Source organism: Chroicocephalus ridibundus, chromosome 8 (assembly GCF_963924245.1).
Source record: "Chroicocephalus ridibundus chromosome 8, bChrRid1.1, whole genome shotgun sequence".
NCBI classification, from domain to species: Eukaryota; Metazoa; Chordata; class Aves; order Charadriiformes; family Laridae; genus Chroicocephalus; species Chroicocephalus ridibundus.
In genome coordinates, this window is record NC_086291.1 from 23,592,630 (window position 1) to 23,736,808 (window position 144,179).

Here is a 144,179-nt window from a genome sequence, read left to right on the forward strand (position 1 = left end):
AAAACACATTTAAAAAAAAAAAAACACTCTAAAAGCACAAACAACTGTATTCTGTGATGTCGGTAACTATGTTCAGTAGTAAAGATTATTTGGATAGCAAATGAGGTTCCTCAGAGGACAATAATAGTAGCCCTGGAATGAATTCCCAGAAAAAGGAAGGAAGCAAGCCAGCTCTCTTCTCAAAGCCACCTTTTCTAACACACACCCATAAATAACAAACATTTACAAACATAAACAACATTTTACCACAGGAAAGCACTGTAATGTTTATACAAATTTCCCATGGGGAGAATATGATAGAACAAACTATACATAACAGATTAGTCACATTGCTAAGGGCTCTGCTGGGGAACGCTCTGGACCACTGGTAGAACTAGATGGAGCAGTCCAGATTCAATGTTTTTCTAGCTAAACAGAGTTTCACGACTTTTTTTATAACATAACTTTCATGAATGCCGGGGGTGGGGGGAATCCGCTTTAGACAAAAAGAGAAGATACAGAGAGTGTGAGTAAATATAGTACAATAACAGCCAAGTGAAGTAAATCTTTACCACCAGGGAGTTGAAGAGGAAGCTGAGTGTCAATGCATAGCAAATTTCCCTAACTTACCCCAATTACAGATATAAAAATAAACTCGACCAGTCCAGAAGACTGCAGTGTGTCCTGTGTTATTACTTCTTGTACACAGGTGTGACAGTTTGGAGACTATGCCCATGTCAAGTTCTCAATGCCACAATTCCATTCGATTTGGAAAATAATCTTTAGTATGGATTGGGGCATTCATTCTCTAGTAGCAGCTTGACACTTAGGCAGAGACCGTGTCTGGAAAACCCTGACAGAGAGACGAGTGCCCACAGTTACTGAACGGCTTACCCCCAGAGTAAGAATTGATTTACAAACAGAAAAGCCATTAGCTTTTCAGTGAGTTTCCTCATAGAACCTTGTCTGAGTAAGAGTCTGGGACTCCTGCTGCAAAATGCACAAATATAAAACCTACAGTTTCTCTTACTGCTAGTCCTGTAGACACTGTAGAGTCAGTTTTTAAGGTGATCCCTTTTGAGCCAAAGAATTCAGTTCACTGCTAAAAACAACAGCCCAGCAGGAGGAAATGTGGCAAGACCAGACCCAGGAACCAGCTTCTGGGAAAGCTGCAGATCTCCTGAGAGCAGAGAGAGCAAAGCCAGCGCTCAGCGCAACTAAGTGGCCTCTGAGGGAGCCATCCCAGCTGTGAGGAAATCCAGAGTGCCAGCAGCCACATGCCAAGGCCAAGAAAGGGACAGCAGACATGAAAGGCTGGTCTGACCATGCATAGCACATCTCGGAGAACCAGACTGGGAAAGAGTGACTGGAAGTATGTGATCCCAGATCCATTGCTGTCCAGACATTGGCATGGCTGCTCTTGTGAAAAAAAAACCTCCTGACAGTTCTGTTTCGGAAGTGCCTTGTGAGGCACTTGCATAGGGAAGAAGTTCCCTGAAACTCATTTTCACTTAACTTTCCTCATCTGTGCATGAGTATCTAGTTTCAACTAGGATGTATGTTTGCCTTCATTTTCTCTGTCCTCCTCAATGCAAATGATGTCCTACTTAGTGTCTCCCAAGGAACTAGGGTCTGCAAAAACAATTAGGTTTTGTCTTGTTGATTAGCTGAAGTAGGAGGTACTGTTTAGTATTTTAACATGATCTTGTTTTCTTCTTTTTTTCAGAGGAGTTTCAAAATGATACGTTTATGATCTGCTCTTAGCATATTTCAAAACTCTCATTTGAAATGGCATGCAAATCAAGTTTCAGTGTCTGGAGTACCCAGTCTAAGTATTCTATTTTAACAATTTCAAAAGTCTATGCTCTGTGCTTTACCACATATTAAGTAAATCTGTCTGCTATATATCCCTTATAAAAATTTAAGCTCATGCTCTTGAAAAGTACAAGTGCTAAGAAAAGAGGGGACACCTACAGGATAAAAAATGATTAGAGATGTAAGAGTTCAGGCAATCCTTATTCTCCCTTGGCTTTTTCAATTATGCCAGGTTTGGGAGGGAGGGATTCAACCATTCCTCCAGCGGTCCACTCTGCATATAAGGCAGACACAGCAAGTCATTAATACTGAGAGGAAGAGATTTTATATCTACAACACATACTCTGATACACTTGGAAAAGAACTATTTTTGCTTAATATTTAACATCCTATGCAACTATGCATTGTTTACAAAAAAATGTCCCAACCTTATTCTCAGTGCTGTACAAGCATGAAAAGGCTTGTCAAGTCCATGGCCAAGTGCTAGCTTGGATGTTTATTGTGAAAATTACAGCAATAATTATAAAAAAATATACATATCTAATAACCATGGTTTCCCCTTACCCTAATTTACAAACTGCAGTTTCCCAGGCAACAGACTAGTCCAGAGAGCCTGTAGACCTCTGAAAATATGAACAGTTGTAAACTGAATTTACGTCAACTGCCGTAGGCTTGCTTTTCTTAGCCACCTGGCGTGTACTGCTCAGTAGTAATCTCTGTACTTGCTGTGATGTACACTTTATACGTTCAAACCCAGTGTACTAATTGACTTTGATTTTCCAAGGCAGCAGAAAACTTTCTGGTTAACAAAAAAGTGTAAAAATGGGTGCACACACGTTTGTGAGCCCCCCTCACTCCCTCCTTCCCCACTGCTTTCTTAAGCGCACACAGAAAGGAAGAAACTGTCACAAACCCCAGATTTGACATCTCTTCAGAAACGTTTGGACTGAGCCGAATCATTGCTTCTGTGCTATAAGATCAAAGCCTTCCCTTAATATCAGTGAAAGAGAAGAGCCAACAAAATGGGTATTCCTGGCATTCATCACCATTGTAAGCCTTAGGGTTTCCTAGGCATTGCAAATATGCAGAAGAAGCAATTTAGTTACTCTAGGATTGCTACATTTGATTAGGACCAATAACAATATAAAAAAAGGAAAAGGTACCAATTCTGTTAGTTGCACTTTCACTGCTGTAAAGCACGCCTGAGGAGAAAGCAGTCTATGACCTGCAAACACACGCACAAACAGGTCTCTTCTTCCACGTTGTCCTTTGTGAAGAGTCTGAGATGACAAACCAGGTCTACAGTGAGGAGTTTCACTGCTATATGCCCATTCCTCAGCTGAGCTAGATGTGCATCATAGGTAAAAGTAAGGAGCAACATAAGAGCTAGTTATATCTTTCCTATTTTGGGAATTTTTTTATTTTTTTTTTTGATCTCTCTCAGGACTGATTTAAGCCATGCCCCTTGAAGCTTCCCACATGTCATAAGCTGCTTTTAATTTCATTGGTCATGTAGCTTCTTCACAGTCTTGCCAAGGAGGCAGTGCAAGAATCAGCATGTCAGAGACTCCTCACAGCAGTGAAATTCCCATTTGGCTCCACGGGCTGCTGCCTGTCTCCACACACCACACAGATAGAAGACGAGATCACAAATTGACAACAATTTACCAAGATCTAAGAATGTGACTGAACACTAAACATGGATTTCTCTTACAGATCACTCACACATGCAGTTTTTGACATAAAATTTCTCTATGGAAAATTGTCATATATATCATGACTGAATATTCACTTTTAGGTTGTAAGTCATAAGTACAAACTCACTTGTTTTGTGTTAGCCCCTACTGCCTATTTAAAAACAGTAATTTACAATAGAACAGAAACCCAGGAAAAGACAATATGAAATAAGTCAAATGCTTTGGGTGGGTTTTTTTTACTTTTTGATTTGTTTAGTTTGCCACCATAAAAATAAGGGGGTTTATCTTTACTATTATTTTTTTTCTCCAGATCACTGTAAATATAAGCTAAGCTATGATACCCGCGGTCATATCTGCATTCACCATCACCACCCTGGTGTAAAACCTTTAAGCCTGGCCTGAAAACATATTAAGATTCCTGGAGCTAGGAGGAGAACAGGAGAAACTTTATGCGTATCGATAAGTTCGTATCATTTCACTGCATGTAAATCAGAATGCTATTTATTTTATTATTTAACAATTCTGATTATGTTGTATGAAATAGAGCAATATCCAGCTAATGTTCTTGCTTTTTCTGGCTATAGAAGGATAACAGAAATTAAAATTTTTCCTTCACGCCAGCCTCCCCTCTAAGTCAGTAACACTGTATACTGAAGGAGTCTTGTCTAGAAGGAAGTTATCATAGGGACATAGTCACTTTTTAAAAGTGGTTGCCGTTCAACTAAGCTGAAAATCCAATGAGAGATATTTTTTCGGAAAGAACAATGTCTATAGAGACTGACAATAAAGTATTCCCCTCACTCCTTGTATACTAAGCAATGGATTTTCCCAGGGCAATAGACACCTAAAAACAATGGTTTCCAAAGAGTTAAAGGCACAAGAGCAATTAACAGTTCAAATCAGAAGTGTTAGCACACCAAGGTGGAAAAAGCGTGAACTTCTGCTGTGCATCCTGAGTTTCTACTGATGCAGAATTTCAGTTTTCCCACTTCCTCTTTTTTCTCACTTTTAGGTTTCCACTGCTGGGAATTATCATGAGATAATATGAAAAATTTAGCATATGATGACACTACACTGTTTCTAATCAGAGCACTTGTGTACATCATGTCCACCTGTGTTTTCCAGCAGCCATTTTAATTTTAGGAACATCTATTTGCATTACCAGTAACTGAATTTGCTTTAAATCCAGATTACAATATAGATTCAACTTTATTGTCAAGAGGCATTTTACAAGAGAGAAAACAACAAATGATTAAGAATTTGTGGAAGAGATCTCAAGTATAATAATGTTCCCTACTGAATTGCCAAGTAGCCCGGGAGTATAAAGCAATATTGAACTGAAAGGGGAGGGAATTCTACCTACAGGAGCAATTGCATATAGCATCTATTACTCTCTACAGAAGTAGGAACTACTGACAAATACTCTTCTGGGGAAAAACGGCAGAAAAGATTTGCAAAAGCGAGGCTTTTGGGAACAAATACAGGAAGGGTGAGAGGCGAAGGACACTGACATTAAAGAGCTGCTTAAGAAAACATGCATTTCAAGAAACTGTTTATGCAGTCAGAAGACCTCAGTGTGTCCATATTCTGTTAATCTGGGCACTACAGGAAATGGATCAATGGGAACTACAGAAAAATCCATGATATGAGCAGCTCAACTGCCAAGTATGTAAAAGCTCTCCATAACCACAAAATCCAAAATTCAGCACTTATTTCTCTTTCCTTCCTTCTAGCTGTTGTCATCTCCTGAGACGGAGTCTTTGTGGATGTCAGCCATCATCCAAGGAGGAGGTTAACATCCTCATTAATTTATGAGGGGCGCTCTCTTAAGGCCTATTCGGATCAGAATTACCTTCTGTAGGGTGTGAGAGACTGCTGGCAATCTCAATATGACACTAAGCTGTTAACGCACCGTTCCTGTTTCAACGTGTTCACATCCTGTGAATAAACGCTAAGATAGCAAACACCATTGTGATTGCTCAGCACTCCCAGAGCAACTTCGTGGGCACCAGTGTCCTGAGGATTTGGCAGACAGGGATGCAATCTGGTGTTTATGCTACATGCAACATGTATGACATGCTTCTACACCAGTGACAAAGCTAGCAAGCAAACGAGGTCCCAGCCGTTAAGCAAACAATTATCAGCTGTCATACTCATCAAACCCCTCACGTGTCCGCACCTCCTTGGATGAATGTACTACTGCACCTTCCCCGGGCATCCACAAGTTCTAGTGGCCCATCTGAAGCAGTACTTAACACCTTCAGACTTTCTCCCTTCTTTCTGTTAAACGGTTGACCACTCTTCTGCAGGGAAATAATACTTACAAACTTGGCAGAGGAACCGTAGAAAATAGTTTCATGATTTCAAGATGTACATACAGATACAACAGCCAATGCATCAGGATAACCTTGACCTCACCACCTAGGCACGGCGACCTGTCACCTCCATGCTGTTTCTGTATCCCATCCACTCAGCACAGACCACATGGTGTCAGTCTGCTTTCAGTATACCATGCATTTCAGTAGGACGGTGATGTAAATGGTAACAGTCATATCTGATTATGAGAAATAAAGGTTCTAATCCAGAAATACTTGAATTTTTTTTTTTCTGTTCCATGTTTCTCTTCATTTATTTCTTTTAATTTAAGAGAGAAATTTTAGTAACTCCTTTGAAAATTCTCCGAAGAGTTGTATGTTAGTAGTCGCAATTTCTGTTTAGGTTTCTAATAAAAATACTAATAGGGCTACTGGGGACCCAAATTTCTTTCTGAAAAGTATCAAAATCTCCATATTTACTGGGCAAGTACACAGAAGATTTCTGATCAAAACCAGAATATTCCTCAAAATACCAAGAATTACTTTGCATGTTAGTAGCCACGTGGCACTCTGTATTCATAGAATGTGTTGGGTTGGAAGGGACCTTGAAAGGTCATCTAGTCCAACCCCCCTGCAGTAGGTAGGGACATCTTCAACTAGAGCAGGTTGCTCAGAGCCTCATCAAGCCTGGCCTTGAATGTCTTCCGGGATGAGGCCTCCACCACCTCTCCAGGCAACCTGTTCCAGTGTCTCACCACCCTCATGGTGAAGAACTTCTTCCTAATGTCTAATTTATGTCCTATTCATGCAAGATACAATCAATCTAGCTGATCTCTCCAACTCTAAGTCAAATTTCTATTTCATTGTCCAATGTTAAACAAAACTATTGCAACAGGATGACTGAGGCAGAGTCCAATGTTGAAGCAAGGTGCATAAAGCCTAACTGGGACACGAAAGAATGGTAGAGCAGAGAACTGAACTTGGCTGACCCATGCCCAAAGCAGCAGCCTTAGTCACTTAGCTGAGGTTTGAGAGGAAAGCCAGGAAATGAGACACACCCACTATAGCAACATGGATCTTAAACTCACACATCTTTCCCAATAAGTGCACTGCTGGGAAAAATCCAGACTAATTTTCTCCATTTTTATGGAGGAAGGAAAGGTTCAAGTTAAATTTCACAGCAAGGTAGAAAAGAAAGAATTTTTATACCTTGAAGATTTAGAATAAGGAACGGTTATCATCCATTTATAATAATCAGCATTCCTAAAGGTAATTCATGATAAAGAATGAAAAATTACCAATTTTGCCAAGGCTACTCAGCTTTCTTCACATAAACAACTACTCTGAAATAAGGGGTGATCTTAATTTTGTATTTGCAGTTCGTTTACTCTCAATTGGTTAAAACATTTATACAACTGCTACAATACATTTCACTGATGATTCAAAGTGCTCCTTGGAGCTGGTACATTACCAGATGACTTGAGAAAGACACCTTCAGCTCTTCCCCCCAGACCCTCTGATCCCCAGCTCCCTAGTCTTTTTCCTCAATTTTTCCAAAATGTTCACTCTTCTTGGGAGTTTGCAAAGTAAAAATAACAAGCTACAGTCTGCTATTAGTCTTGGCTGCCCAGCTCCTAACAACTGCTCCTGGCTCTCCTCACACCCGCTCTCCCTGCTGCTCGTGAGATCCAGTGACTCATCTCTGGGAAACACAGTCGCTTCCTCTAATACCGGCTGCTCTCAAAATCAACAACAATCTGCAAACTGGAAATAATATCACCTCTCTTTCATAGGACGGAACAGTATTTTCTGGCCAACCCACTGTTTTTTTTCAGCTCTCTTGGGATTTTAACTGTGTCATTCCCTTTCCATCACCCTTGAAAATTACAAACACACTTAAACCTCATTTTCAACTAACAGCAAGCAAAATTTAATTCTTATAGTATTAACATGCAAGTTTTACAGTTGGGGCAAAAAAGCACAAACAAAAAAAAATCTCAACCACCTCATCAGTTTCTCCTGAATCCATATATTCTCATGGCACTACATAACTTAGAAATGTAAGTTACGTTCTTAATGTTTTGGTAGAAATAATTGCCTCTCCACTGACAACTTGTCAAGTTTCAGGATGATGCAATATGAGAAGGCAGAGATATAATCTTCCAGATTTATAACAGAAATACTCCCCGCAGACCCTTAACTAGTGCAGTGGTACTGAGTGCCACTGCAACATACACGGATAGTAAAAGTTACATTATCTGAAGTAAAAGACTTCCCTACACGCCCCCCCTCCCTACTCCAGTAACTTTAAAAAATTATCCATAACACAAAAAACAGAAGATAGAAAATAACTGCTTCTCACAGTGGTCTTTCTTATTTACACAGGAGTCTTCAGCTTCCTGGATCAGTTTTTTGTGGTTTTGTTTTTCTTTTTTTTTGGTTATCTGTCTCCATCTGTGGCCTTCATCAGGGCTTCCCTAGAAACCTTTCATCCTTACAATATTGAGTACATAAGCAGCCTGCTAAAAAGGGAAGGATTAAAAAAAATATAAAATCAATAGAGTATGTGTGCCTATGTATGTATACACACATATCTGATAGCTCCTAAGTATACTTTTAATTGTATGTGTGTAAGCAGAGTATCCACCAAGTTCCCATAAGCCTTTATAAAGAACTGAAAGAGTATAAAACTGAATACAAGCAATTTATGTTTCCTACATGAAAAATTCTGTTAATCTCAAAGGGACCTTGTTTGTTTTCAAGGGATACACAACTGTTAAGAAAATGCACAGATAAAAGCAAATGAAAAAGAAAAAAAAAGAGACCTTCAGATCATAATTAGAGGCATGACGTATCCTTTTTTAGATTTGATACACACACAGAAACCTTTGAGATACTTTTCCTATACTGCTGCGTAATGGGAATAGCCAGAGCTCTGAGAACGCGCATCCAATGAGTAAAGAAAATCATAAAGAGGGCGCTCTCCTCCAGTGTCACAGCACCGCGCCTGGGTGTGATGCTTCAGGAGGTGGCCTGGGAGCAGCACCCACATGAAATCGGTTGCTGGCAGAGGCGCTGCTACGTGCCGCCCCAGCTAGCCCCGACAGCTTTCCCTAGGTGGAGGGTGGATGGGCAGCCTGATCAGACATCATTAGCAAGCTGACGCTGAGTGCATCCAAATGATTACACAGTGTGTTATTGAGCCTCCAGCGCTACACAGTACAGAAAATATTCTGCCCAAGGAGATGGCAGCTAGAGACAATGACACCGAGACAGAGATGCCTTCCAGGGCGCAGCACAGATGAGACTGTGCAACGGGAGGGAGAAAGGAGGAGCTTTGCACCTCTGAAGGCAGACTTCACACCGTTCAACAAAGCCTTTTACCAGCAGTAGAAGTGATTCATATTCCATGGCTAGCTAGATCAAAAATGCCACAGAAGGTTAATCCCTGTTTCCAGGAGAAGGCCCAGAGATGTGCACAAAGGGATTAGGCAGTAATCACAGCAGATTTCTAAAATAATGTAATGAAACAGACTCAGGTATTGAGGCATGCTGGAGACAAACCTAGGACCACTGCCCAGTTTTAAAAAATACATGGAAAAGGAAGAGACGCGCAAATGATACAGTGCTTGGCAATTGGAAAAAATGCTGCAAACCTTAAAATCCCAGCTAAGCCTCAGGAGAGAGTGAATCAGAGCCGCCCATTTTTAATGCTAGAAATTATGTAATAAGAACCCGATTTTACTTTAGTTACTAAGGCACAGACTACGTGGCTGATCAAGAAAGTGAAAGACCATTTTTTCCAAACCTGCTGATTTAAGGGACTGGGCAGAGAGGTCCAAGGGACAGTGCAGAAGAATTCAAGTGAGTGACTGATAAACAGGAATTTGAACATCTTTTCTGTCTACCCTCAAAGCAGCAGCAAGGCAGAGCCAACAGAGTGCACCAGGAAAATGTAATTAAATTCGTAACATTTTTCCCATAGAAATACCCTTTCATTAAATATCAAAATCAAAACTCTTTCTAAAACAAGGTGAATTCTGCTATATTTCACAGCTGAAATAATTACTAGATAAAAAAAATAAAATGTCTCAACCAAGCTTTTTCGTGCTTATTAAATAAACACAATGACAACACCTTTCCTTTGGGAAATGCCTGACCCCTTGTTGCCAGATGGCAGGAGAATATTGAGGACAAATATGTATGTCTTGTTTTTTGCTTTTTCCTAAGTGCCTGCTCCTGATCTCTGCTAGAGAGAGAGCAAGCATCTACTCGTGCAAGATAGTTGGGAGATGCGTCTGGTCTTGTAGCCTAAACTGTCACTTGCAGAAAGACCACAAATGCTGGACCTGGCCACGCATAGTGTTATGTAAACAAGTCCCCAAAAATTCCAGGGATGAAGAAATATCCCAACCTCCCTGGAGAACATCTCCTAGTACTGCACTACCCTCCTTGCCCTAATGTCTAACTTGACCCTCCCAGGCTGTCCCTTGCGTCCATCGTCCTTTGTTTTACCAGCTGTAACTAGCAAGATTATCTCGCCTTCATCATCTCCCTAACTCCCTTCTGCTCAGCTCAAGCCAGGCTCCTGTTCCTGGAGCAGCATGAGCAATGAGTATACGCTATAGGCTGCTTATATTAAAAGTATGGTAAACACAGGTTCTGTGAACTCTCAGCCTGTAGGAAATACGTCACTTCGGTATGGCAGCAGGCCACCTGTGTAGCTCCAGGTTCAGACACAGCTCCAGTCCGGCTGAGTTGGTACAAGGGCAAAAGACGCACATATGCACTCATAAAACACTTCATGAGGAGATCCTGACAGGCAGTCAGCCCTTTGGCTTCTTTGTTAGGAGTCAGATGTAGCCCAGACCTAGCTTTGGGAGGCTGCATGGATACAGTTCTAAACTGGATCCCAGCGTATACACGGAGCACGGTGGTGACAAAGAGGGAAATGCAGTCCTCTTACCTTCCCAATAAAAGTGCAGCTGCTAGGGGTTATGGTGAACAGTAAAATAAATCTTCAATAACTATATAACTGTACCAGAATGTAAAAACTGCTTCTTTCAAATAATATGCTTAGTGTTAGGTTTATGTGCAAGTAAGCCAAGAAGAAGGTTACTCACATGCTTATACTCAAACACAAGGACTTGCTGGACCAGATCCCAAGTGCCTCCTTTATTATCTCCGTAGTTCAAAATTATGATTACCAATTCAGACTTCTCAGTTTCTCCATACTACTGTATTTGCCGTTATGCCAAATAGAACTTTTTTTTTCCTAATAATTTTAGCAGATGTTTTAATTTATTCTTTATATTGTATTTTACTAATGCCTATCGCACTGGCATCTAGGCAGATGGCCAACATCAAAACTAAACTTTTATAGAGGAATTAAAAGAACAGTCAGATAAACGGGTTCTTCACAGCTGGGAAGCTGTTACTGTATGGTATATTTATAGCATATAAAAGATACTTGTGAACAGAACAGATGGTAACTTAAGTATTTACCTGAATTTGGATTTTGTCCTGAATCTCAGAAGGTCCCTGTAAGTTTGACATTTGGCATTTTTCTTCCTTCAATCTCTTCATTTTGTCTTCTAACATCTCACATTCAGGTTTTCTGAAAAGAGGTACATTTATAAACTCTTAAAAAAAATACCTTTTAAAAAGGTTATGCAAAAACTCTGAACTGTTAATGAATTCAGCCAGTCAGCAGTTTTCTTCTGGTCAAGGCTATGAGCAGCTGCAGTCTCTCCCACAGATGTGATACATCACTTTATAAACACATGGCTTCCTAAATATACAAGTGTGACAAACATATCAGTTCATCACCTACATGTTTCATAAGCTATTTGAAAGTAAACTCTTAATTTAAAATTTGTTCAAGTTTGTAAAGTTCAAGTCTAGCTGGGAAACTTTGGAAAATGAGAGCAGCTCTTAGAGCAGTTTCCTTATCAGCCGTACCCAAGGTGGAGCTTACTCTTTCTTTCTGAGGTGACTAATGGGTTTCAACAGGAACTCCAAGAGTTTCATGATTTGCACCATGATTTTTATACATATATAGTAAGTACAAGTTCTTTACACCAAATGATGTACTTTACACTTGCAACATGCAAGTCTCTCAGCTGAATTCAAAGGATAGATGTCCAATGTCCAGATACTTATTCCATACCCTCATCTCCAGTTGATTTAAAAGTGACTTTGTGGGCCCATGCAAACCTTATGAAGTTCAAGGAGGCCAAGTGCGAGGTCCTGCACATGGGTCAGGGCAATCCCAAGCACAAATACGGGCTGGGTAGGGAATGGATTGAGAGCAGCCCTGGAGAGAAGGACTTTGGGGTTTGTTGATGACAAGCTCAACATGAGCCAGCAACGTGCACTTGCAGCCCAGAAAGCCAACTGCATCCTGGGCTACATCAAAAGAAGTGTGGCCAGCAGGTCGACGGAGGTGACTCTGCCCCTCTACTCTGTTTTCATGAGAACGTAACAGGAGCACTGCATCCAATGTAAAAAGGAAGCAGACCTGTTGGAGTGAGTCCAGAGGATGACTATGAAGATGATCCGAGGGCTGGAGCACGCCTCCTATGAGGACAGGCTGAGAGTTGGGATTGTTCAGCCTGGAGAATAGAAGGTTCTGGGGAGACCTTATAGCAGCCTTCCAGTACTTAAAGGGAGTTTACTGTACTTCCCTACAGGAAACATGGGGAGAGATTCTATCAGGGAGTGGAGCAATAGGATGAGGGGTAACTGTTTTAAACTGAAGAGGGGAGATTTAGATCAGATAGTAGGAAGAAATTCTTTCCTGTGAGGGTGGTGATACACTGGAACAGGTTGTCCAGGGAAGCAGTGAATGCCCCATCCCTGGAAGTGTTCAAGGCCAGGCTGGATGGGGCTTTGAGCAACTTGGTCTAGTGGGAGGTGTCCCTGCCCATGGCAGGGGGGTTGGAACTAGATGGTCTTTAAGGTCCCTTCCAACCCAAAATGTTCTGATTCTATGAAAAGGATGTTGGTATGTAAACATGAAAATCTGCTTCACATCAATTAAGCTGTGGCCTGGTGACCACTCACTGGCTCTGTGCTGTAAGGTCTCTTCACTTGGCACAGCATCGCTTGGAGATTGATAGATTATCATTAACAGCATTTTAAGGGCCAACACTGTGGATATTTCAGGTTGACGTAAACGATTCATTACATGTGATATCTGGCAAAGTGTGCTATATTGCAGAACACAAATATTTTTAAAGTGTTAAGCTCAAAATCAACTTTAAACAAAAAATGGTAAAATGCTTTTATAAAAATTATCTTGGTTACACAGAAAATTTCTGGTCTACCACCTTTGTTTTCTTCAGTAGTTAAACTTTATGGCTCAATATCCCAAATGATCCTACTTTGGGCTTTTACACAAGCATAAATACAGATCAACATATCAGAGATCACATAACATTTGTTTGTTCTGTTTTGCGTATAGTCACAATACTTTTTATTAATAAACTAAAATATTCATTATAAATTTGCTCCAGAGGGATCCATGGGCCTTTACTTTGGAGCCACAGAATCTGATTAAATGTAAGAAAGTGTATTGTATTTATATCTTGATTCTTGGATGGCTACAAATCCAGCAGGTTTCCCCTAAAAGGATAGCTCTGAACTCCTATAATTCAGCTCTGGCTTGTTTGGATCAACTACAGATCTGTTCAACTCATCGTGTATCTCAACCAGCTAACCTGAACAAGAGAACTACCATCTATATACAGATAATTTATATATAAGCTTTCACTAATCTTAGGGGTTTTTGGTCATAAACCCAAATTCTGTATTAGGATTTAAGGAAAAAGCTATTAGTATTGTCGTCACATAACTACTTGGATTTACTTTTCCATAATGACAAATCATATTTTCCTTGTACTAGGGGGCCAGGGATGGGTTGTATGTCACACGCAGTAAGTTCTCCTTGAGACATCTACCTCCTCCCAAAAGCGCTACAAGGAGCCTACATATCTTTGTGTTCATAGTCTCCCAAAGTACCACATTTTCTTTCCAGTTAAATATGTATTCTACCAGGCTGGACTATACTGTATTGCACTGAAAATATATGAAGGTAGTTGCAAGAATGTTTGTTCCCAACAAGTTTACTTGAAGTTCATATATATATATATATATATATATATACACACACATATGCTAGACAATCTAGGTACAATCACAGACAGAACTGCAGTCCCTTTATTAATGCTTTTAGTTACAGATCATTCTAGAAATACCTCATTTGCTCTAATTATTTCAATGCTGCTGCTAAGGTAGCTAGTATATGGTATCAGCGAAATATGGTTTAAATATATAGCCATTGAAGTATAGTCATTAATTATGAAACATTTCATATACGTGACCAAGGGAGAGAATGCAAAGCAACCAGAAAGACATAACTCACTAACTTTTAGTCACTTCCCAAAAAACGAAGCTTTATTTTGCAATGAAGTTGGAATCAGAACGGAGTTGAGATCTGAAGCTGAATTCTCCCCTTAAGTTTAGCTTTATTTAAATTCTAAATTAATTTCAGATATTTCCTTTATCGCACAAAGATTAGCCTTCTAAATCCTGATGTTTTCAGAATTAATCAATTTCACTTTACTAAACAGGAAATTGCTATCTAGGAAAACTGTGAAAGTATCTCAACATTTCTGCCCTCCCTGGGTCACTTATTGAGGGGGGAGTTGGTTTTGTTTGGGTTTTTTAAACTTCCTTGAAAAAAAATATTATTCTTAGCACTGATGAAACGAAGAAAAAAACCCACCATATCCATGAAACAAAACCCCACACACATCTCAAGAAAAAAAGTCACAAAAACCCTCCAAACAAAACCAAAAAACCAAACCCAACCAAGAACAAACTCTATGCCTCTTATATCCACTGAAATCACTGTGGGACAGATTCAACAAAGGACTGAAGGACTTAAAAGGTAAAGTGCTTCAGGGCTTTTCTTTTCAGTGTCTGACGGTGATGGGAAGGTAGCAGGTAAGGATGTGGGCTGTGCAATCCTGTGCAGAGCAGGGGGAGAGCAGATGCCTCGCACAGGGGTCACAGCAGCCAGGCTGCTAAGCGGGAAGGTACCGAAAACCTACTGCTAATCGTGCGGAAACAAAGGGGTGAGCGCTTTCAACCCTTCAGCTGATCTGGCCAGGACCACAACAAACGCAGCCAGCTTCTCCTCCCACACTCTGGAGCAGTGCAAGAACTGAGGTCTTGCCTGCAAAGACGCAAGTCCTATTGCCAGCATCCCTCCCCCTGGCTGGCACCCTACAACCCAGCCCTGCCACGGTCCAGTTTGGACTGAGCAGGGACGCAGAGGTGTGCTGCGGCACCAGCCTCGTTTGCCCATGGATCAGCCGACACGGTGTGCAAAGAAGCCTCCTGGGGCTTCGGTCCCCTCAAGCTCAGATATAACCTGTAGCGCAAATTGCAACCTCTGCCCTGGACAGGGATGCTCTGGGCTACGCGTGGACACACAACTACCGAATACCCTTGAGAGCTCCACAGCTCAACCAGGAGAGCTCAGTGAAGTCTAGGGATTTCAGAACAGGGAGCAACTAGGGTCTAAATTCAAACTTAGAGTCCTGAAAACCCCTTTTCAGTTACTTCCTCATCTCCAAATTCAGTCCCAGAAGTGGCTGCTCAGATCTTTCCTGGCACTGGTCCCAAGGGCCAGAGTCTAATTGCCTTTACTCACCTTGACAATATTTTTCACAAGGGGAGCTCACTAATATTTAGACTATATCTGCAGTGGAAAGCATTGCTCAAAGTGAGCAATGGTGGCAGAATCTATTCCAGGTGTAGAAAAAAAAAGAAAAGAAAGAAAGAAAAAAAAAAGCAATAGCAAACTCTGTGGAAAACTTAACACGGGCATTTTTTAGCATCAGAAAATTCTGGAGGCTTCCAAACAAACTCATAATTCAGAAGCATTTGAGAGACAGCAATGCATCACTAATAGATTTTTAGTAGGTTATATCCTTGAAAGAAGGTAGATGGTATAGCAGACAAAATAAAGTTGTTGGTGGCCTAATACATTGCAAGTGGTTTGTCACCTACAGCACTGCATTCTTTAAAGATATCTAACACACACACACACAAAAAATCTCTCAAGTGAATTTATTGACTAAAACCAGTTCCACAGAACCAATTAGTATCTTACACAGGCTGCCCTGCAAGGCTTATGAGGCCATCCATCACTTGTCCATTTAACTATTTAGCATTTGTTCCAGCAATTTGTCACACTGTCAGAACGGTAGCATTTCAGAATAGGAGTTTTTGGTTGAAAGAAATCTAACTCAGATAGTACAGATATTTCTTTTTTAATAAGACTTACACAAGATTTATGTTTCTATTATTTTTAACCTTAAGCATCTTGTCTGGAAGGTGAGGTTAATTCTTTGTATTTCAAAGGTTCCACATTTAAATCAATTGTTTTATATGAGAATTTAAAAATATCACGCAAAATGGAATTACTTCAAACTTCAACAATTCACAGTTCTGACATCATAGAGTACCTTATCTTACAGCTGCAGTGCTTACATTTTTATCCCTTTTCCCATCTAGTCATTTGCTTTTCCATTCATTTCTGGTGACTTTCTTAATTTCTCAGCTCCCAGTGAATCACAAAAAAATTACCTTTCCATTGAATGAAATGCAAAGTATCAACATAACATTAGCATGTCTACTCCTAAGGTATTTTAGATTTTTTCAGGCTCTATACATCTAAAGGGAAAGAAAAAGGATTGCCGCAGAGTTTCAATTACGCACCTCCAGATATTTATAAATATAAATTAACACGAATGTATGAAAAATAAAACGCAAAAGAAATCTTTCAAGCTTGGCTATCTCTAACAGAGCATTTGATATCTAAAACACAGGTACTGGGAACCATTTCAAAAGGCTGGCAACTCGCTTTAAAACTCATCCAGAACATTTTGCCCTATCAACACGTAGGAATTAGACTAACACAATTTCTACATTAAATGAAAACAGCTACAATGAGTATGTCAGGCTACCTGTTAACACCTTGTCAGAGAACTCTTGCAGTCCTATCGCACATGGCTGTATGTCCACGCACCTGCTATGCTGCCACTTCACAGATTCCACCAAAATGAACAGGTGTCATTCAATAACCTCTAGATTTGCTTATTGTTTCAGAAGCAGGATGCCGTTTTTAATGGCGAGAGCACGCAGATCAGAGGTCTGCTTTCCTGATACCCTGTAGAGTTTCCCGATTTAGATTTCTTATAAAAGGGCTGCGGCAAAGAAGCCTGGGAATCAAATGCCATCTCTGCATCTGAATGCTGGTAAGCAGCTCCCATGGCATTTCTCCCTGACTCTCAGCGTGCGTCTGTCACTAAGCTCACTCCCAGAGATAAAACAGCAAATGTGAACTCCTGTGGGAGAGTGAGTTGAGTAAAAACCTTTCTTGAAGCCCTGAGAATGCTACAGCTCAGTCAGTCATCAGGCCTTCAATCAGTGTGCCCATCTCACCTTGTATACACTGTACGAGCGTCAGGTAGGGATAACCAAGTGTTTAATATATACAGAGCAAAGTGAATTTGTGTAAAAGGATTAGCAAATTTCACTAGATAACACAGATTGTCAACTGCTCAAAACCCCTCAAAAAAAGTCCCACCTCTGCTTCGCTGAGTAATTTTAGTGTTAAACACCTGACAGTTTTGAGGTATATATTTCATTTTTCTCTACCCATTTCTTTCTGTAATTACTAGCTTCTTTCAATTATATTGGTATCTGTTAAATATCACTATTTTATCAATCCTTCTGTAGAGGATGCACCTACCTTAGATCTAGGTTACGCTGCTTACACAAAAAGTACTATTTCCAGTTACATTCAGGATATCATAGCAATACTTTCAACAGTGTAGAAGCAAATGGGCAGAAGGAGAGAATCTGAAGGACAGACCAGTTAACAAGAGCCAAGGGGTCAGAGCCGGGCAGACAAAGGCAAGAGGCCCGGAAAGAGGAGAAGGTGCAAATACATGTGGGGATGCCAAGCCCAACAAGCGAAAATACGTACCTGCAGGTCTTAGGTCTGTGTAACAGCTATTTACTTATCTTTGGAAGAGGGTTTGCTTGTTTGGGTTTGTTTTTTTTTTAAATATAGGTCCAACACTAAAAAGCATAAAATAAACTTGGAAAATTATTCCAGCCACAGACATGGGAAAAAAAAAATACACTGAAAACAAAACTTTGGTGGTGTTACGTGCAAGCCTGTGGGGAGAACTGCTCACAACCAGCAATTCATCAGTTCGTCTAAACTCTGTCTTTAGGGAGAGCTTGAAAACCTATCAGTAACAGGATTGCCAAAGAGAGCCAGCAACAAATATCATGGGCTGCCTTGGGCCTAGAGACAGTGGCAATTCCTTCTGACAGAACCCCGAGGAAGTTCAAAATGAACCAGAAGACAGGGTATTATAATATTCACATTCTCCACTCCTCTCCACCCCCCTCAAAAAAAAAAAGACACAAAAATCCTCTGCAGCTTCCGATTTGCTTTTCATTCTCTTTTGTAAAGGAAGTTCCAGGTCAGCTCCCAGAAGTTGCAGAAAAGCTTTTTTGGGTTTAATAGCCCAGAGTTAATTGCCATTCATTTGGCAGGTTTGGTACAGAAGGCAGGTCAGAATTAATTTCTTGCTTAACCAAGGCTGAAATTCACAGTTAAAGTATAAAAAGCTATAGCTGCTACTGAAGTCTAATTCACGGAGCGAGATGATCGCAGCAAGAACTTGTCCTGAATATAAAAAGCATACAGGAACATGCACCATCTCAAACAGAAAGAGGGAAGTTGAAAGAGAAAAAGAAGAAATAACCCAAATTCATCATGAAGGGCCAAACCCACCTCTGCCTGCCTGCGTGTAGCTGCTGTCAGCGACTTGAGAATTGAGTTCTAAACCACGGCTTCTCCATCAGCCGGCACACTCTGGGCAGCTCAGTGCACAGCTGATTGGAATCACATAATCAGGTCAAAAAGGTTTCACAATGGCCCTAAATGTGGTCCCTATCAGAAAGGGGGCTCAGAGTTATGACGATCAATTACTATTTAAGTAACGTTCGGTGAGATATGTTAATGCTTCCATCAAGACAGGGGGAGGAAAGTAAGTCTAAGGAAGCAGAGGCAGGATTTCAAAATGAGTAAAGCAGCACTTTTCATGACAAACCTTTCTGGAGAAAGAAAATACTGGAAATAACATAAGACAGCACCTGTAAATAATTGTATTAGGTATTAAACTTTCCTGAAAAGAGAACATGGAACTTTGAAAGTTTACATAAACAAAGCAAAACAAAAATATTGGACACAAAAATGCCTTGTCCTGGGGTGCCCTACTTCAATGAAAATATTCTTCCACACTTTCTTTTTACTGTGCCGCCTGCCTGTTATCATCTGTTTTTTCTTGTCCCACTGCTAGATTTTTAAGGTCACTAGGAGGAAGAGAACACTTTCTGCATTGTGTGTAGCATGTCAGGCTTTAAAAAGAAAAAGAAAAAAAAAGGACAAGTGTCCAAAGCAGACACATTGATTAGGCACTTCCATCCTAAAAATACAATTTTAAAAATCATCAGTTTCTGCCTAAATCGAAAGATACATGATATAGACACGTTGCTTCGAATTTCAAATTCTCTAGACATTTTGCATTATCTAATCATGTTGGGATTAGGTATTTTAGCATTGCTTTGCCTGTATCTCCAAGAGGCCCCACTTAATAACACTCTTGGAGTGCACCTGCTACAAAGTTAGGCATATATAAATTGCCATTTTGTGAATTCAGGCAATGATTCGTATTTTCATTCCTTCCAGGTATGGAAAAACAAGTAGAAAAGTTAATTCTGAAGCCAACAGTGGCATATTTACCTACAAACATCTTTCACGTAAACAGGTCCTCAAGTTTAGGCTCAGAGGAATGTCTGAAAAAGACCAACGTGCAAGAGTGATGCTGCTCGTTGCGTGCATCAAGAATAAAGTTGAAGATGTTCTGCCACACCATGCAGACGGGGACAGATGCTCTGATAAAGGAAATGCCAGAGGCCACGTTAGTGTTTCTTGTTTTCTTCCTCTACTCTTCCTCTCACGTTTGCTGTCTACTCTCAAAATACCTATGAGCTCATTGACTTCTTGAGTTAAAATGGAAGGCAAAATTCTGAGTGCAACCGTAAAAGCCACAAAACTGATATTTTAGGTAGCATCAGAAGCAGCTAACTGGAGTTCACACTATTTCCAAGGGCTTGCTAAAGCTGTACAAGCCTGCTCAGCTTGGAAGCAGACAAACCATATGAAAATATGGCTATTTCACCCAAGAAGCAAAATATACTGCTAAACGCATTCTTCGACTGGTTTAATTACATTTATACTCAGAACTGCATTGGTATAAATATTTCTACAGTAGAAACAGAAAAAAAAATATTTACAGACAAAAGCTTCAGAACAAATCAAGCCTCCACATAATAAAGTCTATCTGCCACCCTGTTGATAGGAAAAAGATTGTCCCATGCTCAAACGTCACAGGATGTCAGCAAAGGTCTCAAAGCTGTGAAGTCCAGCGTTACCATTTCTCTGCACACAGTTATTCTCTTTTTCTCAGGGTCCCAGTGGCATTGTTACTACCAGACTGATCTTTCGACTCCATCTGCTACTAAATTTTCTAAGCTTTAATGCTTGCCTTTACAATACAGGACCAGGCAGTTTGCAAAATAATGCTAGAATACATAATATATTCTAACGTGAATAAAAATGTCATACACATGTATCCAGTAAATGCAGCCAGTTTAGAGACCATCAGAAAAGTCCCGAACATGCATATATAGCAGTTAAGCGTGAGTCTGACCTCAAAGATTGCCTTTCAATTTGAATTACAATTCCAATGAAATACGTGGCGTTATTCTAAAATCATCACAGTTTATCAGATAAGCGGATGGTTACCCAACACAACATGGGATGAGGAATTTCCTGAAGATGCGTATTGATCTCAAAGAAAAACCTGGGGGAGGTATAAAAGCCTATAAAATGTTTTTTTTTTTTTTTTTTCTTTTAAAGTAGTTTTTGCTTTTACAGTTATTCTGGCAGATGAAAGCGGATGAAGCTATATGATGGGGCAGCTATATCTTTTACTATATCAGAAAAATTATTCTTCTCTATTCTGCTTTTCCCTAGAAAAGTCAAGAGGTAGTCAAATCATAACATCCAGCATAATGTGAGGTTAGTTAGGATTTCAAAATTGTATTGAAATTGTTGAAAGTGCCTGGACTTTTATTCAACAGTTCTTTCACTGAAAATCAAAGAAAAAGTCTTTTTTTTTTTTTTAAATAAAAAAAAGATTAATCATCCTTGTTTCTCATTTAAAGTCTGGGGACATAGCCAATCTTTTCTCTGTGTTCTCAAAGGGAGATATTTCATGTTAAAAAGAAATAACAAAATTGGTCTCATCTTCTTTATAGGTTGTCATGGAAGACAAGTCATCACGAGAAAAAAATTTAATGTTTCACATTTCTTTGGGTCACTTTTCAGCAATAACAGTAATGCTAAAATTTTTCTGGAGCTAATAGAGTCTGATCTCTTGATGGTTTGTCCCTGGAAAGTGCTTCTTGCAATGCTACTTGGGGGGAAGAAGAAATGGAAAAGAAATTGTACATCCAATAAGCAAAAAAATAAAACTATTTTACTACTCCTGCATTTTCTGACATCATTTGCAACTTATCATCTCTAACTAAACTCACTGCAAGTTTGGAAGCTTAGCAAATCCAGGAACTTGCTTGTAAACCTACATATCAAAGCTCTAAGCAGCTCCTGTTCTATGGCTCTGGATTTAATAACTTCCTTTAATAGCCTGTGTAGCTAGAAGCATTTTTGCCAATATGACTGATTTAGTACTAGCCTCAGAACCCCTCTTCAAGCCTCACTTAAAGCTCATGAGTAGTTGATGCTGGTACCAATATAAGTGGTCTCTGTGGATTCTTGAAATAAAACATTTTACAAGTCTCATCTTTACATTTGATTGGTATCAAATCTTCTCTTACATAACCCACTAAAATTTATAAGGGAATTTGCCCAGTTAAGGGTTACTGGATTTGGAAAAAATGAAACAAAACAAAAGAGAAAAACACAACAATAAAAAAGGGTCATTAGATATAAAGAACCAAATAGATTGGGTGTGAATATACTGCACATTTCAAATCATAGAATCACAGAACGGTTTGGGTTGGAAGGAACATTGAAGACCATCTAGTTCCAACCCCCTGCCATGGGCAGGGACACCTCCCACTAGACCAGGCTGCTCTAAGCCCCATCCGGCCTGGCCTTGAACGCTTCCAGGGATGGGGCATCCACAGCTTCCCTGGGCAACCTGTTCCAGTGTCTCATCACCCTGACAGGAAAGAATTTCTTCCTTATATCCGGTCTAAATCTACCCTCTTTCAGTTTAAAACCATTACCCTTCATCCTATCACTACAATCCCCGACAAAGAGTCCCTTCCCATCTTTCCCTTAGGCCCCCTTCAGCTCTGCCTGACACGCTTCATTCTTTTGTAGACACACTGTAGGAATACATTTGGTTTTTGAAAGCAAAACAAACTGAAACAGCGGATTCCTTATAAATTATCTGCATTGTTCGTTGATGTATTTGTTAAACCTGTGGAGAGATTATAAGCATTTCAAAATAGGACTGTCTTCTTGCCATATGGCTGTACAAGTGCCTAGTTCAAAGGAGTGCTGATCAATGACTCTGATGACACTAATGCACAAATATTTGTATTATTCCTGTTTCCTTGACTGCGTAAAACACTCTCATAAAGAAGATGGTAGAATGATTCAATTAGTAGCTGAGTAGAGGGCTTTTTTGTAAAGTTAAGAACAGTTAAGATGGTTGGGATGAAGAGAAGTGGAAAAAAAAACTTCCTCGGGAAACCTAATTGAATGAAGTGTTGCCTACAACCTGAGTTATTTTTCTACCCATGGCAAGACCTTCTCTCTTAAATTTAGTTTTCACTAATTACGTTCATATGAACTGTACACATATGCTGCAAAGTATGCCTCCAAATCGTTCTATTTAATAGCATCTGTACCCAGCTCTAGAAGGAGTTTTGCAGGCTCCTTGACAGGAAAGACACAATAATCCAATAGCTTCATCTCTTTGAACTATATAACTAGGGATTTGGGAAAGAGCCCATATTAGAGCTTAAAAATAAAGTACTAAGACTGCAAGTTAAAAATACATTTACTGACAGTACTGCTCTCCAGCCAATGCCTCTTCCCAAAATACTATAAATTAGCAGTACCTATGTGCATCTCCCTGGCAGGTCCTGCTTGGAAAAGATTCTCAAAATAACGAGTCTTTGGTCTTATGTCACAAGTCTGCTTATTCTTTTTTGTCTTGCAGCTGCACTTGGAAACCAGAGCTTGCAACAAGGCACAGCGAGCCGTGAGGAGAGAGAGAAAACTAAGTACCAGCCGCACGCACACTTACAGCTCATTCACACAGAGAAGCGAAGGAAAGACCCGGTCAAAGCAGCTTCTTTTGTCCTCCCAGCCCACCGCTTCCGCCAGTTCACGATGCTACGCCACTTCATTAGCCTACTTTGCATACTGTAGCTGGGAAAAGCTTCTCTGTCACAGGACAGTTGTACTGGCCACCCGCTCAACTACTCCTGTCATTCTGCATACGCTGAGCTGGACTGTTTCTCAGCTACGCTCTGTTTGGAGAGCTCGTGAGCACACACACGTGGTGGCGAGGGATTGTGGTGACCGGACTGCCCTCCTCCAACTTCTGGTAGGTGGGAGAAAGCAGCAGTAGAATGGAATTTCCTTTCCATCCATTCCTGTGGCATTTCCACTTCCCTGAAAGATTGTACAGTCCACCCACAACTTGACATACGGCCCATAATAAAAGGATCCAGCACAGAGATTTTTATTTTATTTTTTAAAAAAGAAAAGATTTTTCTCTACAGCTGAAATGGCCTTTTTTTAAGAAAAAGCTCACATGCATCAAATAAGCAGCATAGCAAAAAACATGAATCTAGATGTGTACACAAATACACTTTTCTACCCTAAAGCACATTTGAGTTTTCCACCTGTATTTAATAATTTTAGCAAATATTAAATTATACATTGACTAGCAATGTTGAAGCACAGCAGCAGTTATTGAATTGCCAACTCACTTTGGTATCTAGGGGCACAGATAGGAAATTAGCCAGGGGGCATGAGATCAACCTCAGCTGATCAGGACAGCCATGATCTCTCTTACCCTCAAAAAACATCCCTGGATTTGCCAAAATTTTCCTATGGGACATCAGAGAAATCCCTAAGAGAAGGAGAGCTGACAGCACCCACGTGGAGGCTTGCAGCTAGTTTTCTTCCACTTCTGACAAGCATGAGACCATTCCCTCCCCAGAAACTTCAGAGGTCTACCCTGGCTAGTACGTGGAGCTGCTGCACAAGTGAACTAATAATGATTTAATTTCTGCAGAAAACAGATGAAGTACCATACCAACATTATTCCAGTTTCAAAAGCTTCTTGATACATGCTGAAACACCTTTCTCCATGCAATATTTAAAACACGCTCTGATTCTTGTGACGTGAATAAGCCTGCTGAGTGGCCTAAACTCTTTGGTCAGGTGGAGCACAGTCCTGTTTATCTGCTGCTCCTCCCACTTTACTCTCCTCTTTCACCTTTTCCCTTCCTTTCTTTTTTTGTCTCATCTTCACATAATTCCTTGCTAAAATTTATCTTTCCTCACCAAAGCCACAGATTAAATTCACAAATAGCTTATTGCAGTCCTTTCTTTTAACAAGGTTTGACTATAAGTGTGAAGTGTCATTTCTACAAATATTCACGTGAGCTAAACCTTCGCTTTCTCTGTGCATTTACGTGAGCATGTATAGACCACTGAAAATGCAGTTAGTAATTTGCCAAATCATTTTTTTTCTGCACTGAAATAGGTGCCTTAAAAAATCTGAAAAAAACTTGAGAAGAATACATGAGATCATAAAAGATATCAAAAAACAATTATAAACTTAAGTAGCAACGTGGCAAGGAAAGAAAAGGGAATACAAAGGAATCCTTTTAAGAAGCACAAATACAATTTATGAGACATTTACACCACATACTTACCTAAGCACAGTGAAAAAATTTGAGAATTTTTTTCTTAAAATGGAATAACATTTCTATAAAATGAACACTATTTACTACAGTGGTGAATGCAGAATTAAAGTGTTTCTAAATTAACATGATTAACTAAATGAGTAAATGCTGGACTACTATGTTTCTCTACCTAAAGCAAATGTAGGATTCTCTTGAAATATGTCACCAACCAGATATCTTGCAGTTAATTACTGTAATAATCACTGTTAATTAATCATTACTGTTGTGATTTCCAGTGATTCCATGAAGTTGCTTACCTTAACTGAGATAAGACTCCAGTCCTCAAAAAAACTGAAAAAGCAAATGATACTCTGTAAATTCTGTAAACATTTAGCCATGGCAGTAACTTTATTAACGTTAGCAGCACCACTGAGGCAAGAGGAGCTTTCAATTTCATGTTGCTAAAACACAGGTTTTTACACTACACAGATCTTCAAAAGCTGTTGTCTAATAGCACTCGCTAGCCACTTCAATATTTTATCTTTTCAAGTTTCCCCGGTGTAGAACCGTGAACATGACACTGGCTATCTCGCCAGTGTTTTTCCAGGAAGCCTATTTCAGCTGGCATAGGTTCCTCCTGCTGCTCTTAAAAGCAATGCTCCAGTCAAAGAATAACAACCAAATAAATTGTCCCCTTATACAGAATGTCTCTGCTCCCTTTGGCCATGTAAAGGACGTGATCCATCTTTGTCCGCCAAAAATCTAAAAAGCAAATCTGCTTTCCTATGTAGACCCCAGAGTTTAGGAACAAGCTGGCTGATAAAATGCATATGGTTGGCTGCCAGCTTCCTCCTCAAGATCCCAAAAGTCTAAACACGCTTGGCACTACTCTGTTTTTCCAGGATTTGTGAAGTATGGACAGATAACAACGACTCCTTTAAAATAAAGCAACAACAACAAAAAAAACCCTAGTATCTTCCTATGCTGTTTAAAAAGGCTTTACCTAATATCATCTAATCCAAACTTCTTTGATGTACCTCCTCCTTGCCAGCATCCTTTTCTTGCTATTAATTTCCTTTGACTGCATTTGAGAATCTATGCCAAGCACACATACCAATTCATGCGTGAAAGTTTTAAAACAGCTTTGCATTGATTTTTAGCCATTCCTTCTTATTACAGAAGTCATCACACACAGCCAGGAGCCAAAGAAATAGCAGAGGGTAGATTCATATTGAGAACTACACGAGTAAGACGTCAAGTTTTCTATTAAGCAGCAGTTTAGCATCTTGGAGCAAGCAGGTGTTCTCTACTATGTAATTCCAACTTGTCCCTACCTATATAGTCAAAAGAAGGTTCATGACCAGCAGAGAGATCCAGACATAAGCACAAACAAAAAATTATACTTTGGCTGTGGGGAAAAAAAAAAAAAAAAAATAGTTACTGTCTTCATTGATAATTTCTCCTAGGAAGCATGTCTCCAAAGAAAAAGAAGCCATGAAAATAAAAGCCTGATGTTCACTTAGCTGACTGATTCCTGTGCTGACTTTCGTTGCCCCTTATTTCTGACACAGTTCTACAGTGATTTTAAAATTCATTCCATTGAATAATTAGAAGTGCTTGCTTATCACCATCCCACCAGGACTCCATTTCCCTTTGGCAGCTGCCCTTCCCCTATTGCTTTTAAGATGACTTTCAACCAGTAACTTCAGGCTTAATGCTAAGATGCCTGGGAAGTCTATGCTTGGACCTGAGCTAGAGTGAACAGTTGTCTAACAAAATGAGTTTTCAATGAGGAAATACTGAACAAAACCAATTCCTGAAACGCATTTCTTTTAACAAACTTCTAAGTCCATATGGAATACTTGCTTGATTTCCCAAAAGATCATACATTAAAACCTGAATTTCTGGTATTCCAGGGTCTGTGACCTGGCTCCTACATTGTAGAGGCAAGCTGCCATGGCTACCCCTGTCCTTGCTCCCCAGCAGCGCTGCTGGGCACCTGGACCTCAGAGTCCAAGACTCAGCTTGCTTAAAATTTGCAAAGGAAAAAATGTAAATACTTTCAAAGGTAATACTATTAACTCTCAACTTCGAACCTACTATTTTGCTCTTCTCACAAAAATGGGTTTTCCCCCAACCAAATTCTTCAATTTTTTAGCAGCTTTAGTCTCAACTCAACCTGACTAGTACCTCAGAGCAACAGTTTTCAAGATGTAGTCTGCAAAGCATTCAAGTTTTGTGGATATCTGTAAGGGTAACTTGGAAAGGAAAACATTAAAAATTCAAGCTGTTTGTCAGTGGGGTTTTAACTCACTATTCAGAGATCTGTATCTTCAGTGGAAAAGGTTGAAAGGTTCACAGATCAAAAAAGGTTGAGAACTACAAGCCTATAGAGTAAAATATAAGCAGGTTGACCCGACTTGCTAATTTTAGACACAGATCTAAATACATTTTTCTAGCTGCAAATGCAACAAACCTCTCGTATTTTCCCTGGTTGAGCTATATAGACAGCTACCTTACAGCAAAGGAATGACCGCAGTTCATATACAACTAACACTGCCTATAATGACTTGGGCCAAGGAGCGCTCTCGTTTGGACTCCTTGTCTGACAGGGTTGCCCAATCCCTCAGCATGCCTTTGTTTTTGCACTGTCTTGCTGCTTTTGTTTAGAAAGAGAAACAACATGAGAGAAGCTGAAATTCACTATTTTCTCACTTTCAGGACAAATTTTTGATGCCACAAGCATGGGCTCAGCAGACCATTCTTCTAATTGCTACGCTAATTAATATATCAAGAGGGGAAGCTCACTTCACCCACTCACACCCTCACAAGCCCCACAATAAACCTCTGTCTCTGTCTGTTCTAGGAAACAAAACACTTACAGCCCAGGCGTGTATTATTTCTCTCCAGATAACTAGATCCCAAGTGTATATTTCTATGTATTAAACCATGCACAGGGCTAGGGGAAAAAAGTGAATTGAGGAAAAAGAAATGCTATTGCTCTGTTAAAATGAAAACTACCTTCCTCTCATTAACAACCCTCGTTAAGGCACCCTCTGCCTATTTCACTGCTGTGTTTATCTCCTTCCCCTGACGGCAGGGATGCTGGATCATGATGAGCCATCAGGGTTCGAGCCCAGTCCCAGGCTGTCATCTTGATTTAGGTGACAGGATCCTAGTACCTGGCCCCACATTTCAGACATAAATGGCACCAGTAGTCAGGCAACGTTTCGAGACCAGTGTGTAGCTATAGGGATTGCAGTGTCAGGTATGGACTTTAATAAGCACATTAAAGAGAGGAACAGAAACTTTCCCTACCAATAGAAAATGGAAGATTTTGGAATAATTTAAAGAAAACACAAGAAACCTACAAAGAATCAGAATCTAAAAATTTCATATATATTTCAAATAAATATTACAAAATGTTATAGAAAAAATATATTCAGATAACCCCCAATAACATTATTGTTCTCTATAACGGTGTGGGTTTTTTGATGATGCAGGCCTGTGCAACACAGAGTCTGTGGAGAAAACAATCCACTGGAATGATGTTTTGCGTCACTGTATTCAATAATAAAACCTTAAATTGCAATAAATATAGAAGTCAGCTTTCAGCATGTAGGGAAGTGAGCCTGTATCAAGAACTGTAAGGCATTTCTCTAATATGAAGACATAACAGAGATTTACAAGATGTTTCCCATCCCTCCCCCAACCCAGCCCCACACACACTTACCTGGAAATAGTGAAGTATTTTGGATTTTATTACCTTTTTAAGGCTGGTTTTAGTGCTAATTCTATATATATAAAAATCTGCTTTCTAAAGCATTTTGCATCTGCTTCCCCGCGCACTCCCTTTTAATACGCCAAGGAAACAATAACAACAGCCACTAGAGAACTGTGCTCTCTAGATTGAGCCACGCAGCGATCTGGCATCGTCACCTCCCTGGGTCATCACCTTTCTTCTAGTGACTGGCATATCTGATCCAACACAGCTCTGCTCATCTCCTCGATAGCCACTTCCCTCCCTCCGACCTCCCAAAGGCAAACCCCGGGACTCTGCGCTTTGTCCGACACTTGCGCTCCTCGGGAGTGGCTAAGCATTTTCATGAGGAGAGGACAGAGAGGTGAGAGAAAATGTCAGTCATCACTAGAAATACTGCAGTCCCAGCTGCGCTGGCAATGAAGGAAGAATATCATTTATGCAATATCTATATAAATACTTTTATTTTCAACTTATGGTTTTCTGGGGGGAATAAAAGAGACGCAGAAAGGTTTGGACATCTCTGATAATTACATTCACCAAGTTTAGTCATTGTTCCAGTGACACAATTTTCCAGTATTTAAAAGACTGAGGGGACAAAAAAACCAAACAAAAAAACCACAAACACTCCCAAACCCCAACCAGAACCAATACAAAATATAGAGAAGAAACACATGCAATTTATTATCAAGTAAACACACTTCACACACTGTATATTAGCATCTCATCTTTACGTTTTTAAGTGTTCAAGAAAAACTGCAAGAAATTTTTAGGACATGAAAATCTTTTTCTGAACCCAAGGTATACATTTTTCCGCTCTATTCCCTGGCAGCCAAACCAGACAAAACAGTTCCCATGACCACCGGGAGCAATGGCAGAGCTTTTCTGAGGGCAATATTTCAGTCAAAAAGAAAGCAGAGGAGAAACACAGAGAAGATCTCTCTTACCGCATCCCGTCCTTTTGCAGACCACTAGACACAAGAGACAAAAAACGTTCTAAGCAACTGGATGCTGCCACCAAAATGATATCTACAAAATTTCTCTCCCTCTCCTGTGACTATGCAGTTGTTCTGCCAAAAGGAGACCCTGTAAACCAATGGTGGACAGGAAAGAATTTGCCGCTTAAAGCCCCTGTTAGGCCTTTCAAATGTTAATGTTATCACTTAGGAAAGACCAGAAACATCTCTCTGCACACAGGAGACAATTTAATTCTTCCATGGTACAGCAATCAGCTCTGTGAACACCAATCTGCAGTGACAATGACCCTTGTTCTGCTACACCATTGTATTCATCATCTGTTAGAAGCTTGGTGTGCTTTATGAAACGTTTTGAAGCCCTAGGCTAACTCTGACCATAGAATGAAATACACATGCTATGAAATACCTTTACTTTTTAATCAACCTTCTCAAAATTAGGAAGTAACAACTCAGGAAAGAGAAGGAAACACATTGTTACATTTGTTGCGTATGTTTCTCCATGTTGTTGCTTGTCTATGTTATTTTGAGCGTTGTCTATTTATGGAACTTGTATGATATATAGAAGACAGCAGGTAGAGTGATTGACTGAACGAGTCAGATGTTAAATTGCCATATAGCTGTGGAAAGGATAAAAATATTTCTCTACCTCTATTCATTCCATAGGAAAAATCCTCTCAGATCTTGCATTCTGTATCATTTTTACACTTAAAGGTTTCAAAGTGAAGAGAAGGTATAAAGGGTAGTGTTTAAAAATAAAAATACACATTTTCACAGCTTCATTTTCTTTTTCTCTTTTTAAGGAGAGTATAATATTGCAGGGGAAAAAGCCTGCTTGCTCTCAGTTAGGTTTACTAAATCAGTCATGAAGGCAGCTGATCTAAAATGCATCAGCTGTCACCTGCTCAGTCTCAGTTTGACAGTTCAATACCTCCTCATCTTCTGAGAATGGCAGTGCTGAGACCTGAGTAAACTGCGTCTGTATGCAAACTGTCACGGAGTTCTTGGCATATCATTAGGCCTGACCTCCACGGCTGCAGTGGCAACAGGGAACATTACAGCCAATTGTCATCAGAGTTAAAATTAATGTACAGGTCTCCAAATTCAGCAGTAGGGTAAGCCCCAAAAGTGGTGGCCAGTTGATGAACTACATAATTACAGTGAGCTAATCTTACCCCTTTGGAGAATGCAAGTGTATGTCAAAAATTCAAGGCACGTCTCTCTACACATCTATAGGTTTATTTTTCCCCTCAGCATTTATCTGGACCAAATATGACATATAAATGTCAGTATATCCTAGTTATCAGCTTTTGGTAGTAAAACGAAACATTATTCAGGGCCATGAAAGGACAATCTAAGACACATTCCCAAGCAGTGACAGTCAGGGTCACACTCGCAGTGGTTAGAAAAGTTGTACCTGATCATTTCTGTAGCCCAGGCACACAGACCAACATGGCATCTCTTCTTGCTGAGATGCCACTTTCTGCCCTGCTGCAGCTGGCAGCAGGAGCACCATGCTTCCAGCAGCGGAGGAGCCCCATGAGGGCTTAAGGGAGACAGCAACGTGCCCCTAGGTCCCTGTCCTAACTTGGCTAGTAGACATCTTCAGAGCTGTTTAACGCCTAAGAAAACATGTTCTGAATAAACATAAAATGGGCTTAAAGAGATCAAAATTCATATTCAGACCCCTTTCTGAATTTTTGTAGTATTACAACATCAACCGTGTCTGTGAGCTCTAGCAAAGCTCGTCTGGTTTGCATCACCCAGCATATGGGTACCTCCGCTCTGTATGACTTCATCCAGATTGCAGCCTCTTGACTTGTTTTAAATTGCTGAGTCTAAAAGTACTAAAGACCCTGATTCTCCACTACTATTGAAGTGTCTATAACCTTTCACTAGCTTATCAATATTCATTTCAGATGTCAGATATGAATAACTTGACTGAACACACCAATTTTTGAGTTTCTTTGGCTAAAGCAATCATGAAAAGCAACATGATATCAAAACCTGATCAGATGGAAAAGCTGCTAGACGTATTTCTATCCTGGAAGAATATGGACTGAGGAATAGTATCTGTATCGACATCTACTGAATACTCAAGAACCACGAACGAGGTGTAGAATATTCAACAGGAGGATGATTTCACTTACCTTTAGGCCCTAGTATTGATCCTTTTATCCAGTTTTCTTTTTGCCATTATCATAAAACCAATATGACAAGGTAAATAGTTACACAAACTTTGCCATTTCTTTCTCATTGTCTCCAGCCATCCATGGCACGGGCACGATCTGGTCTGGGAGGGATTTTGGTCTCTTATCTTAATAAATATTGCTGTACTTATCTGACACTCTACCTTGAGGTTTCATGAAAGAACTGTGCACCTCATGAAGTTATCCTAGAGAACAAATAACTTCGTATAAAACACTGCATGTTTCTAGACTAAATTTCAAGGAGCTTCCATTGTCTTCTTCATGAGGGGAAAGCTACATTTATGTAAAAGTTTTCCTTTACTCTGCATCACTGGGTACCTATCTGGTAAAAATAAAGTTTTGCTACGAAAATACCACAGTACTTCTTCCAGTCTACATGGAGAGACTTGTAGAAGTAGTCATGTCAGAATCCACTACCAACTTCAAATTAAGCAAGTTTTGTTTACCTTATGCTTCCTTTCCACAGTGGAAGTGGAAAAGTGAAGCTAGACAGCAAAAAACTCATATTTAGCCTTTGCATTCCTACAGCCTTTTGAAGAAGAAATTTTGAGCATCAAACTGATTAGTTGTACGAAAGTTAATAAGAGTCAGAAGTAACAAAACCTCCCTATGTCACCCATGAGGAAAAGAACAGTAATGAAGGTCAGATTTTATTAAATTATTTCTTTTACATAAGCAGTTTCAAGGTACTTAAATCCATCTCAGTGTAAAAGCCATGCAGCAGATATCTAACAGAACTGCGAAGTGCTGTACTCTCCTCTCCACAGAGCTCTTCCCAGAAGATAAAACATTGTGGATCATCTGAGAAAAGTTCTCACTTAATAATTTTTTATATTTTATGTCCATTAGTCATGTAGCTTGTATATAAACAGTCCTTAAAGGTCTCTTCCAGAAGCTAAACCCCAGCTAAACAATCATTTAGCTAACAATGTGTCCTGGTTCTGGTGGGGATACGGTTAATTTTTCCTGGTATTCCATGCCATGTGAGCCACGCCCACCCTGAGCTGCCGGGGGAGGGGACAGGAAGTTGCTGCTTAAAAGCGGGCTGGGGCATCCCGGGTCCTGCCGGCCGTAATCGCGTTTGTATATTCCCCTGTCCGTGTTGTTGTTGTTGTTTGCCTGTTCCCTTTGCTGTCCTGTTAAACTGCCTTTGTCCCAACCCAGGAGTCTTGCCTTTTCTTACGATTCTTCCTGTATTGGGAAGGCGCGAGCGAGCGGCACGTGGTTCTTTGTTGCCGTCTGAGGCTAAACCACGACACAATGTTAAATATTTCTTAAAAATGATTCAGGTACAACTCCTATTGGCTTAATCAGGTCTATGAAACGTGATTTTAAAAAAATCAACAGTATTGAATATAGATGTATTAAACCCCCCAAGCCTTATCTGCAAGAAATAGACATATTTTTAGAGCAGTTTATGATCTAAAGTTAGAGCAAGGACAAAGTGTGAATGGTCATGAGCACTACCTGAACATTTGAATGCCATGGTGGTATTCAACCCCATTTGCTTAACATCACTACTACCTCATGGATAAATAAATAAGGCAGCCTGTAGCTCCACCTAGACAAGCTCCTTCAACTCTTGGTTTTGTATGACAAATTGCAACACGAAATAAATTTCTTCTAAGCTTAGAAATTTTGCAGTGGACAGAACGTGATCAAAACCAACTCCTACTCATTACGATGTCCCCTCATAATTCATTCATAGTTCCATTTCATACTGCCATTCATGAATTATGAGGTCATTCCTAACTGAAAAAATATTTCACCTCATGTCATCTCACTGTCATATTTCTCTGTACTAGACTTCTCCACCGGTCAATCAATAGTAAAAGCAGACACAAAGTCCAGCAGTTCAGCAGATATTTGAGCTTTTCTAAATCTCCAATTCCCTTGTGAGTTTGGTCATTTTCTATTGAAGACAACGTAAGAAATAGCCCTGCAACCCACTTGCATAGTTTGCAGTGTAAAAATATAACACTTCCAGTAGAGGGCACTTTAAGCCCCTTCAGAAGTTACTACTCATTTAGAAAAAAACAGCTGCTTCTTCCCCGCCCCCACCACTGTACCCCATTTCAGATTTCGTTTTTACTGAATTTCTAACCACATTTCCCCAGGCTTGATACTTTCTTATTGACACACCACCACACAGGAGGCTACAGGAGTTGGGTAGCAAACAGTCAAAGAAACAGGAACTCAAGACGGTAGAAAATTTCTTTTTTAAAGGAAAAGGAATATTGACACGCTCGTGTCTTGAAAGAGTTAAGATAAGGCAAGTCATTCTTTTAATTTTGGTTTGATTTGCAATGAAGTAGGTTGCAAAAATGCAAACTGGTTAGCAGTGCGTGTTGGTAACTGTCTGTAATTCAGAAATGTTTTTATCCCATTCCTAAGAGAAATAACTGCCAAGGTGAACGCTCTCCGAGCGCTACAATATCCATTTCTGGTTGAGTTACAGCCCTTCGGCTGTTAGCTGTTTTCAACCTGTATAACCCTACACTGATATGTCTTCCCTCTTTCCTTGTTTTTTCCCCAAAGAAGAAACATATTTTCTCATTACTATAGCAAGACAATTGGCAGATCAAACAAAGTATTATACCTACATATAATAATGAACACAAAAAGAGACAAACATGCAGGACTTAACAGCTTACAATTTTCTTTTTTGTCTGTTAAAGTATCCTTCTCAATGTTTGGGAGGGGGAAAAGGAGAAAATCTCTGAAAAACTACCATAAATCTTGTTTAAAATCAGCATGAGGAGACGCAGACGTATTTTACATTAATGCCACAAGTAGTTATTAAAAGATTAATGATTTCTTAATACCTGGTTTACTAAAAAGCAAATCAGTGGACTGTTTAACAGATTGCTTACAGGCACAGTAGGTCTACGCATTTTTAACACTTCTTACTGGCACCGATGAGCACTATTTACCACACAATAGTCCTGTATGGTGGTAATGTATGTATATCTGTTAAACATTTATAATGCTTTTATCAAGCATTACCTTTTAATAATAATATAGGGTTTTTACAGGATTTAAACTCGTCTCAGACTCCATTAAAATTTTCTTTGTTTTCTCCACATTTTATCTGTTCTTCCAGTTCCTGCTACTGTTTACTTTGCTAGGTCTCTCTGGGTTTATTCAGCCTCCTTCAAATGAACAAATACTTTTGTGACATCAAAATGTTGCCATTTTCCTACCTCCTTCTTAAATATAATTGAAAAAACCAGATCTAGAACACAGCTTCAACTTTTGCCTGTACAACGATTACAAATGCAACCACTGTATAAGAGAGACGGTGTCCTATAAGTTTCACCTTTAGAATAAAGAGAAAAATTCACAGCCATCAACTCTTATCAGGTCTCGAGTACAGTCACCGTGCTGTTTCGGATAACTTGTGATGACTGATCATTGCATAGATAGTTTTTATCTTTGTGAATATTTACCAGATCTAAGAAGTTTAGGTCACTGAAAGAAGACTATTCAAAGTATGTCACAACTTCACTTAATTTTCAGACACAAAGAGCTTTGGAAAGCATCACACAATCTATAGAATGAAAAGATAATTACAGGGTAGTGAAATGAAGTTAAATGCGGTAACTTAAAGGTATGCAATGAAGAATTATTGTTCTTATGCTTCATCTGATTACGAAATTACGGCTTGAGGCAGCAGTACAAACATGACATTTATACCATCTCCATGGCACTCAGGCACACAGAAATCCAAAAAGTGTTCAGCTAAATTTCTGACATATGCCAGTTCCTACCGCAAAGCCTACATAATATTTTCAATGCTGTAAGATCTTCGATATAAGCAATCCCATACTATACAAAATAGGTGTACATATAGAGTTCTCAATACTTTGCATTTTGGTTTTTTTTTTTTCTTTGTTACACCCAGCACGTTCTGAAGTCAGGATATCACATCTCCCAGCTCTTTCTGAAGGGCTGGGTGATGAAGCTGCTATGGGAAAATCCCGGCTCACGTACCACCCCAGACCTTCAGAGCCCAGCTGCAGCCCTGGTTGTCAGGAGTGGGACTGCTGCACAACATCCCCCTCTTTCTTTTTTTTCATATTTCAAATCAGATTTATCAGGCCACAGAATTCTACTGATGCTGCGTACACCTCCTTTTTCATATCAATACCTTATTTCATTCCTGTCTGTTTTTCCTGGGATTCATTAGTAGCCAGCCATCCACTAAACACTCCTCATTTTGCAGACACTTTAGTGAGTTTATTCTACTTCAGTTCAAAGATTCTACCCAAAGTTTTAGGAATAATCACTAAATAAATTGTAGTATGCGCATTTATGTACTTATAAAGACAGTTTAAAAATACAGATTAGAAAACATGTTTGGAAGATAGCTTTCAGTTCTGTAAGAGTATTTGATACTGGAAAACATTTCAGATTAGAGAGAAATAGGCCTTAAGAAAAATAAAAGAAAGAAAAAAGAAAATAAGCTACACAATAGCAACATAAAAATCTTTAACAGTCCAACATATTTTTTTTTAAAGCAACGCTCCTTTCTTCGAGAACTCTACAGGGACATTTTTGACCCCATTATGAATATCCCTGCATGCCCTCAGCTGAGGGCAAACATTTATATTTTTATTACTGCCAGTAACAAAATTTCACCATAGAACTGTTAACAAATGTATCTTTTTAATTACAATTATGTGCTGTCATTTTCTGGTCTGTTTTAGATTTTTCATAAAAGAAATAGCAGGGAGTCTGTCTCAGTTTGTTCTTTACAGATTTTCTCAATGGACCTAGATTTCAGCCTTCACGAAACAATTGATTTGAATACCAATTGCCTTGGTAAATAATTCTTGAACAATTGCATATGTTATTTACAGACATGTACCCAATCGTAAAATTTTGATCTGAATTAGATTTTGAAAACAGCTTATTAATTAATAACTGCTAATAAATCAAAAGATGCTCAAAGAGCCTTGTGACGGCAAATATTACAAACCCTTCTCCAAACAGAAAAGTGGTGCTGGGAGCCGCAGCTCAGGTTACTGCATGGGAGTCGACACAACTCTAGCTGAGGTCCTAGCAGCAATGAGTGGAGAAGAAAGATTGCTTTCATGTGGCTTATCATCTATATTTCCATTTATACATAGCAGGAGGAGATCAGCTTTTTTCACGAAAACATGACACCATTGTTGCTCATCTAGAAAACAGGAAACCCAAAGGCAGCTACTGCCAACCTTTGTGCTCCCAGCCCCTGAGCAACCGCAATACGACAAAACTTCAAGGAATTACTACAATATCTGAAATCTTTAATGCTACCATTAACTGAAAAAATTGTAATGCTAGGATGAGTCGCATCTCTTTGTCCAGATTCATTTTCTCCCAAATTTCATGTAATAAATGAAGACTATGCCTCCAGTATTTTTGTTCATCTATCACCACGTCAATGATTATTACAGCATTGCAAAACAAACAACAGAAAAGCTTGATTTCAAGGAAGATTTATGGTAAGTGAAACACATTCAAACTTGACTAGATGAGAGTAACCAAATAAATCTGATGTCTGCTCAACCAAAAATTTTTACAAAAAATACAGGTTTAAAAATATCAGTGCTGAAGTACTGGAGTATAATTGCCAGCGTAGGAAGGAATAAACACTGGATAATAAAATCAGAATAAGATACATTAGCTAGATAAAAAGACTGTCACACAGACTATCCAGCTGTCATTATAGGTTAGTTCTCCATAGTGTGATCTTCAATACTGTCCAAGCTAATTCTACATGCCTGTAATGTCTTAAATGCTCTGCAATTTAAAAGTAATAAGCTTAAAATAACCTGCAGTTTAATAATAGTAGGCTGGGGCAGGGGGCAGGGAGGGGGAAATCACAGTAAAAAAATTGGAAGGCTAACGCTGAAAAAGGTAGGGTCACTGTCCCTTAAAGACAGGAAAACTGCAACAACAAAAGGTGGGGTTTTTTATTAGTCTGAGGTTTCCGACTTATCTTTTCCTGCTTTGATACTTAACTAAAATGAACTATTTTATACAATACCAGCATGATGATGAAAGAGTGCCAAATATATAGAAATACCTGAAACAGGAATCTGTGCTCTTACAGTGCTGAGGGCATCCAGCCCACAGCCACAGCTCAGAGTCACAGAATGGTTCGGGTTGGAAGGGACCTTAGAGATCATCTAGTTCCAACCCCCCTGCCATGGGCAGGGACACCTCCCACTAGACCAGGCTGCTCAAAGCCCCATCCAGCCTGGCCTTGAACATTTCCAGGGATGGGGCATCCACTGCTTCCCTTGGTTACCTGTTCCAGTGTCTCACCACCCTCACAGGAAAGAATTTATTCCTAATACGGAATCTAAATCTACCCTCTCTCAACTTGAGGCTGTTTCCCCTCATCCTATCATTACACTCCCTGATAAAGAGTCCCTCCCCATCTTTCCTGTAGGCCCCCTTCAGGTGCTGGGAGGCCGCTATAAGGTCTCCCCAGAGCCTTCTCTTCTCCAGGCTGAATAACCCAAACTCTCTCAGCCTGTCCTCATAGCAGAGGTGCTCCAGCCTTCAGATCATCTTTGTGGCCCTCCACTGGACCCATTCCAACAGGTCCGTGTCCTTCTTGTGCTGAGCACTCCAGAGCCAGACACAGTACTCCAGGTGGAGTCTCACCAGAGCAGAGTAGAGGGGCAGAATCACCTCCCTCGACCTGCTGGCCACACTTCTTTTGATGTAGCCCAGGATGCGGTTGGCTTTCTGAGCTGCAAGTGCACGTTGCTTTCTCACGTTGCAGTTCTCGTCCACCAGCACCCCCAAGTCGTTCTCCTCAGGGCTGCTCTCAAGCCATTCTCCGCCCAACCTGAATTTGTGCCTGGGATTGCCATGACCCTGGTGCAGGACCTTGCACTTGGCCTGGTTGAACTTCATGAGGTTCGCACAGGCCCACCTCTCAAGCCTGTCAAGGTCCCTCTGGATGGCATCCCCTTCCCTCCAGTGTGGATGCCATCCAGAGGGACCAACAGAGAGTACAACAGAACGACAGAGTGACAGAGCGGCAGAATGACAGAACAACAGAGTTCAGCATCTCTGTGTGTTTTAGCCCACTCTCCTATGAAGCTTGGTCATTCTTGCAGCCATCTCTGATCGTCTCTGCGTTCCAGTAAGAACACAGACAAGGCCATGTTAGTAGTTTTTTTTTTTTTTAAAAAAAAAGAGGTTTTCTGCAATTTCTTCTAAGAGAAGAAATTGCCTATTCTCCCACAGGCAAGTAGCATGGCAGGATGAGGGAGAGGCCCCAGGCACACGGGACAACCACAGCACCACTGAGAGCTTTGCAATGGAGAACGCACGCCTGGCGTGGACCAGCTGCGCGCATAGATCCAGCTCTCAGTCATTATCTTAGCTGCCAAGCAAATATATGCTGTTCATACCATAATATGATGACAATACAGATCACATTTTATCAGAATTAGGTAATAGACGTTATCAGCCATGAACACCAGATTTCCCAAACTACAAATTACAGTGATAGTAGTCACATCTATGCTTCCTATAGCACAAAATGTATATATAGTGGCCTGAGATTTAACATTTGCTGCAAAGAGATCTCTGTAAAAACTAGCTCAGCTGTCTACTTTGCCTTTCTTTGTCATCAAAGTGAAGTCAAAGGGATATCAGAGCAAGACAAGCTATGTTCTACATAGCAAAAAGCCACTTCTGAAAGTGAAAGCATATGCTTTTTGTCAACGGCATGACTGCAATCGTCTGAAGGTTGTGAAAAGCCCACAGATGATTCCTCCCAGGTCCTAACTCCACCAAGCACAGGAAAGATAAAGGTACTACTTGAAGAACTGAGTCCCTAATTGGGAGTTATTCATCATTATTTAAATTACGACAAATATGCAGATCATAAGACAGGCAAAAAAGCTTTAGGAAACGGGAAAAAATAAAATAAAAATCAGCCACTGAAAAGGTTGTCCAAGTGCAGTGATCTATGCACTGCACATTCGTCTGTGTTAGAATGCATCTGCAGCCTCTCCTTAGTTTAACAATTTGTCAATTATTTGTCATAACTGAACAATATCTCAGTCAGGATCCTGAATCTTTTACAGACTAAGCAATGTCAAAAATCCCTTTTCACAGGGACAAAGCCAACATTGCATCACCTCTGGAATTGGTTAACCTGAGTAGTTTACCATTCTATTGTAGGGAGTCTTACCTCCAGCTGCAAATGCCCTGGAGCAGGAAATCTCCGTGGGCTGAGAAACAACAGGGTTTCAGTCCAACAGAGTTTTCTTTGCAAGGTCTCTATGCCATACATTTTGCAAGTTCTCTCTAACATAAAATGAAATGCAGAAAAGATGAGTGGGAGAAGCATATAAGAGAGCTAGAGAACTAAGTTATTTATTTTTCTTCTGTACCATTCAGACACTGACCTGCATCAGGCACGCAGTGCAAGGAACACACACAGAAAAAGCGGGGGACTGCAAGACATCCAGCATGGCTTCAGCAGGACTGACACTTACATGGCTCTAAATACAATAGAATAATTTTAAACTAACACGTACAAACTGTAGAAAACACTCTTCTCTATTGTCCTCTATTATGTGGAAACATAAGAGCCAGCCTGGATCTTGCTCCATTTTGAAAATTCGTTACTGTTCATGGGATATTATAGGACTTGTTTTAACTCTACATACATCTTTCCTGACTGCAGCGAGGTTGGAGAGGTATAAGGGATGCTCAATCTAGAACACTGTCATTTTGAAAAAAAAAATATTCAAATTTTTAACGGATGTATTACCTGCATTTACTTAATAGACTGTTAGCTTTGAAGGGCAATGATCCATGAACTAAAACTTTAAGACTTTTATGTAGTATATGACAATGAATCCAAAGGTACAATAATGGACTATTGAACAGATAATTACACATTCATAATGGGCAGTAATGGGGATTGTGGTGTACTTTATGGACCATTATGCCTATTCTGAAATTTATATAGCAGATTTTAACAAAGAATACAACTGGTCCCATGCTACATTCTGCTTCCACGAGGAAGCAAGACAACAGAGTGGACACATGTGACACCATCACCACCCTCACAGCAGTCCTCCTTTTCCCAGCACCCACAACGGCGCTTCCAAGAGGTCGTGAATGTGAGTAGGTATAAACAAAAGGCAGCAGTACCTGAGATCATTATTCCCAAATCTTCCCATGAGTAACTAAATGATGATGCATCATGTAACGTGCTTCACTCAAATATGACCCTACTTTGAGAAAACATCCTGGGAAACATAAGATTCACGACTTTCCGTAAAAGGCGCGTTCCTCACGATTTCTGTACTTGGAAACACCACAGGTAAATTTTTGGAGCCTCCATTTCAGGAGGTCACAACATTTCATAAAGCCAGCCTTGCCTTTGCCTCCATAACATAGCATTAAACAATGCAACCTTTCAAACACATGAAATAATACTCTACCATCATCAGAGAGCTGACCTTAATTTTTAGGTTTTAAGATTCATTTAAGCCCCAGTCCATTTCATTCCAAAAAGTGGTAAAATAGATAAGTATAAGAAACTCTTGGCATTTCATATTAATATTATCTGTCATTTGTTGACACCATCTTCCTTTATTTGTCTGGTTCGCTTCCTATGAACTCCAGAAAACAATAGGAAATTCATAGAAAAGATCAAACATACAGCAATAGAGGCTTTTATTTTCCAACTTTAGCCACAGGAAAAACATAGTAGAGGGGGAAAAAAATAAATCTTATTTATCAAAAATACCCATACTAAAAAAAGGTTAGCTGACAGGACAAACTCAAACAAGTAAATGTTATAAGATAGTTGCTGCATGTGTTTTATTCACATAATATATTCATTAGCGAGAAGGTAAAGACAGCCTGATTTTTAAACCTGAATTATTTTGCATTTCTGTTTGTGAGGGGAGGATCAACAGCAGTTTTCTACCATCTTAGAATTAATCACACTGCTATATAAATCCTCTATATTTTAAGAACTCTGAAAGTGTGATTTCAGTAAAGTTAAATAATGTATGAAATTGAGAAATGTCATTCTTTTAATATCTTTCTCCTTGTGAAAAAAAATTTGCAATTACAACTATAAAAACCAATTGTAACCTTCTTTTAAAGCATTATAGAAGTTGTCATTGTTTAGTTATCCAATTCAGATTCAGCAAATGTGACCTACCGTATCCTGAGGGAGAGACCTATTGTAGCAGTAAGCAATACATCTCTACACACTTGTAATTCAAAGGCACTGAGGCAAAAACTGTCAAAACATTACTAAAGTCGACAAGGATGTATGGTTCATTAGTCTAGGAACTGATGTGTTATGGACCTGTTTGTGATCAGCCTGATAATTTAAATCAAGTTGCAAGTTTATGTAAACCCACCAGAACTCTACTATTAAATTTCAGATCATGACTTCAACAAAGCCACCATTAATTGTAGACATTTATCACAAGGCCATAACTAGCCCCCTATCATGCCAACTTAATCAATAATCAATTTATAAAATATCATTACTTTAATTGAAAATCTCTAGCTGTTTCCCTTGTATTGACTTTAAGGGCCAGACTGTAGCATAACATCAGCAAGCCAGTCTTTGTTCGTTAACACAGAATTAGACTGTAAATGATGCACTATTTGCAAGTGGTTTCATGTGCAGAAAAGAGCGATCTGCAGCTGCAAATTTAGCCAACCCATTCCCCATGCTACCGTAAGCCCATCCAAGCATGTCCGATGCTCACAGTGGTGCACACCTGACAGCTCTGCTCTTGGGCCCGTGCTGGAGCACACTACCTGTGCGTGGAGTCTCTTCATCCCCCATGACTTTACGCCCCTCGCAGTGATATCTAAAATATGCAGCCACACCCCACATATTACTGGTCTACAGCTCCTCCCCTTGTTGACACGGGTCAAACACTTTTGTGCAACTAGCTTAAAGAGAAGATGAGGGGTTGAAGAGTTGGATTTGTGATTGCTGCCTCAGCATTTCATTCATTGCAACAGGTCACTGCAAAACAGGACAAGTTCAGCTCCAGTGGAAATGTCAGCATACAATGTGACAAAATCTCCTTTGTTCTGAGCTTTCCATCTAGACAAAAGAAAAAAAAAAAAAAACAAACCCAAAACGGAGATGACGACGTGCTGGAGGACTGTAAACAATCAACACTACCAAACAGAGACAGGTAGTTCATAAGATACCCCGATCCTCAGGATAAAGATGCAGTTATCTTGCAGTTAATGGCTTGAATATTTTTTTATATTAAGCTTTTCTGCATATAAAGAATTATTTTATTAATATTGTATCCTGTATTTTGGGCATAGAGGACCAACATTTCAAAGTCTGGTTAATCGTTTCCACACATTAGGGAAAGAAGTCATTGCTGCCATTCTGCAGCCCCAAGAAGGTAAGAAGGAGGTTCTAAATATTGCACCTGTAAATACCTAAGTATTGAGCCTGCCCGATTCATGTCTTCCTTATCATGATGCACTGGAGCTCATTTTATTAATCACAAGTTTCTGGGTTTATACAGCTTTTTATTCATTTATGAAAATTACTACATGTAGATGGGAAGGAAGGTTAACCTGAAAATATGTTTACCTTTCAACCAGGCAATTTATACTGAAGCACTGTATAAAGTCACACCAGATTTAACTATTTTACATTTGTGTGATCTTTCCAAATCTTCATTAATTTAAACATTTATTCCTAAATTGTCAGAACAAATATTTTGCAAGAACTACCATCCTGTATTAGTCTGTAACCTAATACTTGCTATCACAAAAATAATTTCTGCCGATAAAAGCATGCCTAATGACAGAGGTCATGGCAAGCGTGTGCTACTTCTGCCAAAGGACTACAGTTTTCTCTCCTTCCCTTCAAATACACAGAGCTTCTGGGAGCCTTTTCGTCAATAAATTCAGAACCTAATAAGCCTGACAAACCAATAGGTTTAAACACCTCAACTAGATTTCACCACTGTTGTAACATGGAGGGGTGAAGAACCTGACCTCCTTTTACGGGCTGGGTGAATGCTAACCTTTGTGGGCAAGTGGAAGGGGGGCAGAGCAGTGACACCATGCAGACGGATACAAGAAATTAAGAACTGGTAGCACACTCCAACCTCTCAGAACAAAGAACTTGTTTCAGGACACATACTTGTCGGACTACAACTCTAAAGGGCTATCAGTGCATGAAACACAAGATGTCCCAATTCCAGAAGGCTTATTTCTACTGTGTGTAATGTGAAATTATCAATAAATAAATAAAAGCAAAAACTCCCACAAAAACACAAGAAAAAGCAAAAGCTATCTTCCTACTCAATAAAAAAATATTGCATTTATGACTTAGCTGTAACATGAAAAGCTCAGGGGCCAATGTTGCTTTTCCTGGTGCAAGGTCCATTAGCCACAGCTCAGATACTGCTGGTATCTGAAAGGTTGTCAGATTGCCCCAAAATGCCCTGGGAACAAATCAGATATTGTCTGGAACATCTCATTTTGCTGAGGGATGAAACTGTCTCCTCCTAACTGCACCACTTCACAGTACTATTGCACAAATTGCAAAAAGGGTGTTTCCCTGCAGGCCATGATCAGAAATCACTGATGCAGAAGGACTTCCAGAAGACTCTGGAGAAGACAAGAAAAGTAAGACATCTGCTTTCTCTGAAGGTTTTCCAACTCTTAACAGCACTTGCATTTCTGTCTCTTTCTACCAAATGAAATTATTATTCCCGAACAGCATTAATGCCAGCACTTTTTCTTCGTTCAGAGATGCTCCTTTGAATGTCAGTTATTGTGAAAAACAGACGTGCGTGCACAGAGCAGGAGACTAACTAGGGTTTGTTTTGAGAGCTACCATCGTTTCAGAAAACAATCAAAAAATGCTTGGTTTCTTTAAAGTTGTTCTATAGTCTGTGTACTCATATTGCTCTTTGATGTCAATCCCTAGAAATAGCGTATAAGTAAACACTAAAAATAATAATAAAAGAGTTCATGGCATGCCTAACCCCTTTCCATAACACAGTGACAAGGCTACAACGATACAGGCTCAAGCAAAATGCATACCTGCACTGAAACACAGCCGTAGAGGGAAGTTATTATTTAATGACACAGTTCCAGAAAAATATATATATTTATGAAAATTTCCATATCCTCTAATGGACAAAAGTTTTTTAACTTGGAAATTCATAAGAAGATCTCTTGTAACTTGTAGCTACAAGCTTTTATATCAGATTTTGATTTGAGCTCGGGAAATCAGTTTTCAAAGCAAAACAGATTAAGTTTCTTCTCTCTCTCTCTCAAACCCAGATGACACAATGCAGTGTGAAAGGAAGCTTGTCTTAGTTTCCCTAGAAGATTTGTGCGATTTCTCGCATACACTTCTGTTTTTTAAAAAGAGAGTCAATATCACAGTTGTGGCAATGCAGCATACTCGCTGATTTTTTCTTGCTTGCTGGTTTGGAAGCAAAGATTTCACATGGATAAACTTTATCTAAATTTTCACATGAGTGATAATAGGGAAAGACTAAAGGAGTTAATATTATATTATTAAACACGTCACATTGCAAGGTATCTTAATAATTAAACAACATCACTTTCTTGATGGAGAGAATTCTTGGCTGAAATTTAAATACTCCAAACAGAAATATACGTGAGCAAACATTTGGTGCAATTAACTGAAGACCACAAAATCACCCTAAAGGTTTTCTTTTAATATAGTTTTCTTCTGCAGCTTAGATAAAATGCACGCATTTTCTCATTGACTAATATCAAAGCAGAACACTGGATAAATGAAATCTTAACAGCAAGCAATGCATAACTTTGGTTTTAAACGATAGGTTTCCACTTTTTTTTTAACCCAGATCTATTATCCTTTCTGCCTCCTCCCTCACAGACCAATGCATTTAAAAGAAGATGGAGACGATCATTTTCTCAAGACTCCATTTGAAAAGTAATGGTATCTTTTTGCTTAGAATCCCTTTCAGGGCTCCTGTGAGTTCCTGCCGATTTAATTATTTGCATTATCTCTTTTGCACTAATCTCAATATAGTGATTATGTATACACCAATTAAAAGTGCCTACCTGCCTGCTATATGTAATTATAATTGTAAAAAGGTTTACAAATGTCTTCTTTTTCTCACCAGCAAGTACAGTCATGCTAGAAATACATAACACATCCAAATTAGTATAGTTTACTGACTCAATGAAGTCATAATTTTCATTCAAAATGCAAGGAAAAAAAGGCCCTTAGTAATACTAGGAAGACAAGTTTATTTCCAATTCTGTTCTTGTCTGGGATTTAGTCTTCGGTTGCTGGGTTTAATTCCTAAAGACACCTCAAAGGACCTGAATCTTAAAGCAAGTTTAAAAAAAAGAAAAGAAGTAGTTTGTGCCCCAATACACCAGTTGGAATAGTAGCATTGAGAGAGTTCTTACTTAAGTCTCTCCTATGCCTAATTTATTTCAGTTGGCACCTCCATTTCCAACCATCGCGCTGCCTGGTTTGTCTGATAGCTGAAATAATCAGTGGGAGAAGGTATTTGTGGGAAACTGAACGAGAGCATCTAACCTCCTGGGTGAATGCCACAATCACTGAACTATTTATAGGAAGGGGTTCTTGAAGAGCCTCACTTACTACTTCTATGCTTAGGTAGGAATCAGTCCCTCAGCAGGCAGCAGCAGAAGGATCACACTTAGTCAGTCAGCTCTCAGGTGCCATGATTTTACCAGCACAGAAACCACTCGGAGCTTAAGAAAGCAGAAATTCAGATTCAAAATAACATTAGTTTTGGAAACTGAGAAATACCCTAGTCTGGGTATAAGCTGAGCTGAGGCAAAAGGATTCCAGTTTTAGATACTTAAAGTGGCTGACAGGTGCCTGAGTCCCGTGAGGAATGAAGGTTTATGTCTTTACCACAGGATTAACTTAATGCTATTTCCACTTGTGGATACTGCTAAATACAGTGTAGTCATAGCGAGCACTCACACGGTGAAATAGTTCTTGAACTGGACAAAAGGAGCCGTGCATCTTAAGTCTCTTTTCAAGGATATATTTAGCATCAGTGATTTTTACTTGCAACATTGAGACGTACAACAAAACGATGCTTGTTCCAGGCTGTAGACCAATGTAACCGGGGCTCCCTGGAGCCCTGACACATAGCCAGCCAGGGTTGAGACTGCATTAAGAAAACACGATGATGAGTTGCAAGTGTTCACACTAAGTTGTCATGGGCAGTTTTTAAATCAAACTTGTTTCAACAGGGAAAAGGTTGGGACACCACTTCTCACCTACCTCTCACCAACTCTCCCAGTACCAACAGAGAACTGTAGTTCACAGCCCTGGAAAGAGCGACCAGGAGCAGCCCGTGCGTCCTGCTACTGAGCTGCAGGTGAAACAGCCACTGACCTGGATGCAGTAACAGCCACTGCCACATCAGGCCAGAGGATGCTCAGGGAGCCCAGCAGCTCTACCTGCATATTAACCCAGCACAGCAAAGAATACCCAAGGCTCAAAGTCTTGTTTACAGGCAAAGAGGAAAGCACACCTCAGGTGTGAAGCCAAGAAATTTCTATTAGAATGATTGGAATCTTTACAGCCTACTCAAAGAGCTCGGTCCAGTTTAGTTGTTACAGGAAAAAAATAAATGTTGTTGTTAAAAAATAATATATTATTGTATGATACAATATATTATATAATTAAAATTGTTATAGGCACACTTCCTAGTATCCACACCTTTTCTCTGGTGTCATGCTTACCCTTCTACTGCCCCCTGGGCTCCTAATGCCAACACCTCCCATCTGGTGAGGGGGACGGACGGATGACAACGATGCAGCCAATGCCACACGCAACCCAACTTCTTCACGGCAAAGGGCGTGTTGTTGACAATGATCTCTCTAGGATGTACTTAGGGTCATTTTTATGTGTCTTCTAATACTCTTTTAAACCTTACCCTTTCTTTAGTGGTTTAGATTCACTGTATATAGTAGATTTTACATAGAAGCTACTTGTTCTTTACTCTTTGCTGCCCCAACATAGTTTTTACCCACCTTCTAAGTCTGCATTTCTATAACTGACCACTGATGAGTCATTTAAAGCTGTGAGGTCTCTGGTGCCCACTTGTGTGCCACCTCTCATCCTCCCAAGCCTGTATTCCTCTATGGGACATCCTGTGTCCCCACCTTCAAGGCCTGTGCTGTCCCACCTGGCTGTGTTTCTCTACATTACACCATTACTTTAGAATCATTAATACCTTATCCTATACAGAATTACTACTTGTCACTACTCTCTTTGTGAAAACACTGTTGTTGTATGATACAGACATTAACAAAATTAAACTTAGGCTATTAAAAAAATTGCTGTTGCAGAAAATCCAAGCATAAACAAGGCTCGGGACAGCTCACAACAGGCTGATTCAAAGTAAGTGTGACAAGCCTCAGGCCAGCGGCCTTATAAACTCAGTACAAAGTCTGGGACCTCTTGGTACTCTGCATGCAACAAGGTACTTGCTGAGCTAGAGAATTATATGCTCCCTCCCTCTCTTCCCGCACAGCCCCTCCAAGCAGCCCTGCAGAAGGTGGTCCCATATTCCCAATCCAGCTCATTGCCACAAAGCAGTACTCTGGCAGGATCTGTCCAGGCGTGTTCACTCACAGATACAGTCTTTCCATACAGCTTTATTATATTAATCTTGATTTGAATGGAGTGCTCATTTTCTTCAAGGCTACATCCACCACGCAACATACCTGCTAAATATTTGCATAACAGTTCAAATGGATGAACCTGTGTTCAGTTGTGAGATTTTTTTTCTGTTCTAGACACTTAACCACACATTGTCCCCAAATTATTCTTCAGGCTATACCTTAGAGAAAACAGAATATAGATGAGGCCTTCGCTTTTTTTCCTAAAAGTTTCATATATGCAAGATTGGACAAACATTTAAATACATTTATACGTTCAAAGACACTGAGGTACTTTTATGAGCCGCTTGGGTTTTGATTTACAAAATAAATAAATTTAAAAAACCAAACACAAACAAAACCAACAAAAAACCCATCCAACTTGGTTACTTAGTACTGAATATTTTAGAATGCAAGTTATATTACATAGGAAAAAAGCAGGATAGGTGGGTTCACTTGCAAAAGACCTCTTGGGTAATAAAAACTGCAAATGACTGTGTTTAGGGGAAAAACCTCCACTGAAAACCATTAGTTTTAATATCTTACTTTCTTGAAATGATTGTTTGATATTTTAGAATTTTTGTCTTGATAGCAGTATTTCTAAAAACCAATTACCTAAACGCAGTTAGATACACCTCATAGTGTTTCAGATGGATTTATTCATTTAACTTGCTTCATCAGGGAAAAACAAAAAAGCAAAAATAAAGCAATGTACCTGTAACTAACCTAAGAAGGCTTATGAGGTGTTCAAGTTTTCTGTATAAATTTTAAACTGCTTGATGTTTTTTACTGAGAACATGTGTTTACTGGTTAGTGTTGTACTGTAGTATTTGCAAAGGTAATGAGCTATTCAGTGTCTATTCCAACTGAGCTACTTGTGTCTAGTTAATGCATTCCAAATGTAATTGACAAATTAATATCTCCAACTTTTCCCATTAGCAGTATTAAATAAGGAAATTGCTGTTCCAGAATTGTAACCTTTTTATTTATTATACCAAAGTTCTCTTGTAACATATTAGTCCAAGTTTTCTTCCAATAAATCAAAGTGAAAGAAAGAAAACAAAATTTTCCCTTCTATTTATGATCTTCCATTTTTGCATATTTCTTAAGCTAGACAATGAAAATTAATACAATTAATTCCACCGTTTATATTCAGGTTCTCAATATTGCAGTGCTCAGTTTATCACTGGTAAAGGTTAACTATGTATTTTTAAAAAGTCTGAGTCATTAAAAAAGGAAAATAACACAATGTGAAACACTTGTGTTTGTCTTGTTGATTTCAGTACTGACTTCCTTTAATAGAAGTGACATGTTTAAAATAACTTCTTTTTAAACTAAAGCTTTTACACAAATAAAAAAAAAAACAACCAAACCAAAACAAACAAAAAAACCCAACACCAAAACAAAACACCAAAACTGTAGAATCATAGAAGTGCCTAGGTTGGAAGGGACCTTTCAGATCATCTAGTCCAACCATCAACCTAACTCTGACAAAAGCCATCACTGAAAGCCTCTACACTGCTAAATATCGCTATGTCAGCCTGACTATCAAGCTATTACACGTGATGACTGAGGTAACCAGGAAGAGGTCAGTTTTTCCTCCATTTTTAGTACTTGAGTATCCCAATAACAGCGAGCAAAGATTAGATTCTCCCTCTTACTCAAATACCTACTCCTTCCAAGGACCTCATATTACACTTTCTGCTGTTTCTTTTGGGCAAACATTTGCACACGGCTGTTTCTGCTGGCCACCTGCTCAACTTAGAGGATAGCAAAATGAAGTTTTTGACATCCCTCTACAGATTAGTTATTCCTAATCCTTCTATGATTCAAAGCTACTTATTTTCAAGGCACAACAGAATTAGAAGACTGGCATCTTAGCCTGTCGGTATTTCTCTACTGCAAAGCTTGGGGTCTTAGGACTACATTTAAGATTGATTCATATTTTATAGTACTGAAATAAAGCAAATCCCGGCCTGGGCTTCTAGTGGAGAAATTATCTTCGGGTTTCCCCTAAGTCAACAACTAATTACATCTCACAACATTTTTGGTCCTTACTAGAACTTCAGAGCCAAGAACTTCATTGTTTGATGATGACATCTACACCTTTAGCTATTTACTGCCAATAAATAAATAAATAAATAGTCTAGATAATCTAGAAGTCAGTTGGATAACAATAACTCTGATAAAAGTAAACATGCCATTGGCATTTGGAAATAATCTACCTTAAACAAAAAACCCAAATCAATTGTATTCATCACTTACAGTTAAGATCATTTATACAAAGTATTTATAATGTGCATAATTTCATAGAGAGGAAAAAAAAAAACAACCTACAGTTCACCAAAATACAACTGGAAATTTATTTCAAATTAAGGATTTGAATTACACACCGTGCAGCTAAATTAAAATGGTTGATTTCAGAAGAGTTGATAACCTCTACAGAAATATATTGCCTATACAAAAACATTTGTTAGACGAAAGGAAAACACTGTTATGGGATGTTATGGTCATTTTTGCTCATACACTTCAGGTAAAAGGAGAACAGAGTAGTGTTTAAGAACCAAGGAGGATATTTGTTTTATCTACCTTATAGTCCCTGCTCAAAGACACTCACAGAAGTCAAAAGTATCAACTGTACATCTGATTATTGTTAATAAGAAAGTTTTAGCTTCCTGTGCAAGTCCACAACAACTGGAAGAAACCTGCGCCCTAGGTAAGTGAACTTTCCCATTAATAAAAGATAAGTCCTTAACCTGGAAATGCTCATCTTCCAATCCTACAGATCAGCAAATGCAATATGACGGAGCTACTGGAGTAATTCCTATGAATTCCAAGTCAAGCATACGGATAGGAATGCAAACACTTCCTCACCTCTGTACATAAAGCACACACAAGAGACTCTGCCGCTGGGATCCCTATATTCTTTGTCCTAAGAAGGGGCTGTGTTATATGTCTCAACTCTATAAGCAAAACTGTAGTTTACCTCTCATTTACAAAGTCACCGAAACCTCTTTTTGTGGCACCAGGCAGACAAGCTGGAAAAGCAGACACGAACATCATCAAGCAAGCCTGATAAGCAGCATGATCTCAAACTTCGCCGGTGCCACAGATGTTGCTTTGTAAAGTGATAGTTGAGTATCTCTGCTTTAAAATGCTTGAACCAGCACAAGTGCCACTTCATTCCTATGTGATGTTTTCATTTGGCAGGACAGGTGCTCTTGCTGCAGAATATCCCCAAAAAGAACATCTAAAATATGTATTCGCCAACATCTGTCTTGCTTTGACTTAAATGCATACTTGAGTAGCTTCTTTAAGTATGAGCAAAAAGTTTTCCACTTACTTTCACCTTCTGAAGAAGCTTCATGAGGCTGTATGCCAAAAAACACTTTTATAGAAAAGTAACCTTGACTACACAAAATGTGTGCACTGGAACTTCAGTTGGGAGGGGGGGGAAAAAAGCCAACAAAACCCATAAAAAAAAAAAAACCTCTTAAGTGTCTAAAAATACAGATTTTAAAGCGATATATTTTTCAACCGACACAGCATTTTGGAAGATTTTCTTTTTTTTTAAAAAAAGGAGGTACCACCAATATGTTGAATATATTCATTTTTTCAGTTGTAGGTATTTAAACATAAAGCTTGCATTTGATTTTAGGCTATGTAAGAAATACCAATAGCTTCATTTGAGAAAACTAATTTGATTTGGGGTTTTGGAGTTTGGTTTGTTTGTTTTTGTTTCCCACATATGTAGTACAGCTTGGCTTGTGTAGCAGCGTTTCACATGTTATGTAAATGGTACTATTGGAGGTAGGGAAATAACTTGCTTACTTATCTGACAAATTTTTCTGTCATACATGACAGCATCCAGCCCAAAATCTTTTGCAAATAACACACAAAATATATTCCATCACCAATGAGACGGGGAAAAAGAATTGCATGGGGAAACATAATACCACAATCACAAAACATGGAAGGAAAATGAGGAAAGGCTGTTTGAAACTGAAGGGGAAGTTAGTACCATAGGTGGTTGTATAATAAGATTACATGCAGTTTTTGTAATTGGAAACTTGGATTAAAAATGTTGCATTCACTCCTTAAGACTATGTTAGTATCATAAAGAATCACATGTACTGTTCATACTGTACATGTTACTGGAAGACTTTATTTATATATCTGTACAGTGAGACAGACCCATAGAAATATGTGCTTAAAAAGAAAAGCACACCCAGCCCAAACCTACTTTGTATCTTCAGGCTGGCAGAATCACGGCAGTTGATGGTATAGTAACACCATTACATGGCAGGTGATGCCAAGTCAATATACCAAAAAAACAGAACCCCTAGAAATCAGAAGTATTTCTTTTCTCCAGAGTAAATTGATCTCTCTGGTGCTGAGTGAAAATAAGTGTAGTTCTCAACTTCCATGGTTTTTTTCAGTTGTTTTACTGAGGCAAGTGTTGCAAATGGGTAATTTCTAACACAGGATACGTTTTTATATTGCTGTTTATTCATAAACCTGAACATTGGCTTGAGAAAGTGTTGTATCTGAGTATCAATGTGAAGCAACTGTTGAGGTAACAGCAATTCAAAGCATTAAAAAAAAGGAAAAAGAAAAATGTTTTACCATGAATTTTTCAATGGGAACATTACTAGTCACATAATTTACTTAAAGCTCTGCAAAAATACCACATCATAGTACCACAAACACAATGGAAGTAGAGTCATAAATCAGAAAAAGAATTAAAGTCATGCCAAGCTGATAATACTAAATTAAAGTAAAAAGATATTTAATCAGCTACAATAGCCTTTTGCAATACATTAATGTGATATTCAGGAAGTTTTTTAGTGGTAGGGTATTGTAATGCAGACTGGAAATGCTAAACTGCTGATGCTACCAACCTTTGGATAAAGAAATGCAAATGTAAGGCCCCTGCTCTCTCAGGATGCTTGCTGGAAGATACAGCTTTGTTTCTATTATTTGATTATTCATCCTGCTTTACAGTGGGAATGAAGGTTAATTTATCAGTGAACTTGCTGCATTTTTAGTAGCAAAAAAGCCGTAAGACTTTTCTCAGAGTGAAACAATAAAATTTGGTCTGAGAGTTAGGAATGAGATATAAAAACATGCAGAGCCAAAATGCATTCCCCCAAAATAGTATTATATATCAATATTCCATCAGCCTAACTTAGACGCACTTCAGAATTCCCTGTAAAAGGGATTACATAACATATTTAACTAACCTGAAGGCTATCGGCCTTGTTCTAAATTCTTAATTATTTTGGAGCAATTGTAACAAATCTATTAATTAAATTTGCAAATATTGTTATATTAAAAAGTGATTACAGAAATAATGATGTGTAGTGATAACTGATTCCTGTCCCTGATGACAGAAATAAGAACTAAAAGAGAAACTGAGAAATCAGAAATGTGGACAGCCAATAACAAGTGGCATTCAATAAAGAAAAACATGAACACTAGAATATTTAATGGAAAACCAGATATACATTACGAAAGAAATTCAGGCAATTTTACTGAAGTGTGTTTAGAAACAATAACAGATAGAAAACGGACAAGTTCACAATTAAATATGACACTAACAAAGGCCTATATAAAATTGGTTGTGATTTTTTTAAATCTTGTTGAAGTATACATATCTGAAAGTAGACCGCTGAAGTCTACATATCTGAAAATATCCAAAAAGAAAGGAAATACTTGCATTCTTAAAGATTATTCTGCAGAATATATTTCCATTATTTCTGCAGAAAAAAGGTAAATTAAGCATTAGGAATGACAAGCTAATAGCTAGATCTGTTAATCTACTCAGTCTTTCAAAGAATGGGTAGGAATTTTCATAACTTGGATAATTTTAAATTAGATTAGGCAGAGCACTAGAATCCGCACGTTATTGTAAAACCCTATTTTGGAAGGAGAAGAATCACAAAACCTAAGCAGTCTTTATCCCTCACTAAATTTTAAATAAATTATTCAAACAATACTATCAATGCTACAAGAAAAACACAGCTATCTAAACAAGTACTTCCCTTTACATAATCAGTTCTTTTAAATTTACCTTCTACCAAAAAAAAAAGTTAACAAGTATTTGTATACAGTATATAGATCAATTTTTAATACTGCTGTAGATGTTTGAATATTTAAGGAGAACATTTTCATTAATGACTACGACAATAAAATGATTTCTTACAGATCAATCCTTGAACATCTCATCCCATTACTTGATCCCTCAATCTCCAATTTGAATGAAAATAGATATTACATAAAGGATTTTCTCACTAAAATTCTTTTCTGACGTGCTCATAAGCAATATCACCAATTCCCTGAGCCTGTGGGTTATCATGGGAAAGAAAGACAGGACTTTTGTAACATGAAACAACAACAACAAAAAAGTATTTGTTGTTGTTTTCACTTTCATGGCTCATTTTACTCATTTTTGTCACAAGGGATAAACAGCACTGCTGTTTGGGATCGGTGCATTTTGCTGAGCCTTGTTCACATCCACAATTAGGTCTGTTACCAGTAGGGCAAGCACATCTCTAGTCTTAACTTTTTTTTGATACCAGTCAGAAAATTCCTTTTGTGACTGGTATGGCCCAGCCTCTCACAGGAATTTGCAGGCATCAATGTAATTGTATATAAACATCTTAATGCAAAGTTCACATAGCTGAATCACCACTTACCACGCACAACAAATAAGGACCTTTAAATTTGCAAGACAAGAACAACAAGATATTCAGCAAACATTAGCTTTTTTTTTTGTGGAATCGGAATGGCTTAAAACACTGGAAGTAATTTCAGCTGACTGCAGCTAATATTTCACTTTCTCAGTGTTTTCCACAAAATGGGATTTTTTGTATTTTAATGGAAGCCACCCAGTGTTTTCTATTGACTCCAGTGCACTTCGAATCAGACCCATAAGAAGCACTTGATATTTTCAATCTTACACACACTACACACCTTCTTTCTCTCAATAGTTATGTATGAGTAAAACCACAAACAATTTGTGTAGCAATCATAAAGATTATAATAAACATTTTAAATCCAAAAGCAACACACTCAGTACTGTAATATGACATGGCATTTCTCTGAACAACAAATGCAAGTTCTTCTTCAAACTAAACCAGACTTGTACTATAAATTAAGAGGCCCCATCCTAGATTTGTTTTAAAATTCTTGATAGCAAGGGGCTTATTGGGTGTTATTAAAAATAGGAGCTCCTTTGCTGCGTTTCCTTCCCTCTTGCCTCCAAGACAGATGCTTTTTGGAAAGGCTCATATAGCAGAGTTTGAACCCTCTTTATCGCTCTCCCAAAAGCTTTAGTGTGAGGAAGGGGCAAGTACTCATGTTGCTCAACTGACATTCAGTCTCTGTAGAAGTCTCCTGACTACATCAGTATTTCAGTCAGCATCTGGGCATGAGCCATTTCATAATTTGGTGGTGAGCAGCTTACCACTCATTTGTTCTCCTAATGGCAATTGAGCCAGTATTGGGAAGGCATTTGCTATCAGAATATGGAAGATGTTCTGAGGAATATGGACTTTACAAGAGTAAGGACTTTTAAAGTTCTCTTATAAAGGCATAATATATGAGACTTGTTAGATATTATCTATAACGCACTACCATATATAGTGTGCCAATACCCTCTAGTGGATGCACTTGCCTGTGTTTATGTCACCCTGTATGAGCTGGCATACAAAGTTCTAGAGATCTATAAGCCTCCTTATAAAAGATTCTCCTGGCTCACGTGGCAAATGACAGCCGTTTTAGAGGCAAAAGTCTCCTTAATTTGCGGTCTGCACTCTACCGTGTGTGAGGTTTAGTTAACATGGTCCCTACAACAGCTTCTACCTCTCCCAATACATATAACTTGATTAAAATCTTGGTGGAGTTTTATGAAATACTGTGTGCTGTGCATTCATATGGGATAATAAATAAATATAACTGAAGGCAGCTTGACACTTCTGTATTTATTCCTTTGTGTTCACCAGCCTAACGATATCTTCCATTACTATAAAGTGACTTATACAACTATGTCAAGCTCAGAATGTGTTGAAGAGGCAGCTCGCACGAGCCAGACTGGGGGTGAGACAGAAGCTTCCATTATCAGCAGAGAGGGAGAGTTAAAATTGATTGCCATACATAAAGAGCTTTCTGAATTGGTAACGTTCCTTTCGGCTGCAAGACAAAGTCCTTGTGAATAAATGGATATACCTACAACTTATCTGTAATCATTTGCTATCAAACAGCGGAGAGGAAAACACCACCCATCTTACTGGCTTGCAAGCAGGTACTTGTCAGCTAACGTTGTAAAGTAAGGATTCTACATAGCGTTTCCTGGAACTGTTGTATATATTTCTAAATTTAGCAAGTGTGTCTGCATGAAGGCAAGACTGTACGCAGTTTAAGGAATTTATGGTGATCAGCCTGGTGCAAGGTTTTCGAAGGGCAACTATACTACAGCATGTGTGTGTTAAGGACAAAAGGAAAGATCTTTGGTGGGCAAAATTAATTCAGCAAACTTAAAAATGAATTATACACTAAAAAATAATTTGCAAGTTATTTATGTGAAAACACTACTAAAAAAAGAAATAAGTGGTGCCATTGTACTAGATGTTTTCCAAAAGCACAATTAAAAAAAGCAGCCATGCTACAAATAACACACAATCTAAACGACATCCAAGCCTCCGATAGCTTTTTCTTGCAAAATATACTGACGAAAATGTTTTCTATTACACTGGTAGGTCTTCATAAAGCACCCCAATTTCTTAAGAAAATAGGCCTTATGCTTACATCTTGTAAAGCCATTGTTGCATAGTGTTACAAACCATTATTTATATTGCATCAACTTTTCTACAACAAATAAAAACCAGTAACCTTTTTCTGATTACTTTGTAACCTAACTAGACACAGCTCAGTTAAAGGTTGTGTTATCATGGGGAAAAAAAGTAACGTTAAAGCATTAAACAGTAAAGTTAAATACAATACTGTATATTCCAGATCATGCCAAACCTAAGAAAATAAGCCGTAATTTTAAATTGCTCGTGTCATTCTGCTCTAAGAGGCTAAAGAACCTCCACAGACAAGGATATTTCTTGGTGACTCAACCCAACACAGCATCAGATAATTTTCCATTTCAGGGTTAAAGTCAAGCCAGAGAGAACCTGAGTATGTCCTGGAGGGAGAGCCAAGGAAAAATAATAAAGGGATTTACTTCTGCTGTGATTTAGAATGGGTGGGAAAACACAGCACGTTGTCAAAATTTGTTAACGAGCAGCTTTTTACTCTTTAATCACCATTTTACTCTTAAATACATGGGGAGTCTGCAGAAAGTTCTAATTAATTCACTACTGATAAGGCAAAATTAAAAACATTTTTAATTTAAAGAGTTATAATATTCTGGATTGAGGTTTTGTTTTCTTGATTATAATTGCTTTCCCAATCAGACATCTGGCCAAAACCAAAGTGGGGGAGAGTATACATAAACCAGCAGCAAACAAATTTTCAGGACACAAACAGCTGCCTGTACCACAAGACAACACAAAATTTGGAGTGTTAACAGAACTGACCCCAATCAATGCTGAGATTTAATCTGGTGTTTCAATGATCAAAACTAATTTGTTTAAAAATTACCCATAATTAAAGGGCAAAATTCCCAAAAGAATGTTTTCATTTTATCCCCTTGGAAACAAGCAGTGTTCAGATCTACCCTCCATAGTAATAATCTCCTGTCAAACAAATAACAGAATGACGTTTAAGCAGGCTTCACAACATGAAAAAAAAAAAAAAAGGTAAGGACATAAATGAACCAGGATGAAACAGCATTGGATATTTAACTGATTTATTACAGTTAAACACCACTGTTCTATGTTAGTGCTTGCTTCTCTAAGAATTGAGTAGGCTCAATCTTCTGCACGTGGGTATTTAAATTTTAAAGAAAAGGCACCCTTAGCTAAGTATTTATTATACAAGCAATAGAATGAAGAAAAAAAAAAAGTATTTCAATCAGATTTATTTTCTCTGCTAAAGGAGTATATTAATAACAACACACTAGGAGCCAGCTTAAGTCCAGAGGAAGGACCCTATGTGATTTAAGACAAGGTCAGTGTACATCTGTTACAAGCAGACTGTAGATCACTGTTTTTCACACAAGTTTTTCTCTTGCCAGAAATTTCTCTTTGCCAAGCTTCGTCTAAGGAAGTAGGGAAATAAACCCATCGCAAACATGTTAAATTGGGCACTTGTAAATACATAAAGAGAAACTAGTACTGGCACACCTCCATTGCAGGAAGAGGAGAAGCAGTCACTAAGTACTAAGCTATTCCCCTTCTAGGTTGCCACTTCAAGCGAGACCCAAGAACAAGAGCTGCTACCAGGCCTGATAGCAGCTTCATGGCCAATTTTTAGCCCCTAATTAGTTTTCGCTAGAACAGAAAGTACAGAAGCTCTACAAACAGTTTTACTTGGCAACATCTGGATTAGAGTTTGGCCAGAAATTGAAGTAGGCTCAAATCCTTAGAGCTTCTCCCTGCACTGTCCCTGGCTCCTGCCAGGGTAGCCCCACACCATCCAGAGCAGCCCTGGGGGAGAGCTGCAGCCCTCATGGCTGTGGCTGCTGCTGCTCTGGGCGCAAGCACAGAGCTGTCAGCTTGGGCAACAAGAAACACTAACAAGTCACTCAAAATGAATTGAGGGAGAGTAAAAAAAAAGAAAAAAAGAAATTTCCATACATGATCCTTCAAGCCATCACCATGTGTGTTGGAGCCTTAATTTTGCCTTTTAGAAAGGCCTTACAGGAGACATGAGAGGGAAGGTGAGCAAAGACAAGGCAAGAAGTCTGAAAGGCGATTCGATGGAATCATTTTGTTCACCCAATAAAGTCAGAGTCACGAGAGCACCCAGCCACTCTCAACCCTACACCCCAGCTCCAGGCACACAGCTGTGAATATGGACACCAGGAAGAGAAGGGAAAAAAGAAAAAAAAAAAAAAAGAGAGAGAGAGAGAAAAAAAAAAGTCTTTTCCTTCCTACATCCTGGTGGCAGACCAAAAATCAATACCAGTTGCCTAAGTAAAATCTCACCCTGACAGGGCCTCCCTGCTGGCTACGCAACAATACTAATGGTCTTGTAGTGGTCTTTAGACAACACAGGGATGTCAATATAATTTTGTTCCACTTTTCTTGCTTGCCAGCTCCCATCTGCAACCAATTCATAACCTCGGTTACTCATACCTTTGCACAAATGGACCAACTCTCCGCCTACACATTTAGCTGTCCCTTTCCTCACTCCAGTGCTTCTCTGATCACTGTGACAGCCTTTGCAGTCTGTCCCTCCAAATCTGCTTTGCCTTTAATATTTCACTAAAATGCCAATGAAAACTGCCTTCACATCCCGGGAGCACAAAAATCTTCTTTTCTTCTTCAAGCGCAGTAGACAAAGCCTATTCCCATCAGACTAAACAAATAAGCAATAGAGTCAGAAAATCAGGGACACATATTGAAGACTTCTCAAATCTTACCCTCAGAACACTTCAGAAATATTAGTTAACTCCTTAGGGAAAATATTCTACTTTATAGAAAAAAGAAAAAAAAAAAAAAAGAAGTTATATGCATTTAGCAAAAGTGCTGGAAAAATACAGCACATACCTTTTGGTGAGCAACAACACAAAACATTCCAAAGCAAAACATTTACATTTTCTAAGCAGGCAACTCGTTATAGGGGAACACAAACAGAAACACAGCCACATAAACAGAGGATGTATAACTGGATGCCAAACACACCTGTGAGGAAGGACGACCACCTTTCAGTCAGCCCAGCGGTCCCGTCCTTCAGGGGCACTGGGGGTTTGGGAGCCATTGAGCCTGGGCCGGGGTCCGCACCCCGATCTGGCCAGCCCGGCCCCCACGGACCCAGCAAGCTCCCCGCAGGCACGGGCTTGCCAAGGAATGGCCGGCCTCTATAGAACCACCTTAGTTAATGCAGATGAGCGTGCGAGAGAAATCAAGCAGTAATACATAATTCATTGGCCTCACAAGGACACTGTGAGAGTTAAACAGAGGGGAAAAAAACCCCAAAAAACAGCAACAGCAAAAAAAACCTCTGTTGCTTTCACTGGGTTTTCACGCAGTGCCCAAGGCAGGCGCGGTGCCAGGCCGCCAGGGCCTTGCTCTCCTACAGGCCGCAGGCTGCCACCCCCACGGCCAGCACCGCTTACAAGCTGAGAGCAACTGGAAGCGGTGACAAAGCTTTTGGTAACAAAAGTATCACATTCTGACCTCATATGAATGTTGTCTTTAAACAAAGAAAAGCCCCGCACCACAGGTGACAGATTCAGAATAGAGCCCAGCGAGTCTGTCGCTACCATGGGTGTCACCACTCTGCCAGGCCTCACTCTTACACAAACTTCGTAACAAAGTATTTCCTCTGGTACAATACCAACACACACCGTAATACAGCGTATGTTTTTTAAATAAGTGCAGTACAGTAAGCAAAGCAGATGTTATCAGATAATACTTTCTTAGCTGAGACTCAAAGTTAAACAACCTTGTTTGGTAGGCAGCCATGAGGATACGCAAGATCAACAATGGTCCACGGCAGAAAAGTTTTGTGAGCAGCTGCTTTGAAGATTCCGAGTAACAGGCTCAGTTTCTCATCCCCATTCCTCCAACCTCCTCTTCTCCCTCCCCACCCCTGTGCACCCACCCTGATCTCCAGCTCTTCCAGCTGCTCAGAGGAGATGGGCTCAGACTCCCAAGCCTTGACATTAAGCTACTAATCCCCAGTGAATCAACACCTCCCTGTATTCCAGAACGTGTTCTCAAGAACAGTAACTGCATTGGATGGAAACCTGATGCAAGTCCAGCTGCATTCAAGGGCTGTAGGAATTGCATCCTTCATTCTGCCGCTATTTCTAACTATTGTTTTGGACCAGATGAGGCATACCAGAGTACAAAAATCCAGATTACTGGTATTGGTTTCAAGGACATTATCCTGAATTCACAATGCAGTAAGAATCAGCCTCGTAGAAAGCCAGCAGATTGAAAAGACTCTCCCCCCACTAGAAGTCCATCTTGCACATTTCTTACAAGAATTAATACATTGTTTGTGGATGGTGAGGGTTTGGCCGTGATACCCAGAAAACTGCAGCAGTTGCTCATACATTCAGGCACAGTATAGAAGAGTGGATCACATTATTTCAAAACCATTCCCACTTTAAGAGTTTTATTGTCTTTTTTTGCTTCCTACAAGGCATTTTGACTAAAAAAAAAAAAATGTATTAAGAATTTCAGAATACTGTTGCTACATAAAGATATGGATTTTTTAAAAAGCATTTTAAGAAATCAAGGAAAGGGAAAATTACCATGTAAACGTCTTATGTGAAGTAGAAGCACAGGGAAAGATTAACACCTTGCAGGGAAGAAGTGGGAGGCAAATGCACTGTAAGAGATGAGAAGGCTTTCAAGAAGATCGCAAAAGGAGCTAGAAATACTGGGAATCGTGAACAGGAGCCAGGAAAAAAGAATTGGGGCAGATTATAGTCTTCGAGGATTCTTATTACGTGGATGGAAATACACACCACTCACAAATGAAATTCAAGTTTAAAATATATGTTTGTTGTGTTAGGATGCACCATCTTACTTTGCTACTTTGCATTATTCATGGGGAGCATATCTTTCAATTCAAAGTCCCTGCGAATAATATTCATTGCAGGCCTCCTAGCAAAACTGATGATAAAGCCATTTATATGCAGTACTGCTTTCTGCAAGTCAGCATACAATTAAATAATTTTTAATTTTATTTCCAATAAAAAGGTTATTTATCTTTAAATAAGATGCTTCAGAGCAATTAGTAGACACCCCATTAGGGTAGGACAATACGATTAAAAAATTTTTTTACTCCATTTAAGCTTTATAGTATAAAATACAATGAACTGTGAATTATCATGAAGATAAATGCAAAATATTTCACATTTAGCTAATTTAGAACCAAAATTAGTGTTCGTCCTCATAGCCAAAGTAACTGGGCCAAATCCCTGCAGGTATAAGTTAGTCAAGTCTGTTTACTCCAGCCTACGCTGTTTGCAGTTCTGATCTTAGATTATGACCTGCCCCAGGATTTACACTCACAGTGAGCCTTATCAACAATTGATGGGATGAACTTCCCATCAAAAATTCTTGTGTCATCACTTAAGAATAACTTACTGACAAAGAAAAAAATAAAAAAAGACAAAAAAAAGAAAAAAGGCTCAAGGTGGAAACATCATCAATAAACCAGAGCTAATAGATAGGAAGGGGAAAAAAATAGAAAAAGAAAGAAAAATCATCCTACTTAGAAACTATAAGAAACTTCAACATAAGACTAAAACATTTTACACTGAATTTTCATTGTTTTGCTTAGAAAAGTAAAATATTTGCAAAGATTGAGATCTGCTATTTCACAAGATAATAAACCAAGTATGATTCACGCTGAAAATAGGGATATTTCTTAGTGAAAATAGCATTAAATTATCACTGGGACAAATTTGCTCAAAATTTGTTATTTTGCCTAGGGCAAAAATGTCACGTTGAATTAATGTGGTAAGTGTTAAAACTGCAACCTCTGTCAGATTTGGACAAACTCTCCTCAAAAATCCATATGTAAAAACACTTGGCAAAACAGCTTTCACAGAGCTACGGATAAAGTAAAACGTACAATCTTCAAATATGCTGTAATTAATATGGCCACCTTCATTACTGAAAAAGAGAACTTTTCCAGAATGCTTATGGAAGACAAAGTGAAGAGCATTATGAGCTTCTCCTTGTACTTAACCTAAGACCAACATGTGAAGCAGACGTTCCTCAGTTAAACTATGGTGACATCTCTCTCTCTCTCCACACACACGTATATATAGCAGTGAAATAGGAAAGCTGACAAAATCCTTATAAGCATGCATTTGCATTATAGGCAGTTCTTCAGGAAAATGGCGTGTTTTCTTAGAAATAATTATGAGGCTCGGGTAAAAGAAATAATATAAAGCATGGTGCTTTACATTGTTATTATCAGAACAATCCAAACCACAGGACTGCCAGCACAGGAAAGAAGTTTTCCTCCCCAGACCAGTACATGGCAGCAGGTACAAGGTCTAACTCAGTAGACTTAGCACCCAGCCTGTCTCAGAGGCAGCAACATACAGTATGGTCCAAACTCAAAGCCTAGAAGAAAAAGAGTTCCTCCACGGTACGAACTCAGAAATCCAGGATGTATGATAACAGGCCTAGGGGATTTCATTAACAAGAATGCAGATTTTAGATTTGCATTTTTAAATTACCTGGATATCATATTAAAAGGAAACAACATCATTTGTATTAATTACCGTTCAGGGAAAGTTATATTTAATCTTCTGCAGAGTCCATCTGCCACTAGGACAAACTCCTTATCCAGGTTTGTGCTTGGTTTAGGTAAGGCCAAAAACCCCTCGACTTCCTAGTAACAGGCAGATAAAGGAGTCAGGCATGTAGCTACAAGCTCTGCATTCCTAAGCACGTTACTGAGGTGTCCCTGCTTAATGTCTCGCCACCCATTGCACAGCTTTGAACTACTGCTGGTATAATGCATGAAGCAGGAATCTAGGAACAGATGGGATTCCCCCCGTTTAATATTTAGGCATATTTTAATTCACTTATTTTGTAACTTCTACAGTGAACCAAGTCAGACTACCAAGCGCAATGACACTTGTACGTTCCCACTACCTTTATAGTAAAATTGATATTCAAAACTTAATAGCCCTGATGTATAGTAGTAGTCATTAATATTATGATACTATTTCTTCATGTATTGTATTCTTCAGTTGTTTTAATTTTAGGAAACTGAATTATTGAAAATCTCCCATCGCTTTCACTATTTATATTATACCTTTATAATTCTTCACCACAAAAAAGTTATAGAATAATCACATACAGACAGCTTTATTGTCTAGTATGTTAATTTAGTTTTAAGTTGGTACAGTTCCAATGTCCTGAAGTATGAGGTTTTCAGTCTTCCCACTAAATAAGTCAATAGCTTCAATTCAGTGGTTTCAATAAAAACAGAAAGGAAGAATAAAAACTTTTTATTACAATTTGATCCCTGTCAATTTCTTTCTTATTTCAAAATTATTGCATTGAAAAGACAGACTACTATGATTTTTAAGTCTTAAAAAGAGTCCAAATTGAAAAGTAAACGCAGGGATTTCTCTTTCAGCTTTGCTCCACATACAAACACCCAGACTCATACAATTGAAGCAGGATAAGATGTACAGAATGAGAAAACAAAGCAGAAGAGTAGCCAAAATGAAGCAAAATTTTAACTTCAAAAGCTTTGAGGAAATTTTCTTTTTTCAATTGAATTTTAATGAGGAGGGAGGAAGCTATCTGGCCTACAACCAAGGTGATGCTTTCAGCAGGATCAAATGCTACATCTCCCCCAGAGGCAGTTAAAATCTGGTTCTGGTGGGATTAGGAGGTCATTCTTAGAGCTCACCCACAAGAAGCCTTTCTCCAAGAAGGGAGAAAAGCAGCCTGCGTGCCTCACGAAAGGTCCCAGCACAGCTCCTGCCCCGACAGCTGACACAGCAGAGCAGAACTGTCTCATAAGAGTTAAAACAAAACACAGACAGATATGAGAATGTGGGCTGCCTACGTAAACGAAACAGAATATCAGGTCACCGCAATGCTGAGTGAGGGATCACAGAGAGAGCAGCACTGCCAGGCAGAACCTAGTCTTACCTGCCTTGGAAGGAAGCTATCCAATACTCCTTATTCTAACATTATAAGGAAGATTCACATTTTCTATTAGAAAGCACTGTCTTGCTCTTTTCCTGACTGTTGACCACCACTAAGACTTAAATTAGCCATTGCAGAGGTAAAAATAACATCTTGCAAAGAATCATTGGAGGCCATTTCCTCAGTTTTCCTATTAAAAGATACTTTCCTATCTCAGGAGTGGCTATGTGGTGCCTGACCACCAGAAAAAAAGAAAGATTATTACATGACAGAGAATCTAAAGCTAAACTGAAAAAAAGTCAGTGAGATGTGAAAAATCAGAGTTTTCACTTTCTACTATATTTGAAGATACACATTTCTATTTTACTTGAACAAAGATTGTTAACTCATCAGCCTAGCTCTGGGTATGTGGGTACTGCCTGAAAAAAAAAAAAAAAAAAAAAGTAGTTTTCCTATCTCGTCCTTCCTCTGTACCTAATCTTTAACAACATAAAGCTAAGAGGAGGGTGGGTTAAAACTGCATAGAGCTGCTCTTTTGCGGGTCCTGGGCAATGAGAAGACGTGCAGTAACCTCAGGAAATCACCAAGGCAAGACTTGCTGCCTCCCTGCTGGAGGACAGCTGATGTGCCTGGAGCAGCTGGGAGGACTGGGAAACAGGAATTGACCTGAGTCAAAGACAGTCTTGTAACAGTTAATGCAAAATAAACAAAGTCAGACAAATTTGTTTTTCTAACTGCTACAGAAACAACAAACAAAAGAAATCACCTGCCTGCCCTGGCTCCCTCCCTCCAACAATAAAAAGAACAAGAAGAATTAGAAATCAGCTCAAACCCTGTAGTACTTCGAACTCTCGTGACTTCTGGTCCAACCTCTTTCTTTTTGCTCACCAAGCTGACAATTTTTTGCACACTTTTAAACAGTTCCAACTCTGCTGACTTTAAATCAGTTGCATCAACGTATACAGGCATGAACAGCGCCCGGAAACTCTACAACTTCACATATTCAGGTGAAGGGCTGAGAAAAACACCAAGACAAGGGTGAGAAGCTACATGGCAAGACCACGTCCTGCCCACAGAGTCTCCCTCTGCAGCAGTGGCTGTGCCCCACATCAGAGTGGAAGGCATCTGCCCCGTGCCTCGCTCTGCAGCCCACACCACTGCCAGGCGCCACCCCCAAGCTGGGCAGCGGCAAAAGACTTTGATAGACAATAATTTTTCCTGGATTTGCCTCAGAAACTGTTTCACATCCACGAAACTACCGATGTGTGAATCTCTAAAGGTTCAGAGTTCGCTCAATTTGGACAAGCCCTGAAGCATTCACAGTTTTATTCAAGTCACCCTGCCCAGGATCGCATGGCAGGAACAGACTTCCTTAGGAGGTTTTTAGTATTGCAACTTTGCTGTTCTGGTTGGGAGTGTTGGGTTATGCTCCTATCCTTAAAATGAAAAAAAACTTCATTGAACATTTGGGGGTCTTTTTTTTTTTTTTTTTTTTTAAAAAAAAATCTGTGTTGGCAATTGTCAGTTTGTGCTATGTAAGGGGTAGCTCTAGTTTCGGATTTCTTCAATCAATTCTAGTTATCAAAGTTTCAAGGGTATACTTTTCCTGTATTTTCTTAACAGCTTTTTTCCACCCAGAATTAGAATTCCCTAAATTCATCCAGTTCCATCAGAAACAAGGCTTGTACTTTTTTTATTTTTGCGGGAGTTACAAATAGAAGCCAAAAAGCTCACTGGTTCAAGAAAAGCCTGATTAAAGTCACTAAAGTCTCAAGGCTTCACTTTATATTTCACTGTGATGCCTCAGAACCAAAAAAAGCTATTTTAAGAATTTTGAGTCTCCCTCTTCCATTCCGCCTACATCTTCATCTTTTATTGTTTAAAATGCCTTCCTGCCTCCCTTTAGAGGCCATGCTATCTGCGTTTCCCCAAGACATGAGCCTTCATTATACAAAATACACAATCAGAAAAAAAGTGTTTTGCATGGGCTCAGGCCGTCCTACCCAGGTCTCCCAAACTACACTTCATTTTACTGGGTCTCCTAGGTTGCTTGTAAGTAACAAGAAGTAAATTCAGACTGATTCTCATTTTCACAAGTGTATAATCACTTGCATTTTCTCAGGCATTGATTTGCTTTATTATTATTTGTGCGTTTGTTCTGCAAGTCTTTGTATAACCTAGAATAGCTATGTACTTACAACATCACACTGTCCATGCTTACTGCGTTAAATACACCAAACAAAGCTTAGCAAAAAAAAAAATCCTCCAACAACTAAACAAAAAACTCATGACCCAAATCAGAATTGTTGTGCCCATTGAAATTTCTCTATCACCAGTTGTTTAAATTCCATGTATAAATTCAAGAACCGTACTTTCCCGTTCCACAGATTATAAAGTTCCAGTAGATTTAAAACAAACACAACATATCAAAACAAAATATTTCAAGATGCCATGATTAGAAACATTTAATTCCTGGTCAGAATACAATTGAAGTACAGTCACCTGAATTGCTGTTCTTACTCTTGAGCTCTTTATTCATCAGTAGATTCCCAGCTTACACCACTCTCATGATAGATCACAAGTCTAAAATACAGTGCAGCAATTCGTGCAGAAGAGGAAAACCACAGACTATTTCAGGAAATGCAGGCTGCACTGTGTTTGTGGACTACAAGAAAAAAAAAAAAAAAACATAAGAATGGGAACTTTGTTTTCCTAAAAATGTGGTATTTTTACCTTAAGATATTTTGACAGATGATTCTCAAAAATATTTATGGCACAGCTTGAAGGAAACAATATAGATATCATCTCATTACACACACACTGTAAAAAACAGTCTTTTACTAGTAAGAGTTGACAAACCAAAACAATGGGCTGGATAAAAGGAGAGAAGAAGGGCTATTATCCCTACAGGTACAATAGTTACAAGATCCCTACAGAGATACACAGAGACTCAGTGACATGCTATAAGGCACAAAAAGTATTTGACAGAGATAAGAACCAAATCTTTATTCCCTCCCTCTGCTCTCCCCGCACCCGTCTTTGCCACAAGAACATCCATCTTTTCAAAACAACAAGGCTGGGCATTGTTTTATGACTTCGTGATTCCAGATGCACAGACAGACTTGGAGAAGTTGAAAAATTAAATCTGAATAACCTTGTTATAGCAGCAAGCGTTTGACAACCACAGCAAGATCTGGAAACACTCAGGTATTTGCAAAATGAGGCCCAGTTAGTTTTATTAGACAGATCCATACCAGAGCGTTATATTGCTACGAGAAGCCTTGTGATAATTTAGATGTGAAAGGAAATCCAAAATCCACAGACAGGTAAGGGAGAGAAGAAACTGTGTTAAGAGTCAGAACCTCAGAGGAGAAAGACGAGGAAAGACACGCAGGGGGTTTTGTAGCTGTTTTCCTCACATAAAAAAAAAAAAAAGTAAAAGAAAAAAGAAAGCTATTTCCCCTTCCCAAATCAGCTTTTGCAAGATCACTTATACATAGATAGCTTTAGTCAATTAAGAAATCCCAGGCTGTTTGCCTGATATTCCCAATGTCTCTGCTGTTCGCAGGTGCAGGTCTAACTCAAGCCAGAGCCAATTTCAAGTTCCTTTGTAGTTTTAACTATACCAAGCAGCACAGCTGTAGCAACGGCCTCATTATGTATATTACCTACTGGTTTCACACTTGAATCCATTTTAAAGTCCTCCCCGTGCCTCCCTATTAGCTTAATAATGAAGAGTGTATCAAAGAGTATGCTGCTAAGTTGACTGAAAAATTCAAAGTACTCCCAGCAAGACAGAGCTGCTGAAGCCATGAAATAACAGAGGTCACTGAATTCTCTTCTCATTGTGATATTGTTAGTTATTATATTCCCGATCAAAACCTGAACATCTGAGACAGGCAGAAGGTGATGTGGTTTTGCTTCTTTGGTGACAACAGATTTGCTGTTGAATGTAAGAATCAAGAAGTTAATCTAGGCAATTAGCTGGCTGAACATCATTTGTCGCAGCTGTTTTGTACTTCATCCTAAAATCTGATAAGTGCTTACTGTACATTAATTTAAACAACTCGCCTATGAGTAAGGGAGAGCAGCATCTAGCGATTAGAGCACTGGGCTATTCCTGCTGTAGCTACAAAGCAAAATTTCATCATAGCATATGCTTGGCACGCAAAGAATCTCTATTTCCTTAGCACCCCTAACAGTAGCTGTGATTTATTTATTTATTTAATAAAAAAGCAGTAGTTCAGACTTCAGCCAAAATGAAGAGAAAAAAAAATTGAGCCAATGTCTGGAGAAAAGTTAAAATTTCTATACCAAAGCGCAAACATGGGTGGATAGCACAGTTTGACTAGAGTCCTGGCTGCTGCTTATCTTCAGTACTGCGCTCACCACTGTTGTTTAGATGATGCTGGTATCAAAACTTGATTTTCTAGTGTACATACCTGCCCTCATAGTCTAGTTTCATTTGTCTTATAGTGATACTTGTTTTATAGGAAACAGCAAGTTAGAAATTAGGGAACATGTGAGAGCACTGAACAAAGGAGACTGGGTAGTCTAAATCATTTCAACAAACTAAATGGTCAAAGAACCGCACTACAAAAGAAAGCAACAGACTGATTTAGTTTTAGAATTTACATTTTCATCACTTACTGGCTCTGAAAAGAAATCAAAGACGGCACAAGTTCGGAGTAGATGTATAACCAGAACTGAAAGCATACAGCAGGAAACTGTTGCTTTGTGAAAGGCCTCAGATGCCAGGGTGGGCACAAGACTGAAGGAGGAACTGCTGAAAGATGCCAAGAGTTTTTTCCTCTGAGCTACTCTCAACACAGACATGCAACTGACACTAAAAAGGACACAACCCAGGTTGTGCAAAAGATAAACAACCAAAAAACAACAAACCCCCAAGCAACAGCATCAATCCATCTTTCTAGCTACCTCAAGTTTTGTCGTGCTGGTGGGATCTGTAGAATTCAGTGCTTAAGATTCACAAGTATATTAATTTGCCAACAGATTAATACCTAGTCGAATGGTCTTCCACCTTCCATTCTCCCACTTGCTATCCTTGGCTCAGCATCGTGCCTCAGCCGAGCCTGTCCCCTTGCACACAAAAAGAAATGTAAGTCAAGGTCCTCATCGTTGTTGTTGCTTTGAGAGAGATGAATAGTGATATTATTTTTAAAGAACTACTGCACACAGCTTAGAGTCAACACAATTGGGTATGGCTAAAGAGAACTCTAATACAACAAAAATGCATAGATAATATAGCCTCTCATTTGAAAGAATTTATATCATCAGTTAAGTAAGTTTTTTAAGCAGGAAAAGGAAATATCTTACTGCTAGCATCCTAACGGTAAAAACTGAAGTGTAATCATTGGGACCACCCATGTGTTACTTGTAATTCATAAACTTTACACCAGACAATTTAGTTGATGGTATCTACATACTCTGTAAGTTCCCAGACAATGTGCAGGCACAGAAATAATTTTGTTTTAGAGTCGCATGACTTGAATTCTTTTTTTTTATTAAAAACATCTGCAAAAACTCACCACAACCACTGAGCTGCATACAGATTAAATCGTTTGTCTAGCATGTGGAGATGGTTGGCATCTGTTTGTCATGGAAACTCAAACTCCCCAGTTTTGGGAAGAGAAGAACAGAAAACAAGTAGAAAAAATTACAGATTTAGTGGTAAGCAAGCAACTGACACGGAACATTAAAGAAAGGCACAGCATATTTTCATACAGTTTCAGGGAACACATCGCCTGCTGAGGGAAATATCGCATCTCACAATTTGCCACAGGACTGCCAGCTCCCACTTTGGCAACTAGACAAAGTGGGTGAAAGTAATGAAATAAAAACACTGACAAACAGACTTAATCTCTTACCATAGCAAATGGGACATCTCCCAGCTGAAACAATACCATTTCAATTTCCTTACTGAGGCAGATATAAAGCAGCAATGTCTTGGAGTTTCTTTTAGGAAAAAATAAAACAGACTGAAAGATTTCAACACATAATGTACAGTAGCAGAAACAATTTTGAGACCAAAAAATACCAGTTTACTACAACTGATGACATCTCCCTGCTCAGTGCTTGCTGCGTATAAAGCTCTGTTCTCATCATCAGGTCTCCCTGTTCCTTGGAGTAGCAGATTCAAGAAAGAACTGGAGAGATTACTGTGCAAACAGGAAGAAACTATTTCCAAGATGCAACAGCTCAGAGAGAAATGGCTGTCCCTGTACTGACAATGACGTTTTCTTTTATTTTATTTGTTGTTTTTAAATATTTGAGTACTTATGGCGTATGGCTGTGGAGAGAGGCTTTACTTAAGTGCACTCCAAAGATTCAAAACCCGGAAGATAACAGAATAATCATAATTACAAATATTTAAGGCCTTATTCCCTCCATCCTCTTGATTTGTGCATTTTAGTTGGTGATATTAGTGATTCTAACTACCGTAAAATGCTGAATACCTCCAGGGTCTACACTGAACCCAAATCAGCATAACAAGAAGGGGCAAACAGACATCCAATATTTGCCCATACAATAAGCAAGGGGAAAACGTTAACATTGGCATAGTTATTGTGCCAAAGAATGAATTTCAGTGACGATGTTTCCCAAGTGGAGATGAAGGGGCAGGATAAAAGAATCTTATCATAGTCTAGGTACATGAACTTTGTATCTGATAACAAAAGGATCTCGTTTCTGTATTGTACATTATTGATTGGAGAAATACAAATGGGAAAGCTTTTGTGGATAAGACTAACACACATAACTTCAGATTCTAAAGGACATGAAAATATTTTTAAGTGCATGCACACATGTAAGTTCCTGGTAACGTTGCCCAAGAAGTAGTTAACAGATTCATATTTTCATTCCGATATAGCAACAGTAAAAATATAAATTGCATCATCTCCTTAAGAACAGCAACATTTAACGCCCAATTCCCATAGTCGTGAGGAGGCTTGTAAATATTTTTATATACTTTAATAGTATCCGATTATAGTTTTGTGCTAATTGCTTTAATCAGCCCAACCTGAAGTGTTATAGTATTTTTCCATAATTAAGCAATACCACATGACAAGCAGCGCATTTCAGAGCTATTATAGTACTTTCTAATGCTATAATAAACAAAGATCATGCATCTTAATTATAACCAATAAAATTCCATACACATTTAATTATATGCTACAGTGAAATTCCCATAACTTTAAAAAAAGCTCTGTCATGATTATTAAGATGTTGCTAATATGAGCTCACACTAATGGGCTGTGCCCACTATTAATGTCATTGCAAATAGTTTACATCAGGAATCTGTATCTCCAATTTAAATGTTAATGGACTGAGTCTTTTTCATTTATAGTGCAAGAAAAGGATAAAGCTACCGAAGTCAATGAGATTATGTAAAACTGCTAGCTACAATATTACTGGCTCAATCTTCAAATGCATAGTGTGGAGCATAACAAATTCTCACGTACTTTTACGCCATTCCTGTTCAATACAAAGAAATAAAAAAAAGCCTAATACCACCAGTACACATTGCATTTGAGTCAGACAGAGCAAAATTATAGGTCTTTCGTGTAAATGAGGCTGATAAAAAAATCGCAGGTATCAACTTCTGTAAGTCACGGGTTACCTTTAAGGCAAAGGTTAACAAGGCACACTCCAGTTTAGCATGGGAAACGTGAGCAGACCCCAAGGGGGTAGTGCCATACTGCTCATCTCTACTGCGGTTCCCAAAGCAGCTGCTCTTTCTCTGAGGTGTCTATACAGAGGAAGAGGAGCGGTGTAAAAGCACCGAGCCATCAGAATTCAGTCTGGAGGTCACTTGCGAATATCTGCATCATCACAAAGCTAAAAGTTTGAACAGATAACACTCTTTCTTCTAAAAGATGAGTTTAAATGCTATTGCATGAACAAACCCCATTTCTGAAGTTTTATTTATCCCCTCACAGCATGTGTACAACACACATCTACTAGATAAATGCCCTGAAGTCCTGGGTTTTCAGGTACTTCCTCTCCTATTTCAGTCCTGAACCTTCAGATAGCCAGAGAAACCAGGTTCCCCTCCACTTTCCCCCTTGGCCTAGGCAAATCCCAGGCATTGGCATGTTCTCTTGAAGCCTATGACAGGTTCCCACAACTTAGATCAGCTTATAACAAATCCATCCCAATGCTGTTGTACCCCGATTTATGACCTCTGTCATCACGCGGCCATAGCTCACATTTGCAGTCTCTGCTTCCAAGAAGTTCCTGCAGTCTTAAGCAGGATTTTGACTGTCTCAAGGGAGATACTTGTGTTGTGTTCCCTGCACTTCCCTTCTATCGTTGCGTTCTTCCGCTCATTATCTCTTTATTTCTTACTAACAGTTTTAGTACAAGTCTTTAGTGTTAAGTGGCAAATAACAGGTATTAATTAGGCCCACTGGTGTGCCTTTCTGCACAAACATATACCAGGAATCCTTCCTTGCCACAAAGAGCTTATAGAATACTATCTCCTCTTTTTTTTTTTTTTCCTCCATTGCCCTTTTTCCACACTGCCTCCTGCCCCATTTTTCTTTCCTACCATTTAAATTTTAACACAGATTTTTGCAATACCACTTTATTAGAACTGCAAGAGCTTAGAAAAAATATCTGTATGAAGCTCTCTATTCTTTTATTTAAGACTCTTCAAGACTGAAGAAAGGATTATTAAAGTCATGGGAGAAATAGCTGAGTCCCAACCAGCAAAGTTAAGAGCAAAGTTCTGGACTAGAATTTCAATGTTGAGTAAGGAGAAGCAGTCAACATCTCTCCTGTTTAGGTTACACGCTTAAACAACACAACTGGAAGCTGTAACAATTTAGTGATTTCTTTGCAAATCAGGGTTAATGCCCCAAGGAGATTGCGACATTTAAAAGAAGATCTTAGACTACTTCATATTCAGGACACTTCTTATAGGAGACCTACTTTCCTGGCCAGTAGTGCTCTCAAGCTCTCAGCCACAAGCCAGCGTGTTCCCTCGTGTGACTATCCAACTATGTTATGCATCAAAGTAGGACAGTTCTAAGGAGAAAAGATGTAATGAATTCTACTATACTTGGTTATGTCTATGAAATCGTAATATTTACTTCTCCCTGACTACAGAAGCTTGTGAGTCCTGTATCTCCCTCTTCCGTAGAAGCTACTTCAAACTTTCCAGGTCATTTTGAAATTCAAGGCTGGCCCTTGCTTCCCCTCTTCCCATTTCAGAGCAGTAAAGGTCAAATTTCCTGCAAAAAGGTACCAGAAAAGAAAGACATTACAGTGCAGGACAGCCAAGTGCTTGGTATCTTTATTTTAATTGACAAGATGAAAAAGAATCATTTCTGAAGGTTCTGTAAGTCCCTAAAACAACTAACAAAGCATAGTTGCCTGAAGATTAATGGATTCTTCCTTAATCCCTTTTATAACAGATGGACCACCATGAACTATCGATGATCCATGAACCACAGCTGGCCCATCTCATTTTAGACAATCAGGGATTAATACTGTCAAATTGTCAGTCTCCTAAGAGGCTGGGACTTACTACAAAAGGATGAGCTTTCACCATGGTGTTATTTAAGTGTTACTAATCTGATCTTAAGGTTTTCTGAAATAAGAGCTTTTACCACTTTGCTGCATTCAGCCACTGTTGTATCATCGTTTAAACTGCGAATGCCCAATTTTGCCCCTACAAACCTGCGTGTACTTTTAATTGTTTTCAGTGTGAGTTAACTCCGTGTACGCTTGTATCTAAGTGCAGTTAGCACTATTTTTACTTACTACTAGATACCGAAATGCATTCATTGAACACTGCTCTGGTCCAAACACCAAGTGATTAAGAATCCAAGGCACTTTAACAGAGAACAGAAAGTATAAATAGATAATTTTCTTCCTCATAAGCTAAATCGCAAACAATGTTTCTCTTCCCCCTACAACAGCTGAGCACATCACTTCATCAAAGGCTTTCAACTCAGAAATCCCCTGACCGATGATGAGATCATATCGAACACCTTTAGGCCAGTGCGTAGAGTTTTTGGAGAGCCTCAAGCAGGTCGGCAGTTCCTGTTCTCAGCCAGGGATTTGCTGGGGAGCAAAACACGGTGTCCACCTTCTCACTGGCTCCTTAATACTGACACTGCCCCCAGTGCGGCCAGTCATCTTAGTGCTCTTGCTCCAATCTAATTTCTCTCTTTTGGCCCCAGTATCCAGCCCCAGACACCAGAGGACATCCAAAATCTTGCAATAAATCAAGGTTTGAAGAATAATCTGCTGGTATAAGAGCAGTTAAAGGAAAAACGGGACTGTGACATATAATTGAATATATAGTGTTCCTGGAATATATCACTGACATAAAGAACAGGTGAGAATTTTATAACAGGCAAAGAGAGGCCTTACTTTACCTCCTTATTCTAATGTCTTATTCTGGGTTGCACTCGGACTACTTGATATTTAAAGTACTTGCTAGCATCAGTAAGGGAGTTTGGTAGAATTTTTACCTGATCAAGATTTGTACAACGAGGGCCATAATGGATCTCCCTGTTCTTGTAATGAAAATTCTATTGCTGGCCTCCAGTACTCCTTATTTGAGTATCTGTCAGCAGAGTTGTTATAAACTTCTTATGGAGTTTGTAACTGTCATTTCAATTGCTTTGGGATGAAATGTGACCTGTTTTCGTTAGAGCGGAAGACTTTCAGGCTGTCGTTGGGAAACAGACCAGAAATAGAAGTGCCTTCTTCATTACAGATGCAGTTTCTCACACCAATCCTAATTCAAACCAGAAATATCACAAACAAATCTGAACGGTGCAGACTTCAAGTCAAGATTAGTAGTTTTACACTTGTCAATCAGATGCTGAGTTAATGTTTTTTATTACAAAAGAGAAGGGAAACACATCAGCATTTTTGGGAAGGGATGTTGTTCAAACACGCACTCCAGAACAACATTACCAGACCTGGCTTTGGAAGCAAGCTCATCATGGCAGGGCTTGCCTGGGTTTGGACGGCAGCATTTGGCTGATAGGGACCATCCAAATCACAAGTCCCTGTCAGGGCTTGTCACACTCCTACCCTGCAAACTCTTTGGCACAGCTTGCCCCAGCTACCTTTGTTTTCCTCTTGGAGTGAGCTTCAGGAGACACAGCTCCACTCCCACATTCTTGCAAACTAAAGATTTGCAGCAGGACCTTCTGACCCAGGGAGCGTTTTTTCCTACTGCAGTAAGAAAATAAGTAAACATGTTTTCAAAGAGCCTAGATTTTATTGTCCAGTTAAGCTAATAATGACAGTTTTTATTAACTATAAAAAAAAAATCATTTTTATTTGCATATGTTCTCTAGAATTTGCTTCATCTTTCTATAGTATCATAAATTACTTTTATAGCACCATATTTTTATAGAATCATACCCACTAAGTAATTAATCATATTTTAGGATTTTTATTAGACTAGAAGATGGTCCAAATTTCCCCGCCGCATTTTCACGGGAGTGTTACATGACAATTTGCTGTAAATTTTTGACTCTTTGTAAGCCCGTATGCAATGCAGAAATTCCAATTCTTTCTGAAAGCTGTCATTTGGTTATAGGCATCTAGTTAGGAATTAACCAGAAATACTTCACAATAAATAGAATTACTACAGCAAAATCTGTTCAAATAACTTAATGCATTCCTATTTAGGCCAAGAGAATCCATCATGCCCCCTGTTGACACAATGAACACCAAAACGTTATAATCCAGTATATTCAATTTTAGCAAGTGGTACATTTCCGGATCATTAGGCGGTCAACAAAGAAGATTTCTTTCAACATTCCTCTTTTCTTGCTCTCAACCCTTCAGCCTTTGGTGACAAACGGAGCATATTGGACCCACCTTACTCTATGGTCCCTTTTCATCATTCAGCAAATTATGGCTTACACACTTCCAGGCTTCTGCAAAGTCTGTATTTGTGCCGCTTACTCATACAAGCCGTAACACTTTTCAGTGTGAATGCCAGCGCCAGGATCCCATAAGATGAGACGGTTAAACAGGGAAAGATGAATAGAAGCTACTCTCATAGTATTTTAATGTGACCTAGAAACTGGGAATTGAAACACTTGCTGACAGTGGGAACTCAAGATTTTGCAATCAGAGGACTCGTAATAGGCTCTGAACACCAGGCAAAGAGTGACTGGTTATTTTGTAGGATATAAGTAGTTACCAGATTTTTTGCAGAGATAAAATGTCGGATAAACAACAGAAGAACCATTTTAGTAAGCTTTGGGTCAGGCTTTTTTAGATGGGTTTCATAATTGCAAAAACATTTCAACAAATCCATTAGGGTCTGGCAATGAGAGCTTATTCTGTGCTAAAGAAATAGCAGGACAGGTTATTTCAACATACTTAAATATTTTTAATATCAGTGTTTCTTCACCATACATAAAATATAGCTGGGCTTGATCACTTGGTATTTACATATACTGATATACAAATAGATACTCCCTGCTTCTGATTTTTAAAGAGACTAGCCAGGGTAAAAATGGTCTCTCACAGGTTTAAACACTCCCCACCCCAATCTTGTCTTGTCTTGAACGTATAAAACTTTCAAAGTATTCTAAAGATTGTGTTTTTGTTTGTTTGTTTTAAATAGTAGGACCAAGACTTTACTTTTCCAGTCATCAAAAAAGAATTTAGAACACACAACTCAGAAATGTCCAAAGTTTGATAAATTTAATAATCACAATGAAAATGAAGCTATTAATTTTGCCATGCCTGAAACCACCGATATCCCAAATTCTGCCAGAGGAAAAAAAAAACATAACAAAAACACTCCACAACAATGTTGTCCCACTAATTCACCTTAAACAGCTCTCACAGCACCACAGTGAGGTAAGCCATAGACAATCACCTTGTGATGCCTCTTCCCTGCCCAGCAAACATCAGCCAAAGGGACTTCAGCAACAGCCAGTCCAGAGATGCTGCATGTGAAACAGTTTCAGAACCAAACCACCCAAAGCTTTACAAATAGTTTCCATATTCTGAGCTGAATTTCAAAGGCCAGTTCTACTTTGAATGCAATTTAAGATAACTGGGGGGGAAGCGTTTGAACACGTCACAGTTTAGGGAAACATCAGTACTTAAACTTATTGCTAATGGCTCAGACTGATCTGTTTGATTAGGCAGTGATTTTATAACACAGGAGTTTGGGTTGGATATGTCTTTAGTCAGAAACGAATTCTAACAAATGCAGTTTCAACACTCTCCATGGAGAGCAAATACAGGCAATGTTTAGCTACCTGCACTAAATTCTTGATCAATCCATACTGACAGAATCTTTTAGGAAGACTGAATAATGAATATATTGAACAACTTGAAGCCAGTCCAAGAGCCAAACGACTCTTGGACAATGCAATAATATGCTAAGAAGAAGAAATTTTGTTCTGAACCATTCACTAAGTTATTAACCACCTAATCGGAGACTACAGTCATTTATAATTAGCCTGTAAAAACACTTCATAATGGCAATGAACAGATTGACATTCTATCCTCGTTTTAGGTAGAAATTTCATTGCAAGCATCTGAGACAGTCTCTTAAAACATGTGTACTCTGTGTCTGTCATGTATTGCACATCTGGTAACTTCCATGAAGAGAATCTATACAATTCTGGTGACAACTAAGGGGATTGCTCATTTGGTTATTAAGAGAAATCTCATTTCAGAAACTCAGAAGTTGGACATTTTCTGGATAAGTCATCTCTCGTGTTCAAGAGACTATTTTCTTTTCAGTCTAATAGCATCTTGCACTGTATTACTTCGGAATTATTAAAAAAAGAAAAAAGAAAAGAAAAAAGCCAGCAGCACAAGAAGCTTACTTCTCACTTGGCTTTGTCTCCCAATCAATCACCCCCTAGTTGAAGAACTAGGGTCAGTTGATTTCTATCACTGTGGAAGAGTTCAATTTCACAGTACTAAAACTCACCACTTCACAGCAACAGTTTTGATGACACACCAGGGTAAAGCCTGTATAATATAAAGCAGAGGATACCAGGAACGAATACACTTCTGAGGTCAAGGGAATTGAACTGCATAGAAAAATAAGACCTCAAAAGCAGTATAATAAGGGTATTCAAGATGATGGAAGTGCTCAATAAAATAGCACTTTAGATATTTTTATACTGATGCAATCAAAAATTTAAAGGATTGCTCACAATGTGAGAAAAGAAGAATAGCAAAACATAAGCGCAACTATTAAGCTAGATAGTTAAAATATAACGTGGTGTTTGTTTCATTTATTTCCCCAAGAAAAATAAGCATATACACTACAACTATCTAAAGAGAGACTCCAGCAGACAACTTCTTGAATGGCTCAGCTAGCCAATTCGAGGTAGAATTTTATGTGTTAAAAAAAAAAAAAAGAAAGGGTATCTGAAGTCACTGCAGCTACAGAGATCCATCAGGGAGGATGTGACCCTCCGATAGCAACGGAGTTACCCCACCTCCATCAGGCAGCACGTCACTTTGGTACTCTTAAATCTATCATTATATTTTCTGATTAATATCAAAATTGTTGCTTGCTTATCACTTTAGTAAACAGGCTTTTGTGTTATGGAAAGGGCTGAGAAAGATCTAATGCTAAGGTACAATGAAACAGAAAGAAACAATCTAGAGAGTTCTGTTTTCGAGAGAATATCCTTTCAAGACATTTTCCCCCAGGGCCACTGTAACAGAATGCTGTATTTAAATCAGCAGGTCATGCACCAGAAGATGGTTTAACTGCTAATTAACACTAGATGATATACTGAAAATTACATGCTAATTAATTCTCTGTAGGTTTAAGTGCCCTTCCTTCTATGTCATTTTCAATGACCATATTAACATGAGGAACAGAATGGCATTAATTACTAATTCATATGACAAACATGTGAAGCTATATTAAATAGTTGATGGAGGTTAACTTAAAAGGAAGATGGGGGTCAAAGTTGTCAACCACAGGCCATGGTATCATAAAGATACCACACATTAAAAAGAAGAGGGCATATATTACCCATTCAATCTTCCTGCCAGTTTGATGTTGTTCTCTTATATTAGATTTTCTTGCAAGAAGATCATTATTCAGAAAATAGGATTCAGCTGTTCAGAATACAATAATGAAAATCCTACAAAATAAGAGCAAGTAAATTGAAAGGAAATAATCTTGTTCTTTTAGAAAGTGACAGTGATTACACTTTTTTAGTAAATTAACTGTTAACTATCCACACATCAAAACAGTTTGAAAATGGCAAAGAAACTGGGCTGGCATAAGTTACAGAGATAGATAAAGAATCAATATTCCACATACTGGTTCTGCACCCTTCCTGCTCTAGAATAAGAGAAGCCTTTTAACTCACACGTGTCCATCAGTACCCAGAGCTACTGGTTTAGTATCTTAATTTTGAGGTCTGGAACTACTTCATATAAAGTAAAATCCAGTCACTAGAAACAAAGATCAAGCCAGACATTGCCCATGCTTTCAAAGGATCTCAAATTTCAAGTAGTGACTATAGGTCATCGCAATTTGGGGTTTCAAAAAGCATACGCAAGAAGTGGTTGTAATGCTAAAATTACATTTTGTGTTTGTCATATAAACCGCAATACATGGCTGTTTCTGTACTTCAAGAAGTTGAGTTTCTCCCTTCCAGTACCTTTCAATGAAAACACTGGTAACATGTCATTAGAGAAACATTATCTGTCAAGGCCTATCCAGCAATTCTAATTTTTTTTTTTTTTTTTAACACAGACTTCGTCCGTGCTTATGTCCATCTTATGTACACACACTTATATATTTAAATGCTTTTATACAAGAGATGGTGGAATTGTTTTGAAGATCTACATTCCAACTTTGTTTCTGATGTCGGAACTACTGTAGTCTTCTAACACCAGGGCAGCAGCTGACTGTGCTAGACTGCAGGGCCAGAAGGGACAGGGAGCTTTGCTGAAAAAGGGGAGCATAGCTTTCCCAATGGACACATAAAATGGAACATAAGACAGTTCACAGATGATGGTGCTAGAGCAACAGGAAGATCATCCCAGATCTCTCTAACGCCTTTCCCATTTAGCAAGAAAACAGTTTAGTTTTTCTATGCCTCCAGTTAAGATTACCTCTACAAACGTGTCCGTTACCTCCCCCATGAGAGTAAGATGTTGCTGGTCTTTCCCCTTCAGTATGTTACTCAGTATTTGCACCACCACCCACAGTCTCCTACTGCAAGCCAAGCAGCCAATCCCCCGACTTAACTCTAGAAAATATTTTTGGGTTTTTTGAAAGATAACCAGCTGATCTTTATGTTAAAGGTTCCACTACCTGTCCATTTATTATTTCCGTGCATTATTCTATTTGGTCTATTTTAAATTCTAAATATTTAACAATCGTTTAAGTCAACAGAATATCTTTGAAAGCATTTATGAAAAGGTGCGTCTAGAAGAATGTCCTTTCTTTGATTCAGTACTGTTAGATACGTATATAAATAGTACCTTCTTCCATAAAAAGTCATCTCTTCAGTGAACATTATGTCTTTGAAAAAGAAAAAAAAAAAAACAACAACTACCAGCATGCAAACCATCTTAAAAACGAAAATCATACCTCCATAATACATGTTTTTCTATTGGAATTTAAAATTCCTGCTTTATACATATACACAGTAATGCAATCATTCAGGGCATCTGCATAAGAAATAATGTCCATCTGTAGGTAAGAGGTACAGGAAAGAAGAATGTTAAGCAATTTTTGTTTTATTTTAATAGCACAACAGATAACATAGAATCAGGGAATTTGGTGCAAGGAGGCTGCTGACCAAGCCTTGTGCTTTGAAGAACTGCAGTTAAACTCTCATTTGTTCACAGTGTCCAGGGAAAACAGTTGATGCTTAGTCATCTTACAAAACTCACGCTAAGAAACAGAACTCGTAGATAGTTCACTATCCAAGTTGACCAGGACCATTCTTCACAAGAGATGCAGACACAACTTGGAATATACCTTTTCTGGCTAGCACAGAGCAGTACCAAAACTTTATGATATAATAAAAATTTTTCTCATTTTAGGCTTCTGTCTAATAAGCATCTGAATAACACACTTTAACTCCGTGATATGACATCAGATACAAAGGCTGGAAAAAAAATACAGCCAGAATTTTTCACCCTGCTAGAGATGACTGCAGAGCACATGCTAGACAGCTTCAGGTGGATCCAGAGGAAACAGAAATAAGACAACTTACCACATCTTGTTGAAACTTTATAGTTCTATGACCAAAGCAAACATCCAATATCGAAAAACTTTTTCCAAAGACATCACCACACGCCTGCCATTTTTAGGACTGATTGGCCCTTATAACTGGAAGGAAAACACTAGACAGCCTAGTAAGGTACCGAAAGCACGGAGAATGAGAGAGGAAATGGGTGGTGGGCTGGGACAGAAAGTGGAAGGTGATTCAGAGTCAGCTGAATGCAATTCAAACTGACCATCTACCTCTGATTCAGCTCTAACCACTGCACCTGATTTCACTTGAGCAATGCTTACTACGTTAACTTCATTTTACATTTTCTGTCCAAGATATTCAGAGCAAAAAGGAAAAATATATTGTAGGTAGTATCTAGCTGGCCATAAGCCCCTGTGGTCAGAACAAAACTTTTGTAGAGTTTGCTTATCCTGGCAGGGTAGTCCTCTAGAGCACAGATGGACTTTGAATAGAGCTTTTAAGTTTGTAACGACAACTCCTGCACAGCTGGGTGAGTTGACAGCTAGGTTAGTAAGTCAAAAAGTTTTGTAAAATAGTTAAATAACTGCAGACAGGTGGAACTTGCCATTAGCAGAGCAAAGTTACCATACTCACTGGCAGCTACATGCCTCACCTGTTTGTCTCAAATACATCGTGGCTTCTGCTGGTGGGCCATGGATTCCATTTACTAAAGATTTGAGAATGTTCTTAGAATGGATAAGTGAAAACAATTGTTCCCAGGTTCATCTTTAATATGCCTCCCCTTCCTCCATCACACCTTTCACCTTAGGGGTCCTCATGCATGAGGCCCAAGCTCTATTCACAAAGACTTTCACGTAAGCTCTATATTCGTAGACACAAAAGGAATTTGAACTCCTCTTCCTCACACACTCCACTTCCTTACACATCACATCCGCTACTCTCAAAGACTTATGTATTCCCTAATTACCCACCCTGTGTAAGACAGAAAAAGAGAACATTTAGCATAAAGTGACGAGGCTCACTCCTTGACTCCCTCGCTACTGGTGGATGTTGAACCCTGCACAATTTACCTTCTAATAAGGAGATGGCACAAGCCATCCTGTATCCCCTCCACAGAGGTGCTCATTTTTACCCTTAGGCAAAATGATGCTGGTCATCATTTTTACCCTTAGGCCTTTCAAACGATCAGGGTGCGCTATTTTTCAGACACGAGTAACTCTCATAGGATCTATTCTTTCTTGAATAGAATTTATTCTCTGAGAAGGACCTACTGAGATACTTAAGTGGGATTTCTATGTTTTTTTTAGCAATTCAAATAATTCTTAATTTCACTTGAGGTGCTTTTAATCACAAGTGAGCCAGTTTATAATCCAGAATTCAAGGAAGTCGGGAGGGTTTAATTCTGCTACAGATTTTTCATAGAACTTGTGTAAATGCGCATTTACCACGTACAGAAAAAAAAGACGTGGCTTAAGTTTTATTAAGCAACATTTCACTAGGGGATGGAGGGAGAAAACCAGCACGCACACTGAAAAGAAGGATTTAAGATGGGAACCATTAACACAAACATAACGCATCGTAACTGATTACACAGGGGAACTATCTGACCCCCTTTTGGCCCCAACTGCTCTAGCTGAGAGGAAGACTACAAACCATCATACATGATATTTCTTAAATAGATAAATGGTTTCTGAGCTAAAAAAATGCAAGACTTGAAGTGCTTTCTCACGCTTTTTAATCTTGAACTCCTCACAGGAACAGAGCTCACAAAAAATCGTCCTCTACAAACATCTTTCATACCAGTTAAGGAGTAGAGGGTTAGCCTTGAATAGGTAACATTACTCCATTAGGGTGTTTTTATGCAGTTTAATCTGTATGAGAACTAATCTTAATCTTCTCTTCACCGTTTTCTTTTTCTTTTATTTTTGTTAAAGTAATGCAGCCTGTAAGAACACACCTATATGGAAATTAGTTCTAAAGATTGTTGCAGTAAATACCGGCCCAGTATATAATATTGGTAGAATTTCTAGTTCTTAAAATGAAGAATAGGATTAAGATATGGAAAATTACAAACTATTTCACATCGTGTGCTTTTACACTGCTAAGCAGAGTACCAGCGTGGTTGCTTTAACGAAAATTATTATCAAAACATCAAATTAGCAAGATGATTCAGCCACAGCACACAAAGTAATTAATATATCCACTACTTTTTAACAGTAAGTAATTACTGTTCACCACAAAACAAGTATCCAGTGAAGCTAGGACCCCCATGAGATGCTTTTGCATGTATTTTTATTTAAACATGTAGTTTACTTTGATTGTTTCTGAAATACTTAGAGTTACCTTCTTAGATCAAATTAGAGAAGCGCTCAAGTTTCTCTCAGTGCCTTAGCCCAGCAACACCGCAACAGGCTGTAGCAGGTGTTCAGAGCATGGAATTTTCTTAAGAATTTCCGTGAATGGGATAGTAATAGAAGGGCTTAGTTTCTGGACTTGGAGACTGACAAAAAGACTGTATTTAGGCATATCCGAATGAGTATTGTCTAAAACATGCAAACATACATTGACTGCTGAGTTAGATTTTAAAAACCGAAGTTACTCTGACTAGGATAATGTTAGTACATAAAATGAAGTTGAACCAGCACAGTTACAATCATATCCAATGGCTTTATTTTGACAAATTCAGAGCCAACAGCTAAGAAATACAGTGTTTATCTAATGAAGGAAAACAGATTTCCTAACAAAATCAGTTAAGTTCACGTTTAAGACGTTGGAAAAACTTTTAAGCACTCACAGAAGCAGCACCTCAGGACGCACTCAGCTTTGAGGGCAGGTAGCTGTTCTCCAGGTGGAACCTATGTGGCAGTGCTTACGCATCCATCCTTCTACCACAGTTGCTGTGCAATACATGGAATCACAGAATTGCCTAGGTTGGAAGGGACCTTTCAGATCATCTGGCCCAACCACCTACATGGGCCGTTTCTCCTTCCCACAAGTTCAGGGACACCCAGAGCCCTTCCCAGACCACGCTTGCAGCCCTGTTGCTTCCCAGGCCAAACCGGGGTCAAGGAGGAACTAAACACTCCAGTGTTCCTTCCTGCCAAGGAAAGGCTTTTCCATAACCCACTGCTCCTCTGAATTACCTCCTGCAGTTATAAATGCCAACATGATACTTTTCTCTCTCCCATCACCTTCCTGCTCCTGCTCCAGTCCCCGCTGGGCTGTTGCGAGCGGCTGATCTCCAGCCCAAAGGTGGCATGCAGCTTGGAGCCCATGCCCCTCGGAGGCACTGCCAATGGGCAGGGTTCACCCTGCTGCCTTTGCAGTGCCAGCTCAGGAGCTCGGTGAGACAGACAGGGGTTTCCGACTCCTCCACTCCTAGAAAATCTGAAAAATTGCAGAAATATCAAAGCTATCGGTGTAACACAGGATGAAGCTTTTGTGCTCTTTAACTGAGCAGACCTCTCAGCATGAGCAGCAGGAGTTTTGCTCACGTAAGGGCTAAAGAATTTGGCTTGGAATATATAAAACTTAAAGTGCCTTATGAAAAAAAGACATTTATGAATTTATGCTATAGTGCCCAATTAGAGAGTTCTTATATACTAGCAATTATTTCAGGGTATTTGGCTGCTGCTTCTCCTTTTATTTTTGCCCTGGAGCACGGAGACATATTTCCCAGTGCAGGATAACACACAAATAAGCACCATAATCTCACCGGTCTCTATTTTTCGCATGAAAACCAGGAGCAGAGCTGTCACTAAGCTGTTTATTCAGGCCAAATCCCCAGGGGGGGCCTGCAGCAGCCCCCACAGGTGGTTTCTCTGGGCACGGTCGCGCCCTGGCAGAGACCGTCTCCCCTGGGCAGCCTTTGATCTCCTCGGTTCAGTTTCTCTCCATCTCTACTATAACTTCTTAAACTTTGATTCCTGCAGGAATCAAATTTAATCTGTTTCAGTATATTTTATGCTCCACTGATTTATTCAAAGCTGAATAAAAGCATTGCAGTACTTAGGTTTTCTATTTTATTTCGGGAACTATATTATTAGTAGCCCCATTCAGGAGCCAGAATAACTTGAGTCAAGCAGATTAAAAACCCAAGCTACACCTGTGGTATTCAGCTTGCACTTTAATCTTATCCACTAAATTAAAAAAGGTCTGGATAAAAATGAGACAGATTAACCTATCACTTGTCTCATAGAAGGGTCTTTATGGTAAAAGAAGATTCAGTTCTCCTGCAAGTCTGGTAAATTTTCCCCTTTGCTGGAAAATATCACCTCTGTACCAAACTGTTCCACTTCATTGAACAAAACAAAATAGCCCTTATGAGCTGTACATGCAAAAAAATGGTTTTAATATATACCCAAATGAAAGGAAAAACACTCTGTTTCTTATATTTGAGTGATACTACAAGAAAAATTTAAATGCTTTCTCTTTTTGCTTAATTTTTATTCTATAACCAATAGAATTATTATTTGATCCTCCTTTTTTAATGAGATTCCTCTGTTTCCTTTTCTAGTCACACTCTGGTGTCATGTGAGTGAGCTTTCTGGTTTTAATATAAACTAAAATTGAGAAAAGGATGAAAATAATAAATACACATATAAGGACGGTTTTAATATAACATGTATTTGTATATATATTCATTTATGAGATGATCAGCTAGTAAATATTTTATTTTGTTCTGTATAGGGTAGACTACATCTAGATGAGCTCAGACAGATTGAACAATAAAATGAACATGACAAAATGGGTTTTAAGTCAGGAAACAGAACAGTAAAGCAATTTCCTGAGTTATTTAAATGCTTTCATTGGAGAAATGTCATTACATACTTGAATTACACTGGAATGTAATTATATAAACACCACAAATAACAATGTTTTACCAAGAAAATCAGAAGTTGAGAGGGGAATTATTTCCTGCCATATTTCTTCATTTTAAGATCAGGTTCTGTTGCTATAAGAAATAAATCAAAAGAAAGGTTCTAAATTTATTTTAGGAGACCATGTCCTTTACACTTACGCACATACTTATCTTAAAATATCTGATATGGAAATAGTTCTATATATTTAGTCCCCTGCACGTTTAAGATACAGCCCTTACTCAAAAGGCCCCCCTTTGAACTATTTTAGTGACCTTAATCAGAATTTTACCTTCAAAATTTAGCACCACTGAAGATGCTTATGAAAAGACTGCTTCTGAGCAATTAATTCTAATCTTTTCTTTTCATAAGCAAAGTCAGAGGAGGGTTTTCTTTTCTTCTCACATGTTCTTCTTAATTTTGGTCTTATATGTGTTACAAATTCATCACAAATATCTGCCTGGTGTGTCTAGCTGAAATGAAAGATTAGAGAACAACATTACCAAAAAAAGAGAGACTAAATAAACACTTTGAAAAGTTGTGTTTACCTAAGAATTTGGAAGTTAAGCAAATTTTTATAGCCTGATCTTGGTCAGATGAGAAAAGAATTGTCAAATGTATATTGTGGCATGATTGTTATCACTTAGAAATTTTAATATCAAAGTTGTTATAGTTGAGCACAAACTTACACATGTAACTGTTTATCTAACGCCACTGATTTTAGGGATTCCCACAAAAATATCTATGAGTAGAATTTGAGCCTTATGCAGACCAAAATATCCATTAAATTTTGAAAGGCAGCTGTGGTTCTTCCTACTTGCTTTGTCATCAACCCAACCAACCTAGTTCAAACCAGGTGTACACAAAATGAGTAAAGGTCACTTCCCTACTCATAGTGACGGTATTTTCCTAGAAAGACTTTAAGCTATACTCTATCACATTGTGAATTAAAAAGGAGGCCTGTATGGGGATAATTTCAGTTTAAATACATGTACTTCTTCATTAATTGTTCCACAAAACACTATGCTATGACCAGGCAGCTCACCTCCTCAAAACAATTTTTGTCTTAAACTTAGCTTTTGGGAAAAATTAATTGCAAGTAGATGACAAAGAACCTTCTTCCCAAACGAATGTGGTGCCAAACTGAAATAGATTCTCTCCTCCTCTCCCTCCTTCCGTAGTCCTCACTGATAACATTCATACTCAGGAAATGAGTCAGAGACAAGAAAGACTAAACCCCAGTGGATTCCTTTTTCTCTCCAGCCTGTTACAAATTCCAGCATAAGTCAGTCTTTTAGGCTTTTTTTCCAGAGGTGGCAAACATTGTTTCCCTCAGTGTTCAGCCGGACCCATAACTGGTGAGCAGCTTTACTAACAAGCATTCCTGCCTTCCTCTGTGCCTGCTTCCCCATTTGCAAAAAGAAGTCATACTCTCACCCTTCTGCTTTAAAGAGACATTCTCTTTGAACAATGTTTGAATGATAATTCCGTTTTATGAAAAGGCGACTATTCTAATGGACAACTCATTAAAGCTAATGCAACAGAATAATGTTGGCAAAATGCAATGGATAAGTTATTTGCATCATTGTAAGACAGGCAGTAAGGGAATTAACTCAACAGACAGCAGCTGTAAGAGTTAAAAATTTTAAAATATTTATGAAATTTTTATCCAAAATTTAACAGTATAATATTTTAAAATCATCAACAATTGTTCAGGGAATTGTTTTATTCATTAGCACAAAGTAAATGGTCAGAAAAAAAAATAGTGCCTTTCCAAGCAAGCCATAAGTAAGCTGAAATTTATACTTTTTAGGAATTACTTATTGTTTATTAGATATATCATTCTTGGTTTAGGAGCTCTTTCAGTGCCACAGTACCAAGCCCAATAGCTTTGTGTCTCTTGTGTCTATATCTTTGTGTCTATTCCAACCTCTATCTGAATCCGACGCTTATCTTGCTTCTGAGACCCTTTTTTGTAAACTCACTGGAAGCTGATAATGACATTCTATGCGTGAAGTTCTGGTTTTAGAAAATAAAATAGGAAGAAAGTGTCTATTTGTGTTTCAAATTTTTGTTAATAAAAAAATGACTGCTTTTTAAAAAGTTACCTTGAGTATTTAAAACCTAGCAAAAGTCTTCAAGAGCTTTACTCCTCCTTATACAGACATGAAACACCAACATTAAAAGAAATGAAAAGAAAGTCAAGTTAGGCTACCATAATCCCTCAGGGCAGGGAGACTTGCTGTTGAAGATAAATAAACCAAGTACAAGGGGAAGTGAGGTGAAGTACAACAACATTTGGGGAAAAAAATTAAGGCAATAATATTCTTTCCCAAGCAATGGCATATACTCTTGGCCGTCAATAGAGAGAGCTTTTCCTTCATAGTACATTTATCTATATCCCAGTATGAAAGCTATGCATGCACAGCAGAGAACAGAAAAATCTGATGTGTTTCTATTACGAAGACAGTCTATGTGTACTATTGTTTCAGATTAAGATTGTGCTTGTTTTAAAATACAGCCTGTCCTTAAATAAACCATTCCACTCAATCAATAAATGTAAAATCAAGTAAAGACAGAATTTTTGGAAACTCAAAATGTGGACTTTGGAGGTAATTTGTTTAGCACCAACAACATACTTGTTGCTGTGGTATGTCCCAGCTACCATCCGACTTGCGTCAGCGACACGCTCTCACAGAGGGTCCCTGCGTACACACTAAGAAAACCGTTCCCGGGAACCAGTGTGCAGAAGGAGAACGGAAAGACTTGGAAGAAAGAGCTTACACACATAACACACTTTTTATTAATTCTGTACCCTGTTTGTGTCAAGAAACATCCTGTCAGAAGGGGTGAGGATCTGGCACACAAAACCAGTAGAATATTCCAGGCACAGCAGACAAAATTCAAAGAAGTCACAGGAATACAAGGAAACTAAAGTAATTTTTGCGTTTGAGGATACCGGAGAGCGGAGAATTGGATTCAAAAGAAAAATATTCCTTCTCCCCGAACAGTCTGTTAAAGTAATGTGACATGTTTCCATAGTAATAGGATTGGAAGGTACACAATTCTTTATGTGTGGGGACTGTCTTCAGCAAATGGCAGTGGAATACTATAGGATTTTATTATTTAAATTGGTTAATGACAGCGTTTTTCATTTCTAATTCTTACATTGCTTTGATATAGTATGGTCTGTCCATAAATTCCCCAGAGTTTTTTATGTTCGCCACATCAAGGCAACTGCAAGTGGAACTACATGACAATGGGGTGGGAAGGGGCGGGGGGGTGGACAGCCACATACGGATAGGAAAAAGGTGGTGAAAAATCACATCAAGCTCAGGGGGTTAAGGACAAGTCTCCTCAGAGAATTTTTTCAACTTGCAAGGGCCACAAAGACTCGTGTCCTTGAGCACTGCAGAGTTGATTATAGCAGAGCATTTTCACAATTCCAGCTTTTGGTCAAATTGAAGTTAAGGCTATAAACATCCAGGATTTTCTGCAGGAGGAAAGGAGAAGAGAGCTAAAGTCACCCCAGCAGTGTGTCGGCATGTGGCTCTATAAATATATTTCAACCACTTAGAGAAAAGTCTCCCTAATCTGCTATTCTTATATATTCACCCCCACCTACCTTCAAGGAACGAACTGGGTTTATTTATTTGTTCAGACTAACACCATTTAGGGCTATAACGTAATCTCTCTTCTCGAGAGGGAACATGCTCAAGGCTAACAGTGCCTTGTATTTCAGACAAAACAAATGACCCCATATTTGACTTGTCATCAAAATAAGAGGGATTTTTTTTTCCCCAAAAAAAAATCCGACTATTTTTCTGTCTTCCTGCTTTCTTGAGTTCACAGAATGATACATGAGAAAGCTAATTAAATGAGACAAAAACAAAAAAGAGAAGAATGAAGAGCCAGATATCTTTTTTTAATTACTTTTTGTACACGTTCTGATTTTTGTTAACAGATTCTGATCACCAGAGATATAATGAGATTACTTAAAAATGGCAGACACATCATATAGTGAATTATGTGCTGACAGATTTGCAGAACTTCCATTTCAGGCAGAGAACCTAAGAAGAATCTTTTTTTCAAGTGCCTACGCTACACCTTCTTTGTAAACTTCCTCCTCTCAGCTACATTCAGGAATTGCAAAAAGACAGCACACAGTGTCATGCAAAAATGCCCAAGCACTTCAGAGATAGGGTATGTAATGCAAGTAACAAGAAAGGGTCATCCCTAGCTGACAATACGTATTGCTCCTGCTGTTAATAGAAAATAAGACGTTCTCACGAGAGCTAACACCAGAAGAATATGCCCGCTTCTCTTTTAACTATGGTAATAGCATTAACATTATCCATGCCTTTTTCAAAAGCTCTTGGCTTCCAGGGATGTCATTTGCGAGTTGTGGGTAGCCAGGTAAAGAGGTTGCTGTTTGTATTGCTTTTAACACAAAGCTTAGGGAAGATGGTAAAATAAGTGCTTCTCTCTCTCCTTACTCTACATATCAAGTAGAATATTTTCAGTCAACAGGAATGGCTCACCCTGCTGTCAGGCACTATGGTTTACAGCAGGCGTAGTTCAAGATTACAGGGTTGTTATTTACTGTGGATAGAATGCGTGGAGTTCTCTAGATGACACAGTTATTAGAGACAACATCTTGTAGAGATTCACTGTTAGGAGGCAGGTTACAACCATATTACTGAGGAAAAGATGGTGAGGGACCCTACAAGGAGAAGTTCCTATGGTCATAAACAAACATTGGAATGGACAGAAAAGCACATAGGAATTTTTTTTGTACCATTCAGCACAATTTAAGCCTTTCGTTCGTTCCAAACATGTTGATAATTTCATTAGTATGTTTGAAGCAAGTCAAAATATCTGTATCCACACCTGTACCTCTTCCAGAGAAGTTCTGGCTTTTCATGATGACCTTCTCAAGCCAACGTAAGTATGAGAAGAGTGTAACCGTGTCATCACAGGCTGGCCTGAGACCACACCCTTTGAATAGATATAACGACCCACTAAAGGCTGTCCCTGGTAGCTTCATTTTTCCTTTACTTCAGGTCTGCTTTCTTCACAAAATTCTCTGGCTTGAGCTGGCTGGGCTAGTGTAGGGCAGAGTTGGAGTCTCATGCTCACCCACTAACAAGGATGCAACAGTTTTAACCCCTTCCCAATGCTAAACCAAAGTTTTGGTTTTTAAGAGTAGATTCCACCGCATTAGCCAGCTTGAACAGAGTAACTCAACTCAGAGTAATTCCAAATACCTGCTTTTCTAAAGACGGTTTTATACTATGGCTGTCTTTTCTCCTCCTAGCTGCAAAGTTCCTTCTGACCTTCCCTATCCCTGTTTGTCTCCATCTCCAGAACTGCTCCTTTACCGTTCAACTGCCCGTTGTTGTGTTTATCCTTCCCTGAGGAAAGAGTTAAAGGAGAAAGGAGGAAAACATCTACAATTAAATTGCTCTTTAAGTTGTTCCTGCCTCTTGGCAACTGCAGGTTGTAATTCAGCGGTTTACAACTCTCCCTCGTCACTTTAGAAAGAATGAATAATGTAGGGTCTTACATTCATATTTGCAGTAGAAAAGGAATGCTGGGAGTTACAAATTGCTGCTGAAAAGACAACCACATTCAAGGGGGCAAAGGCTGGAAAGTTAAATCTCTCAAAGGGGTCTCTAAGACAAGAAACACTAAAAAAAAAAAAAGTATCAAGTCTGGAATGGCTTGAAGAAACTTAATTCCAGCATGGTGGGTTTAGAAGCAGTTTGCTTGCCTGACTAAAGGCGTAAGTAGAAAGCAATCTTATCTTGCAGAATTGTAAGAATAGTTTCAGGACATACCTATAAGGAATTTCTCTCTTTCAAAACTGCCAGCTTGTGACCTGCACAAAAGACTATTGTTGTTACCTTTTTATTAGCCCAAGGTTGTATGAGTCTTTAGCAAATGCTTGCAACACTTGCCCATTAGTGTATTTTGTATGTCCTGTTCTCTTGACAATCAAACAAAAATAAAGCAACTCAGCAAACAAAAGTGAAAGCACAGCTGTTTTCAAGTCTAGCGACTCAGGAGTCTGATGGAATCACAGACTTTCAAGACTGGCTGAGGTGGGAAGGCACCTCTGGAGATTGTCTAGTCCAACCCCGTGGTCGGAGCAGGGCCAGCTAGAACAGGTTGCTCACATCTATGTCCAGTCAGGGTTTGAATATCTCTAAGGACAGAGACTTCACAACCTCTCTGGTCAACTGGTCAACCTGTTCCTGTGTTTCATCATCCTTATTGTAAAAAAAGTTTTTCCTTATGTTTAAACGGAATTTCCTGTATTTCAGTTGTGCCCACTGCCTCTTATCGTGCCACTGGGCACCACTGAAAAGAGCCTGGATCCATCTGCTTTAGTCCCTTCTTTCAGCGTTTATACACGTTGATAGGATCTCCCCTCTGAGTCTTCTCTTCTCCAGGTTACCAACTTCAGCTGTCTCAGCCTCTCCTCATGTGACAGACACTCTAGTCTATTGATCTTGATGGCCTTTCACTGGACTCACTCTAGTAGGCCCATCTATCTCTTGTCCTGGGGAGCCCAGAACTGGACACAGCAACCAGACTTGTTTCACCAGTGCTGAGTCCAGGGGGACAATCACATCCCTGGACCTCCTGGTAATGTTCTTATCCACCAGGACCCCAAGGTCCTCCACTGCAGAGCTGCTTTCCAGCTGATTTGCCCCTGGCGTGTACTGCCACATAGCATTACTCCTACGCAGGTGCAGCACTTTCCTTTTTCCTTTGATGAACTCCATGAGACTTCTGTCAGCCCATTTCACTCCAGGTCCCTTTGCATGACAGCACAACCTCCTTGTGCATCCAACACGCCTCCCAGTATTGTTTCAACTGCAAAGCTGCACAGGGAGCACTTTCCTCCATTGTCCACATCATTAAGATATCAAGCAGTACTGGACTGAGTATTCCTGAAGGCTGGTCTTTTCAGTAAAGACTGAGACCAAAAAGCAATTGAGTATCTTGGCCTTTCCCACGTCCTTCACCAGATCCCCTGTTCCATTCAGCAGCAGGTCCACACTTGCCTCGAGCACTTGGCTGTTGTAATTTGAAATGTTCCCTCCAACAAGCTCTATCCCATACCATAAAATGGGATGCACGTTCACAGCTTGGAATTCTACTTTCCTGGGCAGTTTAGGCTGTGCTGCTGGACTATGAGCTACGCAACGCATCCAGTCTGTTACCTCTGCTCTTCAGGTAGTTACTTCCAGCTGAGAAGCGAGGTGTAAAGGGTTAGCATTCTATCACTGCATCTAAATCTGCCAGAGCTAATCTGTCAGAGCCCTAACTTACATTTATAAAATGCCCAGTTGAAAGTACCTCCAATATGCAGTAGCTTCTCTCCAAAGGACAAAGGGTGGAATATCGTACCAAACAGGTGCAAAATGTATACTTACTGGACTAGAATTAACTGGTAACAGAAAGCAAACAAGTGGGAGTCTCTTCTCTTTTTTCCTTTAATACATTTTTCTCCCTACTCTTTCACCATTCACTGTGCAAACATGGAGCAAACTTCAATTGTTTCTCCAGTGCCTGAGAAGGTTTCAGTACTACAGGACATACTCTGTGTATGGCAGTACAGTGTGTGACAGCATGTCACTCACCATACCATTTAGGATGTGGCATATTATAAAATGGCAGTGATGCATTATCAAGAAGATATGTGACATGAGAGTCGCTTCAATGATAGGCATGCAGGTTACTCCAAAAATCCGCAGTCTTTGCTTGCTTGTTCTCAGTTCCTCCTCACTTTGAACAGATGCTTGTGCCAAATGTAAAATGTTTTAAAAACACTGCTTGGAATATATGATTACACAATAACCTTTCAGGGTAATTTATAGGGGTTAATTTTTTAGGATATCATAAGTACTGTCCAGAGAACACAGCCTCCATCTACGATGATACTGTCGGTAGACTCAGAGCTTACTAGTCAGAGTACATGCTCTTGCACAGCTCATGTTGCTGGAATAAATAAAGGAGAAAGCAGGTCCCCCTTACCTCCTTGACATCGTCTAACATGAGGAGGTGATTTCAGAAAAAAAGAGCATAGACTGGTAATTTTTCACTGAAGTCAGCAGTCACTGAGAACGCACATTGCCGCAGGCTCCCATGTCTTCTCGTAGGTGTCTTCTCCTTCCCAGCACAGGGAATGTGTTGCAGAACGGGAAGATCCCTCTCCTGGAGGGATGAGGGCATGAAGATGGCCTTCAGTCAGGGAAGAATTTGACTGAAAAAGGTGAAGGCTTTGTTTGGCATGTTCAAATACCTGCTCGAGTCTGGGAATTTAAACACAATGTCAGTAGAGAGAAACAGCATTGATCTAAAATCCCTTCCTATGTTTAGAGCAAGCAAGATGCCTATTGCAGACAAAGGTTAGTTCAGAATTATTTCTCCAGCTCTAATGCAGCGACCCAGAGTCGGCGAGGGGAGTACCTTCCACAGCTCACTGATTGCAGATTTTTCAAATCAACTTTCAACGAAAGATTATGATAAATTTTGTTTGTATTAAAAAAATAAGAAAGGGTGGACGAATGTTTTTAGACCACACGATAACAGAATTGAAATAAGTAATTAAAGAGCAAACACAGCTATTTGCACCTCCCATAAATTAGATTGCTCGATTAGATGCTGAGAAAAAGTGAAAAGAGAAAAGAACCTCTCGTGAATGAGTCAGGACAGTGAAAACTAAATAAACAATGCAAATAATGGCAAATACACAAGATTAAATCTTTTTTTGATCTCTAAATCCCATAAGATGTTATTAGAAACAAAAGTGAAACAACGAAGCCTGAAATAAATGCAACTTGGTTTCCTGTGGATTTGTGTCTCATGATTTAAGCTCTGATTTGAGCTTTTCCTCTGGTATAGGAAATTATAACCTCTCTCATAAAACATGAGCTCTCTCTGCTGTCTTTCCCTCAGTCAAAATGCTTATGGGGTCTTATTTTTACAATACTGCAGAGAACTCAATTATCTTTGATACTTCTGCCCTTCTGTCAAATTTGGTTGACACCGGCCAGTGGGTTCAAAAGTTATTAGACAAGACATTTAGACAGTCACACGCAGACCAAACAAATGCAAAAATATTATTTCTATTAAAAAAAAGTCTAAAACTATTTTTACAATAATCTTCTATGTTTTTATGTTCAGCTTCATGCACAGGGAAATATGTGACATCTGGATCCTTATAATAAGCAAATCCTAAGGAAAAAGACAAGAACGCAGTTTAAGACTAAAGAATTTCAGAGGAAAGAATAACAATACAAGATTTCCTGGCAGCTGAAATTCTTTTGGCAAACACTGGCCCTTGCAAATCTTTACAAAATAACACCAAACGCTACTCATGCTAATGAAAATCATCTTCTTTCTAAAATAAATAGGAAGTGAAGGTAGCAGGCTGAGCTCACAAGATCAAATAAGGACTACAGGGCTCAGCCCAGCAGCACCTGAACTGATCTCCACTTTCAAGACACTGGTCATCTGTCCATTTCACTAACTTATTTTTTTCTACCTATTTAGGTCAGATATAATAACGTGTAATTTTGGATTAAATGGAAAAGTGCAGATAAGCTGCCCTATTTTTATTTATCCCTCTATGCTTTTTACATCTAAACAACCTGGAAGTACCCAGAGTTTACATTTTGCTAAAAAAAGCACTTAAAGTAAGATTTTTGTAATGAATGTTGTGGTTTTTAATGCATAGGTTAGTCTCTTATTAGAAAAATAGACTACCGTGATATTTAAAGTCACAAAGATTACTTTTGTAACCTATGTATTCATTTTTTTTTTTTTAAAGAAACAATAATCACAAATGAAAAGATTAACCTGAATGCTGAGGACACATTTAATATAAGCCTCCCTCAGGCTCATCATTACCTGTATGGCATTGCTGACCTTGAAAAGCTTTCATGTTATCCAAAAAAGATGGTATGGACCTAGGACACAGAATTCCAAAAAAAGCATTGCCATCCAGACTGTGTTCATCACTTTACGACATAATAAATATCGCGTTTCTGCCTTACGATGACATTTTTGGTTTTGCTCTCAATAATTAATTTATTCAGTAGCCTGAATCAGAATAAATAAACAGAATGTTTATATGAATTCCAGGAGTCCTTCTATGACAAGAGCAACTGAAATAAAATTATCGCAGTACCTGACCTCTTACGACAGAGAAAGTCAAAGACAGAAGGGCACCTTCCGGCACCCAGTTTTTGAGGAGAAGTTAGTCCAGCTGAAACAGATGGCAGAAGGAGTGGCATGATCATGAAGGGACAGGTTGAGACTCCCATAGTGAACAGGCAGGGGACAGCTTTTTCAGCATGGGGCACCTACAATGCCACAGTGCCAAATCTACGTGGTGCAGGAGTCGGTCATTTGAGAAACCAGCACCTGCAAGAGGGAAGCAGCCTCTGACAGGAGAGTTTCTGTGCTTCCAAAAACTCTTGCAGCTGGCTTCTTTCACAAACATCTGGGTGCAGGTCAAGGTCTCGCTTTTCATTAAGCTGCCTAAGTAAGGCCTTGAGCATTTTTAGCAGCAGAATGAATACATTTTATAAGTCTCTTTAATATCACAGAGACAGAAACGTGATGATTTTGATTATTTTGTGTGTTAAAAGTGGTATCAGTGCTGTGATAGGGGGTACCACTAAAAAACAGCAATCAGTCAATAAAATTGTTACCCCAATATCTGTAAAATTTTGTGTACTTAACTCGGGATTGGGCTCCGCTTGCACTGAATCACTGGAGCGTACAGTGTCTCCGTGGCTTCCACCTTTGAAAACCTACTTTTTAGAGAACAAAACCATTAGGCAAGATAAATAAGAAATGCAAAATAAAATAAATATAGATTGCATAGAATGACATCATTTTAATCAGATGAATAAGCAAACTCAGCAAATTCAAGCATAGCTTGTCAGTAGCTAACATTTCTCTGTGATCTTCACGCTTCATTTTTCTTGTGCAACAACAATCATAAGACATCTCATTTTTTTATTTAAAGGTCATTATTCATGTGCCTTCATTTATAATATGTTGCTTGAATTTATTTCACCCTTGTTAAAACGGAAGGGTATGCTTTCAAAAGACCGTCAAGATTTGCACTTTGTCTTCTAAAACTCTCCGCTTAAGCCATGTCCACAGCAGTTTGGAATGGCTGAGCTCGGAGGCTGCAGTGAAGTCTGCAATTCAAAGAGTAAAAACCAGAAATATTTGATAATTCTTTCTCCAACCTCACTACGACAAGACAACCTAAACATACTCTCCCTCGAGGTGGGGGAGGGAAAAACGATCACGTTAAACATTATTCTTTTTATTGGTCTTTAAGCTGTGAAATACACAACAAAAAGTAAGAGCAGTAATTGACAGAAAAGGCAAAAATGGCAGCGCATGTAGCACTCTCCCAGGATACTTTTATCAGGGAGCTGCCTGAGTGAGGCTCTTCTCAGCAGCCTGCAGTTACCCTCAGTTCATGCTGGTCAGGTCTTTTACCAAGAGAGTTTTTCTTTCAGTATTTATGTAGTGCAGCAGGCAACTGTTTACCTCAGAGGCATAGAAGTAAATCCGGATGTGTTTGATCCATGGTGCCACAGCAGCTCTGTTGCCTATGGAAACAAAGGCTCCTTTTCAGGGAGTTCACACAACAGGCCCTGCGATGCTAGGGAGTGCCATCAATTTCAGCCACTGTATTATTTGTAGGTGTTTTGCTGATATATATATACAAACACACACATATATAACAAAATATCGTCTCCGTAATATTCCAATATGATCAAAAGAGACAGTACCTGAGTCTCATACTAATCATATGTTACTTTATTTAACCAACATAATCCCCTTTTAAACAAATTGATAGTTGAAATCTAGTAAACGTTCAAGCTATAACCGTCTGTTTTGTTCCTCCACCTTTCGCCGTGTAGATTGTTAAATACTTTGTGGACAGCAGCTTGACAAATCTTTTTCATGCTTACTCACAAATTCAGCTTTTGAAGATGACCCTGAGCATAGGAGTTTTAAGATGCTGTGGAGAACGGATAACATACCAGGAGAACCCTTGTTAAAGGTTTCCTTTGAAAATCGCTTATTTGTGAATATGTTGTAACTTCCTGAGTACCATTCATGTGTAGACCTCTGGACATTTTACAGATAACTGATCAAGTATAACACATTTTGACAGATCTCAGTGCACTGTGCTTGTTACAGTCCTTTTCCCAATGAGAACCTGAGGTGATACAGAAGGAATGTCGTGAGATCCAGGACTTGAATGCAAAGTGCGTGATATCTAGTTCCACATACAATGCAAGAATTGGGTAAATCTTCAACTGTAGACAGTGGCAGGTCTAGTGGTGTGTTGTTGGTTTTTGGCTGGTATAGAGTTAGTTTTCTTCATAGTAGCTAGTATGGGGCTATGTTTTGGATTTGTGCTGGAAACAGTGTTGATAATACAGGGTTGTTTCAGTTTTTGCTGAGCAGTGCTTACACGGCGTTAAGGTCTTTTCTGCTACTCACACCACCCCACCAGCAAGTAGGCTGGAGGCGCACAAGAAGTTGGGAGGAGACACAGCTGATCCCAACTGACCAAAGGGATATTCCGTACCATATGACATCATGCTCAGCATATAAAGGTGAGAGAAGAAGAAGGAAGGGCGGGGGACATTCAGAGTTACGGTGTTTGTCTTCGCAAGTAACCGTTACGCATGATGGAGCCCTGCTTTCCTGGAGATGGCTGAACACCTGCCTGCCAAAGGGAAGCAGTGAATTAATTCCTTGTTTTGCTTTGCTTGTGTGCGTAGCTTTCACTTTACCTATTGACCTGTATTTATTTCAACCCACGAGTTTTCTCACTTTTACTCTTCCAGTTCTCTCCCCCATCCCACCAGGGGGGAGTGAGTGAGCAGCTGGATGATGCTTAGCTCCCGGCTGGGGTTAAACCACGACAAGTAGAGTAAAGGATATAGCTTAATGCCTCCTCCCTCTTTACTGACATCATAAAAGAATATCTTCACAAAATTTATACCTTGCATGACTTTGCTTAAAGACATCTTGCATGAATCTTCAGATTTCAATTAAGAAGGTAACTAGCAGCTAAGAGTACCTTATTAAATCTGCTTTTATTTACAATTCACTAATATTTATAACTTGCTTATAATTTTTGCATTTTGCTATATAATTACATTACTAGGTATAAAAATGAATTAACAGTTCTCAACACCTTCAGCTAAAATAAGCATCCTCAATTTTATCTTTCTGTGTTTATGCATTAGTTTATACAGAATGATAATGTTTCATACGAAATTAAAAGAAAACAAATTTAATTCGTTTAAACTGGAATATTATTCTCCATTTGGAATCTAGGGCCAAAAAAGCCTTGAAAATGTCATCTGTATAAATATTCATGTACCTGTGAACAGATCACTTTAGAAGCAGATTTGACAGTGGAGACAAAGCATAGCTTCTCCATTTTGCAGTAGATGACTAAGATCATTTGAATGATTTATTGATAAGCCAACGTACCGAATAAGTACAAAGAGGACGGGCTGGACTTCTTGTTATCAAAAAATTGATTACAAGAATGCCTAGCATATGAATTCATAAATATAAGAGTACTATGGGTAGGTTTACTTTGCAAAAAGTCCCCACATAAGAGAAAGATATCAATGATCTGAAATTTCCATGACTTTTCTACTTTTTTTATTTGGGGATTTTTATTTGCTTTGGAGTTTTTTGTGTTTGTTTGGTTTTGGGGGGGTTTTTTGTTTGTTTTTTGGGGTTTTTTTATAACTGGAAGGATGTTGGAATTCAAACAAGAGCACAATTATTTATTTCTTAAATCCTTCTTTTGAACCTGAATTATGCCACAATTGGGAACAACACAGTTGTGGGTAAATCCAAAGCAATAAACTTTAATGTCATAACAACCAGGTTGTGGGCAATTTATGTGCCGATTCTGTTACCTTTCCTATATAAAGTGGAACTCACATGAGTAATCCCATTGAAAACAGAAGGTTGACTTGTGCACTAAGTGCTATTTAATGGAAAGGTAGCAGGCTGGAGGCAGACAAAGCAAGACTTATTAGTTGATAAACCCATTGTTTCCTGGGGAAGGGCAAGGGCCTGGGGAACTTCTGGGTAGCATCTAACCTCATTTCCCAGAGGTACCAACAATTTCCAACTGTAAAAGTCTAAATACTCCCAAAGTTAAACGAACAGTCAAAAGCCACACAGGATCAGCAGCAGCTGCTCAAGATGTCACAGGATCACCTTTAAGAAATACGTGTCAAAATTTATGCTCCAGCTCTTCTGAGATGTTTTGAGGCCTTTTTCTTTCAGGACTATGTCTGTAGCTATGTCATCTTTGGGCCTGCCCTGTACCTGGGTCGCTGCTCAGCATACAACAGAGAGACACACTGCAGTGAAGAAGAGTAAACATAGAATAGTGCATCAAGGAGAAACACTTTTTTCCTAAAGCCTTGTGCACAGGACTGTGCTGATTTCTTTTCTTCATTTAGTATAATTTGGTATACCCTTTCTGCTCCATGACCCAGCAAGACCTGGGTTCAGTACCAGAATCTTATTGATCTCCAGAGTTGGAAATACTTGACAAAAATGGTCCTTTAATCCTTTTCCATTCACAATAAACCAAAACATAATCTGGCCACCAACACTTCATGCTGATTAACAGCTAGCAATTTTTGGGCCTTCTAGTAGACATACTTAGAAAAGTAAAGACGACTAGAATTCTGGAGTAAAGCCTAGCCTATATTTTCATAAAATATAGGCCCTAGATTATTAGTCTACTTAACTCTTGGGATTTTTCTCACTACGTAGACAATAGAGGAAAAGATAAAATGTTGCTTTCTGAAAAGATAAACTGTGTCCTATACTTTATTGCAACAACCACAGCTATACTTAACATCGTTATTCAAATTATATTCAGGATACTTGACACAGCAATAATTGTGTAATAAAGACATCATCCTATAGACCTAAGAAATGGAAAACAGCAGCCATAAATAAAGAATAAATGTAAGATGAACACTTTCAAACAGATGGAAGCACTAAACTTCTGGATTACAAACTTTAAAAGAAAGTCCAGAATTAGCTTCAAAGTGAAATATTATTCTACTTTGTGTTCTTTTTTTTTTTTTTTTTTTTTTAATTCCATCCTTTAACAAGAGAGGGTTGAACAAGAACAAAAACTCAGGTGCAAAAGCAGGCACACATTTGACAAGTTTGGTAATACATGAATAGAACTTAAAGTATTATATGCGGCTTAAGAGATTAAAAGATAAAAAAATAAAAGTGTTCTTAATTAGAGAAGCCATATGCTCTATGAAATAAATCCTGGTAGTAGGATAGCTTGTAATTACAACCTTATTTTTAAACAGATCCTGTTAGTTCTGCTGTATTCTGTATTTCTGATTTATTTACTAAGATATTAAGATCACAAATTTATTATGAAAAAGCGCACTTCACAGTTGAAAGAATATCACAGAAATAATTTCGCTACCTCTCCTCCTACAAACAGAAGATAATAAACACAGCTTTACATGTTGAAGATTATTTTTTTCTCTACAGTAAAAACTAAGGGAATGAAACTAAGAAAGAAAAAAAAAAACCCTGCCATAGTGAGTTTGTCTTGCTCAGTATACTGCCTTTATGGCTACAACGCTTAATAGTGTTCAAATGAAGATAAGCCTGCAGTACTGCCTACACATTCTACAACCAGAAGGGTCATACAGGGCATCTCATCCAAGCACCTGTCTCACTTTACTCTTACAACTGCTCTGAATTTTTTTTTTTTCAATAGGAATGGACCTTATTTTTTTGTAACTGTGTTTATCTGAGTTGTATGAAGTTTTGACTTCTGGTTTTTAGAATGATTTTTCATTCAGTAAAATTTACTCATACTTCTCCCTTTTGAATGGAAATATCTGTAATATAACATTGATCCAGAGACTCCAAAAGATCACTACCATCCTTATTACATCTATTATGAAAACTCATAATAATGTGGTTTCATGTAACAAGCTACCAGTCAGTTTCAGAGACACGTAGGTATATTTTTTTAACTATATGACAGATATAATTTACAAGCATAAATCACAATTTTTCTAGGTGTCAGACATCCAACACAATGAAGATCAGTCTGCCTATAGAAAAACAAGAATCAGCCCATACGCGTGTCAGAAACACAATACGCTGGAGAACAAAACTTCTTCCTAAGAAATTTAATGTAGCCTAATTAAATTCAGGATAGCAATTTGACTATATTTTCAGTCCTATGAGACCCAGGTCGCCTTTCATACTAACCTCTCAGGTTAGGATTCTAAATTTCCATGGCTTATTGGTGCTGGCACTTACCTGCGCTCACTGCCACCATCCTGCAGGCATGCATACTGTGCAGCTCACTTCCCTTCAAGCATTAACATCAAACAGCTGAAACAGACTTATGCCAGGTCTGCTGTTCTGACTGCTGAGCAAAAAGGACAGGAAATCATTACAGTCAAAACATTTCTAAAAAAGGTCACTTTAATACAAAACTACATCAATCACCTTGAAGAAAAAAAAGTACATTTCAATTGATGTCATTCATTTATGGGCTAATATCAGCTTTAGTTTTAAAAAGTTAGCCTGGTTCTAGAGAAAAGTCATTAAAAATTAACTACGTCTTTCAAGAGACATTTAAGTCTTGGGTGAGAAGGTAAAATTGCATGAGTCGTTTCATACGATAACCTGAATGGTTGTTTGAAAACTTTTTTATGAAGACATTACTGTGAAAGTAGCTTTAATGCAAGAGAATCAGCTAGAGAAGATGATTACTGATAAAGCATTTCTCAGTGTTTCCCCTGGTCTGGTTACATGCATCATAGAACCCAGGCCTTTAGCTCACACACAGAGCATTATACATATGAAAAAAGCCAGAATTACTATACCTATAATTCATAATACATACACATATTCAGAAGTATGAGGTGTCTGACTTTGTCTAAAACTTCAGGAGTTGATTTTGACATGGCCACATTTTAGAATTGTGAACAAAACTTTATACGTACTGGGAAAGGCTAACTGATTTTGCAGGTATAAATGAGGTCCCAGCTCTCAGCCATTAACACTCACATGGCTGCTAAAGTCAATAATTGTGACTTCAGTCAACTTCCAGTGACTACAGGATCATGCCCATGTATCTTAATTCAGACTATATACTCACTTTATATCAGAGTATATAAGCATGTGCTTGGAAATATGCATTTAAATGGAACTGAAGGACTTAACCATGTGTTAAATCATTTGCTGAAGAAGAATGGATGGATAGTTCAGAGACAGTGGTATTGTCTACGATGGTATTGTGGAATTGGATTCTACATGCACACAAATTTCCTATTTAAATGTTATCTATTTAATCTTTATGTATATTAATTCACAGACATACAAAAACATGGGCAGTTGCACATAATTTTACAACACAGGGCAAACATACAATCTCAGCCTATGTGTTATAGCTTATGTATGAATAAACATACAATTTTGGCCTATGTATTATAAAAAGGTTCATATTCTGCAACATTAAAAGTTACCTAGTATCTGCAGGGTATCTGCCAGTGGGATTAGTCCACTGCATAATTTTAATTCCAGTGAATGTTTTTTTCAAGGCTAAGGGCTATCCTTATTCATGTGTATGCTGCAATTATAAAAACAATTCCTCAAGTTTTTTAATTTTGATTTCTCTGTATCTGTAACACATCTGTGTATGCATTTGTAAATAGTATATTCAAGCTGCTTAATTTCAAATCAGCTGGAACACTCTGTTTTGAGAAGGTTGGTACAAAATTGAATGTCACTTGATTGTTATTCTGCTTAGGAGAAGCTACAAATGAAGGATCAGTGAAGGAGCAGAGACAAACTCCAGTGAGAAATAAGATGAAAATAGAGCAGAGAATGTGGAGAACAAACAACTGAGTGTGAAAAAGAGAAGCACAGAGGGAGAATAAAAAATTCTCATACATTGGCATTTAAGGGACAGGAAGCTTACACAGGCCACTGAGCTGTGCCGTCGTCACTCTTTGAGCATTGGTATACTCACAGAGCGATAACCTGGCACAGCACTTGCTTCAGGAGAAGGTTCACTCAAGAAAAGTTTACATCAAAACTATAGTTCACAAGCTGTAACTAATACCTAAAATGCAATTTTGCAGGCTCTGCAAACCCCTAACCCCCCATCCTTCTGTATCCTCTTGTCAAGTGTACGCAATCTGATATGCATGAATATACAGGAGAGTTCAGCCCTTTTTAAAAGCAACCACTTCTTTCTAACTTGCAGCCCTCTCCAGAAGAGGCACTGAGATGCTAAGCTTGCTGCTTTGTGAGCTGAGTCTCATGAACTCATGGTGAGGTTTCTGTCATGCTGTGTTGGGCTCGTTCTTCTTGAAGATATGGAGCCATCCTGAAGAGCTGCAGACACGCTGCTGCTCCCTGGCCCTGGAAAAGTCATTGCCACATAATTGCAATGGCGGGATCTGAATTGTTCTCTTCCCAGTTTTCCAAGCCATGGTTTCTAAAAGTGATAGCGTAATTAGTCCTAAATGCTTTATGTGCCACAGAGAAATGTAGGAGAATATGTCCAGCAGGCAAGGTTTTTTGAAAGTGTCTGCCAACACTTTGATCACGGAATGAATTGTCTGGAATACCGTGAACTCTTTACTTATTAAGAAGGAAACCGGGGTGTTGTATCAATGAAATGTACTTTATTGTGTTCTGTCAATGAGACATATGCTATTATATTATCAAGGTACATATTCAGACTATAAAATCAGCTTTCCATTTCTGCTAATGAGAGACTACCAAAAGTAAATTACATGAGTTTTCACTGCTGTATTCTTAATAAGAGTCGGACATTTTAGCTCTCTTTGCTAAAAAGAAAGCTAATATAGTATTTATAAAGTCTGTGCACTGAACAGTTAAGGACTAATACTGAATATCCAAAATGCTACAGAACCTTTAGTCAAAAGGGAGCACGATAGTATAAAACACAAAGCATTTTGTCAAGAAAAAGAAGGAAAAAAAAGTAACAGAAAGAGAGGAGTGTTTAATATTGGAAGAAGGGAAGGGTAAAGGTGAGGAAAGACAACTAGCATTTCCAGAAATTAAAATAGGATATATTTTTTAAAATAAGAAGATGCTTTCTGAACTTTAGTTGTGTTTTCAGGAGACGAAGGAAAGAAACTTGTAACTCTCCAAAGAGACAGCAAATATAGACACTGAAAAATCACCACAGCATTTGAAAAGAAATGGGATCTTATTTTATAGCCATAAAACTATGGACTGCCTGTTTTATTATTTAAGGGGTCTTGCTTCTCTGCTCTGTCAAGAAGACTTCAAGGTCAAAATGTCTGTGTGCTTAATGCCACTTTAGATGCCAATGAAAGGAGATTACAAGAAAAATGAGAACCCTGGGGCTTGCCAGGCCTTTCTGGGATAAAAGCACCTGGTAAAGGCAAGGTTATATAAATGAAGAGCATCCATCATCTGATATTGTTGTGGAGGATTTATTTATATTTAAAGAAAAAAGAATAATAACATGAATTGGCAAAATGTTCAAAGATAGTCTGTATGAAAAAAACAATTTAATAATAAAGAAAATTAATATGTGTAATAATAAGTCACAAATTCTTCTTTCATTTCAAGTGAGGGGGGAAGCAACTGTTAGGGGAACAGAGAAAGGCATATTTTGATAGAGATCTTCAAATGAGGGTAAACTCTTTTGAAATTGGCATAGTCTGTTCCCTGGAAACAGAAGGACCTGCTGAAGGTAAACCGAGACTGAAGGGAACTTGGTTGGAATCCAAGAATGTAGGAGAAACTTGCCTACATTTGAAAAACATAAAGTTTAAGTCTATTAACACCAGAAAAAAAACCGTACTAAAAGTGTACAACCCAAGGAAGTGTTTTGAGAGCAATATTTCAAATCTTTGCCATCAAGGCAGACACAGATGTGGAGAGAAGTTTCCCTGCCACGGAGTTTCAGCATTCTGTAATAGTGGTGATCAGAAATCTTGTCCAGAAAAATACAGTAAGAGTTGCTTCTCTTGCCTTAGTGTACAACGGCCAAATGGATTTTCAAGGTCTCCACAAGGCCCATTTTCCTCAAGGACAGAGGGATTTTTTTTTTCCTCTATCTCAGTCCTATCACATTGGTGGAAATGTGGCTTCATGTCTTATTGGTTATTGTCCTATCTTATTATAATCAGAAGCTCAACATGCTGCACAGCCGATTTATTCTGTTAGGCATAAATGCTGCATTAAACTCAGCAACCACAGTTCAGTAAAGAGAGTGCAGATGTTAAGCCATTTAATTTCCTTTTTTCAATACCCTGATGGAAGCAAACGAGAGTTTCCTGGGAAGTTCAAGGTCTAGAGGGCATTCTTTCCATACATTTAGTATCCTTGGTGTTCAGATTTGGAGCAACGTTCATCTTTGGCACACAGATCTAACTGAGGCTGACATCAAGTACGTCAAAGAGTGAATTACTCCTCTAGAATTTATAGCAAATTTCACTGTTAATCGAAAAGAGTATGCCTCTGCTTAGAGACTATATACTGCTATAATGGAGGCTGTACATTTAGCAAGGCAAAGAAAGGGCTGATGCAGGTGTACACAGCTTCCAGGAGTGAAAGCTGTCACAAAAAGGAGAAGAGGAAGGAAGAGCCCTTTACAAGGGGGCTTAGGTGAGGAAAGAGGCTGAGATCAGTGAGAAAAAAAAGAGAAGCAGCGCAAAGAGAGGAGCTGGGCAGAAGGTTAAGGGACCAGAGTTTGACTGATAGTTCAGAGGGACAAACGGCTTTAGAGTTACAAAACTTTCTCTACCAGGAGAGAACACCCTACATGAGTGGAAAATGAGGCCTGTGCAAAGAAATGAAACTATGATGATTTCTCATATGCTACTGGTGGCATTCATCTTCCACTACAGGAATCTAGCAGTTCTCTTGTCCACAAAACCTCCCTTGAAATCTTTTGACCTTCGTGTATCTTTCATGGAGGAAAAATTGCAGGCAAAGTAGCTCCTGCCAGAATATTATCCTCTGGTGTTTGCTGTCTTAACCATGGGACATCAGAACAGCAGAATCAGCAGCTGCAGGTGTTAAAATACGTATTTTAGGAACAGAATGCTACATAGAGGAAAGGAAGCGCCCTTCACTTCCAAAAGTTACCTCATCATTAGAGGCAGGGACTCCAGCACAGAGGCCCTTGCCTTGAGGCCCTTACCAAGAGGCACTTACTTTGGCGCCAGTCTTGCTCCTCTCCATTATGCAGCTCGTAGATTGCCCTGTTCTTTACTAATCTCTTAGGCTGAGCACTTCACCAACGACAAAAGAGGCTCTGCAGTGCCCAGAGGAGCTAATATTGGCCCTTGCTTGCAGAAGCAGCAGGCCTATAGCCAACATAAGTTGCACATAAACTCAGCAAGATTTCCAGCTACAATCTTATTTGTTGATGCTTAATATGTGCTTTCTTATATAAGAGCTGGAGGATCAAGCTGGTATTTTGATTTCGAAGTGCTCTGGAAATGTGGACCTCCCAAGGCATGAAAGTAGCCAGAGAAGTAAATGCCAGTAACACACTGAGACTGACCACACCAAAGTCAATGAAAAGACTTTTTTTAAAAAACCACAGGATTTGGGATTGAACTTTAAATCGAGTTTGCTGATTTAGCCCTGGGGATGCCTGATGTGATTCATTATATACAGGCAGACGTGGAACATGACTGTTGTACAAGTTTCTGGGATAAGAAGGAAGGTACTTACAGTTGAAAGCTGCAGTCTTACTAGCAGATCTGGGGATACTAGAACAGCAGAGCTGGTGGTCCCCGTCCTGTCTATGGCTTGCTTCTGGCTATATCTTGATTTATATCAACACTCTTGAAGCATTATTAATGTTGCAAGAGGCAGACCTGTCAACTGGAATCAGACTCTTGGCAAATTTCCTCCCACCTACTTTCACTTTCAGGTTCATCAGATATGGCATTTGTTTCTGTCATGGCCCAACTGTAGATACGAAACATGAGAAAAACACATTGTCAGTAATTACAGAGGCAAAATAAGACTATTTAAACAGAAGGAGGTTGGGTAAAAGCAACAGTACTTTATACAAGCCTACTGTACTCATCTTTCAACTCCAATCACAGCTGAAAGCACATTGCAGTGCTTTTGTATTATGTTGAAAATAATTAGCAGAATATAATTTGTATCCTAATATTATTCCCTCTGCAAAATCAATACTCCCATATATGGCTTCAGATGGTACCTAAGGGAGATGCAGGGAGTCCTGCAGGGGAAGCTTGACACATGCAGTAATGTTTGCAAGGTCAAGACCCCTTTCTTTGAACATATTCCATGAAGGTTGATGTGCTCTTGTACAAGATCCAGGACAAGGCCTACGAATCACTGGAGTCCTTCTCAAACCCCAGCTGCACAGAAAAGAACATTTAAGGCCATGGATGCACAAACTGGTTATGGCAATATATCTTTTAGCACAAGGAATATAAATGTTCAGGAGGTTTTTTTTTTTTTTATGGTGAAAACCTCAACCCAATACATATACCTCTGAGTAATCCACAAGTAATATATTTGTGAAAAAGCTAGAAGATCTGAACTTACATTAAATATTAGTATTAAAATATCTGAGATATTTTTAGAGACAAAGCCACTTGCTGGAACGCTGATTTCTCTGCCACCTTGAGCCTGTAAACCCATTTTGCTGGAAGCGTTTTATCATGGCAGAGATGGCGCTTTCTGTTCTTTCTAGTTGCCCCCCTATGAAAACCTTAAAGACAAATCAGTCAATTGATTTTAACAGCAGCGCAATTAGATATTGATTTATTGGCACTCAAGGGTAGTTACAAACTTGATATTTGGAAAATGTCCTTCCATGCAACTAAATTGAAGGAGGAAGACTGGGAGCTTGAAATAATCCAGATTCCATGACACGGAAACCTATGCTCTCACTCTTTAGGTTTAGACAATAACAAGATAGAAGTTCTAGATCTTTATTTTAGTTTTTTAATTATTATTATTTTGATACAGAGAGACCTTGGATACAGTTTCCTCCAAGAGAAAAAAAATAAGAGAGGAAAAGTAAATGAGTCATGAGGGTATGATTTAGTTTGGAAGAGGTCATGTAAGATTAGTACCCTGGGTTGCCCAAAGCTAAAATTTAACTATCATAACTGTGAGCATCAGATTTGAAAAGGATGAATGGGTGAGAGAGCTCAGGAGGGGGTTTCTTTCATTTTCTCTGCTTTTGGGAAGAGGGATATGTGAGAAGAATACAAATCTACTGATTCATACCTATCTATTAGTCATACCTCTGTTGTGCTCGTTGCTTATTCTGTAGACATTCTCTGTTGTATAAATAAGGTGCACTGCCTCAGGGCTTAATACACTACATCTTTATACCTTTGTTTTCTAGTTTCGTTTCTAACCCCTGATCATGCTGCACTTTCCTTCACATATTTTCTAATTCAGCTAAATTCATTCATTTTCTGATGCAAAAAGTTTGTGCCATTCACTAGTACTTTCCAATTAAGAATTGCTGGATTTTTAACCAGTACACAGCCATCCATTTCCTAAAGAATAATATCTGTTTCTATTATTTTTTAGAGCAAAAATATTTTCACTGAATGCAACAATAGAAGAAATAGAGAGATATTGGTGTCTTTTTAAAAATATATGATGAGGACAGATATTGATTTCCAAAACTATTTCATGAAAGTTTCATTTGAAATTTCTCAATGTACAAATTCTGGGTTGTTTTTTGTTTGTTTGGGAGTTTTTTGGGTTTTGTTTGTTTTTTTATTTGTTTTTTTAAAGAAAGTAGTATGTTTTAAAAACAAACAATTTTAACACTTTTTTTACTCCCTTTGAACAACCAGTTTAAGGAAAAGTATTGGCTTGGTCTCAGTTTTTGATGTAAAAAAAAACCATTTTGAATTAGACTAAAAGATATGCAATACTATAAATTTTAGCAAGCTTCAAAGAAAATATTGGGGAGATGCATTTAGGACAAAATTCAAGACTTCCTTACCAGGGATTTCTAATCTCTCTGCATATATTATTTAAGGCTTTGCAAAAGACTAGTCTGCAGTGCTGAATAATTATTTTGCATGTAGTAGTTCAAAAATTCCGTCTTCTGTTTGCTTGTGTTTTCTTTTTTGATTTACCAGCAGTTATCTTTCAGTAAAAATGAAAATTATATGCATTTATTTAACCTAAAGTGCAAAAGTTACCATAGCATTGGTATTTTTACCCCAATACCTCTTCATACAGTATGAATGCAGAAGAAATCTGACAATTTCATAGCCAAACTTGCAGTCAAAAACTCATTAGTGATATGTGATTTGACAAGGAAGAAGTTTAACAGTGTTAAGTGATTGTTTCTGCATTAACCTTTACATTTCAAGTCAAGGGCACACTAACCTTAGCTGATGTGTTCTTGAACTTATTAGTTGTGATTGGTGCAGAAATGTAATGCTGGTATACTTTACCTCATGCTGACACTGAGGTTTCCTAACTCCAGTGTGCTCTAGTCTTTTAACCTTGACATGAAAATAGGTAAACAAAAGAGTTAACATGATAATTTGTTTCTGGAAATGATACCATTTTTTTTCTAGTAAAATGTGGGGTATGGGCATTGGGTTTTTTCTCAAATTTTAATGAAAAGTCAAAATAGTCCCTGCATAAATATTGCCAAATCAATAATTCTCCAAAGCAAAACAACTAAATTCAGAAGTGGTTATTCAAGGGAAATATACCCCAGCTTCATTTGGAGATTTGTCCGAGCACAGCTTCATGAGCATTCTTTAGGACTTAGCTCAGTGAATATTCATCCACACAAGAGCTTCCCAACGACCAGGAAGACCAGTTTCATGTGCCAGGTTTATGGAGCACAACATTTATAACTAGGCTGCTAATAGTATCACCATGTTCATGGTTCTACCTAGTTAAAAGGAAAGATTAATACAGTACTAATCTGAAAGTGAGCTCCCTGGCTGGGAGACACATATGTAAATCCTCCTCTCTCCTACAAATACTGCATAGTTGCAGCAAGAATAACCATCTAAACAAGTGGCATTCAACACCGACCCTTGCAGTGTCTAGCCCTGATTTCAGATGGAGTACATATAAAACCAACAAAGCTTCCAACATTATCCCTTAGAGAGGGGGACATCACAAATTTGGCTAGACCATTTCTGCATCAGCAGCATTGAAGTCAATGGGAGTTTGGGAGTTTTTCCATTTACTTCAATAGACACTGGATCAATTATATAGAAAGACACTGAATGTAAGCCAAAATCTTAGACCTAAAGAAAGCATCCTCCCTCTTCATATGGTCACTTTTTCCATTGATGCTTTGCCAGACACCAAGCTGCTGTTTCCAGATTCTCTTTATAAAAAAAGACACACCTCTCCTGCCTTTGACTGGAACCTCTGATGTGTTTAATAATTGGTACAGAAATTGCCTATGCATTCATCCCTCATGTCTCAGTCTGGTTATGTCCATTGTGTGTAAACCTACTCATCTTTTACTGCAGTACCCATTCTCGAGGGAGAGGGGAAAGTGTCATTTATAATTTAGTTTTCCTGGTTTTATTTAATTTTTTTTTCCCCAAATAAATTCTTCTCCCTCATGGCAAGAGCACCTGATCTTTGGGTCTACCCTAAGGAACATTCTTTGATACATTAATTGTCTTGGCTAGAGGTGTCCAAATCCCTGCCCGTTTTGCATCCTGAGTTTAAAGAGAAAAGGTTTGCCTATTCTTTTAATTCTCTTAACATTAATTCAAGTCTCTGTCAAACATGAATCACTGACAGATTAAAGTAAATCTGTCACAGTGAGATTACCAAGAGCATAAAAAGTTGCTCAGCATGTGCCATTTCCTTTGCTGTGGGCTCAGATGAAAGTATAAAAATTATAAAGATCGGTTTGGCTTGATACAAGATACAGAACCTCTTTTATTTATCTGGTGCAAACTAAATACAACAATCCAATCTGAACTGGGATATCTCCCAGGAAATATTTTAGCCTAATGAAAGCAAGTGGCAACTTTTTGTATTTATCTCATAGAACATAAAAATAAAATGTGAATAAAAGAAAAATGTGGTTGGTATTAAGGAATATTTAACCAGGTATTAAGTAGTAAAGAAATTCTAAGCTTGAGTCTTCCAGCAGAAAAGTTATAAAATAAATATTGAACCAAGAAAAAAAGAACAATGATTAAACACCTCACCATAATTTTTATTTAATAAATATCTAGGTTTTCTTTTAAGTCTTTTCAGACCATATGGTCTCTTCTTTGTGCAAGTTTTGGTGTTGGTTTTGGTTTTTTTAAATACTTCTTGGTGAGATTACTGAAATCAGCAGAATTACTCCCAATAACTACAATGAGTCTGGAATTATTTTGATCACGGGGATTTCAAAGTAATCAAACTAATCAAGAAAGCCCTATATCTGGTACTTAGTGCACTGGAACAGACACATCTCCTTCTACATCCCATTAAACATCTATACGCAAACTGTTTGCCTCTGACAAATTCATTTTCTTTCAAAAGAATTATTAATATTTAGAAATGAAGCATTATAGACAAGCAGTAATCTTCATTATTAGCTGATCGTATTTCATATGGCCAGCAACATGTCTGGTCATTTTGACACTAACTGTAAACTACTGGTCCAGGGGTAATAGCTATTAACACTGGAGCTATGAGTCAGGATGAAAAGGCTTTTGGTGTCACTCATTTGCATCTGCAATTCACTCTCTGGTACCTTATTTCCATAGAGAAAACATTATTGGATACATTTGACCTTCCTGCATTCCTAACGCATGGAAAAGAAATCAGAGACATTATAATTCAATCTGGCTCTAGTCCATACACAAGAGAAAAAAACCCCACATTTTAATTGCAACCTTTACAAGGTAGTTTTCACTGCTCTGAATTTGCAGGGTATATATGATAAAAAACAATTCCTAGCATCATTAAACCATGCAGTGGTGAGAAACGTGCTGTTAGAGGATTATCTGCAAGTGAACTTTTTCATTTACATCATTAAGTTTCCTTGCAGTTTAATATGTTAGCAAAATGCCTACACCTTTGAAAGTAAGCATATCAGAACACAAAAGCACACTGGGGGTAAGACAAAAGTTTGCACGTGGCAAAACATTTCACGGAAAGGAGACACTGAGTAACCCCATACTGTGATTTAGTAGGTTGGTGGAGGGAATTTTAAAATATCCCCAGGCCATCTACGGGAAAACAACAGAAAAGTATGATTGTAGGAATTCATTTTATATCTTTGGATATGGATTTTGGATAAAATTTTCCCTCAGTATAACTTCTTTGATTCTGTACTATCTACATCGCCTACATGAGAGGCTTTGTGCAGCTTTTGGTCATTACATGATGTTCCATACCGCAGAGAGGTGGCTAATGAAAAATGACCAGTCACGCTCCAATCCTTGTGCTTCACTTTTATCCTTTAAAGGTTTTCTTAATTGGTTTCACCACAGGATGGGAGGGGTCTTCAGAAGGAATGACCTCATGTCACATGAGACCATGACGGCTCAGGTCATTGTGGAGGATTCCCTATGTTGCCAAAAGTTGAACCTACATTGACTAGAATAGTGGGTTTTTTGGCTAACTATAGGAGAGAGGAAATTTAATTTAACAACTAATTTTGAAAAATTACTTTCCTTTAAAAATGTACTTTTCTCCTATTTTATTTTTACTTAGGGATAAAGAACACTTAATGTTAAGTTCATTAGAAAAAAAGTATAGAAAAAGCAGTTATTTTTTGCAGCTTCCTAATGTGTATGGGATGATAATATATTGTACTAGTGATATCACTGAAGACCAAGGGGATTGTAAGAACTACTAAGAGCACCAAAAGATAAACCATACTCATTGGCTATAAATAAAGGCATTTTCTGTCACGCCCTTAGAGACCATTCTAGTTTTGTAGGGTTTTTCCTTTCATTATATCACATGTTTATAATTTTTTACTCATCTAAGTATATATAAATTTTCAAAGATGTCAAGTCTCAGCATGGCACCTTTCAAAACACAAAGCTTTTGTGGAAAGTATCAGGCAAGGAGCAAAGGTCCCATTTTTTTCTGATCAAACTCAGTGGCAGATCTCTCACTGACTTCAAATGATCTAGCTCCGTTTCCTTACTTGTTAGTCAATCTGAGTGGCAGACTGATCCAAGCAGTAAAGGTGTTAGCACCATATGATTCCCTGAATAATACAGCACATTCACTTTAAAGTTTGTTATTTTCAGCAACGTGTTTAGATGCAAATTCTTAAACAAATACGCATAGGCTGTGTTCATCCCACCACTGTGTCTATTTTCTCACTTATTCTTCCACTAGTTCTTTGTAACGCAACTTTTTTTCTCCAGACGAAAATCTGAACCAATTAAACCCCAAGTTTTTAGGGCTTGGGATTCTGAATACATGAGAACAAGTTTTGATGAGAAAAGAATACGCTGAGTTATGCTCACAGAAGCAGGAAACAGAAATATATCAAGTCACCTCTATGCTTAATCAAAATAGTCAAATTTTGGTTTCTAAATGCCAAATAATTATAATATTCACTACTGCACTTTATCACCCATTCCATCCCATGTTAATATAAAATTCGGTACTCAAAGTATTGTATAATCTAAACAAAGGGTATACAGTGGAAGATGAGATCATTCCTGTATTACAAGTAGTTTTTCTTGCACAATATTTGATTAAATAAATTTTTCCGTGATCATTGTGATTTTTTTTTAAATTACTTTATATACTCTGAATTACTTCTTTGTTCTAACATTGAAAAATCTTGAGTCTTTTAGGGATACTACATAAATCATCAAAACAGCAACATCTGCAAACTTGATTTGTCTTAATAACATTTCTCTTTCCTAAGTTTGGAAAGAAGCTGGACATTCATGAGACTGCCCTAAAACAGAACATGTTTCAATAAGGCAGCAGGGAAAGGTTAGATATCCTTTGGATGTCATCATTTGATCAAATCTATAATTTGGTGACCCAGATAGGGCTCTCTATATATGTCAAGCTCTGTCACTTAGTTGGACCAGATTTGTACTGCCCATAGTAAATACTGTCACAGTCAATCAAACTCAAAAAAACCCAGGAAATTTCACATTAATCTGGTCTTATTTTACACAATTGTGAAAAAAAGTAATTCACACAAAGCAACATTCTTCTAGCCAAGTTCAAATCAGGGCTGCTTGAAAACATAGAAGACACAAAAGATCAAAGAATGGTAACACAGTGTGCATATCTATTTATTACACAAGTCTCTGCTTGCTTAGTCTTATTTAAGATCAAATATTGAATACTATCTTTAAATAAATATGAAATATTGCAAGTGACAACAAATACATAATCATATGTCCCAATAATATTTATCATCATTTCAACTATTCGAATAGCTCATTTAAAGTCTGGATGTAGTCAAAACACGATCTTCACCTGAGGTGAGCAAAAGAGCCCTGGCTCTGTGTTAATTCGCAAGAAGGAAGCCTTATTCCTGGATGATTGCTTCATCTACCATAATAAATTATAGCTGACCCAGGGTCCACTAGGGTTGTATAGCATAAGAAGCAGACTGGTTAGTGAAGAGAAACCAGACCACACTACTTCCTTAGCTGGAGAAAGAGCACTGCAAGTCTGACTGACAGCAACCCCACACCAACAGGAACAATTTCTTTCGTAGTGAAAAGTTTTGAAGAAAAGTAAAGGATAACAAATTCATAGGAATTAATAATTTAAAACCTAGGATGCTGTGAATTCTCTTCTTCAGCTGCTGAACGTTACAGCTTTCTGTATACTTAGAGCAATTCTTTTTAAATTCAGATTACATATTTCCACTAGGGTCCAGATGCTGAAGTGCTTATTCAGAAATTGGTTTAGGTAAAAGTCCTACTGAAGCTGCTGGGAATTCTATTTCAATTGAGACCGCATAAATATTGAGTGCGGATTTCTGGATTTCACCCTCTAGAGCAATAGACTGTGTAAACTAGAAAGAATGATTGGAGGGTCTAGTAACTAACCAGGCTCTTTTAAGTAATTAATATTATTCTTATGAAAACACTTATCATTGTGCTTCCTCTGACAATTATTGTCAGGAAAAAATAAAAGGGAATGTCTTTTAAATTTCTAAGTACCTTGAAATTGAAATCATAACTCATAAGACTCTCTTGCTGTTGTACCAACATCTGACCATTCTATAGTATCTTCTTCCCACATTTGTGGGTAATCCAACTTAGTATCCCTATACTTCTGTTACTCGTGTATAATCATTGATTGAGTATAGTACTAAAACTTTTAGATTCAGATAAATATGCAGACAATTTCACTAATTATAAAATTTAATGTACAAAGTCCATTTTCTTTCCTTGGAAAATAACATTAAAAAAAATATCTATGGCTGAGACAGGACCCAAACTCAAAAACTGTTGATCCCTGCCATGTGTTTATCAATATAACACACAGACAGATGCACATTTGAAAATTACTTAGGTTGCCTACAGGCTATCTGACTTATAGTGCTAGTAGACATGCATAAATGGTGATCTGTTAGGTCTTAGTTCAGCAGAAAAAGGCTACAAGTTAAGATTCTTTAGTTCCATTTACCTCTGCCATAAAGCAAGAGGAAATCAAAATGCCCTGAATTTCCCATCAGTCTGCACCCAGAAAGAGAGCAACCATCACACAACCATGAGCAGGTATGGACTGTAAGGCATTGCTGCAGCCATCCCCTCTCCAGATCACACTAGAAGGCACCAAGAGATTTAAGTTCTCTCGCCGGATCTGCCAGAGATTCCTGTGTGACTTGCCCAAAGTCACACAGGGCTCGTTCCTGCTTGCTGACAGAATATAACTTTTCCACATCATGTCTCTAGATATTCCCCTATCTATAAAACACAAACAATAATACTATGTACCACAGACCAAGCTTGTGAGGCTTCACCTACTTGGTCTTTTAAAACATCTTCAGATTTTCATTTATTCTTTTCAAGGAACATTATATAGAAATACATAAGATGGGAGTCATGGGTTAGTATGAATTAATATTCACAATACAGTCTTTCAAAAATACTAATATGACCCTTGGTACTCTGACATATTCCATGCTAACTGTAAAAGTGTTAAAAAAAGGCCAAGATATACAGAAGTTATTCACATGGATAGCAACTGCAACCACATTTTCTTTAGTAGGGTTCTTATTATTATAAGTATGAGCTTTATATCAAGGCCAGAAAATAACATTCTGACCCTCTCCATGTACTAGTACACAGTAAGGTCCATTACAATACATTCACATAAAGCATAGTAGCTCTGGCAAACAGTTAGGCAGTAGGTGGGAGCATGATTGCTCTAGATATACAAAAGGTACGAAACTCAGGGATATATGTTGCCCCTTACTTTGATAAAACATAGCAAATTCAACACTTTATAGAATGTTGAATCACCTTGAAGGTGAAGATTTCTCCTCCTTAATGTTAAAAATTCTCATCACAAAATTTTTCTCCATTCAATTTTTTCATTATAAGTTACCATCTTGTCTCTATAGAATTTTTTTAAATTATTCCACAAGCACAGAAAATCGTAATTAACATAGAAAGGGAAACTTGTTTCCATTTATTTCTACAACAGAATGCTGACATTCTTTTAAAATGAACTTGAATTTCGTATTTGCTCATCAACTCTGGAAATAGTATTGAAATTTATAAACTGTCTTTATATTAAACCGGTTCAACACTTTAAATTTAATCATGGAGATATATGCTCTATCTCCATACTAGCTATATAAAAATTAAGAGAAATTCCTCTGTTCCTCTGCTCCCCTAATTATAGCTCTAGGATTCCCAAAGCTAGTTCTTCCCAATGAACACTTGTAACTTCAAGGAAAATCATTTGGTGAGAATCGTGTGATATCACAGATAACGAATCTCCTTGGATCTTCTTAAATCCCTTCTTCCTATGGAAAGATTTGACCCAAGAGAAGAAAAGCATGAACAAGAAGCTCAAAGTTCTGCCTGGAACCTCTTAGTTCACTGACGGTCATCTTCCCACCTCCTCCATTACATTATATGCAATCTTTATACTTTCTATTCTGCTTTGTATCTATCCAATCCACAGCAGAGAAGCAGCCTTCTACCCACCTCCAAGTGGATTTTTATTCTCACGAAGACCTGGTGCTGCCATTGGCCTAGCCACGTCTGACGGAAGCTGTGTTTGAATTAAACAACTCTGCTTACCACTGCCTCTTACACATGCTTATTTATTAAATGTGAAATCAAGGAACATGTTCAAAAGTCATTGGAGGGTTTTGTTGGTTCCTCTCCTCACCCATATAATTTATCTTGAAATTTAGTCAAAATATAAACAAATGTCAGCATAAGGCCAGAGTTGTTAACATTCACAGGGGCAACTTATCATTGTGTCTTCTCTCAGCAGTTGCTCAACCATATGCAGTCACTAATCAGCCTTGGGGCGGAGTGGGGTAGGGGGAAGACCTAAAGAACTTGGTGTGACTGTTCAAAAAGTTGTGTAACTTGCCAAACAGCATTACATCATTAGAAAAAAATAAGTAAGCAGTTAATGCAATCTTACAGGGCAAAAACCATAATTAGCAGATCTTTGTCGTAAGAGTGGGCCTCTTTTCTTTTATCATGAAGATTTGGGAAGATTTTGAATGGTATCTTAATAAAACAGTTAAATCTGGGATCAGACATCAACAAGAGGATTACTTTGTGTAAGTCTTTCAACTAAATTAGTCTTTTTCCCTTGCATCCAAATATTATGACGTTTTCAAAGTCTTTTTTTATTAACATATATTAACATATAACTTGCTGGCATGCTACCACATATCATATTTTAAAGATTATTTCATAGCCAATAACAAATGTAGAAAAAAAAATGTTGCTTGCTTGCTTGCTTTCTGGAAAGGATTCAGTTGAAAAAGCCCTGTGCTGTATGTACAATAGGTGTAATTTTTTCCAATAATTTTCATTGATCCATGGGTACAAGTAAAAGAAAGCTATTTTAAGAAGACAGCCTGACCGAATATATATTTGCTTTTCTTAATATAAGTCAGAAATGTAATTCCAATAATTGTCATTAACAAGAAATGCCTACTTTCCAGCACGAAAGTACTTCCACAGTTTAGGTTGCTCAGCTCTGGCAAGTACATATTTTTCAGACCTCTATTCACAGATACGCTTGCTGAAGCAATACTGAGCTTACATGTGCATGCACATTTGAGACCAAAGCCACCATAACTATCTTTTATTTAAAAATACTTGTTGGGGAACAGAACTCAGAATATTTTTCTCAGGTCTTTATAAAGGATTTATGTGGTAAAATAATAGCCAAATCATTTCCACCCAGCTGCCAAGATGACTCTTTAAGGCTTGATCTAAAAATATTATTATGCAAGTAACTGCTTAGTAAAAAAATTCTCCCCAGTGTTGAGATCATCTCAGCATAGAAAGTGGGAGAGCCATCACAATCATGTTCACATTTACACGAGCTGTGACCTCTTAGTTGTGGTCTGTAAGAAGCCGGGTATAAACTGGAGATCACCAGAACACTTTCTTGTCCAACCATCCCCTTCTCTGCTCCTCCCCAGCTCACTGTGCTCTAGGCTACTGCAAGATTTGATATTACTTTTGTGACATGAAAGAAGAAAATATATTCTCATCGGTATCTATATAAAAGAAGAAATGCTAGCAGATTTGATTACCGAATAAGTATTTTGAAGTATTAGTATTTTACAAGATGTTAAAATATCGCTCACATAAAATGGAACAAAGACAGCAATCAACTGTAACAAGCATTTGTTATTTGTATATTCTTGTTTATTTTTCGACAATACTCCGGTTCACCTTATCTTGAAAACATTGTAAATATTTGAAGGAAAGTCTGCATGCAAAAATACAGCACAAAGATGTCTGATTCTAAATTAAATGGTATTTCCCTAAAATCAAACAGTATTCAAATATTTAAACTCCAACTCCTCTTGAAGCAATTACAGTCTTTTGATTTTGTTTAAAGTAACTCCATTAGGCCTTTTTCTGGTTCATTAAGCACCAAGAGACTAATCACAGGCTGCTTAGATTTGAATCAAAGCTTCCCAAAATATGGGGGCTGTTTCCGATACAGAACATAAACCCATTTAATCAGAGATGTCTTTCAGGTTACTTAACATTAGCCTCCCCTACACATCCTTCAATTACTCACATTGCCACCTTTGCTCATTGTAACTGCGTGAGAGCTTAAGGAACTGACAGTTTGTGATGGGACTCCAGCTTGGCCTAAGGTTTCAGTTAGACTTGCCCAGACTTTCTACCTTTACAGCAGATGACCAAAAAGCTTCTAAACTCACAATAGCAAGATGTTTTTAAAATGTATTTTTAGATAAAGCCAAAGAGGCTGGACTGGACTGAATAGAGAAAGCAAAGTGACCAGGGACCAAGCAGAAGAGAAGGAGAAGGGATTTGTGAACATCTCTGTCTGCCAGAGTGTTCTGTCTGCCAGAGTTGCCAGCTCCTGGCTGGCACCAGGTGCTCTCTCCCATCAGAGCAGACTGCACAGACCCTCAGTGCGTCCTCACAGAAGCTGCTCCTTGCTGCCACCTGCCTGCTGGTAACTGTGGGATGAGAGCTTCCCCTGGCCAAAGCCATCTCTCAGCCACCCGCGTCTCCTGAAACAAAGGCAACAGCCAGGAGGAAAATGCATAACACGATGATGTGCATTTGCCTGTTGATTTGGCACCCAGAAGAGAAGCATCAGCTGCAAGGACTGCTCAGCTCCCCTTCCTGGGTCATGCCATTGGCCCAGGCCTACGTGTTTCTAGCTGCTGAATTTGGCCTCAGGTGGCCACCTGGGCTTGGACAAAAAGGTGGTGCCACCCTTCACAAAGTCCCTTTCTGTAACCATCCCTGGGAGATGTGCAGGTGAGCCCCAGCACTGCAGGATGGGTGGGGAGCATGAGGCAAGGCACCAGGAGCACCCAGGCCATGGGATACACCAGGAAAACAAGGTGCTGCAGCACCAGCCAAGATAAATCCTTATGCAAAGCCATCAGGTCCATTGGCATGGGGCACCTTGCTGAGATGCACTCACAGATCACTTTAAAAAAGCAGTATACCATGGCTGCGTTAAACCTAGTGGTTTCCTCCCATAGTGCCTGTGGGGAGCCTCTGGAACCCTCTGACTAAGCTGCTGCCACTGAAAACACGAGGAAGAAGCTGAGGAGGTGAACCAGGGTACCTGAACTGGAGTCAGGGTGATTGCCAGGCCTCCTTTGGCACCAAGTCCTCTAAGAGAGGGCAGTGCTCAGCAGCGATGATCTAAAGCTGACCCACCTGAACTGTATTAAAAGAGCCAGTCCCAAAATTTGCTGCAGAATCAAAGTGATACTAAAATCTTTCATAGGAATACACTTTTTTCCCCTTATATCATTTGCTTCACAGTGTATCCACGTATGCTTTCCAGAAAAAGACTAATCTTTTTATCCCTCGAATAAAGCTAGTCATTGCCATCTAATTGCAATAATAAATTTTAAATTACTTTTTATATTATGTGTCTATAATGTAACTATGCTGAAGATTTCAGACAGGACCAAACTAGACAGGTGGATGCTTTTTTTGTGCTGTATATTTTCAAACATTAATAGTATCATTTGCATGCCAAAGAAATGAAATTTTTATTTTACAGAGGCCACTAAGGATTAATTTAATGATTTGGATAGAGTTTAGACTGCTTCCCAGGAGGAGTGAAGGTTAAAAGGTACACCTTTCTAAATATTTCAAAATCTTCAGCATTTTCAGTGTAGAGCCACCTAATTTGAAGTCCACCATTCTGTTACTTAAATAGCAAAGTTTAAACTTGCTTACAATTTATGCTTCTGATCCATACATCCTGAGGTGTTGTACATGACTGATTTTTTATGTAGTGATTTATAATAACACTTTAAACCTTCCCTTGATGCATTTTCAATATCCTTAGCAAATTCCCAGCAATTTTCTATTCCCACCCAGAAGAGAGACGAGTCTCCTCTCTCCAGTTGTATCTTTTCCATTTCAGTTCAAGATACAGCCCCAGTCATAACTAAATGTAGCTGTTGAAAAGCTCATTCCAGCAGCTCACAGAAAGAAAATGGGTAACTTCTTACTGGTAAATACGCATTCTTGGAGCTTCTGTATACGTTGATTAGTTGACATCTGGTATTCCCTCACACACTGTCAAAACACAGAGCCAGTCCATATGCATGAAGTTTTTGGCAGGAAAGCACACTTTGTAGAGCATCAGGTTTCTTTTTCTATCAGATTAATTCTCCTTTCACTACAAATGATACTTTACAAGAAATCTGTCAAAAATACAACTAAACTGAGTCATCTTTGTAAATGTCTCCATAGGACGTCTTTAGATTAGTTTATAAGGAACGTACAAGTTATTTGTACAAGCAAGAAATTATCTTCTTGAATATATGCAACGATCCCATAAAACAAGTAGCAAGAATATGCAGTCATTCAGGAAAAATACTGAAAGGACAACAGCCCGAAGAGAAAGGCTGCCTGATACAGTTGATTTGCATCACAGAGAGACATTAGCATGTAATGCCTAGTATCGATGGTCATTTAATCCAGGTGCATAGATCTGGTGTTTGCTCTGTAAGTCTTAGCTCTTATCAAGTGCTGCCTTTCTTGATCCATAATATCTCAGACACAGCCAGTTTTTCAGACTCTGAGCCTTTCATGACTTCTTATTTAGAGGCTTTTTTTGGATAATAAACTAAAAAGTCTACCATTTAATCTACTATACTTTAATCCCTGTGCAGAATTTCCAGATAATTATCTTCTGACAACCTGTAGCTCTGAAGTACTTGTGAGTTACACCTATGCAATTCAAAGAAGGATGTGGAGTTGGAGTGAGTCCAGTGGAGGGCCATGAAGATGATCCGAGGGCTGGAGCACCTCTGCTATGAGGACAGGCTGAGAGAGTTGGGGTTGTTCAGCCTGGAGAAGAGAAGGCTCCAGGGAGACCTTATAGTGGCCTTCCAGTACCTAAAAGAGGCCTACAGGAAAGATGGGGAGGGACTCTTTATCAGGGACTGTACTGACAGAACAAGGGGTAATGGTTTTAAACTGAAGGAGGGTAGATTTAGATCGGATATAAGGAAGAAATTCTTTCCTGTGAGGGTGGTGAGGCACTGGAACAGGTTGCCCAGGGAAGCTGTGGATGCCCCATCCCTGGAAGTGTTCAAGGCCAGGCTGGATGGGGCTTTGAGCAGCCTGGTCTAGTGGGAGGTGTCCCTGCCCAGGGCAGGCGGGTTGGAACTAGGTGATCTTTATGGTCCCTTCCAACTCTAACCATTCCGTGATTCTAGAAGTCAAGGGGTGAACACTGCAGGGTGCCATGTTGAATAAGGTACAGATAAGCTATTTGTAGAGGAACATGCCTCTTCAGCAATAACACCATAAACAGAATCTGTCCCTAAGAACATATTATCCTATGTGATTTAAAACATATCCCCTACAACAGCTCCAAAATCAAGAAAATTTGGCACACTTCAAAAGTAAGATTTTGCTCTTTTTCAGATGTTTTAGAAAATCCAGCTGGGTGCATACCTACCTCTTCTAAAAATAGTTCTCTAGTCTTACCATCCCCAAAGCAGCATAAAAATATATTATCATATGAAGCTAAAGTATGAGTACATGAGACTTTATATATTATCATTAACAATATTCTATGCATATTATTATATATTTAATATACTGTAACAACATAATACTAGTGTGCTGATCTTAAACATTGATCAAAATTAACACTGTATTTAAAATGCAGACATTGTTATTGAATTCTATGGCACAATGAGTCCACGTAAATTCCCAAATGCTGATTTCCATAAATTTCTGCTCACAGCAGCAGACAAAGACAAAGATGAGAAACCATCCTTTTAAGGCTGAAACACACAAGGAGCCATCCCTTTTTGATAACCTTAACAGGAACAATCATGATGCTTTTAAATAATCTTTAAAATCTGTCAGAAATGAAGATTATTTAACTTTAGTATTTTCATTCTTACCAAGACTTCAATTGTACTTCTGGAAATATATTCTGGGAGTGACTGTTATGAAAAAAGGTTTTGATGATGGAATTTACCATATCAAGGAAATTCAGGACATAATCACAGTAATTCATTAGTAATAATTATTTTTAAATAGTTTAAGGTTATTTGGTAAAGATATACTGTTGTTATATTATACGTCTCCTCCTTCTAATGCAGTAGATTTTTGTTCTCTTTGCCTTGTCATTAAAATGCATATTTCTAGAACTATTTAAAAAAAAAATAATTAATCAAGATTCTTTTTCTGTAAAAGGAAAAAATGCACACAACCGTTCTGATTGCCAGAACTTGAGTCAGCTACAATATGCTGCATGTTATACCTTGATAAAGTCCATGAGCCAGGCACTGCAACAAACAGAATCACGAGTTGAGTCATGAGAGAGGGTTGAAGTAAGTGGTTTAAGAATCTTTTCCTTTCCAAAAGAATTAAGCCTGCTTCTAATTTCCTGACTAAAGTCATTGTGATTTGTAGATGATGGCAGAGCTGGATAGTAAAGCCAGGGTGATTTGTAGATGGATGGCAGATCTGGCTTGATATTAAATACATCAGAGAGGAAATTAAGTTAGAAAAATCAATGGCTGCTTATGGATACTAAAATCAAAATAAAACTTTTGGTAAAAAGAGACACGAGGCAAGCTTCCAAAACTGCCCTATTAAGAACTTCTGGACCCAGAGTTGCCTTTATTTAAACTGCCAGAGAAGTGTGCCTGCTCCTCTCTTTGGCAGAGGCAACAGCAATGTCCACTGGTCATTTAAATTAATCCCAACTGTGCAATTCCTTTAAAATATAAATTCGCTTTAAAGAGTAAATATAAACTAGATCTGACTGTCTCTCTACTTACAGCAATGGAAACTAGCAGTAGTTTTGTTAAATGCAGGTAGATTATAGCAGATGAAAGGCTGACACAGTCAAACTTACTATCCGATCAGTAACATAGGGAAAAAAATACGAAAAAAAACAACCCAAAAGACCCAAACAACCTCATGTGCACAAAACCAAAGTATTATTGCATTGTGTTGAGACTGACAGAAATGCCTCAGCAAACCTAGAAGTGTTTTCATAATAGCTGCTCTAATCTAAGTTTGCTTATATCAGTACTTTGATTTTGACCACAGTGCAGTCTGTGGTCAGCAACTGGTAGAGCTGCACTCATCTGATCCTCAAAGGCAAGCAGAGTAAACCAGAGTTTGCACTCTATGAGCTAAAACTGTGACTGGCTCCAGGAGGGCAAGTCCCAGCTTTATTCCAAATTGTCCTTGCTTGCTTGAGAAACTGAAGTAAAACCATCCTAAGTGCTGGTAACAAATACCTGAGATGCGAGCATGTGGATAGGCCTCCAGCAGCAAACTAGGCTCAGGATTAGTGGGGAAAAACCCTCCCCTTCCTCCCTCTCCAAGTGTTTTCCATTGAAACTGAAGCTTTTCTGCCTATTAAAAATCACTCTGTCTTGACATGCATTCTCTCGTAATTTTATAGTTCATCCTGTTCTAGATCTACTTAATAGAGACAACCCTAAATTTAATCGACTTCTAATCACTTCCAGAATTTAAAGAACATAAAAAGAATCAAGAAACCAACTCTCAATTCTGTGTTACTCAACTTCTCTAAATGCAGACACACAGTGCAGAAATTGTATGCTCCATGACAAGGATTCGGAATTACTGAGAGCTCAGCCACACATGACAACTCATAACAATAATGTTAGCAACTGAGAACGGAAAGTGTAATCTGTCATATTTGAAATATTGTGTCTATATTCAGCATTTGCATTTCATTTCGGTCGCAAAACAATGTTTTGCAAATTTGTTTTTAAATGACTGTATACTGTGGGTATTTCTGTTAAAATGTGCTCAAAACTCTGCATCATTTATGATGAATGTGTTTCTGTCTCCATGAGAACATAGAAGCATGCATGTTGTGAAAGAATAAAAGTACTAAACAATATTTTGCAAATTCAAATTAAATGTTGATTTGAAAAGGATGGGCAAATAAGATCTCATAAGGATCAAGACCTGCTGCTTTTATGAAATAATCCTTCCATAAAAATGTGGATTTACTGTTCTGCAAGACACAGATTTCATCAGTGCCTTCATACCAGATAACAGCTGCACACTTAACATCACTTGTTTGTATAAAAAGATTTTGTCAGTCTTTTGAATTCATTTGGCAGATTTATTGTTCAATGATGTATTCTTCAACTCACATTGATTAGCAAATCTATCAGATTTATATCATCATTTAATCAGCTCAAATGATCAGCCTTTTCAACAGCCTTCTTTCATAACACTCTAAAAAACCTGTTGCTAAGCCCAGAATCAGACCAGAGATGGGAGAATATAAGTGTGTTTTAGAAACTCTGAATCTTAAATAGTCTCAATAGATAAAGATAAATCCCAGACACTTAAACTCCACAATGGTTAATATCCCAAATTGGATGTGGCAGGTTTTGCTTATCCTAATCCTGAATCCACATGTAAAGGAAACATAGAAACACTGTAAAGTAAATCCAAAGTTTCTGATTCCAAGATTCCTTGTGCAGAGGAAAGTAGTCATTATAGGGAAGCTGACTCTTATGTCAAATGTGAATGAAAAAATTTATGAGGTTTCATTTCCATCACTAACAGCTACAGCACCAACTCAGTAAAATCAGACTACCAGGTAACTTAGCGCCTAACAGACTGGAACACCAAGAAGCAATGAAGCAGAATAGCTTGAGCCTTACAAAACCTCTTCATTTTGGGTTTTTTTTTTTTTGTGCTTTCTTGTATAGAATCATAAAAACATAAAGGAACATTTAGAAAAAGATGCCTGGAAGACATCTCAGGCAGTCACCTACTGCACTGCTGGGCCACACCGTCAGTCCTGACGGATTTTTGTTCTGAAAGTCTCCATCACTGAAATTCCATTACCTAAAAAGGCAATCGTTTCCCACGTCAAAACTGTCTAGTTTTGACACTAACAGGATTCACCCCCATGCCTAATGTCTGTCTTTCTTGCTACAATGTAAGATGATTATTCCCTGTCGTATTCACTATGGACATGGAGAGTGGATCATTTCCTTTCACTTTACAGCAGCATTTCATATCTTTGAAGATAATTCCCTCTTCAGTCTTCTCTTCCCCAATTCATTCCATTTTTCCTTTTAAAGCTTGAATTTTATATACCAAATAGTTCTCTTTTCTATTCTGTAGTATCTCCCTTTTTGTCTGGATCTATCCTGAATTGCAGTGTGCAAACAGCCGCACTGCAGCTGAGGCTTGCTTAGTAACTCAGGAAGATTACTGCATACATCTGACAGAGTGCATTTCCCCTTATACCAGTTTCACAGCCCTATCAGGATCGTGTTTCCCTAGACTGCTCATGACAATTCTTTCCAGCCACAGCAAAAGCAGCAAGTTTGTCTTTTTAGACAAACTAGAGCCATGTTCAGCTCATGATCGCTTCCTGCAGAACTTCTTGGTAGGCAGCTGTTCCTGCTCCCGCTTTCACTCCCACAGAGCACAACCATCAGAATTCATCCAATTTCTTCACAATATTTCTCCAGTTTTTCAATGTAATTTTTGGATTCTATATCCATCCTCCAACACATCCAAATTCTCTCCCAGATGTGCTCCAGGTTTAAAAAGCTGGCACACCATGCTGTCCTCTAGTTCATTCATTAAAAGCTAAAAAAGTGCACACAGAAAAGAATCAGATCCAAGACAAATTACTGAAGAGCCGTGTTCAAGATTGCCTTCCATTTGACCACAAAATGACTCTCTGGGTATGGATTTCTGACCAGTTTTGCACCTGTTTGTAGTAACTGCATCTACGTTGTTCTTCCCTAGATTATCCTGAAATTATTTCCCTTAAAAGATCTACTACATCATTGTAACTGTTTTTTCAATTGGACCAGCTTTTCATAAAAAGTCATTTAAAAGTTCTCTGTGGCAGTAAAAAACTATCTTTGCTAAATATCTTTGTTGCTTTAGTGCACATTTTCGAGGTTTTTTTGCTTGGGAGGACCAGGTTGTTTCTGCTCTGAAAGGTAAGAACCTTTCCAGAGATCACAGACTCTATCGTTGCTTGGCTGTCCTCATTCAAACTACCTCCAACTTTAATATTAATAAGCCAGAACTTATCTAGCAGGTACAATCAAATCTACAAAAGTATCTCTCTCTAAATCTTCCTTCTCTCTTATGAAGTAAAAGAAGAGACACTATCTGATTTAAAGAATCTGACTGGTTTGTACCCCACTATACTCCTTTCCCAGCTCAGTCAAACCTTCCCCTCATCATACCATCATATGCCTTGGGTTACTCTGTGCACTGCTCACCAAAACCTTCACCCTCATCTTTCCAGTTTGGCAGTTCACAGTGAACCACCACCCCAACAGTTCTCACGTTGCTCTTCTCTTTAGCTGTCACCCAAAGATCATTTTTATAGGTTTTTTTTGTCCTCCTTGATCTCTGCCTTAGAGCAGACGTGTATATTTGATACACAAAGCAATGCCTCTTTACTTGCAGGCCTATTTTTTTCTTCAAGGTTTCTCTTTGTTGGATAAGCTCCTCACGTATCAGTATGCCTGTCACATAAATTACTCCATAAAACCAGTACTCTCTTGCTGTACCACCACTCTACTTTCTATAGGTCTAACAAAGACATCAAAGGTGATTTCAAGAGTGAGCAGCTATCATTCTCTGTCTCTTCTTTGAACTTGTCATAAAAAATATAAAAATAATTTTTAGTCCTGGTCCAAGGCCAATCCCACTTGCAAGTTCTTATCATCTTTCCCCCAGAGATCCTAGTGTAAAGCCCTGCACTGAGGTGAGAGAGCTCATGAACATTGGTGTAATTTCCAAGCTGAACCAAGGGATGGTGCTCCAGCAGAAGAGCAGACAAAAATAAAGATTTAAGATGAGGCACTATTACTTTACCTGGTTATTTGCCATCTGCTACTTCTTTCTGCTTTATCACACCTGACATACAAATGAAAGAGAAGTGCAGTAACACACAGAAATGAGAGAAAATTAGAAGGAACTCAGTGGTCACAACCCCCTAGTCTCACGTGCGTTATAGAATTCCATTAAAAGTTACACCAGCATGGTGTTATTTACATCACTTCTGCATTTATAGTTAATAACTGTAAGAATACAAGGTTTATAGTTTTCATTTTCAAATTAATGAAAATCCTTTCTTGTTAAAAATAAGGGAAGAAAGAAATTTTATATTCAGGAAATATTTTGCAAGATGCCTGTATAGGTATTTACCAGATGTTGGTTTATTGACTAAAAAAATGAGGTGTTCATATATAAGGCATGTGAAAAGGTTTATTGACACTAAGTAGTTAGAACAAAAATATTGATTCTGTACACCACAAGCAAGTTTAACCTCAGACTACATTATACTTCCACAATACCTGTGAAGGTATATGTGATAAGCTCTGTACCCGAATTCTTCTCCCATTACTTTTGTTGGGCTTTTTTAAGGAAATATTATAATGGAATAATTACGTTATTGGTTGAAACAACACTTTCACCTAGTTCAGAGACTCCACAGATGGAGCCAAGATTGAAGTCAGACTTTTAATAGAAACTCATGGACAGAAAACCCCATTTTAAAATATTGCAAGCAGAAACTCCTCTTCTTTTCAGAAATTGTGAAGTTCAAGACAGGAGTACCACCCCCACACATATTTCCAGATCTCAAAAGCATCAAAATAAGTTTATGCGTCAGCCTTCAAATCTTGTAACAGAAAAACTTTCAAGTAAAATTCTTGTCTTTCATGGCCTTGAATCAAAGAAAATTTTGAAGACCCACAGCTTATTTAAATTAAAGCTTCTGCCACACAAAATTTCTAAGTCCATTAGTGCTGTAGGAGAGAATCCACAGTGTATGCAAAAATATAGCAAAACAAACAGCATTTAAAATGAAGGTGCAGATGCAAAAAAGAACAATAATTTTGTAGTAAAACAACCCTGAAAGTCTGCACACAGGCAGCGCAAATGGAAAAGTAGGCAGAACTTTCTCTGTACTTCTATTTCCATTCAAGTCAGAGATATTTTTTTTTTTTATAGGATCAGCATTACCTTATATATTGCTTTTTCCTCACATAGGAAACTAGCCTGGGGCTGATAGAGACATTACTTATGCATGAGGTGAAGAGTGAAGGCACCAAGTCCCCCATGAAGCCCCCTGGACAGGCCCTCCCTGGCCCCGGCTACCGGAGCTGGTTGGCAGGAATGCCCCCCGGCCCCTGAAAGCCCCACCACAGCTCAGAGCCCTCATCCTCACATCGGGGTCTCTGTGCTGTGCAAAATCAACTCGGGAAGTTTTAAAATTCTGTTTCTTACGGAATTATAATTGCTTGGCAATCAGAAGAGAACAAGACGACCACCATCCTTTTATGTGATTTTTTTAGGTAATCATAATGAAAACAAGTAAATGGGTTATTTAACAAACAAACAAGACAAGCCCTATTACAGTGACTGCTCTGCAGCTACAGAGCACAAAGAGTCCACATTAGTTTTCTGCTTCTTGTTCTGCTTTGATTAAAAGCTACAACCACTAAATCTGATGACGAAAATCAGAGTAAACCAACACTGCTTACTTAAGCTAATTAAGCCAGCCTAATTTTCACCAGCTGAGGATATAGCCTCAATAATTTTTATTCCTTTAAATTATTAGAGAAGTAACTCAGTTATATCCACATATTTATCACTCACTTTTTCTGTATTGCGTGACCTCGGGCTGTTTTATGAAATTCATTTTTTTATTATTCTGGTACCATCACTAACGACGATCACTGTTTCCCTGTCTGCTTAAAAGCCCATTTAGACAGGTAGTTCTTCTGAGTAGAAAAATCATTTATCTAGTAAAACTATTAATTTCTTTTCATCTTGCTCCACCTGTGAAAGACACTGTGTGAATCATATGTACAAACAGAGACAATTTTTCATCGTCATCACAGCTGGTATTGTGCTACTTTAACCACACCCCTCATGGGGTAGAGTTGTTTCCCAGTGTGCCATTATAAAACAAAGTAAGATTATGTTATTGAAATAAGTTTCCATAAAACAGAAAACAGTTTGTATTTCAGTGATCTGAAGAACACGACAGTTTATGAATACTACAGCCTGCTGTGGCTTGTTCTGTCACTTCTTCAGAATTACAATTACTACCCATCAAGATAGAAATCTGCAGGAGCCTAGGATCTCTACAATCTCTTAATCTGAAATATTTTACGTAGTACTTTGCAACGCTTGGCATTTGGTGTTTTCCAAGTCAGAAGTTTGTGTCAGTAGTTTTGCCTTTTAATTACTCATCATTCCCCTTACCTGGGTAGGTCAGAAGGGGCCAGTGGCTTTATCTGACCCTCTCACAGGGCCAGATAAAGATCCTGAAACTGAGGCAGGATGATCTGTACGAGAAACCTTGCTACTTCACATCAAGAAGTGGATTTCTCCAGTTTAGAGGCACACAGCAGTGTCTAGAAGAAGAATAGAAGAAAACTGTGAAGCTGTCATTCTTTTGAAGTTTCACAGACAACCTACTTCCTGGATTTTCTACAACGACAACGCAGCAGGGTGACTTGTCATCCTGTCACCAGCCTGTTCCGCTATTTCACCTCTTCTATCTTAAAAACACAGCGTGTCCCCAATGCTTCCAACGGTAGCTCTGGTGTCCCCAACACAGAGTCAGTCATCTTCTGGTACATCATGCACTTTGGCACAAGATTCACAAGGGAAGGACACTGCAAAGGAAGGCGGTGAGGGGTTTTCTCAAAGACAGGGAGAAGTGAAGAGCCCACATGCAGAGTCACACTGCAGCTGAGGAAAGAAACACCTGAAAGCTCTGCAAACCACTAAATGAAGGAACCTAGGAAAATAAATTGAAGCAGTGCTTAAACAAAAGGTGGCATTCTGGAATAATTTTGTGCTGGTTCTTAGGTACAAGATGTCTGTTCCTTGTGGCCAACAACATATCTGAGGAAAACTATTAGATGGGGCAAATTATATCTTTTATCTCTAAATTTGGCACTTTCTTTTCCCCTTACTTCAGTTTCCTCTTTCTGCTATGGCTTACTTGCCTCTAATTCCCATGGTTTCCAGCTAACATTGTCCAGTCTCTCAGTTTTACAATGGTCAGTATTTCATAACTCTGAGCAAAGTTTTAAATACTAGAATCTGGTGATTTTGTGAGAAGGTCAACTTTTAGCTTTCAGGGAAAAAGAAAAATCCTCATAAGTACAGAGAGAAGCTGAAAATACATCCCCTAAAAAGCTCAAAAACTCCATTAAAAAGAACAGGATGTTTCTTAAACATCTTATAAGTTATGGGCTCAATTTTGAGGTCCTTATTAATTTTTGAATGTTTGTCAGTGGCTACATTTTTCCCTGCAGTTTTCTGCCTCATTTCTAGGTCATCCAGCTGCATTCCAAAAAGCAGATTAAAACGTTTGCCCTTTCTTTTCTGTCCCACCCTCTTCTCTATGATTCAGGTTTAACTGCTTCAAACGTAAGCTCATGTGATAATTTTGCACACTCTCCCTAGTACTATGAAAATAAAGTGTTGCAATGCAAATCACTAACACTTGTTACACTGAGCAGAAAAACAAGATTCAGTTATGCACCTAAGTTCTTGCAAAAGGGGGAGGGGGGGAGGACCTTGCAATCATAATAAATGTTATGATGTTTCTGCGATGAGAGCACATACTTGCAGGGATGTTCATTTCACTGGGGAGTAGAGGTTAACTCCTGCCACCCAGGAATGCTGGACTGCCTCTGTCAGCTTTCATTTTATGACCTTTTTAACTGAGCATTACAGTAACTAAATTTTGGCTACTAAACCTATGGAACTTTTTCTGCATTCCCCTCGATACAAAGATAAACCAATGATACTGCTCATTAAAGCCACCGGGATCCTCACTTTATACAAGAAACATTAATTCTTCTCAAAATTATACTTTACATGCAGATGAATTTTCACAGCAGAGTTCATTAATGAGGATGCTCTTTTTTTTTTTTAAGCAGTTACTGTCAGTTGCAAAGTTTCTGAAACTACAGTTGACAACAATTTTGCATTTTTATTCCTAACATTTTATATCGGCTGTATGCTGTTTTGGCAGTCATAAAGCATGCATGGCTTCAGGTTTCATAATCTCTTTGTAATGACTGGGCTATTAAAGTCATGATAGTTGTATTCAAAACAAGTCTATTCATACGTCTGCTGAGTGCATGATTCTGCACATTCTCTCCTTTGATACGTTTGGGGAGAGGGGTGTTGTTCCACCCTCAGGTAGAATAACTACTGCTTCCAGAAGAGGTGTGCTCAGTTTTGCAGAAATGTCACCACCTCTGTAATGATGCGGGGGGTCAGCCCTGTAACGAGATCCTGCACCCTGGCACATCACAGCACTAATGGGTTCCACATAATAATTGCTGAGTCTTCAGGCTAAAAAGTACTTATCGCTTTTCTTTCAGCTCATTCCCTTCTTATGCCTGGATCCACTTTTGTGCAGAACAGGATCATTTATGTTTGGAGCTCATTCCCCTTTGTTTTATTACCTACCGCCATAGCACCTGGGTCATTCTTGGTGCCATACAAACAAGAGATAATAATGCATCGTATTCATTTTCTTTGGAGGAAGGGATGATTCATCCCCCTCACCCCAGATGCAATGATGTATTCCTGAACAGATGAAATCATGCAATTTTAGTTAGGTAAATTCTACCACAGAAAGCCAATTAGTTCAAGATAGATTTGTGGGAAGAATGCTTTTAATCACAGCTTTTAGAAGCCCAAATTACAGTGTTAAATAATAGAGACAAAGCCATATTGATTACGTCGGTTGATAAAAAAAAAGTTAATCCATTTAAGAATCTGAAGGTCATTTTACATTGTTACATATTACACTCCTGTATTCATATTGTTTTGCACGGTCAAAATTTCCTTTCCCAGTATCTGGCAATAGCTATTCTTTCAGTCAGTGAGATGATATATGTTAAAGTATAACACAGATTGTCTACGCTATGAATGGAATTTACATACATTTTTCTTTCATAATCTGATATGGTCTTGGTATGTTACATGGTTTTTCAGTAACAGCAAAAGAGAGGATGAGAAAAAGAAAACAAGACACCACACCAAAATGCTTTCACATAATGAAAATCAACAGCAACTCTGATTCAGTGGAGTTCAGGGGTGCTGCTATCGAGATGTGGTAAGAAAGATCAGAACAGGAGTAGTCAAATGTGATCTAAACTTATCTCTTTTGAAAATAGGTATATCTTACTGGCTAGTCTTTATAAATTATGTCACAAATAGATACGTTAGCTGAAGTTTTCTCAAAATCCTAACTAGGCTTACTCAAAAATTAGAGTTTCCGTTCTATAGAGCATTCTGAGGTTTGGGTCTGTAATCAACTGATGCACAAAGATATCAGATCTACGCCATCTTCCTTTTTCAAAACATTTCATTTAGATGTGAGCACTTTGATATTTACTACAAAAATAGTAAGAGAGCTGAAAGGAACCTTAAGAAGTCATCATATTTATGCCTCAATACTTGATGCAAGGTCAACCCTAACTATGTTGTCCATGCAAGGTACTTGTCTAACCTATCAGTAAAATTCTGCAGTAAAGGGCATTTCACAGCCTCCACAGTAGCCTTTTTTGGTTCTTAAGTATATGTATAATTAACACATTTTTTACGTAATCTAAATCAGCTTTTCTTAAAATTAAGATAATTACTCCCTTTTTCATGGCCTTTTAATTATTAGAAACTACGAAACTTCTCCTTCCAGTCTCTCTTTTCTGGGCTAAACAAATACAATGTCTTAACTCTTACTTTTTGAGTATTTTATAAATCTTGCGTATATTGTGTGGTGTGTTACATATATTCAGTATCAACCCTGAAATTATGACAGTGCAATAGAGAGTTTTGAACTTGCTGAAACAAAACAATTTTATAACATTCCATGAAAAATGTTATTACCATGGTATGCTCTGCAAATAGTTGGCATTTCTGAGTCAGTATTTTCAAATGAAAATCAAAGCACAAGAAGAAAATAAAATCTGCAGAACTTGCTCTCTATTGGCAACATTTAAAAGGCCCAAGCACATTCTCAGATATAGATTATTTACTAAAACTAGGTATTTATTTGTTGCAAACATTAAAAGTTTGGCCTTGCATCAGGCAATAATCTATTCAGATTCATACACTGCCAAAACTGTTTGTAATAACAGTCCTACATCCTGGCTCCACTAGTGGTAAATCACATAGCTCTTTCTAAAGGAAATTACCTTTTCTTCCTAACCGGACTCTTACAAAAGACAGTATTGCTTAAAAAAGTTTGTAGGAATGCCCTCAGATTCAAATTATTTAGTCCTCTCTTTCACCAAAATCAAGAGGTTTTGGCCAAAACAAAAGCCTCTCTGAATAATTTTCTTTAAAAAAACATGAACTCTGGCTAATAGAATTTTACCAAGACAAAAGCCACCACTACTCCGCACTTCTGATCTATTATGCCATAAAATCATACATTTATATGGTGACCCTCTTTGTGGGTTCAAAGAGGAAAACAGAGAAACTTGACAATTTTAAATGAATTGGCTTAACGTCCGCATGCAGAAAAAAATCTGGAGCTTTTATTAAAAACTATTTGTAAGCACTTGGACAGTAACAAGGAGGTTAACAGCAGCCAGCATGTTTGTCAAGAGCAAATGTCAAATCAGTCCAGGTTCTTTTCAAAACAGACTGGGTGAACAGGAAAGGAGGAGTAGGTGTCACATACCTTGCTTTTAGTAAAGCTTTGGACACAGTTTTGCATGGCATTCTCATAGGGAAGCTTTAGAAATATGATGCAAGTGAAATTACTATTAGATGGATGCAAAATTAAGTAGATAACTGACACAGAGTCAAGAGGGACTGCAGGTAGCATTGACAAGCAGGATTAGAGTTTGAAATCATCTTGACAGAGGAAATCATCTTAAAAAGAAGACAAAATTCCAAAGTGACAAATACAAGTTGCTGCATGTGGGCAAGAAATATGAGCTGCAAGAATCGAAGTGCCCGCCCAAGGAACTATATTGCAGGGAAGGGTCTGGGAGCCACTGCAAGTTCATAAACCAGAGGGGAGTCAATAACACCACAAATGCTGTTTCAGGCTGCATCAGGGTAAACAAAGCCTGCAAAACACACAACCTGGGATTCCTCCCACCTAACCTGACATAATTAATAATTTGCTGTCTACACTACTCATGCAGGTTCTCATCATTTTGAAGACTCTAAAGAGATCATATTAAAAGACAAAAATAATGACAAACCCTTTCTTTTTTACCTGCATCTGGCAGTTCCAATGGGGCGATCCTCTCTTCAAAGTCAAGGAAAAGAAACAGAGTCCTGCAGTTGCTTGGAAATGCATCACTTCTAGGAGTGACTGAAACCTTTTCAATATTTATTAACGCACCCTCAGTTTTATCATCATTATCAAGTCCAGAGTAATAAAAAATTGATCACAAAGCTAATAAAATAAAATTACTATGTGTTGTTTGTCCAAGTTGGTCATAAAATCCGCCCGAGGGTATTAGGCCCCAGATATGGAGTAATTAAGTAAAAAATGGATGTCCTGTTTGGCATTAGAATTAAGTGAGCAAGGTATGAAGGAAAGCTTGTGGCTTGTGTCAGGTTAGGGGAAAAAGGTTAAAATTCAAGCTTTTCTTGGAAAGATTATGTAGCTCCTTTGACCTATTGTGTAAAGTGAACTGATTTAAGTAAAAAAGCACTGAAAAATTTAGTATAGGTTAGACTTTTAGGTTAGACTCTTAGCTCATTTTTTTCCCCTCTCATTTGCCGTATTTCAGTCATCTTCCTTTTAAATCTGATCTTTTCAAGTGGGTCAGATAAAGTATCTGTTGCACTCAAGTTCTTGTGGGCTGATCCAACCTGGCCCTGAATCAACAAGTCTGAGTCACTGCCTATGGAATCCTTTTACATTTATATTAGAGGGCCAGCTTCACTGAAGGTGGTACAGAGAGCCAGAATTTGGGGCTCTGAACTCTGCAGGTTGTGTTTCTATCCTCGCCTTCACCGGGGAGTTTTCTTATGGGGCAGAAAGGGACACCCCTTTTTTGGTGTGCTCAGGAGGGAATGCATGTGGGTCTGATGATGTTTGCCCACAGCCACCAAAATCTGCTGATAAGTTGTCCTCTGTGTCTGCTTCTGCTGCAAGAGAAGAGCTCTGACTCAGCTTCCCTGTTTATTTTCTTCTAGGTACCTGATTTATTGTTGCATGACTTGAGCTTGGCTGTCCGCTAAGGCAGAGAGGAGGGACAATTTTAGAGGTGAAGCTCAAATACGTGTGGTCCTTAAAGGAAAAAATAAAAATGACATCTGAAGAGCAGGGTTCAGCAGAACAATCTTTCATTTCATACCCACCGAGCTGGAGCGACCAGAGTTTCACTATGTGCCAATAAACACACAAACACCCTTGCCCCAGGCACCGCTGGCTGTTGGAGTAAGATACCTGAACAGTGGGAGTTTGCCGCTGCCCAGTCACCTTAACACACCTTTGCAGCTTACTTGGGTTGTTGAATATGTTTCCAAGGATCAGTTGTCTCCTTGCTGAATATTCCCAACACAGAAAAATAATTAAAATTTTCCTTTTCTTTTTAATGGCATCCCAATTTTCCCTGATATGCAGATGAAATCAGCTCATATTGCATAGCATGACTCTACCATCATTTTTCACATTAAGTAATGTCTTATGCTTTAAGCAAACACTGTTGAACTCGTTATCAGTACTTTTTAACATTGGCAAAGCAGCAGAATTTAGCTCTCAGTCCAGATACTTTCAAAAAACAGCAGACCAAAAATCAGTCCCAGCATAGACAGTGGTTAAGTACTATCCCGTTCACAGTTACCCTGCTCCTTGGAAGTCACATAAGTTGCCAGGTCATATAATTTAGCTAAATAATTATTAAGAGTGCCTTCTCTAAAATACAAATAACATTCAGCAGCTACACAGTTATTTTCAGCTGCTGAAAAAGCTGACTGTCAATGACCGCTGTCTTACTCCACCTCATTTGAATGAAGACCTTGGAGAGTGGAAAAAAAAAATAAAATAGAAAAACCTATATATACAGCTGGAAAGCTCTGGAGTTTTAATGTTTGCTGATGCTATACATTTAATTGAATAGAATTTGGTGATAGGAAAGATGAAATATTTTGTAAACTGTGTTGACATTTTGCAGTTGGTGGGGAGGATACTTCAATAAAACAGGATTTGAGCACTGGAAATCAATAAAGAATGTGAGCAGAATGAAAATTCTACATTGCAGAGAAATACCTCTGATTTCTATTGAAACTGGGAGAGGGATCATTATTCTGAGCATGATACTGTTATACAGCAACTTCATCCACCATGGTCTCCTCAAGGTGGCCTTTGACTTGCTTTGAGTTTGTGCAGGTAAAAGATTCCCCTGCAAGGACCAAATGAATGTCATAAAAGACCTCACAAATGCAGAGTGGAAACATTTTGTAGGTAAGAACAGAATACTGAAAGACAGCAAAAGAACTTTCCAAAAAAAGTTCAAGTACTTAACAGAAAAACACAGAATATGTTTCTCAAAGCAATAAAGATTTTTATGTTGTGACAATCTTGCTCTCAATAGGGCAGCTGGATGTAGTCACAATACCGGGGCAGAAGTACCACCTCAAGCCTTCTGCACCCTGGGAGAATAAAGAGTTGTCATATCTGGGATAGGGTCATATATACTTTGTTAAACTGGAGGAAGTGTGACAATTTCATAGCTCCTAACACGCTTCCTGATGCCCAATCTGCATACAGCACCAACAGCAAGAACATTTGCTCTCTTTGCTGGAGGAGGGCAGGGTACCACTGGGGCAACAGATCTTACCACTGGAATAAAACCAGAAGACCGCAAAAAAGAAGTATAAAGGGATACAAATATTTTTATCAAACAAACATGAGGCAGAAAAAAATTATGAGGCCGCAGGCCATTGAAGTGGCTAGGTCTCCATACCACAAGAGAATGCATAGGCAGCAAAAGCCAGCTTGCGAATATGAACAGTCACCAGTAATAATAGTTTCCTGTTAAAACTGGCAGGAAGGATCAATTTAATCCTTTTAGTATTTAACATGGAACAAAGTTAATAAAAGAATCAGAAAAATTTCATCTTGTTTATTCTGTAAAATAAGCTATAGTCAGCATTGCTTTGCTGCGTCCTAATATCCTGCTCCCCCTTCTTTAAAAGGTATATTTTGGTGACATAATAATTGAAATAGAAATAATAGTAATATCTCTCCTGATGGCCTATGCAAGAAGGAACAATTTTCCTTGGTACTTTAATATTTCCGATATGACGTATATGAGGTTTGTAAAAGGATCTTTGTCACTTTGCAGTTCTTTCAAAGCTGGGCTATGTTTGAGGTGTCATAGCCGGTTCCAGTGAGCTAAATAAGTGTCTAACACCACAACAACTCTGAATAAATAAATCAAATTCTACACAATACATCAAATACAAAACCTGTAAGTATGGATAAACTAAAACGTGGACCCAAAGACTAGTGAGATCTTCCTTTATTTCAAGCATACAAGAACTTGAATGTGAATCATGATATTTCACTCTGTTACCTGAAAGAAAGGCTTCCCAGTGATATTCAATTGCTATTTAATCCACTGGAATGATCAAAGACCAAAAAGTGCTATCATGCAGTCAAATATGAAAAAATAAAAGGAACACATACAATAAAATAGCTAAATCCCATCTTCTGTAAAGTATCATTTTTTTCCACAAAGCTTTTGAAGAGCCTTTTCATTTTTAAACGGCTTCCACCAGTGAAATACAACTTTTGACCTTTATGTGTACGCTGCCTGTTTCAAGGCACAAACACAAGTAGTAAAAACATGAATAACATCAAGCTCATTTTCAGCAAAGCACGCATATGTTTCTATAAGCAAGCTTAAGCACAGCTACTACATTCTACAAGTTAAGTGTGTGTCAACATGTTTTGCTAAAGCAGAACCTGTGTGCATAAAATACACACGCTTAAAGCTTCGATTCAACCCACGTAATACCAATTTAATCTGGATCTAATTGAAGTGGGTGAACACCAAATCAAGACTATTTGTGATTATTTGGGACCCAGAAAGTATTCCCTTAGACTTCCCATTTCCAGACTGAGATGACAGGGATAACCACGAGGAAAAAAATCTCTTTTTATTTTATGATGTGAGATGGCCTAGTCAGAAAATGGAGGACGTTAACAAACGTGGAAATTCAGGCTACAGTTTTTAAACAAGCAATTTGCACTGAACTTTTAGTTCTCTAAATACTCTCCATATCCGAGTACACTTCCAACTTTCCAGCACCAGTGACCTTTGGTTATTCACACCCACTTCCCTCCACATGCGTTAACAGTTGCAGAAAGGGGACTGGCCTTTCCTCTGCCCGTTATGGCTTGCCACCAACCCTCTGGACTTGTCCTGAGCCATCTTACCTTCGCTGCAGACCACTAATGACTATTCCCAAACTCCACTAAACTCTTAAGAGTTTATTAACCCATTGGGAGGTTTAATGCCTCTTCATACAAAGTAAATACTCAAACCTGCCTGTTATATGAATGTCTGGGTTTCATGCGAAATCTAAAGTGGCAAGCATACTTAGTCAGCTATAGGACACGTGTACATGTGATCAGCCCTGACAGAGATCAGCCGTGCCAGTGGCTTTGTGGTCATAATGGTCTCACGCAAATGACCTTCTCAATCCCTGGCTTACATACCGAATAACAGTTAAATGGTATTCATTGTAAATATAGTAGCATATAATACTCTTCCTATGACTAACAAGGGTTTTAAAATGTAAGAAGTTTTCACTTCAGTGGAATCCAGCGGGTACCAAAATAACAGTATTAAAGCTTCCTTGTTGAAACTGCACTCTCTTTACAACAGTCTCACACAAGAACCTCTGAAAATGATCCATTGAAGCACGAGCCATGCCCCAGCACCACGCGCTCTCCTCTACTTCTATTCTCTTTCCAGCTTACATCAATGAGGAAACTGTAAGTTTGATACCAGTCATTTATAAAATACACACCACTTGGTAATACTTGACTGAGTCAGGTTCTTCCGTCAGTAATTTTTGTGCGAGTCCACGTAGACTTCACTGACTGAAGCAGTTATTCTGGATTTCTAGCAGTTCAGCTAAAAGCTAAATTTGACCAAATTCTCAGCAGGACTCTTAGCAGATTTGGACCCTTTTTGCTAGATGTAGGATCAAGAACAAATGTGTTAGAACATAACCCTGTAGGCTGAAAATCTTTCTCTCTTTCCCATTAAAATTAAGCAAATATTACAGTATTTGCCCTATATTCACTATAAATCATGGATACATCATGTCTTCTAAAAAAGATTGGATAGATTCAAATCTGCTAACAGTGTATCAGGTACCATTCTCTACCATATCCTTGCTCTCAAAGGACCTGTCAAATGATTCTTAGAGAATATTTTCTGAAGCCAAATTTACCTCAGGGATTATAGTTTTCTGTCAACACATTACATAATTTGTTTTCAGAACTGTCCTATGCAAGGGCAGAACCAGAGCATATGCTGTAGCGTACCTCCCCCATGTACCGCTTCTACTGCTCCTTCCAGTTGGTGGCTTTCACAGAGATTAATTTAGCAAGTGTATAGTAAAAATCTGGATAAAATAAGATTTTACTGGATTTGGGCCAAATGACTAGATATAGCACTGCTTCATCCCTATTCAGTAACTAACATACACTTGACAATCAATCTGATATTTACTCCTGTCTAGAATTTATGAAGGCCAAACCTTTAAAAAATTTTGGATGTGAAATATCTGAGGTCTGCCTCATTTCTGCGCTAAACACCTGGAAACAGCACCTTTCTTACTATAAGAGTTACTAATATCGGTCTGATGGTTTATCTGAAAGAAAAAAAAAACACCTTTAAAATTGTGATGTTTTTCCCTTACATTCTAGCAAACCAATACACAAATTTTTAATTGAAAATAGACACATCTTGAAATTTAGATATCTACATATGAAAATATGATTATTTTTTTTTGCTTTGTCCATTTTTCTTTATAAAGCGTCCCTCCAAGGAAAAAGTCTCTAAACATCACCCACGTCCCAAATCTTACTTTATTCACATTTTCTTTAATACATCAGCTAGTCACCTGATAGTTCTAACCCAATAAATTAAAACCTGAAACGCTATCATATCATGGTTTCCCTTACTTCTGCCTCTCTGGATTCTCTCCTCTCTCCATTTACTCCTCCACAGCCTCTCTCTATTTGTCTCCAAATTTCTGTGGTGGTTCCACAAGGCTCTTTTTGTCTTCAGCCCTTATTCCTGATGGTTTGATCACAAGTGCTAGTTTAGTTATTGTCTTGATACTGACAATCCAAAGCTATGGATATTAAGGGGTCCATAGTACAAAAGGCAAGTTAAAATCTTAATCACTAAAATCTTACCCGATTTCTAGCTGTCAGATGAAGCTTCTGTGGGAAATTCACCC